General features: G+C 46.7%; 4 protein-coding genes and 1 long non-coding RNA gene across 12 annotated transcripts; 1 reads left to right on the top strand and 4 right to left on the bottom strand.

Moving 5' to 3' along the window:
* Window positions 1-4,693: 4,693 nt before the first annotated feature.
* Window positions 4,694-5,763, bottom strand: LOC127046908 (uncharacterized). The gene is made up of 2 exons (XR_007773251.1): window positions 5,010-5,763; window positions 4,694-4,926 (listed from the first exon to the last, which is right to left on the bottom strand). It is a non-coding gene; the product is annotated as an uncharacterized LOC127046908 (long non-coding RNA).
* Window positions 5,764-5,877: 114 nt separating this feature from the next.
* CISD2 (CDGSH iron sulfur domain 2) lies at window positions 5,878-28,424 on the top strand. Its single transcript, XM_050944553.1, has 3 exons — window positions 5,878-6,066; window positions 25,261-25,475; window positions 28,005-28,424. Exons 1-3 carry the CDS (start codon window positions 5,964-5,966, stop codon window positions 28,092-28,094), a joined length of 408 nt encoding a protein of 135 aa, XP_050800510.1. The 5' UTR covers window positions 5,878-5,963; the 3' UTR covers window positions 28,095-28,424.
* Window positions 11,714-35,596, bottom strand: LOC127046887 (uncharacterized). The gene is made up of 2 exons (XM_050944518.1): window positions 34,103-35,596; window positions 11,714-11,815 (listed from the first exon to the last, which is right to left on the bottom strand). Exon 1 carries the CDS (start codon window positions 35,573-35,575, stop codon window positions 34,196-34,198), a length of 1,380 nt encoding a protein of 459 aa, XP_050800475.1. The 5' UTR covers window positions 35,576-35,596; the 3' UTR covers window positions 11,714-11,815; window positions 34,103-34,195.
* Window positions 35,597-40,505: 4,909 nt separating this feature from the next.
* SLC9B2 (solute carrier family 9 member B2) lies at window positions 40,506-68,342 on the bottom strand. The gene is made up of 12 exons (XM_050944515.1): window positions 68,129-68,342; window positions 64,548-64,650; window positions 63,735-63,915; window positions 60,863-61,033; window positions 56,993-57,135; window positions 55,532-55,659; window positions 54,641-54,816; window positions 52,010-52,116; window positions 50,580-50,729; window positions 49,387-49,495; window positions 48,514-48,650; window positions 40,506-45,657 (listed from the first exon to the last, which is right to left on the bottom strand). The coding sequence occupies exons 2-12, from the start codon at window positions 64,638-64,640 to the stop codon at window positions 45,418-45,420; spliced, it is 1,635 nt and encodes a 544-aa protein (XP_050800472.1). The 5' UTR covers window positions 64,641-64,650; window positions 68,129-68,342; the 3' UTR covers window positions 40,506-45,417.
* Window positions 68,343-74,094: 5,752 nt separating this feature from the next.
* On the bottom strand, window positions 74,095-110,276 carry BDH2 (3-hydroxybutyrate dehydrogenase 2). 8 transcript variants are annotated; one of them, XM_050944540.1, is made up of 11 exons: window positions 110,182-110,276; window positions 109,392-109,512; window positions 107,194-107,303; window positions 105,119-105,197; window positions 102,443-102,539; window positions 101,383-101,491; window positions 99,985-100,045; window positions 86,123-86,236; window positions 83,338-83,396; window positions 82,358-82,450; window positions 74,095-74,302 (listed from the first exon to the last, which is right to left on the bottom strand). In XM_050944540.1, the coding sequence occupies exons 3-11, from the start codon at window positions 107,263-107,265 to the stop codon at window positions 74,249-74,251; spliced, it is 738 nt and encodes a 245-aa protein (XP_050800497.1). In that variant the 5' UTR covers window positions 107,266-107,303; window positions 109,392-109,512; window positions 110,182-110,276; the 3' UTR covers window positions 74,095-74,248. The 8 variants fall into 8 exon arrangements, with proteins under 8 accessions (XP_050800497.1, XP_050800502.1, XP_050800503.1 ...); XM_050944545.1 differs by lacking the exon at window positions 110,182-110,276 and adding an exon at window positions 110,086-110,164 and having other exon boundaries at window positions 107,194-107,293; XM_050944546.1 differs by lacking the exon at window positions 110,182-110,276 and adding an exon at window positions 110,086-110,164 and having other exon boundaries at window positions 107,194-107,273.
* Between the last annotated feature and the right edge of the window lie 2,568 nt (window positions 110,277-112,844).

Raw genomic sequence — 112,844 nt, 5'->3', positions numbered from 1 at the left:
AAATGGCAAAATATTTGAAAAAAAATCTCCAAGGGCATGAAGGACAGCGGTTATAACAGGGACGCACAGCAGTGCTGTGTGAAGCCTACCAAAGAACCAGAGAGGCAAACGGCCACTCTGAGTCAGAGCCCCAAACATGCCGCTTCTATAATGAGCTGCATGCCATTCTAGGGGATGCCCCTACAACTACCCCAGCCCTGTGCTTCCCTCCTCCCCAACCCTTCCTGTGCTACCTTGGCAGTTATCCCATTTGTGTGATGAATTAATAAAGAATGCATACTTTTGAAACAACGACTTTATTGCCTCTGCAAGCGGAGATCAAAGAGAGGAAGGGAGGGCCGTTGGCTTACAGGAAAGTAGAATGAACCAAGGAGGTGGGTTTTCATCAATGAGAAACAAACAGAACTGTCACACCATAGCCTGGTCAGTCATGAAACTGATTTTCAAAGTTTCTCTGATGCACAGCCTGCCCTGCTGTGCTCTTCTAACTACCTTGGTGTCTGGCTGCACGTAATCAGCAGCCAGGCAATTTGCCTCAACCTCCCACCCCACCATAAACGTCTCCCTCTTACTCTCACAGATATTGTGGAGCACACAGCAAGCAGTAATAACGATGAGCATCTTGGTTTCACTGAGGTCTAACCAAGCAAGTGAGCTTTTAAACATCCAAAGGCACATTCTACCACCATTATGCACTTTCTCAGCCTATAGTTGAATTGCTCCTTACTACTGTCCAGGCTTCATGAACCATGGGAGCAAGGGGTAGGCTGGGGTAGATGCGACTGCACAGTGCTGCTGACTGGGACAGCAGCCTAAGGCAGAAGCCTCCACCTGGCATCATATTTCAGGCAGGACTGAATCTCCATTAGACAAAACTTAAAGAAGAGAATGACTTAGTAGTCATTCCCATTTTTGTCCAGGCGCCCCTGACTGACCTCACCGAGGCTGGCCAGGAGCACCCACATCTTCCCAGGCACCCCCGACCAACCTAACCGAGGTCGGCCAGGAGCACCCACGGGACGACGACAATGGCTAGCAATCCTATCATCTGCAGTCCGCAAGGCAAGGGGATGCTACTATGTAGCACTGCAGTACCGCGTCTGCCAACAGCACCCAGAAGACATATGGTGACAGTGAGCTGAGCGGGCTTCATGCTTGCCGTAGTATGGCATCTGCACAGGTAACCCAGGAAAAAAGGTGAGAAATGATTTTTTGCCATTGCTTTCATGGAGGGAGGAAGGCCTGACAACATGTACCCAGAACCACTCACGACAATGCTTTTGTGCTATCAAGAACTGGAGCTCAATCCAGAATTCCCATGGACAGCCAAGACTGCGGGAACTGTGGGATAGCTACCACAGTGTAATGCTCTGAAAGTCGATGCTAGCCTCGGTACTGTGGACGCACACTGCCAACTTAATGTGCTTAGTGGGGACACACACAATCAATTGTATCAATTCGACTTCTAAAAAAATCACTTCTATTAAATCTACCTAATTTTGTAGCGTAGACATACCCTTAGTGCACATGAGAATTAGTCCTTAAACTTGGATTGGTGAATGTCACTTTTTTTCTAGTTAGTTTCATTCTCTGATCCTCTTGCACTTAGAACACTGCTTTCAGTTTGTTTCCAATACTTCAGGAGAATATTTAAATTAAAAAATAAAAATGAAATAAATACTATCATGAAACATTCGTATTCATAACAGGTTTTATAAACCCTGATCCCCTGAGGTAGTACTCAAGTGCATTGCAAAATTGGCTCCTTGAGTGTTTTCTGGTCAAAGAATTTCAGGATTTTATTCTAATTCCATCTACACTGATTTTATTCCAATAGAAAGCCACTGACTTCAGTTGAGTTATTCCTGATTTAAGAACCAGGCCCAACATGTCCAAAGAGTTCCATAGAGTTTTCAGGCCAGATTATGCTCTCAGCTACACTATCATAAATCTGGAATAAATCCAATTATTTCAGTGGAGTTACTGAAGGTTTACATTAGTGCAACAGAAATCAGAATTTGACCTTGAATTTACACTTGTGTAAATCCAGAATAAACCCATTGAAGTGAAGGGGGTTATACAAATATAAAACCAATGAGCGATCAGAATCAGGCCCTTTGCCTTTATATCCACTGGTTCCAAATCAGCATTCATCAGCTTGGTATTTGATTCTGTTTTAATGAAGCATTAGTGATCTTTAGTATCTTGTTCTGCCATAATCTAGGTTTGTTGCAATTTGCTTTAGAGTGTGAGGACAATTTCATTGGTAGTTTATTCAAATACTTCTTACCAGGTGTCATGCATCCCACAGGCCAGGTGATCTCAAAAAGCCCCCAGGAGGATCCCTTTCAGGTCAATCCTCGAGTGTTGCACTCTTTCTCTGTGGTAAGCCCTGTGCCCTCACTGGCTCTGAGGACTGAACCTCAGAGCCTTCAGCACCCTTCCTTCACACCATGAGATCCCCTCAGCAAGTCCACCTGAATTGGACACATGGGGGAGAGTAACATACAAAGGAAGCAATGCACCCCAGTCTGGACTGACTCTCAGCCAGCATTGTAAAAACAGAAGGTTTTGTGGAACACAGCATAGAAAGCCCTTAGATTAGCATAGACAACAGGAAGCTACAGCAAAGTCCATACTGGGTCTGTCCAGAGCCCACAGCTCTCTCTCAGCCCATAGTCCAGAAGTGTCCCTGCATCCAGCAGGCCACACTATACAATCCCCCACCTGGCCCCTCCTCAGTCCGTTGTTCTTCCTGGGCAAACCTCTTGTCACCTGGCTATCCACATTAGTTCTTTGTTCTCCAGCTGGTCCGAACTGGCCGACTTCCTGAAGAGGCATTCCATAGTCATTAGTTGATATGTACCAAATATCCAGGCCTTTGTCTTTTGTGAGATCACAGATGAGTTACAAGGGGGTTAATCCCTTCTTCAGGGGCAGTGCTGTTAGACCCAGCACTGGGAGTGAAAGCCTGAATCAGGAATCTCTAGAGCACTATTATTAAACCAACGGCATAACATAAAATTACTTATCCTGATAGCACAATGCTACTGATCATACTTACCCAGCAATAACTTTGAACTGAGTTTAGGTGTGTTGTGGAGATCATATACTCAGGCTTCAACAGGGAAAGCTTGAGCTATTATTAGTCCCTGCCATTCAAATCACACGGCACTGCAGGAACTGGCATTCTCACCTTTGATGTCCCATATAATGTTACAATAATTGGCATTTTATTTCACAGGAAACTTTAAAATTAAACAATGGTACATATTATTGGTATGGTAGAGTAGTTACTAAGGCATTTTATAAACACAGCATCTATTTTCAAAACATAAGAGTTGCACTGTAATAATCCTGGACAACAGCCAGACTAAATAGTAATATCATCTTGCTCAGCTTTTTCAGACAGGAATTATTCCATTATATTCTAAAATAATGTAACAGTAACTTTATAATATGCTACTTAGAATATATCATTTATATTACAAATAATAATGTACAATAGTTGTTTGCTATATCCTCTTAGTTAAGGTGTTGAGTAAGGAATATTGGATATTTGCAATACACATTAATGAAAGTCACTGATACAAATCCAATGGGACTCATTTTTTCATTTTATAAAAATGTTAGATTCTTTCAGGTCATATCTTAAAAAATAGTTCTGAAGAACAATTTTTTGTTCTGTCATTGGAATGGACCAGTTTGTACTAAATGAACCAGGGGGGTTGTCTTTTATTTTTCACAAAATATCCTACGGAGGAACTTTCCTAAATGTCCCTGTGGAAACCATTATCTCCTATTTCAACCTGAACACTGTGCTATTCTAGAACACTGCATTACACTGTCAGTATTCTTTCACAAGGTAGATCTTCAACTGGTGTAATCAGCATAGTTCCAGGATCTATCCCACTTGTAGCCTTTTATTTTAATTTAAAGTAAATGTAATTATATTGTATTACAAAAACTGTGGGTTCAGCTCCGGCACCTAGTCTCAAGTTAGAACACATGAAGGCCAAGGAAAGTAACATATACAATCACAAGAACAAGGCCTAATATCTTTTATCAATGTTATTAAAGTTACCTGCAACATTATGAATATCACAGCATACACAATCCTAGCTATATCCATGCACAGACATCCTCACATCCTCCTAGATCGTATTAGGGTCTGATGGGTCTCTCATGGATTGATCATCAGTAGAGGGATGGTTAACGTTGGTGTTTTCCTGTAGGAAGCTCAAATTTTTCCCTTCTGGGCACCCTGTTTTCATATGATTCTGCACATGTACATGAAAATATCAACCCTCTTTTTCCTTATTGGTTTGGTTTCCCCCAGAAACTTGAGGTGCCCCATTTTCTATAGGTTGTGTATAGTTCATTTTAGTCTCATTCGCATGGACACACAACCTGTAGCCTGTGATTAAGGCACATGTTAGAAACAAATGTGCCTCTAAAGCATTTTTGTGATTTTAAATTAATCTTCCAACTAATTCTTCGGTCACTTACTTAAGTCAACATTTCTTATCTCTAAGGCCTAAAATAGTTAAACTAAAATTTTACAGGCCTCAGCCTATAAGTCATCCATTTCAGCCCTCCTTACTTAGATACCTAATTATTAGGGCTGCCGATTAATTACAGTTAACTCACGCGATTAACTAAAATAAATTAATTGCACTATTAAACAACAGAATACCAATTGAAATGTATTAAATATTTTCAATGTTCTTCTACATTTTAAAATATATTGATTTAAATTACACAGAATACAAAGTGTACAGTGCTCATATTATTTTTGCTTCCAAATATTTGCACGTAAAAATTATAAACAAAAGTGGTATTTTTCAATTCACCTCATACAAATACTGCAGTGCAATCTCTTTATCATGAAAGTGCAACTTCAAATGTAGTTTTTGTCTTACATAACTGTAATCAAAACAAAATGTAAAACTTTAGCACCTACAGGTTCACTGGTTCAGCGAATTGCAAAGCGAAACAAGTTAGTTTACCTGAGATAATGCTGCCCACTTAATTACAATATCACTTGAAAGTGAGAACAGGCAGTTGCATGGCACTATTATAAGTGGTGTTGCAAGATATTTATGTGCCAGATGCGCTACAGATTTGTATGCCTCTTTATGCTTCAGCCATCATTCCAGAGGACATACTTCCATGCTCATGACACTTGTTAAAAAAATTATTAATTAAATTTGTGACTGAACTCCTTGGGGGAGTGCATGGCTACATTTGCATTCACCTGTCTTGTATTTTTACAAAATAATGTTATTACCTCGCCTTGCATTTTCTCTTTCTACTTTTGCCTCTTTTTGCATTTTAACCATACTAACGGAATCGGCTGCATTCACCTTCTAGACCTTGGCTTAAGTTTAACCCCCTGCAACATTCTGCACAATAGCGTCGATCCAATTCCGTGATCTGGGGAATTAGGACGGCATTTCTGCCCCCCTTGAACGCCTCCTGCCCCGTCACGCCGCGAAAGCCCTCAGTCCTCTGCGAGGCCTTCCCCGGCGAGGCGCCCGGAGCTCGCACTCCGCGAGCTCACACCCAGCCCCAGGTCGGACCGCAAACCGGCTGCAAACGCGTCCCGCGAGGCCCCGCTGTACGCAGGCGGGTAGCTCGCGAGCACAGCCTCGCTCGGGCACTTAACGCTCGGCGGGTCCCAGCCCACTACGTCACCGCAGAACCCTGCAGCTTGCGGGGCTCAGAGCCAAGTCCCAACGCCAACCCGAGCCCCCGCCACGCTGGAGCAAGATAAGCACGCGCAGCCCTGACCCTAAGGGCAGGCGCTTCACTTGCCCAGTGCGCACGCGCAATGGTCCCCGCCTTCCGCACATGCTCAGTAGCAGAAAGCCCCCTACTTGGAGGAAAGGCACCGTTGTGGTAGGATAAGGGAGCGGGCGGGCGGGGAGGCCGCCGAGTAGCGCCCCTCCCCCCACGTCGCCATGCCGCTGGAAAGCTTGGCTCGCATCATCAAAGTGCAGCTGCCTGCCTACCTCAAGCGCCTGCCCTTGCCCGAGAGCATCAGCGGCTTCATCAGGCTGACAGGTACCGCGGGCTGGGCCCCCTCTGCTCTCCCGCCAGGATCCAGCCTTGCCCTAGTCCCTCCCCTCCCCCTCACTTCTCGGCCTTCCACCCAGCCTATCCCCCCCACTTCCAGCGCCCCCATCCAATTCCTGTGCCCCATCTCTCAGCCTTCCCCAGCCCATTCCCCCCTCCACCTCCCCCACCTCATCCCCTCTCAGCGCCCCCATCCAATTCCTGTGCCCCCATCTCTCAGCCTTCCCCAGCCCATTCCCCCCTCCACCTCCCCCACCTCATCCCCTCTCAGCGCCCCCATCCAATTCCTGTGCCCCCATCTCTCAGCCTTCCCCAGCCCATTCCCCCCTCCACCTCCCCCACCTCATCCCCTCTCAGCGCCCCCATCCAATTCCTGTGCCCCCATCTCTCAGCCTTCCCCAGCCCATTCCCCCCTCCACCTCCCCCACCTCATCCCCTCTCAGCGCCCCCATCCAATTCCTGTGCCCCCATCTCTCAGCCTTCCCCAGCCCATTCCTCCCTCCACCTCCCCCACCTCATCCCCTCTCAGCGCCCCATCCAATTCCTGTGCCCCCATCTCTCAGCCTTCCCAGCCCATTCCCCCCTCCACCTCCCCCACCTCATCCCCTCTCAGCGCCCCATCCAATTCCTGTGCCCCCATCTCTCAGCCTTCCCCAGCCCATTCCCCCCTCCACCTCCCCCACCTCATCCCCTCTCAGCGCTCCATCCAATTCCTGTGCCCCCATCTCTCAGCCTTCCCCCAGCCCATTCCCCCCTCCACCTCCCCCACCTCTTCCCCTCCCAGCGCCCCCATCCAATTCCTGTGCCCCCATCTCTCAGCCTTCCCCAGCCCATTTCCCCCCTCCACCTCCCCCACCTCATTCCCTCTCAGCGCCCCCATCCAATTCCTGTGCCCCCATCTCTCAGCCTTCCCCAGCCCATTTCCCCCCTCCACCTCCCCCACCTCATCACCTCTCAGCGCCCCCATCCAATTCCTGTGCCCCCATCTCTCAGCCTTCCCCAGCCCATTTCCCCCCTCCACCTCCCCCACCTCATCACCTCTCAGCGCCCCCATCCAATTCCTGTGCCCCCATCTCTCAGCCTTCCCCAGCCCATTTCCCCCCTCCACCTCCCCCACCTCATCCCCTCTCAGCGCCCCATCCAATTCCTGTGCCCCCATCTCTCAGCCTTCCCCAGCCCATTTCCCTCCTCCACTTCCCCCACCTCATTCCCTCTCAGCGCCCCATCCAATTCCTGTGCCCCCATCTCTCAGCCTTCCCCAGCCCATTCCCCCCTCCACCTTCCCCACCTCTTCCCCTCCCAGCACCCCCATCCAATTCCTGTGCCCCCATCTCTCAGCCTTCCCCAGCCCATTCCTCCCCCACCACTTCGCCGGTGTCCCCCACCCCAACCCATTCACTTCCTCCCATCTCCCTGATTCTTCCCCCTTCCTATTGCTTCCTCCCCATCCCATTGCTTTCCCCTCCCACATCTCCCCTGCCTTTCCCCTAGAGCTCCCCTTTCTTGCCCCGATGGGTGTTGAGAATGAGGAAGTGAGGCAGCTAACATAACTGGCAAGAGAGTTGCTTACCTCAGTGCCCTCTCCTGCTGGTGGGTGAAAATTTGCCTCTGTGTGCCTTAGTTTCCCTTGACCTAAGGGGGTGACTGCACTTCCACCTTGTTTGCTTCACAGTGGCAGACAGAGAAGCAAGTCTGGCTAAAATAAAATAACTGCCAGCAGTAAAATATTTACTCTTGCAAAATATTACTTCCCCCAGATCTAGTGTGAGTTGTTTCTACAAGTCTTAAGAGTGACTCTGTTGACTGCCAGCCTAGTGCTGCAGCCTCTTCCCTGGATCATATTGTGTTCTTTCTGCCTGTAATATCACTAAGGCCAGTTAGCGTAATAACTTTGAAGTTTCAAGCTTCAGTCATGTGAGTTATTCTGAAAAAGGTAATCAAAAGGTTTTTTTAAGAGTGAGGTGGGGAGGGAAGCTGTTTACTCTAAACAAAATCCTTTCAGTTAATTGATTTGAAACTTAGAATAAAATTAATTATCACCTCTGGGAGGGGCCGGTGACAGGGGCAGCTCCAGGCATCAGCCCGCCAAGCGCGTGCCTGGGGCTGCAAGCCACGGGGGGGCGGGCTCTGCCGGTCGCTGTGAGGGCGGCGGGCAAGTTGCCTTCGGTAGCATGCCTGCAGAGGGTCCACTGGTCCCGCGGCTTCAGCGGACCTCCCGCAGGCTGCCGCCGAATCCGCAGGATCGGGGACCTCCCGCAGGCAAGCCGACGAAGGCAGCCTGCCTGCCATGCTTGGGGTGGCAAGATACCTAGAGCTGTCCCTGGCCAGTCACGTGACATTTCAGTCCCAAAGGTGAATGTTTCAGAAACTAATGAACATAAGTAGAAGAGGGGATTAGAATGGAAACTGCTTTGTCATTGCTATAGGAATTCAATAACAATTTCTTAGCTGAGAAATTCCAGAAGTCCTGTACATTCACTGGCTCTGGTACTTAACAATCAAGCATAGTGAAAGTATGGATGCAGATACAAAATGTAGTCAGAAATACATGGCTAGCATTTCAAATCTGGACACATGATTCATTTCTGCAGTATTTAATAGGCTAGTGTCCATTGTCACACTTAAATGTCTTTTCTCTAAGATGTAATGTATGCATCATGTTGATAGCACTAAATTGAGAAAAATAGCCAAGAATTCTGTGGGTGCAAGATTGAAGTATTTCAGTGTTATGGCACACAGCAAACTTAATGAAGAGCTTTTCAAGAGCATCCTCCTTGAAATAATATTCTCTTGGCTCATAGCCCCTTTACTTGGGCCTGGTCTATACTGGGAAGGGAGTGAGGGGAAATCGATCTAAGTTATGCAACTTCAGCTACGTCAATATTGTAGCTGAAGCCGACGTACTTAGATCTACTTACTGTGGTGTCTTCACTACGATGAGTCAACTGCTGCCGCTCCCCCATTGACTCTGCCTGCACCGCTTGCTGAGCTGGAGTACAGGAGTCGACAGGAGAGCGCTTGGGGATCAATTTACTGCGCCTCGTGTAGACGTGATAAATCACTCCCCGCTGGATCGATCGCTGCCCGCCGATCTGGCTGGTAGTGAAAACATACCCTTGGTTTCCTGACATACTTTTAAAGTCTTTGGCTCTGATCTGTGCTGTCAAATCCTTTTACCTTTGTAGAGTTACATTCAGGGCCGGTTCTAGGCACCAGCAAAAGGGCACGTGCTTGGGGCAGCACATTTGCAGGGGCGGTAGAGATCCAGCATGGGAACTGGGAACCAACAGGGGGCCCTGGGAGCTGTAGTTCCTTGGTTAGCTCCCTGCCGATAGAGCCAGCCCTGGAGAAGGGAAAGACCTACATTTCCCAGCATTTCCTTAACAGCTATCAACAGGAAAGGGAGGGGAGGGAGGTGGGTAGCTAAGACCTCATGCTGCAGCTTGCTGTGAATAGATGCTCACTGCTAGAACGGGGTGGCACTGTGAACGGGGGAACAAGTATGCCCAAGGAGTAGAAGGCTTTGGCCTAGATATCCCCTTCAGAAGACATCCCCAGACTGGATTAGGGATACTGGTGTGACCTCACCTTGCAGCCCCCAAAGAAAGAATTGGGTGGACTAAATGTACAGTGCTCCTCTCTATCTGAAGCCTAGCAAGGGAAGTACGTGGATCCCCCTAGAATTGAAAATGAAAAGTAAGGGAGGGGAGGCTCTACTAGAGGACCTGGGCAGCTTTAGATACAGTACCAGGCATGTAGGAGGATTTCCACTTCTGAGCCATGGAAGCAGAAATTGACTTTTCCTTTCCAGATTTAGCTAATATTCAGAAAGGGAATCTTGCACCTGCCTTTCAGATTTGAACACTCTCAAAATTCAGGAGTGCTCAAGCTCAATTTGGGCAGCTGTTACTTCATTTCTCCCAGATCAAATATACTGATCCACTGTAACTTGCTGTAGAAAAAGTAGGATAAAATTGAGCAAGAAATGCTCCCCAGTGGTTATTAGGACTGGAATTGCTATTTTCAATAGCCATTGCCTTTTTTTTTTAAAGTTCCCTTTTAAAAGGAAGACAGTGATATTGCATTGGCAAATTCCCCATAGAAACAAAGAGTGGAACAAAAGAATAATAAAGGCACCTCAACTTTTCCTCATTTATGTAGGACAGTCTTATAGTATGCATACAGATATCCTTCAACCACACAAGCTGAAAATTGTTCCACTTTACTGCAGTTCTGTAACAGTATGAGAACCAATCCTGTCTGTGTTCTGTGCACATCCAAAATTCCGTCTGAATGACCCGCTCTGGGACAGAGTTACCAGTGACTCAGGGCTGGGGCGGAAGGAGGGTGCAGTTGTGGGGGGAGAACCCAGGGCTGGAGCAGCAGGAGGGTACAGGTGTGGGGCAGCCAAAAATTTTTTTGCTTGGGGCAGCAAAAAACATAGAGCTGGCCCTGGTTACATTCACTTCAGTGGCGCTGCACATGGGCAAAAGGGTCTGCCCACGGAGATCAAATGGCAAGAACCTTAAGTTATTCAAACAGCAGCTGTAATGTGGGCAAGTTGAATAATAAGTTTTGAAGTACTAAATTTATACAGCAATGCACTCTACTACATTGCTTTATGGAATCATTTAATGATAGGACATGTTTGCTTGCTTCTTCCAAAAGGTCGCTCAACAAGAATACAGCCAAATCAAGGGTCATATGGTGCCAGAACTGCACTTGAACTGAGTAATCGGCAGGAATTTTCACTTAATTTTTAGCAGATGCTGCTCTTTGACTATAGCTCTTTTAAAAAGACACCTTCAAAGTGTTTCCCTAACTCTTGAAAAAATAACCCTTGAAGTGTGAAACAGACATCTGGTTACTTCTTGAAATATTTCTTCTTTTGTTGAATTTTTCCCCCTGAAGGGCTGCAGTTGGAGACTAAGGACTTGTCTGCGCTAGGAAGTTGTACCACTTTACAGTCCAACAGCAAACCAGAACAGTTAAACTCTACAATCCAGGAAACTGTATGTTCTGGACTGTGCCTGCTCTAACCATTGTGGCAGCTGTAATTCAATAAGTTACTGATTAAGAACTAAAAGATTACAGTATACTAATACAACCATATTTTGTAAAAGGAAGATTAAACATACAAGCATTTTCTAGGACATTTGCTACTCTTTGTATTGTATTACAGTCCCTGTTTGTTGTTCTCCTGTCCCTAACCTGCCTACTTTTCTGTCTGTCCTTAGGTTGTGAGCACTTAGGAGAAGGGTTTGTCCCATCTTGAATGTCTGGGAAGCAGCTAACACTGGTAGCTAGTAGGCACTAGTGATTAGTTGTTAGCATTGTAGGTACTATAATAATCAAATCATCACAACATATATATAATTGTTGTAGGTGTGCTTACCATTTTACAAAACAGTTGTAGACAAGATCAGTGCCTTGAATATTACACAGTGTAACAAAGTATTCACACAGTAAAAGACGGTTACTCACCTTTGTAACTGTTGTTCTTCGAGATGTATTGCTCATATCCATTCCAATTAGGTGTGCGCGCGCCGTGTGCACGTTCGTCGGAGACTTTTTACCCTAGCAGCACTCGGTAGGCCAGCAGGTCGCCACCTGGAGTGGCGCCGGTATGGCGCCTGATATATACCCCTGCTGGCCCGCCCGCTCCTCAGTTCCTTCTTGCCGGCTACTCCAACAGTGGGGAAGGAGGGCGGGTGTGGAATGGATATGAGCAACACATCTCTAAGAACAACAGTTACAAAGGTGAGTAACCGTCTTTTCTTCTTTGAGTGCTTGCTCATATCCATTCCAATTAGGTGATTCCCAAGTCTTACCTAGGCGGTGGGGTCGGAGCGAGACGTTGCGGACTGTAAAACCGCTGCGCCGAAAGCGTCATCGTCTCTAGCCTGCTGGACCAGTGCATAGTGTGATGCAAAGGTGTGTACAGAAGACCAGGTGGCCACGCGGCAGATTTCCTGTATGGGGACATGGGCCAAAAACACGGCAGATGAAGCTTGAGCCCTGGTAGAATGGGCGGTAAGAGGCCCCGCAGGAACGTGGGCCAAGTCGTAACATGTCTGGATGCAGGACGTCACCCAGGATGCGATACGCTGGGAGGAAATTGCCATGCCCCTCATGCGCTCCGCCACTGCCACAAACAATTGCGGTGAACGGCGGAAGGGTTTGGTCCTCTCAATGTAGAAAGCGAGAGCCCTTCGGACATCTAAGGAATGGAGCTCTTGCTCTTGTCGGGATGAATGCGGCTTTGGGTAAAAGACTGGCAGGAAGACGTCCTGGTTAACATGAAAGGCGGAGACGACCTTAGGGAGGAACGCCAGGTGCGGTCGCAGCCGTACCTTGTCCTTATGGAATACAGTATATGGAGGGTCCACGGTCAGAGCCCAAAGCTCCGAGACTCGTCTAGCCAAAGTGATAGCGACTAGGAAGGCCACTTTCCAGGACAGGTACAGCAGCGAGCATGTGGCTAAAGGTTCGAAGGGGGGCGCCATGAGCCTGGTCAAGACAAGGTTCAGGTCCCAAGTAGGGGTAGGCCGTTTGACGTGAGGATACAGTCGCTCCAAGCCCTTGAGGAATCTTGACACCATGGGGTGGGAAAAAACGGACTTGCCAGTCTCGCCTGGATGGAAGGTGGATATAGCTGCGAGGTGAACATGTAGAGAGGAGATCGCCAATCCCTGCTGCTTGAGAGACCACACGTAGTCCAGGATAGTGGGGACTAGTACGGAGTGTGGGGCGTGGCCGTGCTGGTTGCACCAGCAGCAGAAGCGCTTCCATTTCGCGAGGTAGGTTGAACCCGTGGAAGGCTTCCTGCTGCTCAGCAACACTTGTTGTACTGCTGCAGAACAGCGCAACTCGGGCTGGCTTAACCAGCCAGGAGCCATGCAGTCAGATGGAGGGACTGTAGATCCGGATGGCGCATCCTGCCGAAATCCTGTGTGATCAGATCTGGCCAAGGAGGTAGGGTAATTGGGTCCGCCAGGGACAGATCGAGCAGCATGGTGTACCAGGGCTGCCGCGGCCAAGCCGGAGCGATCAGGATGAGGTGGGCTCTATCTCGCCGGACCTTGATCAGGACTCGGTGGACGAGAGGGAAGGGTGGAAAAGCATAACAAAGACGTCCCTTCCACGGAATGAGGAACGCATCCGACAGGGAGCCCGGGGAGCGACCCTGTAAGGAGCAGAACACCTGGCATTTCCTGTTCGATCTGGAGGCGAACAGGTCTATTCGGGGAAACCCCCACCTCCGGAAAACCGAATAAAGGACGTCTGGATGGATGGACCATTCGTGAGATAGAAAGGACCTGCTCAGGTGATCTGCGAGGGTGTTCCGCACTCCTGGGAGAAAGGAGGCCACTAGGTGAATAGAGTGGGCTATACAAAAGTCCCACAGGTGTATTGCTTCCTGACACAGCGGGGAGGACCTGTTTGTTGATGTAATACATGGCCGTTGTGTTGTCCATGAACACCGCAACACAACGGCCGTGTAAATGGCGTTGAAACGTCTGGCATGCCAGTCGGACTGCCCGCAGCTCGCGCACATTGATGTGGAGAGTCAGCTCTCTTGTCGACCAGAGACCCTGTGTGCGCAGGGTCCCCAGGTGTGCACCCCAGCCTAGCGATGACGCGTCCGTTGTCAAGGACACTGAGGGCTGGGGGGCGTGAAACGGTAGGCCTGCACACACTTGGGAGGACGTCGTCCACCAGCTGAGGGAGCCTATAATGGTCGGTGGAATCTATATGATTGTGTCTATGGCGTCCCTGCCTGGTCGATAGACCGACGCGAGCCAGGTCTGCAGCGGGCGCATGCGGAGTCTTGCATGCTTCGTGACGAAGGTGCATGCGGCCATGTGCCCCAGGAGAGCGAGGCAAGCTCAAGCAGATGTGGTCGGAAAGGCTTGTAGACCTTTGACCAGGGAAACTATGGCTTGGAACTGGTGCAGGGGAAGACTGGCTGTCGCAAGGTTGGAGTCCAGCAATGCCCCGATTTAACTCTATCCTCTGCGTAGGCACCAGAGTGGACTTGTCTGGGTTGATGGTCAAGCCTAGGCTCGTAAACAGCTCCCTGATGATGGCGACGTGGCCGACCACCTGCGCCTCCGAAGTGCCTCGGATAAGCCAGTCGTCGAGGTAAGGGAAGACGTGGATACGACGACGGCGCAGGGAAGCAGCGACAACCGCCATACATTTGGTGAATACCCGAGGGGCCGAGGAGAGACCAAAGGGGAGGACAGTGAATTGGTAGTGATCCTGATTTACCACAAAGCGTAGATACCGCCTGTGCGGAGGAAAAATCGCAATGTGGAAGTATGCGTCCTTCATGTCGAGAGCAGCGTACCAATCTCCGAGATCCAGGGAAGGAATGATGGTTCCTAAGGATACCATGTGGAACTTGAACTTTTTGATGAATTTGTTCAGTCCTCGCAGGTCCAGGATGGGCCGAAGGCCCCCTTTTGACTTGGGGATTAAGAAATACCGGGAATAAAACCCCTTGCCCCTTAACTCCTTCGGCACCTCCTCTATAGCTCCGATGAGCAGGAGCTTGCAAACCTCCTGGAGGATAAGTTGCTCGTGAGAGGGGTCCCTGAAGAGGGACGAGGAGGGAGGATGGGAGAGGGGTGGAGAAATAAACTGAAGACGGTATCCAAACTCCACCGTGCGCAGGACCCAACGATCCGAGGTCAGTTGGGACCACGCCGGCAGGAAGGGGCGGAGGCGGTTGAAAAAATGAAGAGGATCCAGGGAAGGGATTAGTAAGCTGCTCTTGGGCGCACCCTCAAAAGTTTGCCTTGGGTCCCTGCGGTGGTTTGTCGGACCCAGAATTGTTACCCCTTTGAGGACCCGACTGTCGTCTGCGGTTCGGCCTGCCTCGCCTCCGGGTAAAGTCCTGTCTGGGGCGAGGCGGGGGGTAAGGATGCTGAGGGTGTGGGTGGAATGGTCTTCTCTGAGTCTGGGGTGTGTGCATTCCCAGCGAACGCATGATAACCCGGTTATCCTTCAGGCTCTGTAGCCTGGGATCTGTTTTCTCTGAGAAAAGACCCTGCCCGTCGAATGGCAGGTCTTGGATCGTGTACTGCAACTCCGGCGGTAGTCCAGAAGCCTGCAGCCACGATATCTGACGCATGGCTACACCCGACGCCAGCGTTCTCGCTGCCGAATCGGCGGCATCTAAGGACGCTTGCAGTGTGGTCCTGGCAACCCTCTTCCCCTCTTCCAGGAGAGCTGAAAATTCCTGGCATGAGTCCTGGGGAATTAGCTCTGTAAACTTGCCGACAGCCTCCCAGGTGTTGTGGCTGTATCAGCTCAGGAGGGCCTGCTGGTTTGCCACACAGAGCTGAAGGCCTCCCGCAGAGTAAATCTTGCGGCCCAGCAAGTCCATGCGCCTGGCTTCTCTGGACTTTGGCGCAGGAGCTTGCTGGCCGTGGCGCTCCCGCTTGTTGACTGATTGTATCACCAACGAGCAGGGGGCGGGGTGTACGTAGAGGTACTCATACCTCTTGGATGGCACCATATATTTTCTTTCCACTCCGCGGGCTGTGGGTGGAATGGAGGCCGGAGACTGCCATATGGTGTCCGCCTTCGCCTGGATGGATTTGATGAAGGGGAGGGCCACCCTGGTCGGTGTTTCTGCGGAGAGTATGCTGACCACCGGGTCCTCCACTTCAGGGACTTCCTCTACAGGAAGGTTTATATTTTGGGCAACGCGCTGCAGAAGGTCCTGATGTGCGCGGAGATCAATCGGCGGGGGCCCTGATGAAGATGTGCCCGCTACCGCCTCATCTGGGGACGAGGAAGTAGATAACTCAGGGAGGAGTGGTTCCTGTACGGAAGCCTCGTCCTGAGGGACCTCCGTCTCTGGGGCATCCTGCTGTGCTAGGGGATGCGCAGGGTCTTCTTCCATACCCGAAGGGGAAGGTCGGCTGACTGTGGCCTCTGGTGCACGGTGCTCCGAGTGGCTGGAGCGTGCTGGGCCCAATGGTTCGCCCTGGGCTTGGTGGTATGCCCAGGGTGTCCAAAAGGACCATTGCGGTGGTCCATGGTCCGAGTGGGCCTGCACATCAGACCCCCGTAGGAGGCGCTGTCCACATGTGAAGAGGCGGATGAGTGATGTGAAGGCCACGGAGGAGCTGTCAATGACTGTGCCAGGCCCCTGCGCATACAGATTTTGTCTCTGCGCGGTGCCGGCAAGCGGTACCGGGAGTCATGGCGGTACCTCGATCGGGACCGGGACCTGCTACCAGCTCGGTGCCGGGAGGTCGACCGGTGCCATGTGCTGCCGTGCCGGGAACGGCTTTGGTAGGAACGGTGGTGCCACGATCTGGACCGGTGCCGGGAGTAGTACGACGGCGACTGGGATCTTGATCAGTGCCGCGAGTACGACCGGTGCCGCGGGGAGCGGCCCCGGGACTGCGAGCGGCGTCTGGATCTTGATCGGCGCCACTGAGAGTAGTCCCTCGATCTGGATCGGGACCGATGCTCGGTAGCGCCTGGCGAACGTGGGCGCACCATGGTGGGCTTGCCCATCGACTGGATAACCCGCACCGGCGGTGCCGGGGGTTGGGGCGGCTCGGGCTCTGTCAGGGCGATGAGGTCGCGTGCCACGGAGAAGGTCTCCTGCGTGGAAGGCGCGACGAGCTCAACCGCAGGTCGTGCTGGGGAGCTAAGAGGCACCGGACTCAACGGCTCCTGCGAAGCTGGAGTCGACGGTGCGACGACGCTCGGTGCCGCGGCGGATGACGTTGCCGGGCGGTCCGATTTGGAAGCGCGCTCCGACTGCGGTGCAGTTGTAGGTGCCGCAGGAGTCCTGTGCTTCTTGCTCCTCGGGGAGAGGGAGCGGTGCCGGCTGGGGTGCCAGGCCGGTGCTGGGCGGGAAAGCGAAGCCTTTGTCAGTGCCGGGCGGTCCAGAGCGGAGGAGACGCTTGGTCCCGGTGCCGAAGATGGGGGGGTCAGTGCTGCCTCCATCAAGAGCTGCTTTAAGCGACTGTCCCGCTCTTTCTTTGTCCGGGGCTTAAACGCCTTGCAGATCCGGCACTTGTCCGCAAGGTGGGACTCGCCTAGGCACCTCAGACAGGAGTAGTGCGGATCTCCTGTGGGCATCGGCCGACGACAGGCCACACAAGGCTTGAAGCCCGGTGAACCGGGCATGGGCCCCGGTACCGTGGGGAGGAAAAAAGGGGCGAACCCCCGATCCTCTCTAACTGTCTACAGAACTACAATTTACTAAATTTAACACTAACTATAACGACGATGAAAGAACTATATACACGATACTACACAAGAGTGAAACGCAAGGGAGGTGGAGAACGGCTAGCCATGCTCCACAGTTCCAACGACCGACACGGGCGGTAAGAAGGAACTGAGGAGCGGGCAGGCCAGCAGGGGTATATATCAGGCGCCATACCGGCGCCACTCCAGCGGGCGACCTGCTGGCCCACCGAGTGCTGCTAAGGTAAAAAGTCTCCGACGAACGTGCATGCGGCGTGCGCACACCTAATTGGAATGGATATGAGCAAGCACTCAAAGAACAGCTCAAATTCAAGACAAGGAAGGAGATATTATAGAACATATCAATTGAATTATGGTCAATGAAAGATGCCTAGAAGTGTAGAGTAAATTTGTTATTACTAATATTTACTACTATAAATTAAAAAGAATGAATGTTCTTTGGCAGCCTCAAATGAAAATTTACAAACTTTGATCTAGTTTGTTTCCTGGCTGTGAAAGAAGGGAAGTAATTTAAAAATATTATTTGTACTGAGTGATCATCTATTTGGCCATCAATCAAGGATCAGGGTCCTGTGCTAGGCACCATACTCACTAAGCACACATTTGTTTGAGTGTTGATCTTATAGTCTCAAGCCTGACCCCAGGATCAGGGTGGGCACTAAAATAATATTTGGCTATCAGAACTTTTCCTCTTTTGCATCCCTAAGTTTAATTAGGAAAAACTGTCCCTGAGTAAAAGCTCTTACCTTATCAATCACTGAGAAATGAGGGGGAAACACAGGGTGGAGAGCAGCATCCTACATATAGCTTTGTATTTTAGGCTGATAAAAATCCTGGGCCCCCTGTAGCTAGAAACTGAACCATTTTTTGAGATCTGATGTCAGTTATAGCCTCTCTCTGACGGCTTGTGTTGACAGGAAAAACTATACTCAATACAATATGCAGAACCACCATTCACCGAAAGTAGAAGCATTGAGGGTTAGCAGGGAGGAAGGGACCAATGTTTGGCATTGGGTTTCAGACACTATCTTCTAGTGTTGTCACACCCTTAATGTTCAGAAGTCTCTACATGGCTGCCTCTTCCCCCTCACTCCTGTGTGTTCACAACAGTCATGCTGAAATGTACAGTACTGTCTCATGATGATCATGCTTTTTATGCCGGCAGTATAAACATATACAGACAACCTTCATCTGTATATCAAAATGACATGTTCATGAGTGAGGTAAGATAAGCGTCAAATTCCCTGTAGGAATTACATGCTGATTATACATTAATTTTTCAGTGGAGGGCCACAGGCACAATTTTTGTGGGCTTTCCATCTAACCTCTGTGCTAAGGGGGCTGTTGGTAACCTAAGCAGCATCCCATACAGGCAGAGGCCACTCTTATGAAGCCTCTCTTAGGCTACATCTTCACTACCCGCCATATCGGTGGGTAGCAATCGATTGCTTGGGGATCGATATATCGCGTCTCATCTAGATGCGATATATCAATACCCGAACGCAATATATCAATCCCCGAATGCACTTATATCGATTCCGGAACTCCACCAACCCGGAGTTGCAGAGTCGACATGGGGAGCTGCGGACATCGATCCGGCGCCGTGAGGACGGTGAGTAATTCGATCTTAGATACTTCGACTTCAGTTACGTTATTCACATAGCTGAAGTTGCGTATCTGAGAGAGATTTTCCCCCGTAGTGTAGACCAGCCCTTACAAATGTTTGAGCCACCTCTGTTCAGAATATATGCTCCTGTAGTTGCTGTGAAAGAGTGTGTGGGGTGAAGGAGAGGGGATAGAGAAGGCAGGGGCACATTGAGAAGTAGCCTCCACAGGCCACTTGAGTGAATCTCTGACCGTGACATCTTATATATAGTGTGACAAGCTGCCTGTGTATCTAATAGAGGATTTGGGGTTTCTTAATTTATTATTTAAACTGATCCAACACTGACAGGACTATCTGTTCTTCCTGCCCCACCTAACTTGCTGAGTTATCTAGTGGGAATCTGAAATTAGAGGTTTCAGAGTAGCAGCCATGTTAGTCTGTATCTGCAAAAAGAACAGGAGTAGTTGTGGCACCTTAAAGACTAACAAATTTATTTCAGCATAAGCTTTCGTGTAGCCCACGAAAGCTTATGCTGAAATAAATTTGTTAGTCTCTAAGGTGCCACAAGTACTCCTGTTCTTTTTGAAATTAGAAGGTTTTTTGTGTTTAGAGTGCGTGGAAATGAGAACTCATTGACTGAATCTGTAAAAACAGGAAGCAGTACAGTCATCTGTTAGGAAAAGCCCCCTGCTAGTTAACTTTGAGGAGAATGTAATTCAGGAAGTAACTTCTGAATTTGCATAAAGCCTGGAGTCACTGAAAATCCTAATGCAATAGCACGTTGCATGCTGAATGGTGGATAGTTCATACACATTTAGTGTTTTAACTTACTGATGAGCTGCTCTGTAGCCAGTTGGAATAGAAAGTGGTGTAATAAATTACAGTAGTAAGTGAGCACCTACTAGTGCATACATAATTTAGTTTTTGAAACTGATATTAGAAAGTAATTAAAAAATGCAACAAAGCTACCTCTACTGCTCAGTTTTTCTATGAACACCAGTTTTTGTATTAAAGAACCACTTTGGCTGAAACACATTCCTTCCACCTGATTTTTTTTTTTTCTTTTCCAAATGAGAGAGAGAGGACAGAATATCCGCTGCAGGAAGCTGCAATGTACGCTGTGGCCATTCACTTTAGTTAGGTTGTCACTGTCAGGGTTCCCTTTCTGTTCACATCTAATAAAGGTCTTTTTACTGTTAGGAAACTTAAAGTAGTATGAAGAAGAAAAAAAAAAAAAGAGTGGACATCTACTTCCCAGAAACTGGTAAGAAGAAAAATAGGGAGAGAGGCAACACCCTGGTAAGAGGCCTATGACACCAGCTTCTTCGGCAAGAGTTGTTCCTGTCAAGTGTTACTCCTAGACACTCTCCAGGGACTCCACTTTTTGGATTGGTCTTTAGCTAGCAGAAGTATAAGTCAGAAGACTGTAGAGGGAGAAGGAAAGTCTGGTTTCTTCTTCCTTCCCTTCTCTTGCGTTCATTGGAGGGACAAAGATTTGTCTTTATTACTCTACCCCTTTCCCATCCTCTATTTTTGGGTGCCCTCAGAAATAGTTCCAGTGATTGGCTCTGATGCTCAGCATTCCCAAGCAATAGCACTGTGAAATTGGCTTGATTCTTATGTTTGTGGTGTTCACAGAAGTCTGAATAGCATCAGTGAACAGAATCTTGTTAATTTTGCTGGCTCTGCTTCAGAAAGCTAGTTGTAGCAACAGAGGCAGGGGAGCTGTTTGTAGGCTCAGAAAGACAGTATTGCATGAGCTCAAATTTGAAATGTCAATTTTTCAAGCCATATTAAAGGGTATCCTTGTGAAAGTTCTGTGGCAATATTTTGTATCGAGTCAATTTTGTTTTGATTCTCTGGAAAGCCTCCAGGTTCCATATAAATATACTGCAGAAGTCATTGGCTAGTGAAGCTAAAAACCCTGTGTGTTTTGCTACCACAGTACAAATAATAAATAACAGCTTCCTATTCTGGTTGTTACTTGTCTTTCTCTGTGTTTCCTCTCTGTGTGTTTGTACCCAAGTGGGCTGAGACTTTGTTCCTCAGTCATGCCTACCAGATCGGCTAAATGTTCTGTCTTTGAGCTTGGCTTGAGGCTCTCCATGCTATGTTAAGATGCCAGTCACTACTCAAAAATCTTTTTAATGCCATTTGATTCTAATGGTATTTTTGTGAGGCCCTTCTTCTCCCTGTGTGTCTAGTCTTATCAAGTGTGCTACATGTTTTGTAAGTACCCTACTTTGGTCTGTAGTGCTCCCAAGTGTGCATCTTATCTGTCTTGGAGCTGTGAGTAGATCTTACAGATTTGAGGAGGCCAGGAAACTCAACTTCTCTGCTAGTAGGTCTACTGAATGTGATTGGAAAGATTCTTTCAGGGGAGAGAATCTTTTCTTAAGTTAATTGCATTCAGGGGTGGCTTCAGGCACCAGCGCTCCAAGCGTGTGCCTGGGGCGGCAAGCCACAGGGGGCGCTCTTCCAGTCGCCGCTAGGGCGGCAGGCAGGGTGCCTTCGGTGGCTTGCCTGCGGAGGGTCCGCTGGTCCCGCGGCTTCAGTGGACCTCCCGCAGGTCTCAAGAACTTACTTAGGAAGTAAGTGATCCTGTGGTCTGCTTTTGCAGATAGGCGTGCCTGCGGGAGGTCTACTGAAGCTGCAGGACCAGCGGACCCTCCGTGCTTGGGGCGGCAAAATGTCTAGATCTGCCCCGGATTGCATTCTCACTAAATGTACCTTTTACAAGTTAAAAAATGTATTAAAATCCTTTTAAGTAGTGGTTTGGTTTCCAAATCTTCATGTGCTGGAACAAAAGCTTTCCAAACAGCATTTTGTCATATGCGTAACACCTGCTGTGTCAGCACACAACATGGTTAAGGCATAATTCCTATTTGCAAAAGCAGACCACAGGATCACTTACTTCCTAAGTAAGTTCTTGAGACTTTATTTTCAGGATGCATTGTTTCTGCTATTAGCGATTGAAAGGATAGGTGAGGTTATGCAAGATTATCCTGGAACAGTGGTTGAGTCCACAAGGTACCACTGTTTACTTTAATCAGGTACACTTGAGAGGTTTGCTTCTCCAGCTAGGTCATTGATTCTTGCCATACATACTCTGAGCCCAGTCCTTTGAGGTTCTGGGCACCCAACTCCCACTGGGTCAGTCAGAATTGGAAGCTCAACACCTTGCAGGATTAGACCTTCAGATGCAATTCAGCTCTGGAAAAGCTGACCGGAAAGAGACTTCTCTACTGAAATATTAATGTAGGTTTGGATTTTAAGCAAAAATTCACTCAGTTCTTCTGCTGATTTCCCTGGCAGAATGAGGGTACTCAAGACTTCACACAGCTGTCACTGATGCTAATAACAAGAACAGACAAGCTATCAGCAACTGGTGTCTAGCACATATAATACTCTATACAACATTTACAGATATTATGTGAATACGCCAGAATTTAGTACTGCGGAGAACTCAAAAGTTTTTTTTTTTGTGGGGGACAATGGGAAAAGTCAGAGATAATAGAAACTTCTATATAGTATTGCAGGGGCTGATGTTAGCAAATTCTGTGAGAAAGCAAACTAACAGTGACTCTTGCAGTTGGAGTTGCAGAAAGACTGTGCTTCCAGTCAAAATTCTATACTAAAGTTGGGTACTTCTCCCTTTGGCAGTTTATAGTGCCTCTTTCACACAAGCCATGATGCTTTAAATGCGCATTGTCGTTCTTCCAAGTAATATACGTTAAGGAGGGCTTTTACTTCAAAGGCTAAGGAATGAATAAAGAGTGAATAAATGTCACCATGCAGCATGTTCATTATGTTACATACTTTCCTAAACAGAGCTCATTTCAAAAGGAGGCATGGCATTCTGAGTTATGGAAGTATGTGTGTTCTTTTCTTTTAATAATCTGTTTACCACAAATGCAACCCTGTTGTACAGAATAAAAAAAACCTACTGCATCTTTTGGGTTACTTGAAGCTTTTAGGACAAAACATACTTCTCATCTTCGGTTTGCTATATTACATTTCCCTTCTTTTAATCTTGAAACACAAACTGTAGAACTCATGTAGCTATGTTTTGGCCCTAAGCCCATTTAAAGAGGAACTTGGTTTGAATGCAAACAGCAAGATAATTGGGTACTGTGTCTTCTTTTACAAGGAGCTTATTTAATAGTTTGGGCTGCCTGACCACCTATTCAAAAATTCTTTTATTTTAAAATAATATTTTAAGTGTACTTCCCTCTTTGAGGATTAAAGTATAAATCCAAATAACAACCAAGAATTAATATTTTGCTTCCACATAGCTCATTTCATCAGAGTCTGAGGGGCAGCACCTTAGCAGGTTCTCTTGAAGTCAATAGAGCAATGACAATTCACACTACTAGAGGCTCTGCTCCCATATATGTCTTGTAAAGGTTAATATATACCCCCATTTTACTGGTATTTGTGGATGCTTTAGAATGGGGCAAGAGGGTAAGTGGATCTTGAGAGCATGCTCAGCACAAATAGAATATTAAGAGAAATCAGGAGGAAACTTAAAACAAGTTCTTCAGTGTATGCTCAAGTGGCAATTTTCTGTGGCTTATATATGTTTACTTGGCCAAATTTCAGATGGGTTTTCATGGAGATAGCAAAAGCGACCTGTCTGGTTTCCAAGAGCCACGTCTGCCAAATGGTAATATCCTGCTCCAAAGTCCTGAGGCACTAGAGCTCTTAAAACAAAAAAATGAACATTGGCAAAATGACTCTTTTTTCCACTAACTTGCTTCTTAGAAATGGTTGTACCATTTCCACTGATTTTTTTTCTTTTTCTTTTAAGATTTCAACCTGAAGATGACACCAGCCATGGAAAAACTTCAGACCCAATGGTTAAAATTTGCTGAAGTTATAAGTAATTGAAAACACAGGGCGACAGGAAATCTTAGGCAACCTTAACCTATACATGTATATGCATGTAGAAGAAGTTTAAGCCTGATGCAGTGTAGAAGAGGAATCAATGGAGAGATCCAAAATAGGATTCACACTCAAAGGGCTTGGATACACTGGAGAGTTGCAGTGCTGGTGGTGGGTTTACAGCGCTGCAACTTAGTAACTGTTCATACCTGCAAGGCACATCCAGCGCTGCAACTCCCTGGCTGCAGCGCTGGCTGTACACCTGGTCTGCTTGGGGTGTAACGATTGCAGCGCTGGTGATGCAGCGCTGCTCATCAAGTGTGGCCTCCAAAAGCGCTGTTATTGGCCTCTAGGGTATTAGGAGGTATCCCAGAATTCCTGTCCACAACAAACCGGAAGAATGGCTGAACTCTGAGCTCCCCGGAGCTACTTATCTAAAAAAACTAACACAGCTGCTCTTTGCTCCAGTGAGCAAGTGGAGGCAGGGGAATTGCTTTGGAATGTTCACAGCTGTTTGCTTGAGGAGAGAGGGGAGTCCGTGTTGAGCAGCTGCTTATGTGGTCTGAAGGCTATTTAGGAGTGCATCATTTGCATTTAGTGAATAAGAGGGGTGAGGGAAGGGGTCAAAACTTTTTAAATGATTGAAGGTAGGTGCTGTGTGTCTTCCAGTCCTTAGAACTTGCAAGGCAGGGAGCTGAGAACAGTGTCAGCTCCAAAAATCCACTCTCTCTGTCTCCCCCACGCTCCCTGTCACACTCCACCCCACCCCCATTTTGAAAAGCACGTTGCAGCCACTTGAACGCTGGGATAGCTGCCCACAATGCACCACTCCCAACAGTGCTGCAAATGTTGCAAATGTGGCCACACTGCAGCGCTGGTAGCTGTCATTGTGGCCACACTGCAGCGCTTTCCCTACACAGCTGTACGAAGACAGCTGTAACTCCCAGTGCTGTACAGCTGTAAGTGTAGCCATACCCAAAGAAGGACCCTTAAGAATGCTCACAGATTAGCCTCTGGCCATTTTCTAACAAACAACACATACTGTTAACAGTTCCTCTTATATTTGTTAGAAGATGATCCAAAGCTAATTTGAGTGAGCAGGTAAAGCATTAGGGAGCCTTCGTTCAGTGTGAATCATGGTTTGGATCTCTCCACTGATTCCCCTTCCTCTACTGCATCAATCTTAAACTATGAGTGAGAACCGGGCCCCATTGAGATAAATGGGAGTTTTGCTCTGGACTTCTTTGGAGCCAGGATTTTACCCTTTGTCTCCTATGTGTTCCTCCTCTATTTTCCAGTCTCTCTTCACTAGTCCATTCCACTGGTTAGCCTCGATGCCCTACTCATTCTAAATCAAACAGGAAGAGCTGCTTCTGTGCCATTTGAGTGTAACTGATGCTGAAATCAGCTCACAACCCTAGTGCTCTATATAAGTCTAGTGTGTTTTTTAGTTTCAGAATGGCTGCGGTTATTGCCATTCCTGGGTGTCCTGGCACTACTTGGATACCTGGCTCTTCGTCCATTCCTCCCCAAGAAGAAACAGCAGAAGGATAGCTTGATTAACCTCAAGATCCAGAAGGAAAATCCCAAAGTAGTAAATGAAATAAACATTGAAGATCTGTGCCTCACTAAAGCAGCTTACTGCAGGTGTTGGCGTTCTAAGACGGTAAGGTGCTTTATAGCAATGCCATAGGGCTATGGAGTTAACTTTTTATTATTATCAGTTCTGCTTTCTGTAAATTGGAGCACATTACTCTCACCCTGAGACTGGACAGGTTCATGGGTTCTCTAAGAGTTGTGCAGTTCTTTTTCTCCACTCTAAACCTATGCAGGAGAGCTTAGAAACCTACAAGCCACATGCTGGTCTGTACTGTGCACAGTCCTGGACCTATGAAACTTTCCCAAAGAAATGTTTTGTTAAAACAGATCCTTTTATACAAAACATTTAGATGAAACAGCATTTTCTAATGGGAGGCAGGGGGAAAGGTTTAATCAAAACTTGACCAGCTCTGGAATGAACCTTAAAGTACATTGGGTGCCTCTGGATTTAGCTGCCCCTCCATTGGGCTGTTTTGTCAGTGAAAAAGTTTTTTTTTAAATACACTTTGTAGCTTGGAGCAGGTGTTCTTAATGCTTTATGCTTCTTTATGGAGTTTAATTCCTCATCATCAGCAGTCTTCTGACTGACCAGTGCCATATAGGGAAGACAGGGATTGCTAGGATGTTGGAAAAGAACAATAGCAGGAAACCTTTACAAATATTTTTTTTTTAAGTGCTTTTAAATGCCACCCTGATGCAACATGCTATCTTTGGCTCATTTAAATGGGTACATATACAGTAACTCCTCATTTAACGTCCCACTTAATGTTGTTTGTGTTACCTCCCTTCTCGGTTAGGGAACATGCTCGTTTAAAGTGCAATGCTCCCTTATAATGTTGTTTGGCTGCCTACTTGTAAGATTCTGTGGAAAAGCAGTGATTTTACAAGGGAGCATTGCACAAGTGCCACTTCTCCCCCTCCCAGTGCTTCCCCACCGCCAAACAGCTTAGGACTTTCTGGGAGGGTGGGGGAGGAGCAGGGAAGTGCTGCATCTCCCCTTCTCCCCCTCCCTCCCAGAAAATCCTAAGCGCTGCTAAACAGCTATTTGGTGGTGCTTAGGACTTGGGGGGGTGGGAGGGGAGAGGGATGTGGCATGCCCCGGAGAGGAGGTGGAGTGGAGCAGGGACAGGAAGAGGCAAGCCTGGAGCATTCCCAGCAAACTCAGAGCCTGTTCTCTGGGGAAGCTGCTGCTGCTGCTGCTGCTGCTGCAAAGGTGTTTCCTAGCGTCCGTGCGTGCAGTGGGCTGTGCCTGTGTGGGGTAAGCCAGGGGCACTTACCAACCACAGTACAGTATACTACCTTTTGTCTGTCCCCCCAAAATTTCCTTGGAACCTAACCCCCCACATTTACATTAAATCTTATGGGACATTTGGATTAGTTTAACATTGTTTCACTTAAAGTTGCATTTTTCAGGAACATAACTACAATGTTAACTGAGGAGTTACTGTACTTCTGTGCAGAAAAAAGGTATCTAGTCTAAAGCTGCCCAGACTTTAATACTGAGAACTACTTTAACTGGCTGGAAGTGAAAGGACTTTTCACTTATCTGTTAAATATACAACACAGTCATAATCTTGTATCCCTATCTCCTCTGAGAAATTAAGATTAATTGCTACTTATTTGTCAGAATCAAATCTGTAGGTGGGTCACATTGTCCCTTATCCTTTAGCTTCATGGAAGGAGTGGCAGCAGCTCTCATTTAGGGGATGATGTGTTGCATTTGGTTCTTAAGCAATGGTTCCCAAACTTTAACAACTTGTAAACCCCTTTCACTAAAATGTCAAGTCTCGCATCCCTCCTTCTAAAAATGATTTTCTCCTTTGCCTGAGTATAATTTATAAAAGCAGTGATCTTGGAAATAAGTGTTTTTGACATTACACACTATTAATGTATCTATCATTACAGTATTTTTATTACATTATGAAAACAGCAACACTCTTCAAGATCTCACTTTCGTAGCTTGTATCACTTTGAATAAGCCTGTTATAAGACAAGGCTCCTATGTTTCACCAAGGAGTACTGGATGTGAAACAGCATGAAGATATTTAAGAAGCCAACTCAGAGTTCCTCCTACACAAGCATTCAAGTCTTGAGCAGTCCAGGCAAACACACGTTACAACAAAGCTTACATTTGTTCATAATTTTTAAAACAATACTAGCTTCCTATTTAATTTTAAAAACAGCAAAAAATATTCACTTCCCTTTCCATTTCTTATAAGGAGTCTTGAAATGTCCTCAGTGTGATAGATATGATTGCTTTGATCTGCTTAGCTCTTGGAAGTCCAGGGACTCCAGGCTGCTGCCTGGAGTGCCTAGGGACAGCTCTGTCCTCCTTTAGGGAATTTTTTCACCAAGAACCCCCTGTAACATTTCACGAACCCCAGTTTGGGAACCAATGTTCTTAAGTTATACTTCGAGCATTTCTGACCTATGGGCTTTTTTGTTGTTGTTTTGAGTTGGTGGAGTCTTGATCTCATTCCAACAATATGGATTATCCTCTACACAAATGATCACCACTTGTTTTAGTTGCTTGCAGAATTCTTACTAACCACAAAAGCTGTACAGTAAATACACTAATCATTCTTGTCTTTTCCAGTTCCCTGTCTGTGATGGCTCTCACAACAAACACAATGAATTGACAGGCGATAATGTGGGTCCACTAATACTCAAGAAGAAAGAAGTATAGAGAATCTCTAATCCATTAAATCACGACTGATGTGAAGTCATGTACACACTTGTAATTGCAGGACACAATGTTTTATGTACGTTGTGGAATTTTTAGTCTAATGGTTGCTGTAGATTTCCTTTTGGTTTAACCTATAGTTACAGGCAAGTGCTTAAACCTAGGTCTGATTTGATACTTTGTATGTTCTGAAGAATCATGTCTTGTGTAAAACTGTAAAGTAAACGTCTTTGTAAATAGGCCTTTTTATCTGAACACAATGATCACTCCCAATCTTACAATTAAATCTTTTCAGTATGAACGTGATGTAATAAACACACGACTCATAAAGGGCCAGATGTGTATCTTTCCATTGCTTTTATTTTAGTCTGAGATGCTTTTAAGGAAGAATGAAGACTGCTTTTCAGAGGGGGAAAAAACATCCTGTTTTTGTCCTACTTAGTGGGTCAGATCTTCAGCTGGTATAACACATTTCCATAGACTTCAGTTGAGCTATTTTAGTTTACACCAGCTGAGGATTTGGCCTAATGTGTGTAATTGACTAACTCTTCTTATACCATACCAATCTTTCCACCCTGACCTACTGCACAAAATACATTGTAAGATGTAGCCATGTCAGAGGAACAAAAAATTGTTCCAAAGAGTATAGAAAAAGAAAACTAATAACCAACATTATAGAAACAAAGGTTGTCTGTATTCTGATGGCTGGAGGGAGTGCAGATGCCCACATCAGTTAGTTTGTGCAGTAATCCTAGATTGTCTTCAGATTAAGTCACAGCTGAGGTTAGGTTAGCCAGCAATACTTACAATACACCTTTATTTCAGGACTCCAAACTTAGACTTCAGCAGTTGTGAAGCATGGACAGGAGTTTGCCCCTTCCAGATAGTTCTTACACTCATGATGCACATTTATGCAATATGAAAGTCTCAGCTCCAGGGACAGAGCAGGATCTACTGTTTAAATCACAGAACTGGATTAAAGGTGTGATCTTTATTCCTGTCTTTACTACTCCATCACCCAGGATAAATCATAACCTCCCTGTGCAACAGTTTCATCCATCAGTCTTCAATAAATAATTCTTACCTAGCTCACAATGCTTATCAAAAGCTTTGATCCTTCAGTGAAATGCACTACAGGTCAGTTGTTCAAAGCCTAAAGAAAAACTTAACAGATGACAGTGCCACAATCTGCATTCTATAGAGTTAGACATTAAGGCTGCCTTCATGCTAGTGATTTTTTTTCATCATTGACACCAATTTACCTGAACCAGTGCTAGTAAACTTGGAAGCCCAAGTGCAGGCAGCCTGCTGACTGCTCAGCCTCATGTCAGAGAAATACTGCATTCAGATAGCAGCTTCTCTAATGGTGGGGAGAAATTTTCCAGTGTTTCTAATATAAACTTAAGCCCTGTCTATAGCAGGTGTTGCATTTCTAGAGTTAGTGTGAGGTGTTAAAAGGGCCTGGCTGTAGTAGAACATATGGCATTTTATAGGACAGTGTTTATAAAATGTTGGGACGCTATGGTGTTAACATACTTGGTCTACCAAACCATATAATGGAACTGGAGTACAGACCCACTGTAAGGTTTTAATACTGTTCTGTAACATAGTTTGGGGCATTAACTCAGGCCAAGGCTTTATAAAGCCGTGCACAAGCAACCAGGGAGCTTGTGAACAGGGGCTGCTAACAGGGAGTTTTGCAAGGGAGTGTGGGAAGGGGGAGGGGGGGTCTCTTGTTGGTCCTACCTGTTCCCCTGTAGTCCCCTTAAAACCTATAATCCAAACCATATTCCAAAACCCCTTTCTTCAAACCATGCTTTAATTAACTAGGAGACAATGCAGGCAGAAGCCCAGCAGCAGAGTGGGGGCTATCCAGTTTATTGCGCTGAGTGTAGCATGTATGATTACCTGCCCTGTGGGCAGGTGGCGTATGTGTGCAGTCAGTGCAAGGAGCTCCTGGCCCTCAGAGACCAGGTACGGACTTTGGAGGCCAGGGTGGCGGAAGTGGAGGAGCTAAGGAAGGCAGAGAGGTATGTTGATGAGGCTTTCTGGGACACTGTAGAATTGTCCCACCTCCGCTCAGACAGCCTCTGCACTGTTGAGGAGGAAGAAAGGCCCAGGGAAGCAGAGCAGTCAATGGGAGCAGAGGGAAACCTTCCCATAGTTGGGACCCTCCTTCCAGATGGTGCTGGGGTTGCCTCTCGAACTGAGGTTACCTCTCTGGGGGAGGGAACTCCAGTTGCCAGGAAAGGGCAGGTATTAGTAATGGGAGATTCGATCATTAGAAATGTAGATAGTTGGGTTTGTGATGACCAGGAGAACCGTATGGCGACATGCCTGCCTGGTGCGAAGGTTGCGGATCTCTCAAGGCATCTAGACAGACTTATGTGTAGTGCTGGGGAGGAGCTGGTGGTCGTGGTACATGTAGATACCAATGACATAGGGAAGGGTAGGAGAGATGTCCTGGAAGCCAAATTTAGGCTGCTAGGGAAGAGACTGAAATCCAGGACCTCTATGGTGGCATTCTCAGAAATGCTCCCAGTTCCATGCGCAGGGCCAGGTAGGCAGGCAGAGCTTCAGAGTCTCCATGCGTGGATGAGACGATGGTGTAGAGAGGAGGGGTTTACGTTCATTAGGAACTGGGGAAACTTTTGGTATGGGGGGAGCCTATACAGGAGAGATGGGCTCCACCAAAACCAAAGTGGAACCAGACTGCTGGCATGAAACATTAAAAAAGGTAGAGCAGATTTTAAACTAGGAGATGGGGGAAAGCTGACTGCTGAAGAGGAGCATGTGGATCGGACACAGACTTCTCTTAGGGGAGAGTCTGATGATAGGGAATCTCCAGGTTATGGTCAGGAACAGAGGACGGAAGAGAATAATGTAAGGGCCGGATCAGATGATAAACAGTCACAAAGAATCTGGCACATCAGAAAAGGGCAGACAAATAAACAGGGACAAGTTTTTAAAGTGCTTGTACACAAATGCTAGAAGTCTAAATAATAAAATGGGTGAACTAGAATGCCTTGTGATAAAGGAGGATATTGATATAATAGGCATCACAGAAACCTGGTGGACTGAGAGCGAGCAATCAATGGGACACAATCATTCCGGGGTACAAAATATATCGGAAGGACAGAACAGGTTGTGCAGGGGGAGGAGTGGCACTATATGTGAAAGAAAATGTAGATTCAAATGAAGTAAAAATCTTAAGCGAATCCACATATTCCATGGAATGTCTATGGATAGAAATTTCATGCTCTAATAAAAATATAACATTAGGGATCTATTATCGACCACCTGACCAGGACAGTAATAGTGATGATGAAATGCTAAGGGAAATTAGAGAGACTATCAAAATTAAAAACCCAATAATGGTGGGGGATTTCAATTATCCCCATATTGACTGGGAGCATTCCACTTCAGGACGAAATGCAGAGTTAAAATTTCTCAATACTTTAAATGACTGCTTCTTGGAGCAGCTGGTACGGGAACCCACAAGGGGAGAGGCAATTCTAGATTTAATCCTGAGTGGAGTGCAGGAGCTGGTCCAAGAGGTAACTATAGCAGGACCACTTGGAAATAGTGACCATAATGCAATAGCATTCAACATCCCCGTGGGAGGAAGAACACCTGAACAGCCCAACACTGTGGCATTTAATTTCAAAAGAGGGAACTATACAAAAATGAGGGGGTCAGTTAAACAAAAGTTAAAAGGTACAGTGACTAAAGTGAAATCCCTGCAAGTTGCATGGGCCCTTTTTAAAGGCACCATAATACAGGCCCAACTTCAATGTATACCCCAAATTAAGAAACACAGTAAAAGAACTAAAAAAGAGCCACCGTGGCTTAACAACCATGTCAAAGAAGCAGTGAGAGATAAAAAGACTTCCTTTAAAAAGTGGAAGTCAAATCCTAGTGAGACAAATAAAAAGGCGCACAAACACTGCCAGCTTAAGTGCAAGAGTGTAATAAGAAAAGCCAAAGAGGAGTTTGAAGAATGGCAAGCTAAAAACTCCAAAGGAAAAAACAAAATGTTTTTTAAGTACATCAGAAGCAGGAAGCCTGCTAAACAACCAGTAGGGCCCCTTGACGATCGAGATACAAAAGGAGCGCTTAAAGACGATAAAGTCATTGCGGAGAAATTAAATGGATTCTTTGCTTCAGTCTTCATGGCTGAGGATGTTAGATTCCCAAACCTGAGCCTGCTTTTGTAGGTGACAAATCTGAGGAACTGTCACAGATTGAAGTATCACTAGAGGAGATTTTGGAATTAATTGATAAACTCAACATTAACAAGTCACCGGGACCCGATGGCATTCACCCAAGAGTTCTCGAAGAACTCAAATGTGAAGTTGCGGAACTATTAACTAAGGTTTGTAACCTGTCCTTTAAATCCGCTTCAGTACCCAATGACTGGAAGTTAGCTAATGTAATGCCAATATTTAAAAAGGGCTCTAGAGGTGATCTCAGCAATTACAGACCGGTAAGTCTAACGTCAGTAGCGGGAAAATTAGTCGAAACAATAGTTAAGAATAAAATTGTCAGACATATAGAAAAACAAACTGTTGAGCAACAGTCAACATGGTTTCTGTAAAGGGAAATCGTGTCTTACTAATCTATTAGAGTTCTTTGTAGGGGTCCACATGTTTGTTGACAAGGGGGATCCAGTGGACATAGCGTACTTAGGTTTCCAGAAAGCCTTTGACAAGGTCCCTCACCAAAGGCTCTTATGTAAATTAAGCTGTCATGGGAAAAAAGGGAAGGTCCTTTCATGGATTGAGAATTGGTTAAAAGAAGGAACAAAGGGTAGGAATTAATGGTAAATTCTCAGAATGGAGAGGGGTAACTAGTGGTGTTCCCCAAGGGTCAGTCCTAGGACCAATCCTATTCAATTTATTCATAAATGATCTGGAGAAAGGGGTAAACCGTGAGGTGGCAAAGTTTGCAGATGATACTAAACTACTCAAGATTGTTAAGACTAAAGCAGATTGTGAAGAACTTCAAGAAGATCTCACAAAACTAAGTGATTGGGCAACAAAATGGCAAATTAAATTTAATGTGGATAAATGTAAAGTAATGCACATTGGAAAAAATAACCCCAACTATACGTACAATATGATGGGGGCTAATTTAGCTACAACAAGTCAGGAAAAAGATCTTGGCGTCATCATGGATAGTTCTCTGAAGATGTCCATGCAGTGCGCAGAGGCGGTCAAAAAAGCAAACAGGATGTTAGGAATCATTAAAAAGGGGATAGAGAATAAGACTGAGAATATATTATTGCCCTTATATAAATCCATGCCCTTGAATCTTGAATACTGTGTACAGATGTGGTCTCCTCACCTCAAAAAAGATATTCTAGCACTAGAAAAGGTTCAGAAAAGGGCAACAAAAATGATTAGGGGTTTGGAGAGGGTCCCATATGAGGAAAGATTAAAGAGGCTAGGTCTCTTCATCTTGGAAAAGAGGAGACTAAGGGGGGATATGATAGAGGTATATAAAATCATGAGTGATGTGGAGAAAGAGGATAAGGAAAAGTTATTTACTTATTCCCATAATACAAGAACTAGGGGTCACCAAATGAAATTAATAGGTAGCAGGTTTAAAACAAATAAAAGGAAGTTCTTCTTCACACAGCGCACAGTCAACTTGTGGAACTCCTTACCTGAGGAGGTTGTGAAGGCTGGGACTATAACAATGTTTAAAAGGGAACTGGATAAATTCATGGTGGCTAAATCCATAAAAGATGGTTACTCACCTTTGTAACTGTTGTTCTTCGAGATGTGTTGCTCATATCCATTCCAGTAGGTGTGTGCGCGCCGCGTGCACGTTCGTCGGAGATTTTTACCCTAGCAACACTCAGAGGGCCGGCAGGCGCCCCCTGGAGTGGTGCCGCTATAGTGCTCGATATATACCCCTGCCGGCCCATCCGCTCCTCAGTTCCTTCTTGCTGGCTACTCCGACAGTGGGGAAGGAGGGCGGGTGTGGAATGGATATGAGCAACACACCTCGAAGAACAACAGTTACAAAGGTGAGTAACCGTCTTTTCTTCTTCAAGTGCTTGCTCATATCCATTCCAGTAGGTGATTCCCAAGCCTTACCTAGGTGGTGGAGTTGGAGCGAGATGTTGCGGAATGTAAAACCGCTGAGCTGAAGGCGGCATCGTCTCTAGACTGTTGGACCAATGCATAGTGCGATGCAAAGGTGTGGACGGAAGACCAGGTGGCTCCGCGGCAGATTTCCTGTATGGGAACATGGGCCAAAAACGCGGCAGATGAGGCTTGAGCCTGAGTAGAATGGGCAGAAAGATGGCCAGTCGGAACATGAGCCAAGTCGTACCACGTCCGAATACAGGATGTCACCCAAGAAGGAATCCGCTGAGAAGAGATTGCCATGCCCTTCATGCGTTCTGCCACGGCTACAAATAGCTGAGGTGAATGTCGGAAGGGTTTGGTCCTCTTGATGTAAAACGCGAGAGCCCTGCGGACATCTAAAGTATGCAGCTGCTGTTCCCGTCGCAATGAGTGCGGTTTTGGAAAAAAGACTGGCAGGAAGATGTCCTGATTGACGTGAAAGGAGGAGACGACCTTAGGGAGGAACGCCGGGTGTGGTCGCAGCTGTACCTTGTCCTTATGGAACACCGTATACGGAGGATCCACAGTCAAAGCTCGAAGTTCCAAGACTTGTCTCGCCGAGGTGACAGCAACTAGGAATGCTGTCTTCCAGGACAGGTACAGCAGCGAGCATGCGGCTAAAGGCTCAAAGGGGGGCCCCATGAGCCTGGTCAAGACTAGGTTCAGGTCCCAGGTAGGGGCTGGTTGTCTGACCTGGGGATAGAGTCGCTCCAAGCCCTTAAGGAATCTGGAAACTATAGGATGGGAGAAGACGGAACTGCCAGCCTCCCCAGGATGGAAGGTGGAAATAGCTGCAAGGTGCACTCTTAGTGAAGAGATCGCTAAACCTTGCTCTTTGAGAGACCATAAATAGTCCAAGATGATGGGGACTGATACAGACTGCGGAACAAGGTCCTGCTGAGCGCACCAGTGACAGAAGCGCTTCCATTTTGCAAGGTATGTTGATCGTGTGGAGGGCTTTCTGCTTCCCAGCAGCACTTGTTGCACTGCGGCGGAACAACGCAGCTCTGATTGGCTTAACCAGCCAGCAGCCATGCAGTCAGATGAAGGGACTGCAGGTCTGGGTGGTGTAGCCTGCCGAAGCCCTGCGTGATCAGGTCCGGGCAGAGAGGCAGGGGAATCGGGTCTGACAGAGACAGGTCGAGCAGCATGGTGTACCAATGCTGCGTCGGCCAAGCCGGAGAAATCAGGATAAGGCGGGCTTTGTCCCTGCGCATCTTGAGCAGAACTTGGTGGACGAGAGGAAACGGTGGGAAGGCATAACAGAAGTGGCCTGTCCATGGAAGGAGGAACGCGTCCGACAGGGAGCCCGGGGAGCGACCTTGCAGGGAGCAGAACACCTGGCATTTCCTGTTCTCCCTGGAGGCAAAGAGGCCTATTTGGGGAAAGCCCCACCTCCGGAAGATTGAATGGAGAACGTCCAGACGGACCAACCACTCGTGCGTCAGGAAGGACCTGCTCAGATGATCTGCAAGTGTGTTCCGGACTCATGGGAGGAAGGAGGCCACAAGGTCTATGGAGTGGGCTATGCAGAAGTCCCACAGCTGGATCGCTTCCTGACACAAGGGGGAAGACCGCATCCCTCCCTGTTTGTTTATATAATACATGGCCGTTGTGTTGTCCATGAAGACCGCAACACAACGGCCCTGTACATGGTGCTGAAACGCTTGGCACGCCAGCCGGACCGCTCTCGGCTCCCGGACGTTGATGTGAAGTGTCAACTCCCGGGATGACCAAAGGCCTTGGGTGTGCAGGCTCCCCAGGTGAGCGCCCCAGCCCAGGGAGGACGCGTTCGTTGTTAGGGACATGGAGGCTGGGGAGGATGGAACGGTTGTCCTGCACACACCCGGGAGGACGTTCGCCACCAGTCGAGGGAGCCGAGAACACTCAGCGGAATTGTCAGAATGAGGTCTATGGCGTCTCTGCGCAGCCGACAGACGGAGGCGAGCCAGATTTGGAGAGGACGCATTCGCAGTCTGCCGTGCTTTGTGACGAATGTGCATGCAGCCATGTGACCGAGGAGACCAAGGCAAGTGTGGGCAGAGGTTGTTGGAAAACGCTGAAGACTTTGGACAAGTGAGACTATGGCCTGAAACCGATGTAGGGGTAAACTGGCCGTTGCAAGGGTGGAGTCCAGCGTTGCCCCGATAAACTCTATCCTCTGCGTAGGCACCAGAGTGGACTTGTCTAAGTTGATGATCAGGCCTAGACGCAGAAAGAGGTCCTTGATAATGGCCACATGGCTGATGACTTGTGCCTCAGAGACCCCTCGGATAAGCCAGTCGTCAAGGTAGGGGAAGACGTGTATCCGACGACGGCGTACAGAAGCAGCGAAAACCGCCATACACTTCGTAAAGACGCGAGGGGCCGAGGAGAGGCCAAAGGGGAGGACAGTAAACTGGTAGTGTTGATGATTTACCACAAAGCGCAGATACCTCCTGTGAGGGGGATAAATTGCTATGTGGAAATATGCATCCTGCATATTGAGAGCGGCTTACCAATCTCCGGGATCCAGGGAAGGAATAATGGTTCCCAGGGATACCATGCGGAACTTGAACTTTTTGATGAATTTGTTCAGTCCTCGCAGGTCTAGGATAGGCCAGAGGCCCCCTTTCGCCTTGGGAATGAGGAAATAACGGGAATAAAAACCCTTGCCCCTTTACTCCGCCGGAACCTCCTCTATAGCTCTGATTGAGAGGAGCTTGTGGACCTCCTGGATGAGGAGTTGCTCGTGAGAGGGGTCCCTGAAGAGGGACAAGGAGGGGGGGTGGAAGGGAGGGGGTGAAACAAACTGAAGACGGTATCCAAACTCCACCGTGCGTAGGACCCAATGATCTGACGTGAACTGGGACCACGCCAGAAGGAACGGGGAAAGGCGGTTGTAGAATTGAAAGGGATCTGGGGAGGCAATTGGTACACTGCTCCCGGGCGAACCCTCAAAAGTTTGGTTTAGGTCCCGGCGTTGGTTTGGTGGGACCTGAATTGTTGCCCCCTTGTGGTCCAGACTGACGTCTGCAATTAGTGCGACCTCGTCTTCTGGCAAAGTCTTGCCGTGGCCGAGGCAGGGGGTAAGGGCGCTGTGGTTGGGAGCGGAAGGACCACCTTTGAGTCTGGAGAGTATGCATTCCCAGCGAATGCATAATCACTCTATTGTCCTTGAGGATCTGCAGTCTAGGGTCCGTCTTTTGTGAAAACGGCCCCTGACCATCAAAAGGCAAGTCTTGCACTGTATGTTGCTGTTCAGATGGCAGGCCGGACACTTGCAACCATGATATATGGTCCATTGGACTCCCGTCTGCGCGGTACCGGCGAACGGTACCGGGAGTCGTAGCGGTGCCGGGAGCGGGACCTGCGACCAGTGCGGTGCCGGGAGGTTGACCGGTGCCTCGCATCACCGTGCTGAGATCGGCTGCGAGAGGTATGGCGGTGCCAGGATCTGGACCGGTGCTGAGAGTACCGTGATGGAGACTGGGATCTCGAGCGGTGCCACGAGTACGACCGGTACCAGGATGGAGAGCGGTACCGGGACTGCGAGCGGTGCTGAGAGCGAGAGTGATGGTGGGACCGAGAGCGTTCGCGGGACCTGGATCAGGACCGGCGGCGTTGCGCGGTGTCTGGCGACAATGGCCTCATCATGGCGGGCTTTCCCAGAGACTGAACAACCCTCACCGGCAGTGCCGGGGGTTGGGGCAGCTTGGGCTCCGTCAGAGCAATTAGCTCCCGAGCCGTGGTGAAAGTCTCCGGTGTCGAAGGCATGACGAGCTCGACCACAGCGTGCGCTGGGGAGCTGGTAGGCACCGGACTCGACGGTTCCTGACAGACTGGAATCAACGATGCTGAAGCAAGCGGTGCCACAGCAGTTGACGGTGCCGGGCGGTCTGCTTTAGATGTACGCTCCGACTGCGGTGTAGGTACAGGTGCCGTAGGAGACTTGTGCCTCTTGCTCCTTGGGGAGAGGGATCGGCGTCTGCTGGAGGGTTGAGCCAGTGAAGGCTGGTGCCGAGGAGTCTTCCCTGGAATCGTGCGTTCCGGTGCAGCGGAAGCACTCGTCCCCGGTGCCAGAGTCGGTGCCGAGGATGGAGGAGTTAGAGCTGCCTCCATCAAGAGTTGCTTGAAGCGAATGTCCCACTCTTTCTTCGTTCGGGGCTTGAACGCCTTGCAGATTCGGCACTTGTCCGCAAGGTGGGACTCTCTCAGGCACTTTAAATAGGAGTTGTGCGGATCTCCTGTGGGCATCAGCCGATGACAGCCTGTGCAAGGTTTGAAGCCTGGTGAACCGGGCATGGGCCCTGGTACCGGGGGAGGAGAAGGGGCTAGCCTCCAACCCTGTAACTATTTACACAACTACTATAAAACTACTAATACTACAAAAGTTAACTAGAACTAAGGAGAAACTAACTATGTACACCGTAACTATATAAACGAGCGAAGAGCTAGGGAGATGGAGATCAGCTAAGCCGCGCTCCACTGTTCCAACGACCGACACGGGCGGTAAGAAGGAACTGAGGAGCGGATGGGCCGGCAGGGGTATATATCGAGCCCCATAGCAGCGCCACTCCAGGGGGCGCCTGCCGGCCCTCCGAGTGTTGCTAGGGTAAAAATCTCCGACGAACGTGCATGCGGCGTGCGCACACCTACTGGAATGGATATGAGCAAGCACTCGAAGAAGAAATGGCTATTAGCCAGGAAGGGTAAAGAATGGTGTCCCTAGCCTCTGTTCATCAGAGGATGGAGATGGATGGCAGGAGAGAGATCACTTGATCATTGCCTGTTAGCTTCACTCCCTCTGGGGCCCCTGGCATTGGCCACTGTTGGTAGACAGACACTGGGCTAGATGGACCTTTGGTCTGACCCGGTACGGCCATTCTTATGTTCTTATGTTTGTCCTGATAAAGGCAAGGCCAAATTGTGTCAGAGTACTGTGGAGTTAGAACATGGTGATATTTCTAGTGTAGAGGAACCTTAAGATCACTATGTGTATTGCCTGTCTACTTTAGTTAAAAGAATTACTAATGAATCAAAAGTGGAGAATTAATATATAAAAGTAATAAAATAATGTGAACTAAAATCTTTAAATCAAGATTGTGCTTGAACTAGACTATAGCTTTTAGAGAGACATCTAAGTTATTGGGCTTGATGGAAGAATTACTGGGTGAAATTCATGGCTTGTGTTGTTTAAATGGTGTTTTCCACTCTTAAAATCCACAAGCTATTAAAAGAGGCTGGTTAAATTATACAAGTCCATTTGCACTTCCAGCTTTTATCTAGTAACTCAAAACTTTTGCATTCAAGGAATTTGATTTACTCATTTGTGAGAAGTACACCGTATGCATCAATCCACTCTTTGTAATGAAGATTAAGGTAGAGTACAAGAAGCACAAAGCTAGTTATTTGCCAAAAATCTGTTGGGTTTTCCCTCAAAAGGCTCACCTGAAGGAGAACAGCAGTAGCAAACAACTTGTATTTAATGCAATTGTACATTAAAATAACTTAAATACATGACAAAATACTTTTGCCTCTTGGCTGTGAGTTGAGGTTGCTGAAGTATCTTTAATATCTAAATCAGTTAGAAGTCTGGCCCCTGAACATGTATGGACTTTTTTCTTGATTTTTTTTTCTTTTTAAAAACAAAGCAAGGCAGAAGTATTTGACAAGCCCCTTCTTTGCTCCTTCCAATAGCACAAAGCTTTATTCTGAATATTGCACCTGGACCACATGCAATCCTGGTTCAAATCCCTTTGAAATCAATGGGAAGGCTTCAGTGGATTTTGAATCAAGCTTGTTAAAGAAGAGACCTTCAAATCAAAAGTATACATGTATTCCTGAACTTGCGAACATGTCATTTTGGTTCTGCAAATGTACAGCCAGTTAAAATGCTGTTTCTGGGCAGATGGGGGTTGGAGGAAAAATCCTCTTGACCCTTTGACAAACAGTTTCCATCCCCAAGCATGAGACTGGGATGCTCTTATTTTAGCATGAGTAACTACAAGCATTACGAATTACACTTCTTTAAGTCTAGCATGCACAAGGGAACTGATCTTGGACCCCTGAAGTCAATGGGAGCAGGATGAGGATCAAAGATAATAGATCAAATCTGACACCTTACTGCAAAGATAAGAAAAGCCACCTTTCCAATTTCCTACTAGAATATTAGGTGGTTAGCTCTGTCCATTATTACAGTTGTCATATTTGAACATTGTTTGTGTTCTCTTCTACTGAACTTAGATGACTTAAAACAGACTAAACAAAACAAATAATCCTCATAGTAAAATTAAAATTGGTTATCACTAGCAAAATGCTTTTAATTCTAAACCTTAATGTAGTGGCATAGTCCATGATATCTTTAAAAAAAAACAAAATACAAAGGTTATAAAAATGACTTGTGCTTTGGTAAAAATATTAAACTTTTATAAAGTTTTTAATAAGTTATATGCTTCATAATCTTAAATCAGTCACCACCAAAAGCTATCAGTCCAACAGACAAAAAAAGACAAGTAATTCCCTATATTGATATCACTGCCACAATTACAGAGCTTTGTAAATGCCAGCAGTTCACATAGCTGACTGCTGTTTTCCTGTATTCTGTCCTAATGTAGCCCTGAACACATATCAATCCACTGCAGAATATCAAGAGCACACCACACTATCAAAATCAGGTTTGGGCGTTTTCTTATTTGGCTTCTATAATATCACCTACATACGTTGCTTTTACACCTTCATATAGTAAGTTTGCATCATAAAACTCCATTGAATTTTGTTTTAATTGCGGGGAACACAAGATGGCATCGTATGCCATAAAAGGCTTTATTGACCTAAGTTTGCCTGCATTATCAGTGGCAGAGCAATGAGTGAGTTATGCAAATAACCCCAGCATTGTCAATAAAACCTTGATACCACATCACAGCATTATGTACTCTGTAAATGTGACATACTATAACTATTGTAGAAATATTGAAAGGATTTTTAAAACTATTATTGGGATTATTTAATTAATCCCTTTGTTGGTAAAACCTAGTTTTAGGCCTGTGCTTGAGATCAATTTTATTCAGAAAAGCACTTAAGCACATAATTTTAGTATGTGCTTAAGTGCTTTGCTGAATGGAGGCATTAGTTGCCATGAGTCCAGCTATACAGGACTCAGAGGAAAAGTGCAGGCTTAGAACATGAGCCTATGTTCCACCTTTTATCTCCTTTCATTTCACTTGACACTACTCCTGGGGGATGCCACAAGAAGGCAGAGACATGTCCCTCAACAACTCACCATGACTGACTTTGTGACATGGTTTTGCAGCAGCTGTTTATACACTCATGTCCACTTCTGCCAGCCCAATGCCAATCTCAGATGACTAGCAGCATATCAGGGCCAACAGCTATGTCCTTGCAGAGTGGCAGCAACTCTGAGATAGTCAGGCATGCTGACCGAAGCCCTAACAAACATCTACCTGTTTTCAGCCACAGATGCTGATCCTGGACTAGGCTTAATGGGCTGCTGACTGGAATGGCCAAGGGGCTGACATAGTTCAGAAATTTGGCTTAGCTCACTCTTCACAGGGTGAGTGCGGGGCAGCAGTGCAGATGATCAGACACATGGTAAGGGAGTGCACAATCAGAAGACTGGAAAGTGGACTGACTACAACACCTTGTTGCCCTCAATGATGCAGCAGTTAGATGGCTAAACAATCTAGATTGTGACACGTCCTAAAGAAGAGGAAAAGTTAAATTATAATTCCTACATTTAACAACTGTCTAAAGAAATATCCTAAATAGCCTTTCGCCATATTTAAAAAAAAAATCATGACTTTGAGTTCCAATATCTGAAATCTTACTAGGGATAGAAACAAAAGTTATATCCCCTTTGGAAAGCAGGGAATCTCTCCTCCCCCCCACCCCGGCCAACATTTTAAACTCTACTTTTGCAAAGTCATTAGATATTTTTATATCTGTCACTGGTCCAGGATTTAATACAGCTATCATGGGTCAGTTTAGTTTAGAAAAAAAATCAATTTTTTTTCTTTGAGGAGGAGGAAGGAAAGGAAGGAAGAGGAAACATTTAGCTGGCAGTTTATTTTTATTTTATTTTTTAAAAATAGACAATATTGGGGCTGAATGTAGCTGCTCAGGTATTCAGAAGGTTGGAAGTGGGTCCCTCTAGAGACTGATAAATTAAGAAAGTACAGTGAGGTATGTCAAAGGTGCAGGAGATAAATGCAATTTATCAGATGGCTCTGCAGTTTATTACATAGACATCTCCACATAGGTGATGTGTGCATATTAGAAACTTCATTAGTGATTCCATAGTTGCATTAAGATTTGCACTTAAAGCTAAAGGACTATTTCTTAATTTAATTAACGCTCCAAATTTGGCACAGTAACCATTGTTCTGAGTAAGAACAATTCTATTTCCTACATATCTTTTAAAATGATATATTAAGTTGATTTTTCTCTCTCTACTTCCATATAAGACATACATCCCTAACTCTGAGCACAGACATGAACTACTGGAAAAACCACCACATTTCCTCATTTCATCGCTAAATAATACATCTACAAACAACTTCCAAATGTAATAAACAATTATTAAAACTACTGCTATTTAAAAAACAGTCCAGTCCCTCCAGTAACAAACACAAACGGAGACATCAGCTACAAATCCACAGCATACCCATCTACTAAAAAGCACAGCACCAATTCATCATTCCAAATAGTTAGAAAACATCAATTTCTAATCATTTCAAATGTGGTCAGAGTTAAAGGTCACACATTTTGTGCAGAAGAGAAGACGAAATTGTTACGAGATAATATGGAGAAGGTGAATTGAGACTGTAGACTACATTGTTTAAATGAAAACTTCACAACATTTTCTGCCTTTTTTATGGTTGCATATATGAGCACTCTATCAATCTTAACAGGATTTTACTGAAGTTTTTTTGTTATGTTTGTATGTATGTATGTATGATACACACACATGCCTGTACACACACAATGCCATTTCAGAATTGCACAATATCTTTTTTTTTTAAAGAAAATATTTGTTTTCCTTTTTAAACTTAGTGTTAACAATGTAAGTGCTGGACATAAAATTGATTAACTCCCTACCAATATTAAGAGGAGCCCAAAGTCTCTGGGTACATCAAGCGTATGCAGTACTATAAAACCAATTCAGCATTGTTAGTAAAAGCAGGCAGCTGAACACCAGTATGGAGTTCAAATGCAGTGCTCCCTCCTCAATCAAAAAATAATATAGGATGCTCTCTTCCTGAAAGATGTTTTTAACGACTCCACACCTCTGACTGGAGAAGGGGAGCAGCTCCCTAGAGAGATAGCTTGTCTGCCACTCCAAGGTTCTGCTGGAAAAGGGGCACTGAGAACAGATCATCAGGTGCTTTTTCACTGCAGCAGGCAATACCACATACCTGACTGAGGGCTTAAGGCTGGTGGCTGGTCCAATGGAAGGAGCAGATTTTGACCTTGATTAGAAAGGACTGGTTGTTGGAGGCTTGCTTCCAACTTGAGAGGTGGGGAGGGAAGATACAATTTGTAACAGGTTATTTTGGAAATCAGATCTGAATTAGGTTGTACTGAATATGTGGGAAAGACGGATGCAACAGTAAGAGACTAGTGTTTGTATTCAGAAAAAAACCCCAAGTCTGAGCCTTTTGCTCCCCCTGGTCAGATATTTCTGAAGGAGAATCAGTTAAGATGTACATTTCCAGGTATTACTGCACTTCCAAGCCATATGGAACCTACCTTTCTAGAAAGATCCGTATCACTCCATGCTAACTAACCTTGATAAGTACATACCTCACTTGTAAAAACTGTGTGGGAGGGAGAGAAGCATTCAAATATTCCTTTCTTCTCCTTTATCCTCAGGTGTGCAGGCCATCCACCAGTTTCCACCATTCATTTTGGTCTTGTGCTGGTCTGTTCAGGCTTCCGAGTGCCACGCTGATGGATCTCACTCCTCTCTCTATTGTTCCATGTAATGTTTCTCCAGGTCACTCTCTTTCTTTCCATGGTAATTGCCATGGCAGTCATGGCAAGCCCAAAACCTTCCAGCCCAGGGTGCTGGCCAGGAGGAGCCAAGCCCTGCATGTGCCAAAGCCCTGCACAGAACTGGCACAGAGAAGCCTCTCCACCTCTCAGCTAAGCTCTGGAGTGGTGTGGGGGAAGCAATTTCCAGCCTGTTCACATCCCAGCCCTGCAGGCTTCACAGCACACACACACCCCCACCCCAGGCAGGGGCTTAGCACCCTCTTCAACCCCCATCCTCCACCTGGGTCCTGAGCCTAGGGAGTGTGGGGCTGCTCCATCCCCTAGGCACCCTCCCCTGCTGAGCCACCTCTCAGGCCAGGTTCGCTGAAGTGTCCCATGAGTGAGTTGTGTGTGTGCAGGAGGGAGCAGAAAATGAAACATCCCTAGTCGTAGCCATCCCAACTGTAAACAACCCCTCCAGTCAACCCCCCAGCCATTCCCCCTACCAGCCCCAAACAGCCTTCCAGCAAGCAACTCCCACAAGCAATACCCCAATCACCAGTGCACACACTCACCACCCAAACCCTCCTGTAGTTTCTTGCTATGACTGAATCACACAATCCTCTGCAACTACAAAGGACTGCAAGAGACTTGAGAGGATCACAGCATGAAAACACAGGTTTTGGTGTCCCAGATGGGACAAGGTTGAGAATCACCATCTTAGGTGCAGGATTGTTCCTTACACTGTCCACCAGCTGTCAGATGCATGTTCCTGTTTAACTTTAAGTGGCTCCAAGGATGGGGGTCTTACCTCCTATTCCCCAATCTCTAATCTCAACATGAGAAAGTTATTCCTGATGTTCACTTGAAATTTTCTTCTGTTCAAATTTCATCTCATTTCTTCCAGTTATACACCCCGAACACTTCTTCTTCCATGGTGTTTACACCTACGCTCATCAACTAACCATAGACCATTATCCTATCCCATCAGTCATCATCTAGGCAGCCTACATATTGTACATTTATTTCTTTTCATCTTTCCTCATAAGGCTCTATCAACAGTTAAAAATATTTTGCAAAACATGGGGGCTGCTGTTTTAGGATCGGTAATTGATTGTTACCTATTTCAGTTTCCTTCCGAACAATACAGACATTGTGTTTACTAAGTAACTAGTAGCAGCAGCTGTGAGACCAATATACTATCCACTATTTCTTTCCTATGCGGGCCCAGGGATCTCTGCTTCTCCTCCTCCTCCAACACCTTCCTCCTCTTCACCACTGCTTATCTGAGCCTTCTGCAGAAGTCTGGGCCCTGCCAGGCCTATAACCAGCGCTCCAATTGGAGCTGTGATCAGGATTGCCAAGAATGCCACTGTCAGAACATCCATTCCATACTTTTCCAGCTGTTCATCCTGCTGCCCTCTGGCTGTATCTAAGGCAAGGGAACCTATCGCCGCCTACAGAGAAAGAAAAACGTTGTTAAAGAAAACAGTGAAACGGAACAACCATTTGCATTTAACGATGTAAATGAAGTGTCTAATCCTACACTTGGAGTGATGTGTGGGTGCATGTGCGTACGTCCATTCCATTGTTAGCCTGCATACATTCTCATGGCCAGGGGATGTCTGCTTCTTACCTAAGATGCCTGTCATCTATTTACATTTCTAACACTCCCAACACCATAAGATTTAAGAACCATATACAAGGTTAAGGGTTACGTCATATTTGTCTAAGAATGACCTTCATTCTTTGTTCCACTTTAAGCTGCCTTTTCAAGTGGGTTTGCCCTTGGTGATAGTCTTCCATGAGAAACATTGGTGGGCTGCCATGTTCCTCCATTATGAGGGAAGGCCTAATTAAGCCTACATTTTCAAAAATGACTTGTAACTTTTGGGTGCTACCATTTTTGATGCCAAGTTCAATCCTTTTAAGGGGCCTGATTTGTACTTTAACTTGGGCACCCAAAATCACTAGTAATTTTTTAGATTTTCGGCCATGAATCTTGGAATAGGCCTTAAAAGGTACAAAACTCAGGTTTGTCTCATCTCCGGGGATTGCAGTTCCCAGAGGCCAGGGCCTTCCAAGGAGACAGCTTTGCTCTCAGCCCCTGGAAGCTTCACCTGGAGACTGTCAGCCATGGCATCTCCTGAGGATCACAGCTGTCCACTTCAATGGTGGATTGTCACAGACTAGGTTTTAAACAGGTGCAGCCCGTATGCAAAGCACCTAAAAAACACTTTAGCCCCAACTAATTAACCACATTATGCAAGACAGGCCTAATAGACTTGAACTGAAATTGAGGCTCCTGATATTTTTTTGGTCCAAACTGGTATTTGACACACATGATTATTAAACTTATATGCTTTTCAGCCTAGGGTCACTGATGTAAAACAGTTTGTTTTACCATCCACAGTAGGCTTTGTAGATGGTCAGACTTTCCTCATGACAACCAAACCTCTCTGGGAGGGGATGGAGGGAGAGGTGCATTCCCTTGTTTGATAGTTTGCTTCCTGGTTGCCTAGAAAGCTGCAGAGAAGTCCAAGTTCAGGGCCAGAAGCATATTTAGCCTAGCTTTTCGTCTGCTCAAATACTGTCACTATGTACTTTCACTTTTAAAGGACAGATGAAGGAAAGCAAGGGTTGGAAAAGCAGCACTCAGAGTAGGGTGACCAGATGAGAGGGAGAAAATATCGGGACACATGGGGGTGGGTCCGCCGGTGGAGCAAAAAAAAGAAAAGCTGAGTGCTGCTGGTGGAGCAGTGAGGCAAAAAAAAAAAAAGAAAAAAAAAGGCGAATGGTGCTGGTGGAATGAAATATCGGGACAAATTGCGTCCCGACCAAAGATCAGTCGGAATGCGGGACAAACACCTAAATATCGGGACCGTCCCGTCTGGTCACCCTAACGCAGAGGAATCTAGTCCTGACTGCTGAGGTACCATATGTCTCTGTTCAACTAGGAAACCAGCTATAGGGTGGCAGAACGAAAGACACAGAAAATGCCTAGAGGATGAAGGAGACAGAAAGGTTCCAAACAACCTATGGAACAACCATTTACCTTACTTTGCCATCTCTCGCCACCTCCTAGATTGTCAGAGGGGACCTCTAGTCGCTGTAATCGTTTCTTTTTTTAAATGTCCACCTATCTAGTCTGCCAATATCTTTTTTTTTTTTTTTTTTTTTTTTGCTCTTCTGTTTATTCATTTCTGCTTGCAAAGGACCAGCAGTGGTCACACAAGTGTCAAATATCAAGTTAAAATAACCCCTCTGCTCCTACATGAGATTCCCCAATGGATAATAGGGCTGCTCATGCATTTTACAAAAACATACAGCAGTGACCAAAAGTCCATGCACTTGAACTTTCAAGCAGCAAAAAGCCCTTGCTGTTATGTCTAAACTGTGAAATGTACTTTTATTTAATGTGTTATACTTATATAGGTGTCTGCTGTGGAGGATCACATAAGCACTTTCCAAACACAAAATGCAAATAATAAATAACCTCCTATTTAGCTACTCCTTTGATAGGCCTGAAAGCACTTAATGAGGATAGCCTCCGACTGAACTTGATCTTGCAGAACATCACAAGATGCAAGACTTCAGCAGGACCTGAGGACCCTCAATTGATTTCAATGGGAGTTATGGCATCTTGCAGGAAATATTTATCCTTCTTAGGTTTTGCCCACTATCCGTGTGATGCAGATAAGTATTTTACAGATGGGGAAAGTGAGGCCCAGAGAGGCTTACTGATTTGCCCAAGGTCACAGAGTAAGACCGTGGCAAAGTTTGACTGCCAGTAGTCCCCAGTTCTAACCACTTGCTCATGCTGCCTCTCCGAAATGAAGCTGAAGAACACAAGTGGAATTTCTGAGCCAAATAGTGTCCTCTGTCCTATTGACAAGAAAGCGGTGTTCTGTCTCTGACAGTATGTCGAGAGACTGAAACCTCTGTTGCCAGCCTGGGAAGGAAGGCACAAGCAGAGTTCTAACTTAGATTCCCTACAGGACACCAGAGAGGAAACTTAAGCTATGCCTACACTGCCCTGGAGCTTGGACCACAGGGGTGTGAACAGCAGCATGCACCCAAGAGTTGTGCTGCAACTCCCCTGCCCATTTCAACATGGAAATCCAGAATTCATTATTTCAAAGTCCCACACAGATCAGTTAATGGTCCTAACCCTTCTCTCACTTATACCTGGATAAATCATTAATAATTCTACTGAGGTCAGTACATTCAGACTGGTATAAAATTGGTATGAGAGGAGAATCAGCAACGGTGTCTTCTATGGTCCTGTCATTCCCTCTCTTGCCATACTGTACCTGGACAGTGGCTTTGGGGATCCATGCCAATGAGACAAATATTTTCTCCTTGAAGTTAAAGCCAGCAAAAGACACCATCAGGAATGTGGCAATGATTCGTACTATTAAGGCAATACCCAGTGTGGCAACACAAAGCCCTAGAGAAGACAGAAAAACAACTTCTTGAAACGGCAGGCATATCTGAGGAAAGCGAAATTTAAAATTGCCGATTAACAACATTTTTGTGTCAATTTTTTTTAGAATTAGAAAAGCAAGGTACAGACTACTGGAAATAACCCAATACCATGTGTTTGGAGGTATTTTATAATGCTAGTTTAGTGAACCAGTAATAATGTGGTATCTTGAGATGTGGAGGATATACTTCAGACAACAAGGACCAATGCAGTAGATAACGCAAGACATTATCTTGATAGTGCCATTGTCACTTAAAACCACTTGCGATGCTACTGTGAATTTGTGCAAATGATGTTTTCAGCATACTGGCCTCAGTCTAGCACTCCTCACTCAGGCAAAACCCCTATGGAAGTCAAGTGTTTTGCTGGGATAAGGAGCTTCCGGTTACCCCATAATGTAGTACTTTGCTTAGAATTAACTCTGCAGTATTGATTGGAAAACTCAGACTTTATTCAGGACTTGAGGAGATGTTCAATTCCTATCTACAACCCACCACCGGCAAACCCTACCTGCTATATAGGTAAGATACTCACAAGAGCATTTGCTGCAGTATGTCTAGGGCAGGTAAAACAAAGGAAACAAACTTGTATAGCTATGCCATAACCTTTAGGCCAACAGTCACTACAGTGATTCTTTTGGCAGGATAGCTACCAAAAACTCTAGTCAAAACTACAGTATTCGTCTTCTAAGTAGTCTCACCGACAGTTTCAGGCCTGAGAGACAAAACGGATATTTCTGCTCCAATTAAACCAAAGAGAAAGGGTTGAAAGATGTCCCATGCGACTGCAACAATTTCTTCCACAGCCACCTGTAAGGAAAGGGGTGCAATCTGTCAAGTTACAAAAATTGGACCTTGTGGCCTCAACATTTGATTTCATCGCAAAATAAAAGGAGACTGACAGAGATTGTTCTGTGTCCATTTCTGTCTGCATTATAGTGCAAAATTCATATTTTAAAAAAGATAAAAAAAAGTGATGCAATGGGGTTGCCCATTATGATTTTAAGGCAAAATTATTTTGGTGAAGCAATATTGCACTATGCCTGTACAAGTCATAATTCATAGCAATTACCTTCCTTTTACTAAACAGAGGGAGTGAAAGTGTGTTTGTACTGCTCAGCCCTATGCCATGTGCTTTCTTACACAAAGAAGGATTTTGAAGCTAAAAGAACAGGGAAAAGACTCTGTATTGGAAAGGAATTTGATGTTTCACTCACGACAGTACATATTGTACCATTAGCAGGATATTGTGCATCTGCAGGAAGAAATACCAAGTCCCCGTTTCCTAGTATGTTTACATTTCCAGAGACTTATTTCTTCAACACAGCCAGAGAAGATCTTGTGTCTCAGCGAGCTTTTCTCTGTGTATATATGTCTCGTATAACTGCATCTAAACTTACATGCACATATATACAATCACTTTCAACCTACATATCCCTGAGATGCTGAAGATAAAAACTGCCAGATGGGATCACTATTAAGGCAGATCAGTGTTTACACCTAATGTCTCTGGAATGCCTGAATGGACACACTGGCAGAGTTATAGTTGAAGGATTCTACAGGTGTTCTCCATTACTATCCCATGCATATTGACTAGTGGCAAAAGCAACTACATTTGTTAGGCATGAATCTGCAGAAACACTTTATTAACTAAAACTCTTTTTAAATGAACAAAATAAAGGGAAACACTAAGAAATAAATTCACCACACACTAATAAGTTGATTCTAGCTTCTCTCACATGAGGATGGGAATTGCCTTATTGCCTTTATAGCTTATACTTCTGCCCTTAAGAGATTCTGGTCAATACCCTCCAGACATCCAAGATCACAATCTGACCCTGTGTATTGAAAGTGACTTCAGCTGGCTATGAGGCATGGGTATCTAAACATTCACCTTTTCACTTGACCACCCCACGCCTGCAATGAAGGCCAAGACCAGTGTGCAGAGTCCTCCTGATCCTGGGAAACCAAAGTACAGGCTGCCAAAAACAGCAAACATGGACAGGCCCAACACAAAGTATGCTCTCTTCCATACAAGAGATGCCTAGAACCAGGGAAAGGAATAAACAAAAGTACATTTTTATTTTAAAAAAATTGGAAAAAAAGCTTACTTAGATTCATTAAAACATCAATAAGAAACTACACCAAGATGGAGGAACCAGAGCTTCCAGGAATGACGTCAGCAATGAGGACGTTTTGTTTGTTTATTTTCTTTTTTACTTCTATTCCTATGGAACTTTAATTTCAGATGTTCAATATTTCCTTTGTTCTATCCATCAGAAATCATTTTGTGTGCAAAGGGCTTTTGTACCATAGGAATTCTAAAGATGAAGTTCTACACAAACAATCTTACTTAATGGCAACCATTAAGTTAGGACCATTTAATTATCTGGTTGTTTCTGTAATGTGTTCTTCATGTTGATAATCAAGAGACAAAGGATGAAATCCTGGCCCTAGTCGAGTCATTGAGCATTTTGCCATTGACTTCAATGGGGCAAGGATATTACCCAATATCTTTTGGGATATTTTATAATCTCATATTCCTCTAATCCAGGTCGAGCATCCACCAAAATGCCACCGATGACACCACTTGCTGTCGACAAGCGACGTCATCCAGATGCTCGACCACCGCCTCGGTCCTTCGTCTGGCACCTGCCAGATGAAAAGGTTGGAAACCACTGCTCTAGTCCAAAGGCATTATGAAAACTGTAAACAAATTTCTGTCCACTTAATCTTAGAGCCAGCTACAGAGGCCTTATGTGATTTAAGATAACGTAATCTTAATTTTTATTGAAGGCAACAAATACAGAATACTCTTGACGTTAAAATATTATTAAGAGCATAACAAACCAGTTAAACCCATGAAACTCAGCACTATCATTGTCACTTTTCTCTTAGTTCAGCAGGCAACTCACATAAAAAGGAATGTTCTCATGCACATATGGGAAGCCCATCAATCTAATTGATGTTCACATTATTGGCTGAAATTGGGGCCAGATTCTGTTCCCGCTGAGCATGAAAACTCCCAGTGACTTCAGAGGGAGTAGGATTGGGGGCTAAGGGTCTAAACTCCCAGCACATTGGAGAATTATGAAATCGCACATCTTTACCATAACAGCAAACGAGTAATCCATTTTAACAAATAATAAAACTTCACAGGATTCACAATCGTTAGTGCTAGACACATACTGTTCTCTATAAAGTCATATCCACACCCATTCTGAGTTAGGAAATGGATTGTTTAGTTCTCCTGCTAACTATCTGTATTCTTAGCAAGATACCTTCGGTGGTATATTTTCAGAAAAGTTCTTGGGCTTTTTTTACCTGATCATTACTTGGAAAATATTGAATAAAAACTCCTAGAAGCCCACCAGCTACTATGCCAACTGCAACCTCCAGGACCCCTCGGAGGATATTGTAAAGTGTGGAACCTGTTTGTGAACAGTAAGAGAAAAGGGCTTAGACATAAGTATTAACACACAACCCCTCCTATATCACCCACTAGTCACCATCCCTTCTGCAAGAAAAAATACAGAAAGACACAACCCAAAAGTTGGACAAGAAATAAGGGGATTAGTGTAGCCCCCAGATTCATGATAATGTAGTTTTATACTACATGGTGAGAGCTTCTGCTCTTCTGCATGAGGCAAGGAAAGGAACAAGAATTCAAGGGCCCAGCTGCTATGCATGGGGATGAAAGTATGCTGAACCACATGCTCTCTTGGCAAGATTGCAGATATTCATCTGCATAAAGTATGATTGAGACTTCAGTCTCTTCTGTGGGGGTAGTTCAACCTGAAGGAAGGGGCAGAGCTGAGGAGCAGGAGATGTACATGGGAGGCCTCTCTCAGGCCCGCAGGTGGAAATCAGTGTGGAAATTAACAGTGCTCGCGACAGCATTGATTTTCCCTTCTGCTTTCTAAGAAAGAGATTAATGTGCAGTCTGAATGGACAGAATCATTGGCAGCATGGCTTCTGAGTGAGCGGTGCTGTCAGGGGAAGGCACAGAGGAGGAGCAGCACTGACATGCAAAGTCCTCACAATCTGACATGATGTCCCCATAAATCCTTGGATACTGTATTATTTCTATGTGACATATTCCGCCTCCTATGTGTGGCTGCAAACCCTTCCCCATGATGGGATGGTATCTGGAGCTCTGAGTTCATACTAGGAAGATTTAGAGACTTCTTCACCTTGTGGGGGTTTTTTAGGCGGGGAAGAATTTCGCTTACACGGTATGGGAGTCACATGCACGTCCTAAGAAAGTTTAGTTACCTTGTGAAATACAAAATTACTAAAATATTTAATTTGCAAACACTTTCACCAGATCAGCCATTTGTTGATCTTTAGCTACAAATATTGATGATACAGTATTTCTTTTTAGGCCATGTCTACACTATAAAATTAAGTCAACTTAACTTATGTCAGCATATAGCTGCCACAGTAATTACATCACGTGTGCGCTTCTACACTTTGCTCCTTCTGTCGGTGGTGCACGCCCTCACCAGGAGTGCCTGTATCAATTGTACTTTCAGTTGCATTGTGAGATGGTTCCTGAAAGCCAGTAAGTTGACCTAAGTAATACAGTGTCTACACGGCCACTATATTGACCTATCTACCTCAACTCTATGCCACTCATGAAGGTGGAGTTACTAAGTTGGCGTCTGTGACACTTACATCAGCGGGAGCACAATCTAAGTGTAAGCACTTCCATAGTTAGGTGGATGTAAGCTACTTACATCGACATAACTCTGTAGTATAGACCAGATCTCAATGTTGGCCTACATTTTCCCTCCACTGCTATCCCTCCTCACATGAACAAGTCACTATTCTTGTTGCCACTTCAACAGGCTGCCACTTACAGATGCATTCAAAAATTAGTTCAGCATACAAAGCACCTACATTGGATTAATCAGAAGCACTTAGTGCTAACTTAACTCTGCGCCCACTGAAGTGAGAGTTTGACCACTGACTTCGATTGGAGCAGAATTAGGCTAATGCTGGGTGCTTGGAAAATCCCACCTCTAATTCATAGCCCTAAAACATGACTTCAAGTTTGTGCTCTAACTTTGCCTTATTTTCTAGTGAATATAAACCTTAAGAGTCAACCTGGTTTATGATAGTGGCCTGGTTAACAGGATTTCTCATGGGATGAGCAACAGGGAGCGAGGGAAATGTACACAATCCTTATAGGGATGAAATGGCCATACAGGCGATCCTTACCCTATCATCAACATTCAGTAGCTGCTAATGATGGCAGGTAGTAGAAAATTTAACATAGTGTGCAGCATATAAGTGACAGAATTCTCAGTGACAGCAATAAGAGCTATCCATTTCCAACACACCACTCAGAAACTCTTCCCTTGAGACAGTCAGAGAGAGGCTTTTCAGGGCACAAAGTTTGCAATATCATCTGGGAAGTTTTCTATTGTTTTAATCAACTGAGACATTTCCCCACTAATATTTGTTTTAGTGAAAATCAGTTATTTGATTTTTTTAAAAAACACAGATTTGACTTTTTTCGTAAATATCAATTTGTTTAATATCCGGGAAGAAGACAATGATCCACCCAGATAACTCTCTAACTTTACATGGGCAGCAAGAGTGAGGGAAAATGTCATACCTACTTGTTCAGAATAATAAATAAATAAAAATTATGGAGACAGAGTCTTAATAACTTCCTGAAGGTCACATAGTGAGTCAGTGGAGGAGCTTGGAACAGAACTCAGGTCTCCCAGGTCCTAGAACATACTAATATGCTTTACTGCATATCTGATTAGCATTAGCCACTTGCTCTGCACATGAGTAATTTCACACATAATTATTATCTGAGTCTCCAATATATAAACCAAGCCCCCATAGATTTACCACTAATTGACCACAACAGACTACAGGTTCCTTATCATATTTTCGGATTTTCCCTAGATGTTGCCATTTGTGGATTAGGTAGTGTACCTGAAGAGAAGGCCATGCCCAAGCATGTGTTGAAGCCGGTGATGGCCAGAATGTCATCAATGCTGCCAGCAGCCATTAGCAAGGTCGGGACACCCTTTTCAACACCATACCCGCCTGCTTGCAAGATCAGCATAGAGGGAACCACAACGGCAGGAGAGACAGCACCTAGAACAAAACTAAACACACAGAATTTCATTCTTCCCTTCTTAAAATAAAATATTCAACTGGAAAATCCACCATGGCCCTTTTAACTACACATCTGTGTAAACCTACAGCCCACTTTTGTCACGTGCCCAGATGGTTGACATTAAAATAAGGGGCTTGATGGAACAAGATGAATATACTCCCCGTCCCCCCCAAAGAGTAGAGGAAGTATCAGATTCTATCTTTTGATTTTAATGGAATGGCTACACGATAGGTGGCTCTTTAAGGGAAACGCTGAACTCCAGTATTTCCACATCCTAACAGGACACCTGCAACAACATTCCTTTCTGCTCCTAAAAGCCCTTTGCATTTCAGACAAAGCCCCCAGGATTCAATCACCCCATTGTTCTTTTGTTTATGCTAACTCTTCACTCTCAAGGACCCACATCACAACCAGCATGCCTGCCAGTCTTGTGCAGTGAGGCTAGATTCCCTTCCTTGCCTATGAACATCTCCCCCTCAAACCAGCCACAGGGCATGGCCTAGCTTTCATGGCATTTCACCACTGCCAGACACACAGGCAACTAGTACTGAACCATGTCTTCTGCCTGGCAGTGCACAAATGAGGCACTGGGCTAGCTGTGGCATTCTTTAGTTCAAGGGAAGATCCCTAGCAGGGAGATAGGCAGCACTAAATAGAATTAAGCCATTTTGAATTTTTACAGAGGAGAAAACAGAGTCAATTACCCTAATATAAATCCCCATTCCCATGGCAAATGCATCAGAAAGTGGGCAAGAATAGCAGCTGCGCATGTCTCAGTGAGGCAGGGCCCAAAAGAAAGCCTTAAACAGACAGCCTTTAACTTCTTCAGAGCCTGCAATAGAAACATATTTACACGTTAACAACATAACCCTCCAATTTCATAAAGAGAAACGCAGCTAAAGATCTGCTCTGGTTTATTACTGACGTCCCAGTGACATGGCATCATGCAGTACAGTCTACTGTAAAAACTAGGACTTAGTGCATTTAGTGGGTTGAGCCCATCTTTGATCTAGTCCTAGTCCGGTTTCCTTTGGTCTGAAAATGACCACATCACAAAGGGAAAAGAACTCAAATACTGAACTTGACTGCCCAACTGTGTGTAATGATGTGCCCGAACAATGTTTAAAAACCCTCTTGAATGTCTTGGTAAAGAATAAGATGCTACATTGGAAAACAGACATTTTAGAGAGTAATAATAGAAATGTTGCAACCTGAGATTTTCTGGGACTTACTATAAGTGAGTATCTTCAAGAAAAATCTCATGTCATGTCATGATGGACACTTCCTATCCAGCCTTTACCTTGACTAGGAAAAGTATCTGAGTTTAGGTAGGCTTAGCTAACATGTGCTAGTTACGCCTGACATACCCTCTACTTCCATTCAAGTGTAGGAACAGGGCAACATCTTATAGCTTGATTTTAGCTGGTCAAGTTGTAAACTAGGCAGGAGCCACCCTTCTTTTCCCCCCTCTTTTATTAGCATTGGAGATATCAAGTTTCGTAGTGGCTGGGGAAGAGATCATAGAAATATCATGGGAGCTTTTATTTATCAGGACTGATGTCAGCTGTCTTCTCACCTAGGGCAGTTGGACTCTTGTCTACATTAATATCCTCACATAAAACAATAAAAAATATTACTTGTAGGGTTTCCTTTCACCAGAGTGTCTTATCATAAAGGAGATTCTCTTCTCTTCAGTGTCCTGGATCCCTGCATTGCATTGTTTATTTTACCTTTTTCTCCCTTTGAATGATCTCTTAGCAGTACAATAGACTTTATAGGAAAACTTACTAAACAAATCAAGCAATTTACACAACTTGGCAAATCAAGATAAAGTGCATTTAACTGAGATGTCCAGCTCACAAAACAGAAATAACTTTATTTATTTAGTGGACAAAAAAAAAAAAATCACAAAATGGAATGGTCACCAATCCTATGTATCCAGCTGATAGTATTTAGATATTCTTAACCTTCGCTAATATAAGATCAATATTTGATGGTATTTTAAACAACTTCCAATAGAAACAAGGCTATAAAATGCAAAAACTTATGAGATTTAATAATTCGATATAGTATTGATTTCAAGCAAACAGCTGATCAAATATTTTGATACTGTTAGTGGCTTGTTTGTTTGTATGTTTTTACACCAGAAACATTAGATACTGTACCTTTGGATCAAGGCCAAGCCCAGCTCGGACCAAGATAACGGAAAGGGCAATATTTCTCAGCGCTGCAGACCAGTTTGGATTTATCTGGACTATGTCACTGATGAATGGGGTATTTCGGATGAGAAAACCTGCAAGCAACATCCCTAAAAAGAAAGCAAGCAAGTATTCTTGACTGAGTTGTTGTTATTGTATTTCAGTAGCGTCTAGAGTGAGATCAGAATCTTTTGTGGAAAACTTCAGTGAGAAAATTAGGATCTGCTATGCTGGGACAGGAACTCTTAAGAGTTAGTGATGTACTTGACAGATGTTACTCTATAACCTGAGAGATTAAAATTGAAAAATCAGAGGACAGAAAGCAAAGAAGAAACTGAGTAGGAGAGTAAGAGGCAAAGGTTATTGGAAATGATGTGGTTTAACCGACCCATTCCAAACAGGTGGTGGATATAGTGCTATTGATGAAATGTTGGCTGATAAGTCCTACATTAAATGTAAATTTGTCATCGACAGTAAACTGAGTGAAATTTTAGTCAGCACATAAATTTAAGAAGTTCTGTCTGAGGTGGTCATAGCTATGTAATTTGATGGCTCTTGCAAAAATGTTTTTTCTCTAATTTTTCTACTTTCCAAGGGAATCAGCAGATCCACTGATTAGCAGTAAGCCTCATCTAGGCCTTTTTTACATTACTGTTATTACCTGCATTACTGTAGTGCCTCGAAGCCGCAACCAACAATGAGCCCCAGTGTACCAGGTGCTGTACAAACATATAGGCCCTATTTTCACTAAAGATTTTTGTTGTGCTGTAATTCATTTGATTGTTAAGTAACTCAATTTGGTCAACATCACTAAAAATGAAAATGTAGACACTCCACAACCAGCTGGTCATGGTCCATTCCACAGGGCAGCCCAGGATTAGAAGCCACATCTCCTGATTCTCAGTCCAGTGCCCTATCCAGTGGATCATACTGTCGCCCTGTCAGTACGAGTTTTATAACCGTACCTTATGTCCTGCAATCATGTGCTGAGAAATAGGATTAATAAAAGCAAAGAGATCTAAAGTCATGCAGAAGATGAAATTAAGAAATGAGATACACAAAACAATCAATCAGATGGTCAGCAGGAAGAAACCAATGAGGCCTGATTTAAAACCCTGTTTTTCTTAAACAAGCAAACCCACTGAGTACACATGGTACTGGTGACAGACATCAGAATTAAGACCTGCCATCCAAGTGTAGCCCATTCTAGACCACACAGCCTACCATGAACGCAGGCAGCTTTATGTCTTTTAAATGAGGCATTTTTTTTTTAAACAGACGAAAGGAAGCTTCTGCTGCTCATTGGGGGTGGTTTAATTATGTTGATGAGAGAGCTCTCTCCCCTTGGCATAGAGCGGCTACACAAGAGATCTTAGTGTTGCAGATGCATCAAAACCTCCCCCCACTTCACCTCTCCAATGTTCTTGTAACGTCTCTAGTGGAGGCATAGCCTTTGACAAGTACTCAACAGCCAGCAGCTTCCATTGTTCTCAACCTAAATGGGAGGTGAGCTCATCTGAAAATCTGGCCCATTATTTATCCATGTGCCTAAAGGGAAGTGATTGGGTGTCGATTGAGATCCTTTGAAAATCTCACCTAAAATATATAATATGTGCAAAAATTAAATCACATATTTTTAAAATTCTTATTAATGCAACATTCACATAGGAGGAACTTCAGTTGTTTGCTCCCATCTTCTGTTTGAGCCGCAAGGAAAATTCCACCTTTTGCAAATGCTTGTTTTGCAGTCTCCAGTTAGATGGTTTTGCTACAAGAAGTGCTTTGTGAAAAAGGTATTTTTAAACACAGGCCTCATATGCCCTATCTTAGGGCCTGAGCCTGCAAACCTTTAATTTTGTTGCAGAGTTAAATATTTATCTTATGAAATATAAATCCATAATAAGATTTTTTTTTTTGTCAATTCTGTGCTCATGTTGCTCACAGACTGCCCGCTGTGTGCTGACAGGCCTTGGCTATGGCTTTTATTTGACCTGGAACACAGTCTACCTGATAGTTACTATTTGTTCTTCTTCCCACGCCCTCTAGGAGAAACAAAGGCAGCATCATGTGCTTCACTGTGACAATTACAGGAGTCTATGGGTTGGAACACTGACTACAGTTTCTCTGTTTCTTTCGCCATGTTAGGGTCATAGGACCTGCATAACTATGGGGTTCATAGCCCCTTCTTAAGACTATCTCTGTTGCTATACTCCCCTTTAATCTATGCGGGGCTGGCATAAAGACTCTCTTCACACCACAGAGAGGCTCTGCAATATGCCCCCATGTAGGTGATCTGCTGGCAATTGCACCACCCAGCCTCACTGTAAGAGTTAAGTAGTAGGAAGCATCTGCACTGGACTGAATTCCTTCTAAAAGGGATACATCAAAGGCAAGGATGTCCATGATTAAATATAGGTCCTTGTATTTTTATTACGATTTTTCATGTGAAAACAAAGAACATTTAATATTCCCTTCTCCCTCCTTGATTCCTAGATTTTTTTCAGATTTTCCTCAAATACCAAGAACCTTAGGCATGAAGATTGTCAAAAGTATCTCATCAGGCATGTGCTACCCTGCTAATGCTTCTGTTCTTCAGCATTACCTACCTGACAAGTACTTTTGTGCCCAAGTCATAACTTTTGAGCAAAGGAGTAGTTTACAAAAAGTAAGAAGAATCGATATGGTCAGAAACAGTAGCTCAAACTTGCTTTAAAAATAAAAAGGTTTTGACTTTGCAAGTTCACTGTCTAAAGGCTGCTATACCTAAGGCTATGTGCTGCTTCATACAGCATTGCACTTCAGTAATCCATGTGCAAATTCCAAATCATGGTCAGATCCAATGGGTTTACTTATTATTTTCATAATCTCAGTGGACCAGATTCTGACCAGCTTCTTCATGGTGCTCTGCAAGCACTCCCATTTTCTTCACGTAAGGATCGCAAGAGAGCTGATCAGAAAAACATGGACGGCACCATTTTCCAGTGGAAAATGCAGTTCTATCAAAACTGAAACACTTCATGAAATTGTGTTGATTTCACCGACATTTAGAAGGAAAAAAAAAAAATTCAGACAAAACATCCCATTTCACAACATCTCATTTTTACATTTGGAATGAAATATTTCATTTTTTTGTTTTGAAACCACATTTTGTTTTGAAGTTTTTATTATTCTGTATTACATAAAGGATTTTTTTTTGGAATTTTGAAATGTTTGGGTTTCATTATAATTCGAAACTAAGACACATTTTGAAATCCTTTGTGACAAGGGATTGTTGAGTCATAGGTGGGAAAATCTGAGTCCAGGTCAGCAACCATGGTGACAAGCTTGAGTGAAGACAGACAAAGGGGGAAGAAACAGACTGCTTGGGGGAAGGTGGGAGACAGAGATTCTTAAAATGCTAGAAACTTCCTTTTGAGATACACACGAGACAGCTCAAGAGTAACACTCCTTGCATTATGAATTCATTATTATGCTGTAATCAGGTGGCCTGGGGTGTGGATCTCACTTACAGTGTCAGAAATCCTACATTCAAATTCCAGGGTAGCCACAGTGGCAGGAATTAACGTTATAAAAGGGATATTAAACCTTGTGCATTATAGGGCTTAAAGCCAATCTTTATTTGCGATCAAGATGAGACCTGTGTGTGGGCAGACTACCCCACACTTTCCAGTTGTGGGGTTCTTGCATCTTCCTCTGAAGTATTTGGTATTAGCTACTGTCAGAAGCAGGACACTGGAGTAAATGAACATTGGGTCTGATCCTGTATTTCAATTCCTATGTTCCTAAGCAAAACTATGCAAGAATAAAAAGAGAATGAATATATCACACAATACTTACCGAGGAGAGGAGGTAAAGGAGGCAGTGTTGGTATTCTAATGAGCCCAAAAATTTTACCTCCAATGACAGCAAAAAAAAAGAGAAACAGAATTCCAAATATGTTCCCACCCGGAAGACACTCACTGCCTGTGATGGACCAGACCACAGCCCAGACAAGTATTACTGTTGCAACTAGAAGAAGACAGGAAAAATATATTTAATCATCTCTAAGAAATGGCTTAGTTCACTTCAGATTTACATTTGTAAATGATTTTTTGGGGAGGAAAAGTATTATCTGCTTAATTTTAGAAATAAAACATTTACTTTTAATGTCAGTTTAGTTACAACGATCTTTGATGTTCTTTGAGCTGGAGCTCTGATTCTGTTGATGCTAAAATATGACAGTAAGTCACAATAGTGTATGCACTGTACTTAGGCCCTTGGTTTTCAGTTTTTATTTTATTATTTTTTCCTGGGACTTTATCAGTGTTTATTACCACACCAACAAAAAACAGGTGAAAATCAGTGCAAAAATTATTAATAATTTTTCTGGGTAAATACTGAAGTTTGTTTTGGTGGGTGGAAAGACAGGGGAAAAAAGTATTCAGGAGATTAATGCTTTGAATTCCGTCCATCACTGTGGTTTGCTGAAGAACTAAAACAGAACTCAAAACACGTCACCTCTGAGTTTAAAAAAAAACAATATACATCTCTACCTCGATATAACGCTGTCCTCGGGAGCCAAAAAATCTTACCGCGTTATAGGTGAAACCACATTATATAGAACTTGCTTTGATCCACCGGAGTGTGCAGCCTCGCCCCCTGGAGTACTGATTTACAGCGTTATATTGGGTTGTGTTATATTGAGGTAGAGGTGTATCTCTAATCCCCAAATAAAACTTTTCATTTGAATAAACAGTTTACTGTTGTAGCCTTAGACCTATTAGCCTATAGATATTTACATTTAATAATTGAGACACTCCATTTGCAGCACATACTTCATCCTTTTCTTTTTGTTTTTTTTAAAACTTTCGAATACTTCCTTGTGTTCTGAAACATATCCTGATACAGATTTTTCATCTTCTTCCCATTTTAGTATGTCAAATCTTTAGATTGTGATCTGCTAGGCTGACCAGTTAGCAAGTGTGAAAAATCGGGACAGGGAGATGGCGGGGGAGAGGGAGAATAGGAGCCTATATAAGAAAAAGCCCCAATATTGGGACTGTCCCTATAAAATCGGGGCATCTGGTCACCCTGTGATCTGCTAACAGCTTGAAATGTGTACGTAGTGGGCATGAGATTCAACAGTAAGTTCAGATGTGCACGCACTGAGGAGACTGCATGCATTCCAGTTTGTTTATGGTGTGTATCTTCTAGACTAATACATAACCTTACTTCAACAGGCAACTTTGTATACACACACAGACTAATTTATTATCATAATACATATACCTCATGCAGTGCATTGTATTTTCTAATAAAATAAGTTATTTTATATATATTTGAATGATACAAAAGTAGGGTAAAAACTGGAAACAACTGAATAATACTTTTTGTAAAACTTGGGAATTTTTTGGTAAAAATCAGTTTAAACTGAAAACGAAGGGGCTTAACTGTACTGCAAGGTGCTGAGTGAGCAAATGTCCCCAGTAGAGCGAAGCACTTAAGCATGTGCTTAAATGTAAGCAGGTGAGTAATCCTATTAACACACATCTTGGCTGTATTGTGAAGTCTTCAGCTGTTTGAGGAATGCACCAGTAATCTACTGCACACTCTGGCCTGGCTTATTGCTGTTAGTTTTCAAAGTTTCATTTTGAAAAAAATAAAAGAAAATTGCAGCTGGGTAGATTTATACACTGTATTCTTCCACTATGAAAACAATCCCTAGCAAAGGGGCATGCACAGCGGGTCTCCGCACAACCTAGTGCAGAGCAGAGAGTTTCCCCTGATACATGCAGGGAAAATGCAGATATTTCATAACCTGAAGGTATCTTGTTCTTCCAGGCTCGCAGCTATGGTCCTGCAATCAGCCAAGGAGAGCAAGCAGGGATGGACACAAATAGAAGACGGAAGATTAAAAAAAACCCAGAATGATCCATCCTTGCCCTCTTGCACCATCTCCCCATATGCATAGAAGGGAGTTACTGCATTTTAGAGTTGGAGTTTTTTCTTCTTGTGACAAGGCCTAGGCAGCCAGGAGAGGGAGGCAGCGGGGTAAGAAATGTACTAGCCTGTGAATCCAGATGGGCAGAGCATAGGATAGAAGGTTCTCACATCCATATGAGTGCCTTCACTTGGGAAGCTCTGCAATCCTTGGCCAGCCCAGAGTTTTTATCTTGGACTTCCATAACAGGCCAACCTTCCTACTTAATGGGTCAATCTGCTTTGGGGCCAGGCTCCAAAGCTTGCAAAATCTTAGGTATGTAGCGCTGGACTAAGACCTAAGTAACAGAAGAAGGTTCTTCTGCAGACCAGTGTATTCATGACCTAATTTCAACACAAGGCATTTTATTTTGCCAGAAAAGTAATGATTTATAATCTTCTTTACAGTTCATTTGTGGGTGAGAACATTCAAACAGGTGGAAGAGCTCACACTTCTGATCAAAACAATTTCTAATATGAAGATAAGCCAGCTGATGAGACAGAAGGAGCTGGAGATGGGGGTTGGAGTGGGGCAGAAAAGGCACTAAAAATGCAAGTCCTTGTTCTACATCAAAACTCCCCCATCAGTGCACCTAAAGATTTGCCTGGCAGATCAAAAGTAAGAGTCGCTTCATAGTTCTTTACTGTTTACAGAAAAGCTGTCAGCTATCACATCTAGAAAACGAAATGTTGGTGTGTATACTTGTACGTCAAAGAACTGAACATTTTGCATCGCCTGTCCCATACATACCATTTGTCACTGTTCGGGCAAGGAGGCCTTGAGGAGGACAAGCAAATATTTGCCTCAGTTTCCCTGGAGGCTTTGACTCTGTCAGTGGTTTCTGAAGTTGCCTTGCACAATTGTGCAACAGAGCAGTTTCTTCTGTTTGTGCATTTCCATCTGTACCTTTGCAGTCCAAGACAGTTACCTCCTGAGTTAAAAACAATAAGCTTTCTCTGAAGCAGCATTGTGTATATTTGCAATAAGCTACCTGAGAGCTATGTTTACCATAACACTGCTAACTGTAGGTCAGGGCTCCTTGATATATTTTTGCATAGTGTGGAGCCCAGTTTAAGAGAGATTTGCTTGTGGACCAGCTGCCTTGTCTTATTCACATAACATCTCTGTGCAACTACAGCAATTTACTACATGGAAAAATATCATTGGGATTGTATGTCATATTTTCAAGCTGTTTTTTAATACAATTTAGCAGCTGAAAACAAGTAAGAGACAGCAGCTGCTGCCCAGTGAACTGCCTGTGGTTCAGTTTGAGAATAACTGCAGTAATCTCAACTCCACCTGAAAAATTTTTGTGCGGGTGATGGGTCTTTGTAATATTTAAACTAATTCACCTGACACTTTAAACTGAAGTCAGGACCAATTTCAGGCAGCTAAACCCACAAAACAAACACTTTATAGAATATACAGTAAAATGTAAGAAAGGCCCAAATTGAGGGAGTACAACTAATTTCCTTCAATATTTTAATGAAGCTGGAGAAAGGAGAGCTGCCCGTGGTAACCCTGTACTAGGAGAGGCCTGAATACAGATATAAATGCAATTACCTGAGTTTTCTGATTCATGGGAATAGTGCCATTTCCCACCTCTATAGACAGCTCTGGATCTTCATTATCCTCCACAATATCTTCCTTCACCATGGTGACAAACCTACAATAAAAAAATAAACGAAGGTTTTGAAGAATAAGCAGAAGCAAATCAGACACGTATATTTGCCTGTTTTAAGACTTTTTTAAAGTCATATTTCTTTCTTTCCTCATACAAAAGAGAAAGCCTCATAGACACCAACTGTACATTACATATTAGAAAGTATGTAATGAAGCTTTTGTATGCATGCGCATCTAGTTTATATCTATTTCTTCTGTTAAAAAACCCTACGTTAGAAGAACATTGTTGAAGTTGCAAAATCAAGAACTCAGAAGTGGGAAAAGTCAGAACTATGTTTGTCTGTGCAACCTTAAATCATCCCCCTTGTGGTATGATTCCGATAAGTAATTTTTTCCCCCTCACAAGAGCAACAGGAGGAAGAGAATAAGATTTTCCTGTGTCCTATCTGGACTTCTAGTTCTGCGTGAATCATGAGCATATGATGCAGGAGGCTCAATGTGTCCTGCAAACATGTGCAGTGCAACTGGAGCTTTCAGAAAGTTAAAAAAATCAAGCAAACAATTTTTAATAATGCACAGATACAAATGGTGCTTTTCCATAGCCTAAAACTTGGCCAAATTTAGGTTGTGTTTCAAGGGGGTAGTGAAAGGAACTTCTGCCAACTGCTAAGTTCCTACCCCAAACCACGTCAGAGCTATTTAACAAAAATGTCCTTAAGAATGACAGAAACCCATTTGAATTAAGATCTCAAATATCTATTGATCTCTCTAGGTTTTTATATTGTCCTCATCAAATGTGGCATCTGAGCATCTTGGTATAGTAGTTACCTAATTACCAACAAACCAGCCTGCAGAATTCCTTAATTTTCGGCAGCACTCATTTTATTAAGCATGTGACCTCATGCACTTCTCGGAACAGCCACCAGTCAACAGGCTGGCACAGTTGGCTTTTGTGGCGGGTGGAACATTCCATTAGAATGTTCTCTCCTTCAAAACAAACAAGCAAAAGAGGACACTGACTCTGACAGGCGCAAAGAGAATTCTCCCAGTTCTTTCAACAAACGGACGGTTCACAATAATCTTCTCCGCTCTCTAAGTCTCTGCTGGTATCTTGATACCCTCCCACCCACTCCTTGGGTTGAGGCGGGGGAAGGTGTCTGCATCACTGATGGAATGCAGTGGATATCATCACCCCATTCCAACCATCAGTGTCCCACATCTCCTTACAGCCAGTCTGTCAGGGCTGCTCCTTAATCACTTGGGAAGAATTCCAGTTCAGCTAAGCAGCACATTCCCTCCCTTCTCAGAGGCTGAAGACACTTGCCTCTGGGGTCGTTTGATCCCTTGCAATCCCAGAGAAGGAGAAGACAAACTCAGGTCAGCATAAATGTGTGCTGGTTTGCACTGTGTTTTAGGGTAAAGGTGGGAGCGTGATGGAGCATGACTCTTCCATTGCACCCCATGTGAAGCCCAAGTCCTGCCAGAGGACCTTTTCCAATGAAGTGGGAGACCTATCACGGAGCTCTGATCCCCTCTTTTACACTCCACTTCCTGGTGAGGTTCTGTGGGCTGAAGTCTCTTTCTACTTAGCCCTTAAACACGGATGTACTAATTAAAAGCCCAATCCTGATCCCATTGAAGTTAGTGAGAGATATGTCAGGACATTCACTGGAAGCAAAATCAGGCTCTAATGCACATTTACCCTATTTTCAGTTATCTAAACCAATGGGCATTCCACCCACATCTGAAGATAAGGTTTGAATCAAACTGTTTGCTAACATTGCTCTCCAGCCCACTGAAACTGTACACACTCTCTGTTAATGGCCACTTTTTGTGCACTTCAGCCCTTTGGGCGTGAATGGCAGCTTCCGGAAATCTATCAAATCATTTTGGTTGAACTTCTGTCTTAGTAGAAGTGCCACCCAACTCAAAACTTTGGCTGGGTTGGAATGCAGACCTTTGAGCCAAGAATTGGCCTTCCTCATGCTACAATTCTATACATGAGTTTGTAACTTCCAGAATTATTCATCAAATCTCATTTATAATGCTGACAAACCTGGGAAGACTGACTTGGTGAACAAAGACAGATTGTTCCATTGCTTTATTAGAAAACTGGGTGTTTTTGTTGAACTAGTCAAATAGGAAACTTACTTTAAAGGCAGCAAAGATATATTTGAAAATATATGCAGTTTTTATATGTCTTAAAATAAAAACATTTTTGCTGCACCTCTGTTTTCTGCTTTTTCCATATTAACCCCATCAAGAAATCTTTTTTTTAGTTTAGGAAGCCAGCTTCCTCCAGCATCAACATTTGTGCCACTTTCTTTGGTCTCTGTTTGTAGAGCTGAGTTGTTGTGGACTCTGCATAATTGATGGTTCTGTTTTTATTCTTAAGATATATCGGGTGAAATATTAGCCCCACTGAAGTCAATGACAAAACTTCCATTGATTTAAATAGTGCTAGGATTTAATCCACTATCTTTAAAGTTAAATTACATACTATTAAGTAATAGCATTTTTGGAAATAGGTAAACTTTACTAATTTCTCCCCTCTCCTCCTCTTTGATAATTTGCACCATCTTTCTTCAGTGATGGAATTGACTAACATTGCGGTTTTCCCCAAAGGGTGCTTAAAGGCTCTGAATTCAAAGAGAAAAGACAACATTGGTACTATGATTAAGGCTTCAACCCAGCAAGGTGGGTTGTATGCATGGGCTCCTGACTCCACGGCAACCCTGTGCACTTTGCAGGAGCAGGACTTAAGTTACTATTGGACAACAGGTAGGTGCCCTAACTAACATTAACAGATGACCCCAGGTCAGTTTCCAACAGACAGGAGTCCATCTGACAAGGACTCTGTTACAACATGCCATGCCGACAGTGGTCTCCGGGCAGAAGCCAAGGATTGATGGGACAGGGAGATTGAATTATTACTTAGAAGTGATCCCTCCAAAGTGGAACTGAGGCACAATGGATAGAAGTCCTCAGGCTCCCTGGCTTTCAATCCAGTAACATTAAGCCATTCCCTAGTATGGAGGCACAATTTCAAAACCAAACTAGGCTTCTTCAATTCAGCCCCAGGCAAGCTGAATGAACGAGCCATTGTCAGAAATCACCGAAGCAGGACCCATGCACACACTGTGTCCTGAATCTTTGACAGTAACACCCTTCTGAGCCAGTCCCCCTCTGGAATATACATTTCCCCTGGTGAGAATCGTACAATCCCAGCATTTCACTCGGGAAGGGGGAAGAGATGGAGGGATGGTTGCCGCAGGCAGCCGGGGCGTGTTTTCCCAGCTCCGCTGCCCTGGTGACTGCCCACCTCCCTCCCCTGGCCGCTGTCAACACAGGAAAGGACCAGACAAGTAACAGCCATGAACCTGCCTCGTTTAGTACCAGAATAAAATCCCAACCAGCCCCGGAGAAGGCAGCCGGGCAAAGCACCATCCCAGCAGCCCTGCACGTGGGTTGACCCGGGTACCCTCCGTTCATCCGCAGAGCACCCAGCTGCAAACACCTACCTGGGCCCCGCAGCAGGTCCTGCCGCGCCGCGCACCGATCCCGGGGCAGCCCACGCGAGCGGAACTGGCTGCGCAGCGAGGGGCCGGGCGCACGATGCTCCCCACCGGCCGCGGATCCGCCTCCTCCTATCAGCTGCGGAGGACCAGCCAGCAGGACACGTGGGGGTGGAGAGGGAGAGGGAGACCCAGAGCTGCAGCCTTCGGTGCCTGGAGCCCCCTCCCGCTGCAGAGAGGCAGCACTGGTCGGATAACGGGCCCTGCCCAGCCGCGCCCGGAAGAGGAGGAGACAAGGCAGCAGAAGGGTGAGGGTGGATGACAGCTGCTAGGCGGGTCAGGTTTGCTGAAGCAGCAGAGCCGTCCTTCCCCGCTACATCCTACCGGGACAAGCAGCTGGAGGGGAGGCTGGGTTTTCTCTCACCCAGGAAACCAGTGCAGCAGGTTTTCCCGCCCTGTGTCTGCTGGAATGGGAGTCAGGTCTCTGGGAGGGGATGCACGGGAAATGCACATTAACCCACATGCTTACAGTACAGCATTTTTGGGGGTGGTGTGCTAAGTCCAAAGAAAGGGAGGAAGCAAGGGGGAGAAGCGATGGAGTGTCTGTGTCACAGGGTATGTCTACACTACGGGATTATTCCAATTTTACATAAACCGGTTTTATAAAACAGATTGTATAAAGTTGAGTGCATGCGGCCACACTAAGCACATTAATTCGGCGGTGTGCGTCCATGGTCCGAGGCTCGAGTCAATTTCCGGACCGTTGCACTGTGGGTAGTTATTCCGTAGCTATTCCATAGTTCCCGCAGTCTCCCCTGCCCCTTAGAATTCTGTGTTGAGAGCCTAGTGGCTGATGGGGCAAAAATCATTGTCGCGGGTGGTTCTGGGTAAATGTCGTCAGTCATTCCTTCCTCCGGGAAAGCAACTGCAGACAATCATTTCGTGCCCTTTTTCCCTGGATTGCCCTGGCAGACGCCATAGCACAGCAACCATGGAGCCCATTCATTTTTTTTTTTTTTTTTACAGTCACCGTATGTGTACTGGATGCTACGGACAGAGATGATACTCCAGCGCTACACCGCAGCATTCATTTGCTTTTGCATGATAGCAGAGACGGTTACCAGTCATTCTGTACCATCTACTGCCAGTGTAATTTGGTAACGAGATGACGGTTATCGGTCCTTCTGTGCTGTCTGCTGCTATCATGGGTGCCCCTGGCTGAGATCACCCAGGGGCACAAAAGCAAAACTGGGAATGACTCCCTGAGTCAATCCTTCCTTTATGGTTTCTAAAAATAGAGTCAGTCCTGCCTAGAAAATGGGGCAAGTGTACTAGAGAAGCAGTGTATCAGAGAGCACAGCTGCTCCGTGTCAGATCCCGCAGAAATGATGAGCTACATGCCATTCATGGGGGGGGTGCCCCTGCAACAACCGCACCCGTTGCTTCCCTCCTCCCCCAACGCTCCTGGGCTACCATGGCAGTGTCCCCCCCATTCGTGTCATGAAGTTATAAAGAATGCAGGAATAAGAAACAGTGACTTGTTAGTGAGATAAAATGAGGGGGAGGCAGCCTCCCGGTCCTATGACAGTCCAGGCAGGACATTAAGCGGTGCGGGGGAGAGAAGCCCAGCATGCCGCTGCTATGAGAGTCCAGGCAGGACAGAATCTTTTCTTTACACAGGAAAGGGAGGGGGCTGATGGAGCTCAGCCCCCAGTGGCTATGATGAAGATGGTTACCAGCCGTTCTGTACCATCTACTGGGAATGACCGGGAATCATTCCTATTTTCACCCAGGCGCCCCCGGCCAGCCTCACCTGAAGCCAGCCAGGAGCACTCACGGGTTGATAAGAAGGACGGTTACCAGTCCTACTGCACCGTCTGCCACCAGGGAGGGGAGAGAAGCGGATACTGCTCTTCACTGCTACAGCATCGCATCTACCAGCAGCATTCAGTAGACATAGGGTGACAATGAAAGAAGTCAAGAAATGATTTCTTTCCCTTTTCTTTCACTTGGGGGTGGGGGAGTAAATTGACAAGCTATTCCCTGAACCACACCGGACAATGTGTTTGAACCTACAGGCACTGGGAGCTCAGCCAAGAATGCAAATACTTTTCGGAGACTGCTGGAGACTGTGGGATAGCTGGAGTCCTCAGTACCCCCTCCCTCCCTCCATGAGCGTCTGTTTGAGTCTCTGGCTTCCCGTTACGCTTGTCACGCAGCACTGTGTAGCCTGGAGATTTTTTTTTCCCCAAACGCTTTGGCATTTCGTCTTCTGTAACGGAGCTTTGATAGAACAGATTTGTTTCCCCATACAGCGATCAGATTCAGTATCTCCCGTACGGTCCATGCTGGAGCTCTTTTTGGATTTGGGACTGCATTGCCACCCATGCTAATCAGAGCTCCACGCTAGGCAAACAGGAAATGAAAATCAACATTTCGTGGGGCTTTTCCTGTTTACCTGGCCACTGCATCCGAGTTGAGATTGCTGTCCAGAGTGGTCACAGTGGTGCACTGTAGGATACTGCCCGGAGGCCAATACCGTCAATTTGCGGCCCCACTAACCCTAATCCGATATGGTAATACTGATTTTAGCACTACTCCTCTCATCGGCAAGGAGTACAGAAACCGATTTAAAGAGCCCTTTATATCGATATAAAGGGCCACGTAGTGTGGACGGGTACAGCGTTAAATCGGTTTAATGCTGCTAAAATCGGTTTAAACGCGTAGTATAGACCAAGCCACAGTGTGAATGCATGAGAATGAAATAACTGCACTTTTGTTGTGCTTCCCAGCAAAGGATCTCAAAACACTTTACAAAGACTGGCTAACAGAACCTCACATCCCCTCTAGGTGCTATACAGATGAAAGAATGAGACAAGAGTTCTGTGACTTTCTCAAAATCGCACAGCAAATTAGGTGTCAAATAGCTGGGAATCTCAGAGCTAGATTTTAAAAAGAAAATAGGTTATCACAGTGCTGGTTAGTCATCCTCATGGAAAAATTAAGGCAGGTCACACATTTTCTGTCACCATTGATGTTTGCTTAAACAAAGTTTTCCATGGAAAGCGTCTGTTTAACATAGAACATTTCGACTCGTCAATTTGGGGTCCAAACTTCTTGGTTTTCTTTTTTGATGGAAAATCAAAATTTTCCCCGGGGGGGGGGAATTTCTGCATAGCTCCATAAAAATACAAACATAGCTCAGGTTTAAGTGGTGAATTTTGTAACAGGAGTGCTCTCACGTAAGCCTCTTAGAAAACTCCAGATTTCATAATACATTATGTGAATAAGTAAATGAATAACTTATCTGTAAAAGATACTTCTAGCAAAGGCAAGGGACTGGGACTATCTGGATACCATTCCAAGCTGTGCTACCAGGTTCTCATGTGACCACTCTCTCTACCTCAGTTCATCATTGGTCAAATGGGGATAATACTACTTCTCTACCTCACAGGAGTGCTGCCAGGATAAATTCATTAACATGCAGCTGGTTTCAGCTACTACAAACACCAGGTGGCCTAAGGACATTGACTGATAACTAGAAGAGTTCAATAACCTCTGGGATTTATCAACAGAAAAAAAACTAAGACCAAACTTAAATGTTTTATTTTCAGAAAGGGCAATATGAGCTTCCACACTGCTGAGCTAAAACAGGAAGTTCTCTCCTCTTCTCACACAATATGCCATGACAGCTATCGAAGCACAAGGACTTTGGCCTTGATGATAAATTCATAAAAAGGTGGAAACACTATTTTGCCATGATGAATTTGCAACATTTGGGTTCAGATCAGTGAAGTCTAACCCAGCCACTTTGGTCTAGGTTGTTTTTTTGCCTCAATTTTACCCCCTTAAGAGGTCCCTTTAATTGGAGATGGGAGGGAAATCTGTCAAAACTCCATGTCATCTGTACCCTATATACAGTACACACAAGCCAGTGGGGTTGTTTTGTGTCAAATATTTCAAATAGCTTCTGTGCAGAAGATCAACCATGATTATAGAAAGTACAAACCTCCTTTCTCCCTTGCCCCCCCGACTAAGCATTACCTATTTTCCCAACTAGGTCAAAGATCAAATAGTACATTACTGCAGTACTTCCCTTTGGCAACCATTCCTACCTTAATGTAGGTATGACTCCCTGTGTAGAAGTCCCTTCCCACCAAATTCCCAGTCAAAATACTAAGTTTTTTGAGACAGTCGTCTTTACACACTGCCAGCCGGCAGTACACAGGGGAACTATCCGAGTCTTAATGACTTTGAAGAATCTAACCTTAAAATTTAAGAAAAAACATCAAGTGAATTTAGTGCTTATAAAAGATGCCACTTCAACATCCTGAATTTCTCTGACTTTAATTGGACCTGCACATTGCTCGGCACCTTTCAAAAAATCACGTCTCTTATTTTGGTGCATGAGCAAAGATTCAAAGGAGATTTAGGCAATCACCACATACACATACCCACAACTTCCCATACCTTCGCCCCCGACAGATGTGTCTCTATGCATGACCATGCTTTCTGGAGATGACTGTTCAAAAATTTGCAGCAGCAATTTTTCTTTAATAGTTATAGAGCAATTATTTCTTAGGCAGCCACATTTATAGGCATTGATTGACGTTCTTAGCTGTAGTGTAATAATGTCATAACATGGTAGATTTTTTTTTTACTTCGATTGTAAGTGCTTTGGGGCAGAGAGTATCTTTTTGTTCTGTGTCTGTACAGCACCTAGCACAGTGGGTAGAACTAGTGCTCTCCCTATGCAAATCATAATAAATAACTCAGTTACAATGGAATGAGTGTCGTTTCTGCAGTGTGACTGAACTGGCTGTTTTTAGTCGTATTTTACCATGCATTCCACTGGCCTTTTATAACCAAGGAAATTTCATGCCAGTAGGTTCAAGCACTAAACCTAACTTGGCGTAACTCATCCGTTCTTTACCCTTGACAATATCTCCATGATCGGTGACAGAATCAGTTACTCCAACCTTTAGTCCTTGTACAACTCACTCAGTGTGGTCACTAAATTGTACAAGCAAATTTACCGCACTGAGTGTTTTGTTGTTTTTCTTTCTAAATATATTAACACAAAGCTCTGCCATTGCATAGTAATATGGCTGTTTGGTTGAGGAACGGCAGGGATCAGGTACAGGGAAGGTACAGAATGCCCTACCATGCGTAGTAATACGGCCAAGCCCGTTCTGCTAACATCAACTCACTTGGGTTCCAGGAACTGTACACATTTGATCTAATTAGTGGAGAAAATGTTTTACTGATGGCAAAATCATATCATGAGTCTGTATACTAACATAGTATGGGACCCTTGTCTTTTAACAGTGCTTAAGGTTCATTCCCATAATTTCCACTACATATAAAGTTTGTCCCACGGCCTTTTAGGTATTTGAAATACATTTAAACTTTTCCTCTCTAATGTCTCAGGAACTATGAGCTGCTTTCTAGCAGCTCTACAGCATGTTATTAATGATGGTGAACAGGAAAAGGAAATAGATTTAAATCTTCAGAAAATGAGAGGTGAGTTATAGCATTTGATTTGCAAGAATTAATATGCCATTGCAAGAAATAAGAGCTCACAAGTCCCAGAAACACTTTGGTCAGCATTTCATGTAGTTCAGCCTTTTAGGTCTGTACAATCCAAGTGACTGCTTTGGACTGCTGTTGCACAGTTCAGGTCCAGTTCAGCAGGCCCTAATGCAGCCTTTTTCCGTTTCCTACATTGCCCAAGACTACTAGGAAATCCAAACAAGAATGTTTAACTTCCAAATGAGACAGATGCCAAGAGCAATATATATATATATAATGTTGCTGGCGCACCTTAAATGTCCAATTTCTGTTCTTCATGTAGCTGAGCTTCCACAAACAACAAAGCTGAATGACGTGTGCTTTATTGCAAGCAACACTACTGTGTAAAGTATGCAACAGAAAATCAGACACAGTAATTTTAGAAAAAGAGGTATTGCATGTCTGTGCAAATACACTGACTTTTATTTGAAGGTCAATCATTTTAGTCATTAAAATGGTGCAAACTATATTAGTAGAGACATGTGATAATCTCTTCATTATTTGCCTTTCATACTATGAATTTCCATTGAAAACTTCAGCTGAAAGTTTCGTAAGTCACAAGCTCCAGCCTCCATCAATGATAAGCTCATTGCCAGTCATGTAGGCAGACTGAAATCATAAGAGGAAGAGTAAATATCATTTATTACTAATAAACAGAGGAAAAGGCTAACAATTATTGAAGTTAGTTAATTTAACAAAAACATTTCCTCCATCTCCACAAATACAACAGTGGCTCTGAAAATTTCAAAGGATTAAGCACCTTAAAAACTAAAACCTTTTAGCTACCACACTGGGCGGTTGCAAAGTGACAAATCATTATCACATGGCTTTAGGACTTCTGACTCTTACAGATGGTAGGCACAAATGTGTCATGGAGGGACCAAATGAATGCTCAGAAGGTGGAGTTATGACATTTGGCCTGCAGCCATATCACTTGGCACTGAGAAAAAGACGGTTACTCACCTTTGTAACTGTTGTTCTTCGAGATGTGTTGCTCATATCCATTCCAGTTAGGTGTGCGTGCCGCATGCATGTTCATCGGAAGATTTTTACCCTAGCAACACTCGGTGGGCCAGCAGGGCGCCCCCTGGAGTGGCACCGCTATGGTGCCGCATATATATACCCCTGCTGACCCATCCGCCCCTCACCGTTCCTTCTTGCCAGCTACTCCGACAGTGGGGAAGGAGGGCGGGTTTGGAATGGATATGAGCAACACATCTCGAAGAACAACAGTTACAAAGGTGAGTAACCATCTTTTCTTCTCTGAGTGCTTGCTCATATCCATTCCAGTTAGGTGATTCCTAAGCCTTACCTAGGCGGTGGAGTCGGAGTGAGACGTTGCGGAATGTAAGACCGCGGAGCCAAAGGCGACATCGTCTCTGGACTGCTGGACCAATGCGTAGTGTGATGCAAAGACGCACAACATATTTCCTGGATGGGAACATGGGCCAGGAAAGCGGCAGATGAGGCTTGAGCCCGAGTAGAATGGGCAGTGAGATGGCCAGTTGGAATGTGAGCCAAGTCATAGCATGTCCGGATACAGGATGTCACCCAAGATGAAATCTGTTGGGAAGAGACTAGCATGCCCTTCATGCGCTCTGCGACAGCTACAAAGAGCTGAGGCGAACGTCGAAAGGGTTTGGTCCTATCGATATAAAAGGCGAGAGCCCTCCGGACATCCAAAGTATGCAGCTGTTGTTCCCGGTGCGATGAGTGCGGCTTCGGGAAAAAGACTGGTAGAAAGATGTCTTGATTAACGTGGAAGGCAGAGACCACCTTAGGGAGGAATGCCGGGTGTGGTTGCAGTTGTACCTTGTCCTTGTGGAATACCATATACGGGGGATCTGCAGTCAAAGCTCGAAGTTCCGAGACATGTCTAGCCGAGGTGATGGCGACTAGGAAGGCTGTCTTCCAGGAAAGGTACAGCAGCGAGCATGTGGCTAAAGGCTCAAAGGGGGAACCCATAAGCCTAGCTAACACTAGGTTTAGATCCCAGGTAGGGGTTGGGCGCTTGACCTGCAGGTACAGCCGCTCCAAGCCCTTGAGGATTCTGGAAACCACGGGATGAGAGAAGATAGAACTGCCAGTTTCCCCAGGGTGGAAGACAGAAATAGCTGCAAGATGCACCCTTAGAGAAGAGATCGCTAGTCCCTGCTCCTTGAGGGACCATAAATAGTCAAAGATAAGGGGGACCGATACACCTTCGGGGATAAAGTTACACTGAGCGCACCAGTGGGAGAAGCGCTTGCACTTGGCGAGATATGTCGTCCGTGTGGAAGGCTTTCTGCTTCCCAGCAGTATCTGTTGTACTGAGGCGGAACAACGCAACTCAGATTGGCTCAACCAGACAGCAGCCATGCTGTCAGAAGAGACTGCAGGTCCGGGTGGTGAAGCCTGCCGAAGTCCTGCATTATGAGGTCCGGACATAGCGGCAGGGGGATCGGTTCTGCCATAGAGAGGTCAAGCAATCGGGTGTACCATTGCTGTCTCGGCTGTGCTGGAGCGATGAGGAGTAGTTGGGCTCTGCCCCTGCGGAGCTTGAGTAGGACTCTGTGGACAAGAGAAAAGGGTGGGAAGGCATAAAATAGGTGCCCCTTCCACGGGATTAGGAATGCGTCTGAGAGGGAGCCCGGGTAGCGGTCTTGCAGGGAGCAGAACACCTGGCATCTCCTGTTCTCTCGGGAGGCATAGAGGTCTACGTGGGGAAACCCCCATTTCCGGAAGACAGAATGGAGAATGTCCGGATGGATGGACCACTCGTGAGACAGGAAGGATCTGCTCAGTTGATCTGCCAGAGTTTTCCGGACTCCTGGGAGAAAGGACGCTACCAAGTCTATTGAATGGGTTATGCAAAAGTCCCATAGTTGTATCGCCTCTTAACAAAGGGGGGAGGATCGTGTCCCTCCCTGCTTGTTTATGTAATACATGGCCGTTGTGTTGTCTGTGAACACTGCAACACAACGACCCTGTAGATAGTGCTGGAACGCTTGGCACGCCAGTCGGACTGCTCTCAGTTCTCGGACATTTATGTGCAACGCCAACTCCCGAGACAACCAAAGGCCTTGAGTGCAAAGGTGCCCTAGGTGAGCACCCCAGCCAGAGATGACGCGTCCGTTGTTAGGGACGCGGAGGGCTGTGGTGGATGGAACGGCAGACCTGCACACACCAGGGATGGCGTCAACCACCAGTCGAGGGAGCTGAGGATGCTCGGTGGAATTGTGATTACAATATCCATGTCGTCTCTGCCTGGACAGTAGGCTGATGCGTGCCACGTCTGAAGGGGGTGCATGCGCAGTCGGGCGTGCTTTGTCACGAATGTGCATGCAGCCATGTGACCGAGGAGGCCAAGGCAAGTGCAAGCTGAGGTCATCGGGAAGCTTTGAAGTTTTTGTATAAGTGAGACTATTGCCTGAAAATGAGGTAGAGGTGAACTGGCCGTTGCAAGATTGACGTCCAGAGTGGCCCCGATGAACTCTATCCTTTGCGTCAGCACTAGGGTAGATTTTTCCAAATTGATTATCAGGCCTAGATGCGTGAATAGGTCTTGATGATGCTCACATGATTGGTGACCTGTGCCTCGGAGGTCCCTCGAATAAGCCAGTCGTCGAGGTATGGGAAGACATATATTCGACGACGACGGAGGGAGGCGGCGACTACCGCCATACACTTCGTGAATACTCAAGGGGCTGTGGAGAGGCCAAAGGGAAGGACCGTAAACTGATAGTGGTGATGGTTCACCACAAAGCGTAGATACCGTCTGTGCGGAGGATAAATTGCAATGTGGAAATACGCGTCCTTCATATCGAGAGCGGCATACCAATCTCCGGGATCCAGGGAAGGGATGATGGTCCCCAGGGATATCATGCGGAACTTGAACTTTTTCATGAACTTGTTCAGTCGCAGGTCTAGGATAGGCCGGAGGCCCCCTTCCGCCTTGGGGATTAGGAAATATCGTGAATAAAAACCCTTGCCCCTTAATTCCTTCGGTACCTCCTCTATAGCCCCCATTGCAAGGAGTCTCCGAACCTCTTGCAGGAGGAGTTGCTCGTGAGTGGCGTCCCTGAAGAGGGACGAGGAGGGGGGTTGAGAGGGAGGGGGTGAAGTAAACTGAAGATGGTATCCAAACTCCACCATGCGTAGGACCCAAAGATCTGAGGTTAATTGGGACCACACAGGGAGGAACGAGAAAAGGCGGTTGTAAAACTGAAAAGGATCCTGGGAGACAATTGGTACACTGCTCTCGGGTGCACCCTCAAAAGTTTGATTTGGGTCCCGCTGTTGGCTTAGTGGGACCGGAACTGTTACCCCCTTGAGGTCCAGACTGACATCTGCGGTTGGTACAACCTCGCCTTCTGGTAAAGTCTTGCCTTGGTCTAGGCAGGGGGTAAGGGCGCTGATGTTGGGAGTGGAAGGATCTTCTTTGAGTCTGAGGCATATGCATTCCGAGCGAACGCATGATTACGCGATTGTCTTTCAGACTCTGTAGCCTAGGGTCTGTCTTCTGTGAGAATAGGCCCTGGCCATCAAATGGTAAGTCTTGCATAGTGTGCTGAAGTTCAGGTGGCAGGCCTGATACCTGAAGCCATGATATACGTCGCATGGCGATTCCAGAGGCGACCATTCTAGCTGCTGAATCCGCAGCGTCCAGTGAGGCCTGTAGAGAGATCCACGCTACTTTCTTTCCTTTCTCCAGTAGTGCTGTAAATTCCTGGCAGGAGTCTTGCGGGACCAGCTCTGTAAACTTTCCTACCGCCTCCCAGGTGTTGTAATTGTATCTACTCAGCAGGGCTTCTTGGTTTGCCACCCTGAGCTGGAGGCCTCCCGCGGAATAGATTTTCCATCCCAACAAGTCCATACGCCGAGCGTCCCTTGATTTAGGTGCAGGGGCTTGTTGGCTGTGGCGCTCCCGCTCATTGACGGACTGTACAACCAATGAATAGGGAGGGGGGTGCACATATAGGTACTCATACCCTTTGGAGGGCACCATGTACTTCCGTTCGACCCCTCTGCTGTGGGCAGGATGGATGCCGGGGATTGCCAGATGGTGTCTGCCCTGGCCTGGATCGAACGAATGAACAGCAGGGCCACTCTGGTTGGTGCCTCCGCCGACAATATACTTATCACCGGGTCCTGGAACCTCCTCTACTGGCAAGTTGATATTCTGGGCGACACGCCGCAGGAGGTCCTGGTGTGACCTGAGGTCAATTGGAGGCAGGCCTGACGATGATGTCTCCGCTACCGCTTCATCCGGAGAGGAGGAGGATGAAAGCCCCAGGAGGAGTGGATCCTGTACCGACTCCTGATCCTGAGGGACATCCGGAGCCAGCAGATCATGGGGGTCCGGTGCGGGGGCAGCCGCTTCCTCCGTACCAGCAGGGGGAGGTCGGCTGACAGTGGCCTCTGGCACGTGGTGTTCTGACAGACCGGAGCGTGATGGCACAGCAGGTTCACCTTGGGCTTGGTGATGAGCCCAAGGTGTCCAAAAGGACCACTGATGAGGTCCCTGGTCCGGGCCGTGGGTTCCTTGGGCGAACCTGCTGTGAGTGTCTGAATCCCCATAGGAAGCACTGTCCGCATGGGATGATACGGATGGGTGCTGAAAAGGCCACAGAGGAGCTGAGACCATGTGGGGAGGGTCTCTGCGACTAGTCGAACTGTTTCCAAGCAGTACCGGAGAACGGTACCGGGAGTCATACCGGTACCGAGAGTGAGACTGGGACCTGCTACCGGTGTGGTGCTGGGAGATTGACCAGTGCCTTGAATCCCTGTGCCGGGATCGGGTGCGAGATGTGCAATGCCGCGAGTGGTGCCGGGACCTGGATCGGTGCCGAGAGTATTGGTTCAGCGATCGGGATCTCGAACGGTGCCGCGAGTATGACCGGTACCGGGACTGCGAGCGGTGTCGGGACTGGGATCGATGACGGGACCGAGAGTGTCTGTGGGACCCGGATAGTGACCAGCGACATATGGCGGTGCCGGGCGAGGATGGTCTCAGCAGGGCGGGCTTGCCTAATGATTGGACAACCCACACCGGCCGTGTCGGGGGTTGAGGCAGCTCAGTCTCTGTCAAGGCAATCAACTCCCTTGCCATAGAGAATATCTCCGGCGTGGAGGGCACGATAAGCTCAACCACGGCCTGTGCCAGGGAGCTGGTAGGCACCGGACTCGATGGCTCTTGCAAGACCGGAATCAACGGCGCAGAAGACGTCGGTGCTGCAGCAGTTGACGGTGCCGGGCGGTCTGAATTAGTTAGGTGCTCTGACTGCGGTGTAGGCACAGGAGCCGCAGGAGTCTTATGTTTCTTGATCCTTGGGGAGAGAGAGCAGTGCCGGGCAGGATCCTGGACCGGTGATGGCTGGTGTCGAGGAGCCTTCACGGTGCCCATGCGCTCCGGTGCGGAGGAGGCACTTGTCCCCGGTGCAGCAGTCGTTGCCGAAGATGGAGGAGTTAGAGCTGCCTCCATCAGGAGCTGCTTGAGACGAATGTCCTGCTCCTTTTTCATTCGGGGCTTGAAAGCCTTGCAGATGCGGCACTTGTCTGCAAGGTGGGATTCGCCCAAGCACTTGAGAAAGGCGTCGTGAGGGTCTCCTGTGGGCATCGGCCTATGACAGGCTGAGCACGGTTTGAAGCCTGGTGAACCGGGCATGGGCCCCAGTACCGAGTGAGGGGAGGGGGCTAATCCCTGATCCCTCTTAACTATATACAATAACTACTACAAAGAACTAATAAAACTAACTAGAACTATAGAATATTGAACCATATACAGAATAACAATTAGAACGAGCGTATAGCTAGGGAGGTGGAGATCAGCTAAGCCGCGCTCCACTGTTCCAGCGACCGACACGGGCAATAAGAAGGAACTGAGGGGCGGATGGGTCGGCAGGGGTATATATCCGGCACCATAGCGGTGCCACTCCAGGGGGCGCCCTGCTGGCCCACTAAGTGTTGCTAGGGTAAAAATCTTCCGACGAACGTGCACACGGCATGCACACACTTAACTGGAATGGATATGAGCAAGCACTCGAAGAAGAATCATTAATTCTTAAAGCTAAGCAGGGTCTGACCTGGTTAGTAAGTTAGAGGAGCAATCTACAAGAAAAACCCAGATGGTGGAGGAAGTGGTGTTGTTGATTGAGTAGGGGGTGCTCTTTCCTCTGGATCAATATCAAACCATATTGAGTTCAGATCTAATACTGAAGTCCTGACCACATATGGGCAAAGATCCAATTAATAAGCAGCTCCACCAATAATATCAGACTGATAGGATTAGTCTCTGTGTGGCCAAGATGAACTTTGAGAACGTGACAATTGATGTAAATATTGGGACCCAAACACTTTTCTCAAGCGATTCTGCGGGGCTCAAAAAGATTGTCCTGACTACTGGGCAATTTCTATGGCATCTAGTCCTATTACGTGTGCTGTTAAACTAGTGTTGGTGCTATTTGTGGCCAGGTTTGGGTCCCCTATGTGCCCTTACTACATCCTCTGGATTTAGCCTCTCTAGACGGGGAGGGTGTGTAGTTCAGATACTTGTAGCAGAATAATATGTTCCTGCATCTTCATTTTACATCATCACTTGAGGGTGACTGATTGGTCTGAGGATGATGATGTCTCCAAAGTTATAATTATTATTTATCCTTCCCTGAGAGATCTTACTGTCTCACCCAAACATTTTGTTTTCATACTGTATTCAGGTTACAGATCCACTGACCCTACTGTACTGAAGGTGGTGTCACTTGTGGTGGAAGCAAAGCAACTTTGTGGGGGGCAATGGAAAAGGACTCCATACCACTCAGCCCCCTACAGAACTGTGCCATGCACAGCCAGTTTGTTCAGAATGCATGCAATGTCCAGAATATGGTCCTCAGTAGATAATGACTTAACCTTCACTTTCACTGCCCAGAAGTAGTTCACTGTTTGTATCTTGGGCTAGACTCAAAGTATGTCAGTCTTCTATTACTGCTGTAATCTGTCTCCAAGATTGTGTAAGCGTCTCATAGACTCATAGACTCTAGGACTGGAAGGGACCTCGAGAAGTCATCGAGTCCAGTCCCCTGCCCTCATGGCAGGACCAAATACTGTCTAGACCATCCCTAATAGACATTTATCTAACCTACTCTTAAATATCTCCAGAGATGGAGATTCCACAACTTCCCTAGGCAATCTATTCCAGTGTTTAACTACCCTGACAGTTAGGAACTTTTTCCTAATGTCCAACCTAAATCTCCCTTGCTGCAGTTTAAGCCCATTGCTTCTTGTTCTATCATTGGAGGCTAAGGTGAACAAGTTTTCTCCCTCCTCCTGATGACACCCTTTTAGATACCTGAAAACTGCTATCATGTCCCCTCTCAGTCTTCTCTTTTCCAAACTAAACAAACCCAATTCCTTCAGCCTTCCTTCATAGGTCATGTTCTCAAGACCTTTAATCATTCTTGTTGCTCTTCTCTGGACCCTCTCCAATTTCTCCACATCTTTCTTGAAATGTGGTGCCCAGAACTGGACACAATACTCCAGTTGAGGCCTAACCAGCGCAGAGTAAAGCGGAAGAATGACTTCTCGTGTCTTGTTTACAACACACCTGCAAAATAGCTTCCCTCTACTGAGAAGTGACAAGATGGGGTGGGATTCTGTGGTTCACAACACATTTTGTTGTACAGTACTTACTTCATCAGAGGCCAGATACACAAAGAGGTGGGCCACTTCTTCAGCAGTAGCCATTCTACCAGTCTTCTGTCTAGCCAGAAAGTCTTTCAGGGCCTAGAAAAAACAGAACATTCCATGTATCACCGCTATACACTGAAATATGTAGCCATGATGACTTTGTGCTACATTAAAAAGCTATGTGGTCAGATGGCCACAAGCTCATAACATGATTACTGTGCGGATCGTACATATGATGCCCAAAGAAAATACTGGGTGGGTGACTTAGGGTACATCTTCACAGGGATAAAAAATTGTGGATAGTCTGGGTCAGCTGACAGAGGTTCACAGGAATTGGGCTCCCGGGCTGAAAAACTGCTGTGCAGACTTTTGGGCTTGGGCTAGAGCCTCAGCTCTAGGACAATGAGAGCCCATTGTCTGACCTGGGGCAGCCATGGCCATGCTGTGTGTCTTTTATCCCTATGCAGGTAATACCATTAGTGGTCTAAGCTTCAGAGTTGCAAAACACCTCAGTACCCTGGAGCTAGCGGTTTAAATTCCAGTAAGGTCGACTCAGTCATTTCTCCTTTTGCAGCAGACAGAATTCTGTGCAGAGGTCTTGCAGATGAGAACCTAAGAACTCAGCTGAGTGTTTGCCAAATTTTTCCTCTCCTTCACTGTTGTGTAGTTTACAGCACATCAGTTTGTTGCTGCCATATGTCCAAGAAGTGGCTCTATTGTATTGGTGCTGTAGACATAGTATGTGATTGTAAAATATTTGGGAAGGTCGCAGGATGAAATGCACTGTGGTTTTCTTTAGCATAGTGTCATGGAAGGACCTGCTGATGCCACTCTGGGCACCAGGTGACCAAGCAGGCAAAGCACAATCACTGCTGTTGCTAGTCTTGAATACTGAGATTTAGGCAGAAATGCTGTTCAGTTTTACCCAAATTCTTTAACATAATTTATATTTGTGCATGCACACAGCTAAGTAGCCTGCTTACCTGTTCTGGGTTGGGCCTGGCTTGGATCCTCTCATGTAGAGATGGAGTGTCAACAGTTCCTACGCAAATGTTCAAAATTTAAAACAAATACTCCACCGCACTGAACGTGAGCAGTCATGACAAAGGACTTCATCACCATTAATCCCATTATTTACACACTACCATGGCTGTAGAGGACTTCATAATAAGATTGGGATAAAGTTTTCAAAAGGGTCTAAAAGATTTAGGACTCTAAATCCCACTGACTTTCAATGAAAAACAGACTCTTAAGTGGCTGAGAGTCATTTCTGAAAATGGAACTTAGTAGCCTAAGTCATAGAAGTGCTTTTGAAAAAATGTTACCCACAACTAACAAAAAAAAATGAGCAACATCCCTTCCCCAGTGTTTACAGCCTATGCCTATGAATGCAAATAGCAAAAATGTTAAAACTGCCTCACTATTCTGGATAGTGACAAAGAGAATCTTTATACTGATAGTAATCTACGCAAGAGGACACTAGATGATTTATTATCATATAGTATTTTTATGGCAGCTCACTTCCTTACGCAATTTTACTGTCCTGATCATCACCAGGGATAGGTGATGCAGCTTTGTTTGATGCCACTGAATGTTCACAAATGAGAATACAAATCAATAGTTCAAAAATAGATTGTGGCATTCTCTTGGCTTAGAGAGATACTATAGTCGTACAACATGGACTTCTAGCTACCTATCCCAGGGTATCCTCCTATTCCATTGCAGTGACTAGGACCCTATGTGGAGAAAGATCAGCACAAGAGATGGGGTTTCATTTGAACTCAGAGGTTACCACTAGCTTGAGATCAGCTTTTAATTGCAAAGAGTTTCAGAAATGGTCCTTGGTTTGTGTTGTATTTTATTTCTCCCCAGTGTTGTGAGAGGGGAGGAATGGAATTAAGTGGGAAATCAGTGCTGTGATGAAATAGCCAGGCAATACTTGAGAAATATCTGGGAACAGCTTCAACCTTTATATTCTAGGCCTATTAAGGATCTTCTACAGCAGCAGGACTAGCTTTCTCCCTTGGCATTAGTAAATAAATTAGTTTTTACTTGGCTGCTCATGTAACACCAACAGACCTCACTCGGTGGTGGGCGCGATCTAACCTAGGGCCTTTGGAACTTAGTGCATGAGCCTCTACTGCATGGGCTAAAAACCAGCTGGCTATTAGGTATAGCTGTAGAGCAGACTCATTTTATATCTCTCTCTAAGTGGTCTCAGTTTCACTAGATGGGACAGAACACCACACCCAGGAGGTGTGTGGGTTACACTCACATTTACATAATTCAGGTGTTCTTTGATGTGAGTTTGTTGCTCAGCTTTAATAGGCGTCCCACACATGCATAGAGAGGAAAGCATTCCACAAAATTAATAGTGCTTGATTTGGCCAATTAAAAATTATTTTAAGGGGGCAGCAGTCCTCTAAGATTGCCTCTATCCTCCTTTCTGTTGCTGCTCTTTCCCAAAGTACCGCTCCCCTCCCATTATACGGACCTATTCCCTGTGTCAAGGAGGAAGGATGAAGCACCTTCTTGAATCTGTGTTGGTTTCTTCAGTTGGCTATAGATGCACTTCAGACCAATATAAGGTGCTCCTTCCATACCATGAACTGAACATGCTGCCTGTCCCGGGCTCCTAGGCTCTAGTATGTGGTTTATCTGTTTGTTAATTATTAAAAGGTGATGCTGGTGGGATGTGAAGAACCATGCACAATTCATGGCGTGCCAAGAGGTGTGCAGGTTTTCTGATTTCTCACCCAGAGTTTCACCCCAAGTCCTATATGAACAAACCCCCAAAGCTCAACAGGAAGCTCAGATGAAACCGCGAAGTTTATGCCTGTTTTCAAGTTGCAAAGACATTGAGCTTTGCATGGCTGCAGCAGAAACCCCAAACTGGCCTAAAGTCACTCAGAACAGTACCAGTGTTTTACATACGGTTTGTGAACCTTCGGGGGATGGACTTACACAGGCCCTGAGCACCTACAACTCCAAGTGAAGTGAGAGGAAACAGCTGATGCTCATCACCTATGAAAATCAGGCCTTTTCCCCCAATTTCACCAGTTTGGGGTTTAATGAAACCCACTGCAAAACACTATTAAAATACACATTCACAGCACTAGTTTTGATGCTTAAAAATAAAAAGCAGGTTAGATTTGGTAGGTGTGCACGGACACGCCTATGGTATGTGTCCTTATGGTTGCCACTGCCATACTAACTTCCCTACACTCTCACCAGGCATGCCAGCCCACCTCTCTGGCTTTTACATCACCTAGATCTAGTCACATCCAGTTTTGTTGCACAATAGCAAGACATCAGGAATGAGGCAATTGTACTTTCAGCATTCCTAATCAGCAACTGAAAGCACCATTTCCCCCTTCATCCCCCAATCTACTTCTCCAAGTTGCAACTTTCATGTCCAGATAACTACTGGTATAATACACCTTCAAGATACTCTGGGCATATGTAGGTGTCCTTTTGTAGGCCACAGAGATTGGAATGCTATAAAAATAGCGATTCTTAATTTTACATTTCAGGAAATGCCAGAAGAAAGTCTTAAATGTGGTTTCTCCCTTGACTGCTGATGCCTTCAGCGGCTGTTTGCAGGTGGTTGGGCTGTTTTTAAGTTTCATTTTCTATCAACAACCTCAAACTAAATCTGGAGCATTAAGTAGGCCAGGTGGCGTGTAGCTTTGAGCTAATGCTAAAGACAAATCTGTGTTTTTTCAGTGTCAGCTCCAAGTTTACAAAATGCTGCAAGGGCTTACTTACCCGGACATATGCAGTTGCATCTGATGCCTTGTCCAATGAAATCAGCAGCTATGGACTTGGTTAGACCAATAATTGCTGCCTTTGAAGTACTATAGACACATCGATTTACAACTCCTGAAAGAAGAGGTTAGTGTTCGGGTAACATGAAGATCAAAACACATGGTCACATTCCCATATGAATCTGCTTTTGGGCTCTAGAACTTTCAGGATGACATCTTCTTGAGCAGAGGATGAATGACAAGCTGGCTAGAGCGCTGATTGCTAGACAAAGGAATCTGCATGTGTAGAGTGCCGTTCAAGAACCAGGATACAGCAGTGTACTGACCAATAGCACAGAATGAAAATATCTGAGGAAGTGGCCTAGGAAGTTTATTTTTAAAAATTGCATAAAGATTTATAAAGGAAAGGGAACGATCTGCCCCTCACACACACAGCTCTTGTTGGGTAACCCTTATGCAGTTGGTACGAAGGAAGCGGTAAAAACCAAGAAAAATGATATATGTGGCATGGTACCACTACATGAGGCAAAAGATGGTTACTCACCTTTGTAACTGTTGTTCTTCGAGATGTGTTGCTCATATCCATTCCAATTAGGTGTGTGCGCGCCGCGTGCATGTTCGTCGGAGACTTTTTACCCTAGCAATACTCGGTGGGCCAGCAGGTCGCCCCCTGGAGTGGCGCCGGTATGGCGCCTGATATATACCCCTGCTGGCCCGCCCGCTCCTCAGTTCCTTCTTGCCGGCAGTGGGGAAGGAGGGCGGGTGTGGAATGGATATGAACAACACATCTCGAAGAACAACAGTTACAAAGGTGAGTAACCGTCTTTTCTTCTTCGAGTGCTTGCTCATATCCATTCCAATTAGGTGATTCCCAAGCCTTACCTAGGCGATGAGGTCGGAGTGAGACGTTGCGGACTGTAAAACCACTGCGCCAAAAGCGGCATCGTCTCTAGCTTGCTTTACCAGCGCATAGTGTGATGCGAAGGTGTGCACAGAAGACCATGTGGCCGCACGGCAGATTTTATGTATGGGGACATGAGCCAAAAACGCGGCCGAGGAAGCCTGAGCCCTGGTAGAATGGGCGGTAAGGGGTCCCGTTGGCACACTGGCCAAGTCGTAACATGTCCTGATGCAGGACGTGACCCAGGATGCAATACACTGGGAGGAGACTGCCATGCCTCTCATGCGTTCCGCTACTGCCACAAACAATTGTGGTGAACGCTGGAAGGGTTTAGTTCTCTCAATGTAGAACGCGAGAGCCCTTCGGACATCCAAGGAGTGGAGCTGTTGCTCTCTTCGGGATGAATGCGGCTTTGGGTAAAAGACTGGCAGGAAGACGTCTTGGTTAATATGGAAGGCGGAGACGACCTTAGGGAGGAACGCCGGGTGCGGTCGCAGCTGTACCTTGTCCTTATGGAACACCGTATACGGAGGGTCCACGGTCAGAGCCCGAAGCTCCGAGACTCGCCGGGCCGACGTAATAGCAACTAGGAAGGCCACCTTCCAGGATAGGTACAGCAGCGAGCATGTGGCTAAGGATTCGAAGGGGGGGCGCCATGAGCCTGGTTAGAACCAGGTTCAGGTCCCAAGTAGGGGTAGGCCGTTTGACCTGAGGGTAGAGTCGCTCCAGGCCCTTAATAAATCTTGACACCACTGGGTGAGAAAATATGGACTTGCCAGTCTCGCCTGGATGGAAGGTGGATGTAGCCGCGAGGTGGACACGTAGAGAGGAGATCGCCAAGCCCTGCTGCTTGAGAGACCACACGTAGTCCAAGATGGTGGGGACTAGCACGGCGAGTGGGTCGTGGCCGTGCTGACTGCACCAGCAGCAGAAGCGTTTCCATTTCGCTAGGTAGGTTGAACGCGTGGAAGGCTTCCTGCTGCCCAACAACACTTGTTGTACTGCATCGGAACAGCGCAACTCGGACTGGCTTAACCAGGCAGGAGCCATGCAGACAGATGGAGGGACTGTAGGTCCGGATGGCGCATCTTGCCGAAGTCCTGCATGATCAGGTCCGGCCAAAGAGGTAGGGCAATCGGATTCGCCAGGGACAGATCGAGCAGCATGGTGTACCAAGGCTGCCGCGGTCACGCTGGAGCGATCAGGATGAGGCGGGCCTTGTCTCTCCGGACCTTGATCAGGACTCCATGAGAGGGAAGGGTGGAAAGGCGTAGCAAAGACAGCCCGTCCACGGTATGAGGAACGCGTCCGACAGGGAGCCCGGGGAGCGACCCTGCAGAGAGCAGAACACCTGGCATTTCCTGTTCGATCTGGAGGCGAACAGGTCTATCTGGGGAAACCCCCACCTCTGGAAAATGACATAGAGGACGTCCGGACGGATGGACCATTCGTGGGACAGAAAGGATCTGCTCAGGTGATCCGTAAGGGTGTTCCGCACTCCCAGGAGAAAGGAGGCCACTAGATGAATAGAGTGGGCTATGCAAAAGTCCCACAGACGTATTGCTTCCTGACACAGCGGGGAGGACCGGGTCCCACCCTGCTTGTTGATGTAATACATGGCCGTTGTGTTGTCCGTGAATACCGCAACACAATGACCGTGCAAATGGCGTTGGAATGTCTGGCATGCTAGGCGAATGGCCCGTAGCTCCCGCACATTGATGTGAAGAGTCAACTCTCTCTGTGACCACAGACCCTGTGTACGCAGGGTCCCCAGGTGCGCGCCCCGGCCCAGCGATGATGCGTCCGTTGTCAGGTACACTGAGGGCTGTGGGGCGTGAAACGGTAGGCCCACACACACTTGGGAGGGCGTTGTCCACCACCCTAGGGAGCCTAGAACATTTGGTGGAATCGTTACGATTGTGTATGGCATCCCTGCCTGGTTGATAGACCGACGCGAGCCAGGTCTGCAACGGGCGCATGTGGAGTCTTGCATGTCTGGTGACGAAGGTGCATGCGGCCATGTGCCCCAGGAGAGCGAGGCACGTTCGAGCAGACGTGGTCGGGAAGGCCCGCAAGCTTGTGACCATGGACACTATGGCTTGGAATCGGTGCCGGGGGAGGCTGGCCGTCGCGAGGTTGGAGTCCAGCACTGCCCCTATGAATTCTATGCTCCGCGTAGGCACCAGAGTGGACTTGTCTGGATTGATGGTCAGACCTAGGCTCACAAACAGCTCCGTGATGATGGTGATGTGCCCGGTCACCTGCGCTTCTGACGTGCCTCGAATGAGCCAGTCGTCGAGGTAAGGGAAGACATGGATACGACGACGTCGCAGGGCAGCAGCGACAACCGCCATACACTTGGTGAATACCCGGGGAGCCGAGGAGAGCCCAAAGGGGATGACCGTGAACTGGTAGTGGTCCTGATTCACCACAAAGCGGAGATACCGTCTGTGCGGGGGGAAGATCGCAATGTGGAAGTATGCATCCTTCATGTCGAGAGCGGCGTACCAATCTCCGGGATCCAGGGAAGGGATGATGGTTCCTAAGGTTACCATGCGGAAAAGACGGTTACTCACCTTTGTAACTGTTGTTCTTCGAGATGTGTTGCTCACATCCATTCCAGTTAGGTGTGCGCGCCGCGCGTGCACGTTCGTCGGAAACTTTTTACCCTAGCAACTCCAGTGGGCCGGCAGGTCGCCCCCTGGAGTGGCGCCGCCATGGCGCCCAATATATATCCCTGCCGGCCCACCCGCTCCTCGGTTCCTTCTTGCCGGCTACTCCGACAGTGGGGAAGGAGGGCGGGTGTGGAATGGATGTGAGCAACACATCTCGAAGAACAACAGTTACAAAGGTGAGTAACCGTCTTTTCTTCTTCGAGTGATTGCTCACATCCATTCCAGTTAGGTGAATCCCAAGCCATACCTAGGCGGTGGGGTCGGAGTGAGAAGTCGCGGCATGGAGCACTGCAGTTCCGAAGGCCGCATCCTCTCTTGACTGCTGGACCAGGGCGTAGTGGGAAGCAAAGGTGTGGACCGATGACCAGGTCGCTGCCCGACAGATTTCCTGGATGGGCACACGGGCGAGGAAAGCCAGCGACGACGCCTGCGCCCTGGTAGAATGCGCAGTCACACGGCCCGTAGGGACATGGGCCAAGTCATAGCAGGTCCTGATGCAGGACGTTACCCAAGAGGATAACCTCTGGGAGGAGATAGGAAGCCCTTTCATGCGGTCCGCTACTGCCACGAAAAGCTGGGGGGATTTGCGGAAGGGCTTGGTCCTCTCCACGTAGAACGCGAGAGCCCTACGGACATCAAGCGAGTGGAGCTGCTGCTCCCTGCCTGAGGAGTGAGGTTTCGGGAAAAAAACCGGGAGGAATATCTCTTGGTTGACGTGGAAGGCTGAGACCACCTTGGGGAGAAAAGCAGGGTGTGGTCTCAGCTGCACCTTGTCTTTGTGGAAGACCGTATATGGGGGGTCTACCACAAGAGCCTGGAGTTCCGACACCCTTCTAGCTGAGGTGATAGCTACTAGAAAGGCCGTCTTCCAAGAGAGGTAAAGCAGGGAGCAAGTAGCTAACGGCTCAAAGGGGGGCCCCATGAGCCGGGACAACACCAGGTTAAGATCCCAGGTTGGAGCAGGGGGACGGACGTTAGGGTATAAACGTTCCAGCCCCTTAAGGAATCTAGACACCGTCGGGTGAGAAAAAACAGAGTGACCATCCGCACCCGGGTGAAAGGTGGAGATAGCTGCCAGGTGGACTCGCAACGACGATATGGCCAGACCTTGCCCTTTGAGGGACCAAATGTAGTCTAAGATGTCGGCTACCGAAACTTCCAAAGGGCGGAGATTTCTCTCCACGCACCAACAGGAGAAGCGTTTCCATTTGGCCAAATATGTCGCTCTTGTGGACGGCTTCCTGCTGCCCAAGAGCACCTCCCTCACCGGCGTGGAACAGCGCAGCTCAGAGCCAGTCAGCCACGCAGGAGCCACGCCGCTAGGTGCAGCGACTGCAGGTCCGGGTGACAGAGGGTCCCGTGCTCCTGGGTAATCAGGTCCGGATGAAGCGGCAGGGGAACTGGGTCGGCTATGGTCAGGTCCAGCAGCATGGGGTACCAGTGCTGTCTGGGCCATGCCGGGGCTACCATGAACACGTGAGCCCTGTCCCTGCGCACCTTCAGAAGGACCCTGTGAACCAGAGGGAATGGGGGAAACGCATAGTACAGGTGGGTCGACCACTGGATGAGGAAGGCATCGCTATCGACCCGGGCTCCCTGCCCTGAAAGGAGCAGAACGCTTGGCACTTCCTGTTCCCCTTGGACGCGAAGAGGTCCACCCGGGGATAACCCCACCTCCGGAAGATGGAGAGGGCGACGTCTGGGCGAAGGGACCACTCGTGTGACAGGAAGGATCTGCTCAATCGATCCGCCAGCGTGTTCCGTACTCCGGGGAGGAAGGAAGCCGTGAGGTGAATGGAGTGGGCTACACAAAAGTCCCAGAGTCGTATCGCCTCGTGGCACAGGGAGGAGGATCTGGTGCCGCCCTGCTTGTTGATATAATACATGGTCGTCGTGTTGTCGGTGAACACCGCGACACAGCGACCCTGAAGCTGATGACAGAACGTTTGACAAGCAAGACGGACCGCTCTCAACTCCCGCATGTTGATGTGTAGCCCCACCTCCTCCTGGGACCACAGGCCCTGTGTCCTCAGGGTCCCTAGGTGGGCCCCCCAGCCGAGATCCGAGGCATCCGTTGTTAGGGACACCGAGGGCTGAGGTGGGTGGAAGGGGAGACCCGCACATAACACTGACTGGTCTAGCCACCAGCCGAGGGAATCTAATACCCTCTGGGGGATTGTGATTAACATATCTAGCGGCTGTCTTGTCGGCCTGTAATGACTGATGAGCCACAACTGGAGGGGCCTCATGCGGAACCGAGCGTAATCGGTCACAAAGGTACAAGCCGCCATGTGGCCTAACAGGGTTAGACGTGTCCGTACTGACGTTAAGGGGGCTGTCCGCAGCCGTTGCACGATCGCCGACAAGGCCTGGAACCGCTGCAATGGCAGCAAGGCCCTGCCCACAGTGGCGTCCAGGACGGCCCCGATGAATTCCACCCTTTGTGTGGGAATCAGGGTGGACTTGTCCGTGTTTACCAAGAGGCCCAGAGTGGCGAACATGTCGGTGATCACGCGGACATGGCTGCAGACTTGTTGTTCCGACGTGCCCGGAATCAACCAATCGTCCAGATACGGAAACACGTGGATACGACTGCGCCGAAGCTGCGCCACAACAACTGCCATGCATTTCGTAAACACCCTCGGGGCCGTGGACAGGCCAAATGGGAGGACTGCAAATTGATAATGAAGAGGCCCCACAAACGAAGCGAAGGAAACGTCTGTGACGTGGCCAGATGGCAATGTGAAAATACGCGTCCTGCATGTCGAGGGCGGCGTACCCAGTCTCCCGGATCCAGGGATGGGATAATGGTCCCCAGGGATACCATGCGGAACTTCAACTTCACCAGGTACTTGTTGAGCTCTCGCAGGTCGAGGATAGGCCTGAGGCCCCCCTTGGCCTTGGGGATCAGAAAGTAGCGGGAATAAAACCCCTTGCCTTTCTCGTTCTCCGGCACCGCCTCTATAGCTCCTTTGCCGAGGAGCGTCTGCACCTCCTGTCGAAGGAATTGCTCGTGAGAGGGGTCCCTGAAGAGGGACGAGGAAGGGGGGCGGGAAGGAGGAAATGAAACAAACTGCAGGCGGTATCCCGACTGCACTGTGCTTAAGACCCAGCGGTCTGATGTTATTAGGGACCACGCTGGGAGGAAAAACGAAAGGCGGTTGGAAAACGGGGGGGAAGGATCCATTGGGGAAACTGTTACTGCGCCCTCGGGCGCACCTTCAAAATGAAGGCTTAGGTCCAGGCGGGGCTTTAGAGGAGCCTTGGTTCTGCCCCCCTTGGTTCCCCGAGTGCCTGCGCCTTCCGTTCCTGCCGCGGCGCCTGTTAAGGTCCTGCCGCTGGCGGAACTGGGAATACGGCCTGCGCTGTTGTTGCTGCTGCGGCCGGAAGGGTCTGCGTTGCGTCACGGGTGTGTGCATCCCGAGTGACCGCATGATGACTCGGTTGTCTTTCAGACTCTTGAGTCTGGGGTCTGTCTTTTCCGAGAACAAGCCCTGGCCTTCGAAAGGAAGGTCCTGTATAGTGTGCTGGAGCTCCGGCGGAAGGCCAGAAACCTGCAGCCAGGAGATGCGACGCATTGTTACGCCCGACGCGAGGGTACGGGCAGCCGAGTCTGCAGCGTCCAAAGAGGCTTGCAAGGACGTGCGTGCGACCTTCTTGCCTTCCTCCAAGATGGCCGTAAACTCTTGGCGAGCATCTTGTGGCAGCAGCTCCTTGAATTTGTCTGCTGCCACCCAGGAGTTGAAGGCGTATCTGCTCAGCAGGGCTTGCTGGTTGGAGACCCTGAGCTGCAGCGCCCCAGCCGAGTACACCTTACAGCCGAGGAGGTCCATCCGCCTGGCCTCCCTGGATTTGGGGGCTGGAGCCTCCTGGCCGTGACGCTCCTTATCGTTCACTGATTGAACCACCAGGGAACACGGAGTCGGGTGTACATGGAGGTACTCGTAGCCCTTAGAAGGAGCCATGTACTTCCTCTCGACGCCCTTCGCAGTAGGAGGAGTGGAGGCCGGAGACTGCCAGATGGTGTTGGCGTTGGCCTGGATGGTTCGTACGAATGGTAGGGCGACTCTGGTGGGAGCGTCTGCCGAGAGGATGGTAACAATTGGATCCTCTATCTCCGAGACCTCCTCGGCTTGCAGACTCAGATTTTGGGCTACTCGCCTGAGGAGGTCTTGGTGCGCCCTGAGGTCCAGCGGGGGGGGGCTGTTGGAGGAGGTACCAGCCACCGCTTCATCCGGGGAGGAGGATGAGGAGACCCCCGGCAAGAGAGTGTCTAACGGCGGGTCTCCTTCGGCCCTCGCCTCTGCCTCAGGAGCCAAAGCGGAGTCTTGATGCTTGGACCCTTCCTCCCCATCCGGGGAGGGAGGGGGGCGAGACAACGAGGCTTCAGGTGCCCTGCGCTCCGCAGTCGCCGGCCTAGCAGGGAGCTGTTGGGGGCCCTGGGCCTGATGGTATGCCCAGGGTGTCCAGAATCCCCATTGATGCGGGCCTTGGTCCTGCTGTGGCGGATCGCTGAACAGCGCCGCCTGCCGGTCGGTGCCCAGCGCATACCCGCTGTCTGTTTGCGAAGATACGGACGGCTGCCTAGAGGGCCATGGCGGGGCGGACCCTGGATGGTAAGGGGTCTGCGCGGGCCGGCACGGACGATCTTCTCGGTGCCGGGGACCGGTGCCGGGAGTCAATATCGGTGCCGGGACCGGGACCGGGTTCTGTCACGGTGCCGGATCTGGACCGCCGGTACCGGGCGCCGCTTCGGTGCCGGGATCGGACCTGCCACCAGCTCGGTGCCGGGGAGGTCGACCGGGACCGGGACCTGCCACCAGCTCGGTGCCGGGGAGGTCGACCGGTGCGGCGAGTAAGGTCTGGATCGGCTCCTGGAATCGCGGTGCGGTATCGGCGGCTGGAGTCCAGACCGCGACTCGTCTGAATGTCGACCGGCGCCGCGAGTGCGACCGGTACCGCTGAGGGGAGCGGTGCGGGACTGTGAGCGGCGGCGGGATCTGGAGCGACCGTGACGTTCGGGACCTGGATCGAGAACGTGAGTCCCGAGACGGTGCCGACATCATAGGCTTGCCTCTGGACACGACCCGCACCGGAGGTACCGGGGGTGGCAGCTGAGTGGGCTCAGTCATGGCTATGAGGTCCCGTGCCGAGGCGAAGGTCTCCGGTGTGGATGGCACCACTATCTCAAACCCCAGATGTCATGGGGGAGCTTGGCGGCACCGGACTCGACGGACCCGCCGGGCCCGGAGTCGACGGTGCCGGCGGCGCCGCGGCCGATGTTGATGGCCGGGCGCTCCAGTCGGGTCTGCCTGGCCGGAGTAATAGACTTCGGACGGCCTAGGCTCTGTCCCCGGTGCCGGAGAAGGTCGGTGTCGGGGAGTCTTCTCGGTGCCGGTGCGATCCGGTGCCGGCGCCGAGATCACAGCCCTGCGAAGCCGCCGGGTCAAGTGCCGCCTCCATAAGGAGAGTCCGGAGCCTTTGATCCCTCTCCTTCTTTGTCCTTGGCTTAAAAGCCTTGCAGATGCGGGCACTTGTCGGATCTGTGCGATTCCCCCCAGGCACTTCAGGCACGCGTTGTGGGGATCGCTGGTAGGCATGGGCTTCTTGCAGGCCGCACACTGCTTGAAGCCCGGCGAACCAGGCATGAGCCTGGTGCCGGGTGCCGGGAAGGGCTAAGCCCCCGGCGAAGAACTATTTACAAACTACTTAACTTAACTACTACTATCTACACTTAACAATCTAATTAACAACTACAATAGTGCTAGAGATAAACGATAGATAACAAGGAGAGCTAGGGACGTGGAGGACAGCTATGCCGCGCTCCACAGTTCCAACGACCGACACGGCGGTAAGAAGGAACTGAGGAGCGGGTGGTCCGGCAGGGATATATATTGGGCGCCATGGCGGCGCCACTCCAGGGGGCGACCTGCCGGCCCACTGGAGTTGCTAGGGTAAAAAGTTTCTGACGAACGTGCACGCGCGGCGCGCACACCTAACTGGAATGGATGTGAGCAATCACTCGAAGAAGAACTTGAACTTTTTGATGAATTTGTTCAGGCCTCGCAGGTCCAGGATGGGTCGTAGGCCCCCTTTTGACTTGGGGATTAAGAAGTACCGGGAATAAAACCCCTTGCCCCTTAGCTCCCTTGGCACCTCCTCTATAGCCCCAATGGATAGGAGCTTGCGAACCTCCTGGACGATAAGTTGCTCGTGAGAAGGTTCCCTGAAGAGGGACGAGGAGGGAGGATGGGAAGGGGATGGAGAAAAAAACTGAAGATGGTAACCAAACTGCACCGTGCTCAGGACCCAACGATCCGAAGTCAGCTGGGACCATGACGGTAGGAAGTGGCGGAGGCGGTTGAAGAAATGAAGTGGATCCAGAGAGGGGATTGGTAAGCTGCTCTCGGGCGCACCTTCAAAAGTTCGCCTTGGGTCCCTGCGGTGGCTTTTTGGACCCGGAAGTGTTACCCCTTTGAGGACCTGACTGCCGTCTACGGTTTGACCGGCCTCGCCTCCGGTTGAAATCTTGTCTGGGGCGAGGCGGGGGGGTAAGTGCGCTAATGGTAGGGCGGAATGGCCTTCTCTGAGTCTGGGGCGTGTGCATTCCCAGTGAATGCATGATGACCTGGTTATCCTTCAGGCTCTGTAGCCTGGGGTCTGTCTTTTCAGAGAAGAGGCCCTGCCCGTCGAATGGCAGGTCCTGCATCGTGTATTGTAGCTCCGGCGGTAGTCTGGAAGACTGCAGCCACGATATACGGCGCATGGCTACGCCCGACGCCAGAGTCCTCGCTGCTGAATCTGCGGCATCTAAGGATGCCTGTAGCGATGTCCCTGGCGACCCTCCTGCCCTCTTCCAGGAGAGATGAAAATTCCTGGCGTGAGTCCTGGGGGAGCAGCTCTGTAAATTTGCCGACAGCCTCCCAGGGTGTTGTGGCTGTAACGGCTCAGGAGGGCCTGCTGGTTCGCCACACGGAGCTGAAGGCCTCCAGCAGAATAAATTTTACGGCCCAGCAAGTTCCATGCGCCTGGCTTCCCTGGATTTTGGTGCAGAAGCCTGTTGGCCGTGGCGTTCCCGCTCGTTGACTGATTGTACCACCAAGGAGCAGGGAGCGGGGTGTACGTAGAGGTACTCATACCCCTTGGATGGTACCATATACTTCCTTTCCACGCCGCGGGCAGTGGGTGGAATGGAGGCCGGAGACTGCCACCAGATGGTGTCCGCCTTCGCCTGGATGGACTTAATGAAGGGGAGGGCTACCCTGGTCGGTGCCTCCGCCGAGAGGATGCTTACTACTGGGTCCTCTACTTCCGGGACTTCCTCTACAGGAAGGTTTATGTTCTGGGCAACTCGCCTCAGCAGGTCCTGATGTGCCCGGAGATCAATCGGCAGGGCCCTGATGAAGATGTGCCCGCTACCGCCTCATCTGGGGACGAGGACGAAGACACCCCAGGGAGGAGTGGTTCTTGCACGGAAGCCTCGTCCAGAGGGACCTCCGTTTCCCGGGCATCCTGCTGCACCAGGGGATCCGTGGGGTCTTCCTCCATACCTGAGGGGGGGAGGGGGAGACTGACTGTGGCCTCTGGTGCACGACGCTCCAATGGGTTGGAGCGAGCTTGTCCCGAAGGTTCGCCCTGGGCTTGGTGGTATGCCCAGGGCATCCAAAAGGACCATTGAGGTGGACCCTGGTCCGTGCGGGCGTGAACATCCGAACCCCCGTAAGAGGCGCTGTCCATATGGGAAGAAGCGGACGAGTGCCTCGAAGGCCATGGAGGAGCCGTCAATGACTGTGGCAGGCCTCTGCGCATCCCGACGTCGCTGCGCGGTGCCGGTGAACGGTACCGGGAGTCATGGCGGTACCGCGATCTAGACCGGGACCTGCTACCAGCTCGGTGCTGGGAGGTCGACCGGTGCCGTCCACTGCCGTGCCGGGATCGGCTGCAGTAGGAACGTCGGTGCCGCGATCTAGAGCGGTGCCGAGAGTAGTACGACGGCAACTGGGATCTTGAACGGTGCCGCAATCTAGAGCGGTGCCATAGGTAGCGGTCCCGGGACTGCGAGCGGCGTCTAGATCTCGAGCGGCGATGCTGGGAGTGGTCCCTCGATTTGGAACGGGACCGATGCCCGGTAGTACCCGGCGAATGCGGCCGTACCATGGCGGGCTTGCCCATCGATTGGATAACCCGCACTGGCAGTGCCGGGGGTTGGGGCAGCTCGGGCTCTGTCAGTGCCATGAGGTCGAGTGCCGCTGAGAAGGTCTCCGGCGTGGAGGGTGCGACAAGCTCGACCCCTGTCCTCCCTGGGGAGCTGAAAGGCACCGGACTCAACGGTCTCTGAGGGGCCGGAGTTGATGGTGCGACGACGCTCAGTGCCGCGGCAGATGTTGGTGCTGGGCGGTCAGGTTTTGAGGCACGCTCTGACTGTGGTGCAGTTGCAGGCACCGCAGGAGCCCTGTGCTTTTTGCTCCTCGGGGAGAGGGAGCGGTGCCGGGCCGGTGCCGAACGGGAAGTTGAAGCCTTCGCCGGCACCGGGCGATCCGGAGCGGAGGTGACACTTGGTCCCGGTGCCGGAGTCGGTGCCGACGGTGGGGGAGTCAGCGCTGCCTCCATCAGGATCTGCTTCAGGCGACTGTCCCGCTCCTTCTTCGTTCATGGCTTGAACGCCTTGCAGATCCGACACTTGTCCACAAGGTGGGACTCGCCTAGGCACCTCAGGCAGGAGTCGTGTGGATCTCCTGTTGGCATCGGCAGATGACAGGCCGCACAAGGCTTAAAGCCGGGTGAACCGGGCATGGGCCCCGGCACCGCGGGGAGGAAAAAGGGGCGAACCCCCGATCCTCAGTATAACTATTTACAACTACACTTAATTAACTTTATAACTACAACTATTACTATAATAACTGAACTATATACACTAAACTGCAGAAGAGTGAAACGCTAGGGAGGTGGAGAACGGCTAGCCATGCTCCACAGTTCCAACGACCGACACGGGTGGTAAGAAGGAACTGAGGAGCGGGCGGGCCAGCAGGGGTATATATCAGGCGCCATACCGGCGCCACTCCAGGGGGCGACCTGCTGGCCCACCGAGTGTTGCTAGGGTAAAAAGTCTCCGACGAACGTGCACGCGGTGCGCACACACCTAATTGGAATGGATATGAGCAAGCACTTGAAGAAGAATAAATTGTATCAGTCAAGGTTGCTTGGGTAACCTTCATTCTCCCCAACCCCGATCTTGTGCCTATTCATTATTATATGATCTTTAATTACATGACGTGATACTGTTTTTTCCCCAGTATCCCTACCTCATTCATGGCACAGTAGATAGTGCTCACTGGGTGGGCAGCTAGTCACAATTTCTTTCATCATGATCATTCAAACCTGTGGCTCCATGCCTTATTTACTGCATGCCTTATTTACCATGCAAACCTGCCCTGAACGCAGAATTTTTAATTTACTCATTGGCTTTTCTATGGTGCTCTCATTGTAGCAACTTAGTTCTTTACAAAGATTAATCAATATTTCTTTGCACAAAACCCCAGTGAGGTGATATCATCATCTCCATTTTACATATGAGGAACTAAGGCACGGAGATTAAAGCCAAACTGTCCGAAGTGTCACTTAAATTTTGGGTGCCCATCGGAGATGCCTAGGGTCTGTTTTTTCAGAGTACTTGGCATTTTATAGCACATCCTATGTTCAGAGCATCGCTCCGCCTGAACTCGGTTGCAGTTGAGAGTCCTCAGCACTTCTGCAAATCAGGTGTCAAGTTGGGTACCCATAAAATGAGCAACCTACAGTGGCTACCTGTTGCCCAGCATCATATAGAAATTCTGTGGCAGAGACTGGGTAGAATCCAGTTCTCCAGGGTAGCACTCAGCTTCCTAAACCACAGAGGAATCCTTTTGTTTCCTGCAGTCCTCTCTCTCACTCCACCCTTCAACTTCTGCAACAAATGAGGCAGGGGCCGTACAGACAACAGCCTCCTTGGTGGCACGGCTCTGTTTCATCCCCAGAGCACTTTCCATCCTATTCACCGAATGAGGTGGGAGTCCTGTGAGAAAAACTGCATGTGATCATGTAATTAAAGAGTACATCATAATGCTTACGCACAAAGGGTCCAAAAGAAGGTTGCATTTGTATATTCAGTCCCATCCCTCCTATAACAGGCACTTTCAAATTTGGACTGATGAAATATTATTCTACAGGTTCAGAATGTCAACCTTGGACACGACCTAGGAATATTGCAAGCACGTATATGACAAAACAATCCTCTAGGAAGTCTATTACCTTTAATGCTGGATGCCACAGAAGACATGTTGATAATGTTTCCAGATTTCTTCGCAAGCATCTGCAAAAAAAACCCCACATCCACCATCAAGCTATTCAAACAAAAGCTATTCTGCCCTATGGGGACTTGTTCTGCCACCCTTCCTTACATTAAGTGGTATTTTATTCCACAAGTAATTTCTCAGATTTGCAGGCCAAAATACTACCCCAAAGGGCAGCATTCGGCTCCTGCTTCACAGCTTTGAATTAGTAACCCAGTCAGATCAGTCTTAAGTATGTTACATTTTGAGGTATCTCATTTTCATCAATAGTAATACCCACTTTTTACTATGTACTCGTGCAGAACATACTTATAAACAATGAATTAAACCTCAGACCCCTCCTTTGAGCTAGGTAGGTATTTTAGAGATGGAGAAACAAAGGATCAGTGACTGCAAAAGTCATATGCAAAATCTCTGCCAGAGCTAGAAGCAAAACCCACTTTCCCCGATTCACAATTAACACTTGCTGGAACCAAGGATTTGAGGAAAGCAGGGATTGGGATTGTATCATAACCACCGCAGGGTACATCCTGTTCACTTTGGTGACAGCCATCCCTGGGCTATTTTGGCCTTCCACTATGTTTCCTGTAAACACCCCAGCCTGTGGTCCATGAGTTTGGCCCAGAATGTGATGGTTATGTCACAAACAGGAAGTATCCTCAAGCTATGGTATAATCATACAGGTGAGTTGTCTATCTAATGGGATGAGTACTCCTCTATTGAAGTAGCGTGTTGTCGATGGTATTGAACAGCTCTGCAAGATAGCTTCCTGTTGTGGGTATGAGGGAGAAGTCACACAATTACATCTGACTGTTTACAAATATTTTTGTAGAGATGGTGTAGCCTTATTGTCTGGGTGCATGTTGCAGGGTATTGCTTTCCCACGCTCTCTGTTACTGCACTGCATTTAAAAATGATTCTAAATACAAATTGTATAGTGTGAAAAACATGAATTAACCGTCTCCATACACTAGTCTGAAAGGTTAGGCTCTAAACCGGGATTGAATTAAAGCAGTCCTCGGCACAATATGATATGAGGGCCCTCTGTGGCCACATCCCCACATTTTCACCCACCCACTGTCATGCTCTGATAGTGCCCAGGGCCGACGAGGGGTTGGGTGGGGTGGGGGGGAAGCCGGTACAAATTACTGGGGCCCAGCGGTCCAGAAGGGGGCTCGGGATCCAGCTTGATCGGCCCTGTTTAGCCAATCTGCCCTTATTGGGGGGCCCCCAAATTTTTTTTTTTTTTTTACTAGGGCCCAAACCCTCCCTCGGCAGCCCTGACAGTGTCTACGACTTACTCCTGCCCCTCTTGAAGCACAGCACAATGTCTTTTACATTGCAGAAAGAGCCTTACCTTTGGAAGGAACGTCTTGGTCATTAGATACATGCTGCGAACGTTGAGGTTCATTGTGAAGTCCCAGTCTGTCTCCTCACACTCCAGAATGGTTCCGTGATGGACAAAACTGGATTAAGTGCACAAAAAGCAATGGATACTTTCCTGTGCCTTTTCTGTATAATTTACATTTTTTCTCCTGCTGTGGAATAACTACCCCTCCAATCAAGCAAGGGTGGACAAGACTCTTCAGAGGTTATTATGCAACATTCAGCTTGCACACGTTTCCTGTAACTAGTATATGTAGTTCAAGACAGACACAATAAGCATATGTAACCCACACACCTTCTGGGTGTGGTGTTCTGTCCCATCTAGTGACACTGAGACCACTTAGAGAGAGATAAAATGGAGTCTGCTCTACAGCCTTAGCTAACAGCCCACTGGCTTTTAGCTCATATGGTAGAGGCTCATGCACCAAGTTCCAAAGGTCCCAGGTGTTTGATCCTGCCCACTGACAACTGGGGTCTGTTGGCGTTACACATAGATAAAGATTTGGTAATAGGCAGAACTAAATCATTAAAAAAGGGTGTCCCTGAAATAATCCATCAAAATTATTGGTCAAAAAGTGACATTTGAAAAATTTCAGTGACCGTTAGTACTATATAAAAATATTTTTATGTAGATTTATCTTTTCCAAGTTAAAAAACAATGTATGATGTGAACTCTCCAGTTCTGGAGAAGATAATGGCTTTATCACCAACATATCCAATGAGGTGATGATAAAGGGTGCCTGAAATAAAGCCCTGGAAGCTGAAGGCCTCTCTCTGCGGAACAGGAAGAACAGACAGCGTTACACTCTCCCGCCACTGGTCTGCCACAAGCGGTGAGAATGAGCCAATGAGTCTGTGGCTTGTCTACTTAGCTCACCCTCAAAGAGGCCAGTTGTGCTGGAGGATTTTGTTATGCAGACACCAGAAACACCTCTGTGAAAAGGAGAGGACACACACAAAATCAAACGAAATACCTTTGGGGAATAAACACTGGAAGGAGAAGGGAGTTAAAAATAATAGGCTCTAGTTACCCTGCAACGTTACAGAGGACATCAATCCTTTCAATCTCCTTGGCCAGATTTTCTATTTGTTCTCTGCTGGTGACATCCAGCAACCGTGTTTGAATGCCTATAAAAACAAAACGGTTTATTTTGCTTTGTTAAAATTAATAGCCTGATTTTCAGAGGTGCTGAGTGCCTGCAGTTCCCACCGATGTCAGTGGGAGTTCACAGGTGCTGAGCAGTTCTGAATATCAGACCATAACATGGGTACCCTTGGGTAATACGGCCTTTTACCCCCACCACCCAAAAGCCACACAGTTTTGTTAAATTGTCCCAATACTGAATTGCTATAATAATAAGGGCAGGGAGTGCTAGTCAAGAGGGGAGTTAGAAAAGACCACTGATGTTATTGTAAGAGAACAACAACCAGAGGAGCAGGTGAGCTGGTGTCTTCTGAAAAGTGGAGCTAATTCCAATACACTCCCATTTCACAGAAACTCAGCCCACCAAAACACTCATCACCGTGAATTACGATCCTTACACGACCACAACAAACTCACTGGCCAATTGCAGCCTCAGCTCAGGTCTCTGTTACCTAGTACTGTAATCATTATGGGTGTCGCATAGACTACAGATCATAACACATGCAATATTTTATTTGGAACCAAGAGGACTATGAGCCAGGCTTGTACAACTCATTAATGAAGAATAAGTGACTTGTGTAAGTCATTAGTCATCTTGTTACCCAGACGGGGTGAGTCATAACTATGCTAAATGGGACAGGGGGAAGTACATATGTTTGATTGTCAAAGCCTACAGGGCGTGCACATAGTGTGGGAATATTGGCTAGTTTTAAAATGTATGCAATGTGGTGTCGATGTCTTCGGAATTAACGATCAATATTTCTAAACAAAAAATGTTTATTTTGGAAACAAATATTAATCCACCTTCTGAGCTGTTTAAAGAGGTTACTTGGGGCCATTTCCTGTGTGATTTATATTTACCTCTCACGTGCACAGGCAAACACAGTTGATTCCAAAATGGAGATTGCTGTGACTCCCTTCTAAACACTCTACAGTAGAGCCAGCCCCACTATAACATTGTTACCTTAAGGTAGACAGCATAGAATGCCATCTGCTGGCAGAAATGCAAACAGCAAAAAAAAGTAACACCTTAAATTCACGGCTGATCTCTAGAAACGCATGCCACTTATTCCAGCACCCTTACGCAAACAATGCCCATTAAATCACCATGATTCATTTCCTGTGCACTGCTGAAAATACATTATTTTGTGGTTTTATCATCCACACCTATTTACACAGAGTTTAATAGCTACTGTGATGCTAGGCTGGTTGAGTGGAAAAATGCTGATGGAAAATAATAAATGATTCTCCACTGGAAAAACCTGCATGTCTTGAAGCCAAACTGACAAATTCATGTACATGTTCTAAAAACCTCTGGAAATTTCTCCAAGAAATACGTTAGCAAGAAAGCTAACTTCTCCCTGGCAGGCTGACCAACAGTGGAGTCTTCTCTTCCGTATTAAGTTGAAAATCCAACATATTCTAAATTACAGTCCTCAAAAGGAAGAGTTGGGATTTAACAAATCGTACATCTGATGTTCCTCTTCTCAAGACTTAGAGGGGTAGGGACTAAGCAGAACACTGATTCCACTTTCTAGTGCTCCTGCCAGCACAACTGGCCTGATGTTTCAGAAAGTAAATAACCCTAGTCAGTTTAAGAATTCATTAAATTCTTAGAGGATGAATTGGAAATTCCCTAGAATGCCACTAGTCACCCAGTGGCTGTTCGCAGTGAGTCTGGCTAAGAGATTGTTATTCGGCCTTCTCAGTGTCAGGAATGTATGTAAGGACCAGTGATCACTTTTATTCACTACGTTAATTTGGAAGTATTTTCATTCTGTTTCATTGCGTCTACAGGATAGATTTCCCCCATAGTTTTTATGTTAGACTTGAAAACAAACTTGTGTTACAATTTCCCTGCCTTGGGTCTAACTAAGGAACAATGATGTGAGTTTGTGCCCATGAGCAGTTGATACACACTAGTATAGTATCAACAGGGAGAGAACTTAGTCCTGAGAATTTATACAAACGTAATAGGGGGTGATTTAGTGACAGTGTAATTCACATTTAAAAGATACACCCGTTCACAATAGTGAACAACTACATTGCCATTCATGCCATTAGTTGGTCAAACTGAAATGCAGAGCACTAAATCTGATTCTTATGTAGCTAATGAAGTGAGTTCTATAGCTCAAATGATAGAATTTCATGATTTTAGCACTAATATTCCAAAGCACAAGTCCCACGACTGAAACAAGAGGTAGTTAGACTTGGCAGTCAGCCCAATGGCCAGGACAAGTCAGTGAAATGGATGCTATTGTGAGGAGTGGCAGCAGTTAACAGCTTCACTAGTGCCTCGTAAAATCAGATGGATGGGGTTACTCCATGTACCCAGCATATCCTTTTTGAAATTCGGAAGTTTCAGTGGAAAACTTGCACTCAAACACCAAGCCTCCACATTCTGCTACAGCAGAGAAAAAGACCAGATGCCAACACGAAGGAGTAACTGACATTATTACAGTTTCTACTGCCTTTAGAATTCTATTTTGTCCTGCGATGAAGTTTCTACAAACAGCTTACAAATACACAAGACTTGGACTTAAGTCTGTTGTAAAGCACTTACCTGAATACTCCTCCAGTTCTTGTAGCTTGGACTCACTGATGTCTGTAGCAATGACCTTTGCTCCCTCTTTTGCAAAAGCCTGAATAACACGAGCAAAAGGAACCATTAAAATTTAGATATTTTAGGGTTTACCAGTAATAAAGGCTGCCTTCTCTTTTCACTTCCATATTGGACTGAAAAAGGAACTGGCTGAAGGCAGCGAATCGCTTGCGTTTTTTTTTGTGCATAACAAAATTATCTGTATCTATACTTGGCTATATAACCAAACACCCTGGTTTCAGCTGAGTGTACACAGCAGAGAGGGGAACGAACTTACAATATTTATCCCCCAAACCAGGAATCTGTAATTAAAGCAGCAGGTCCTGTTACTTGACCCAGCTGAAGGAACAGATATACACAAACGTGTAGGGGCTGATCGTAAGCTGCTCAAAATCAATGCAGCACTAAAGACTTGAGTGGAGCTGGGCCAATTTGTAACAGCTGGGGATCTGGCCTCTAGTTTATAGAAAACGAGTGCTTTTGTATAGTGCTTCACATCCAAATCATTGATGAGTGCACTACTTAGAGAAACAACTTAGTAATGGTTCTATTCACTACATTCAACAGAATCAGGTAGCTATTCCCGAGAGATACCCCTTAATACAAGGGAACCCTCATAAGCACCTGTGTCCACTGAGAGAAAACTACCTGCTCTGCTCCTCAGAGTGAGTTGTTGACAAGTGACTGCTATACAACAGACTCATCTGCTGATCACAGAGCAAGAAGCTCTCGAGACATATTACTTCCAGTAAATGGCAGTAATGCTGTTTCTGAGAGTACCTATCTACAACTGTGGTGCATCTCTAGGTCAGGTACGCCACTTCCATCGGTAGCTTACTGCATATTTACAAAGCAAATTCATTAGGAAAAGGAATCTGTTTTGCAAATTAGCTATTCCCAGTGAAAGGGTGTTTTAAGGCAAGTGACAGGATTAGCAGTTCCCTGGCAAAGCCTGTGAAAATCCAAGTTTGTGACAACTAGGTATCTTTCATTGCATGTCTCATGCTAGCTTTGCTAGTCTCTCTCTATAATTCACCACAGGCAAAGCCATCTGTGGAGAGTAGACCTGGTCAAAAGTAGAGAAAAATAGCAGAAATTTCAGAAAAAAAACCTCCATAAATGTTTTTCGTTCTACTTTTCAGAATGGTTTGGACTTTTGGTTTTCTCAATTCTCTACTGGATTTTTATTAAATGGAAATTTTCAGGTTTTGGAAAAAATCTCAATGTGACCAAGTTGAGCAATCAAAAACTACCAATAGAGCAACAGACAAAATCTTTCCATTTAAAGTCTGCCAAACAAATTCAAAAGCGTTAGATGGTCTCGGAAAAAATAAATCTTTAAAAAATTCCAAGGCCAAACGTTAAGGAAAAGAAGGTCAGATAGAAGTTTTTGATCTTGCTCTTGTGAACAGCTTGGCATCTGCACATTCCCTTCAGCTCCCATAGATCAATTAATGAGGTTCAGAACCAACTGGGATTGAGTTACATGAATTAAAAAGGTACACAAGGGCCACCACATTCCACCTGGTTCTGTTGCCACAGGGATCCTTGAGACAATCTACTAATTGTCTGAGCTCCAATCTGATACAACAGGAAACCTTGGGACATCACCTTCCCAAAACAAAGCAGCTGAGATATTTGATGAAGATCACTGATGGCCCAGCCTCCTTCTGAAGAAGCAGCAGCTGCAGCTCTCTTCAAAGCAGGAAGCAACTCATGGCTAGATGCCAACACCAGTATGCCCAGCCAACCCAGCCCTGAATATCTTGGGGAAGGCTATTTATAGAGCAGCAGGGAATTTTGACAATGTGACTCTTGAATGAATTTTTCCAGAATGGAAGCAAGGCTCTCATGGTGTAGCAGTAACATTTTTTTCATGTGCTTTTCATGGAAAGGTTGAAGGACTTCGCTTTTGATTTAATTTCCAGTTTGATAATAAAAAGACAGTTCAGTACAGGTATCATTGGGCTAATCAAAATAGCAAAGCTAGCAAGGAATTAAGAGGAGGAAAAAAGAATGAAGCTTTCCAGACTTACTATAGCGGCTGCTCGTCCAATCCCTTGTGCGGCTGCAGACAGCAGTATTACCTTCCCATCAAGCCGACCCATGCTGCTCCCTGCAGGTATTTAAACACGTCTGGTGACATCTCTCAAAAGGAAAAGGAGTTAACACCAGCTCCATGGAATCAAAAACAGATGCATTCTATAACTGAACAGGTGACTCAGTGCATCTATCACTAGAGAGAACTGAAGAGTGCCCTGTTCTTCCCACAAGATAAGGAAAGTTTTTGGTATGCCCATTTCATACATTGGATTATAAAATGAGAACTTTTAACGCAAAAGCTTTAAAACAGGACTTGCCTGATTCCTGTAGGCAGATCGGAGTCTTCAGTGCCCTTTAGCAGAGTGTGACATCATCAGCAAAATTCCTGATGGGCTACCACACTCAGCAGTTGAACACTGTACAACAAATATTGGCATCATCACATTGGATGTGCAATCAGTCTGAGCTGTGGACTGTTTCTCAAGAGACCAAGGATCTGAGATCAGAGTTGAAAATTGAGGGAGAATTATCATGCCAGACCTACTGGTTATCTCAGCCATGGCTTTATTTTATATTTATTCCTTTCAATAAAGGGAAGCTACAATATGTCACTGACATTTTGTCATTAGTTAATAACATCAGCAGGACAAGTTCAGGGTGGGATTTTCAAAGATGGCCAAGAGATTTGGATGCCCCACGTCCATTAGAATTTAATAGGAATTAGGCATCCAAATCCCTTTGGCAGGTTTGAAAGTCTCAACCTTAAATAGATATGAATAATATACATAGTTTTGAGAAGCAAGATGAAGTGAGTCTGCATGCCTGGACTTCAGATTAATTTGATACTATCCTAAAATGCAGACTTTTCAGCACTGCTGTAGGAAGTTGTAGGATATTTTAATTGAAATAATTCTATCAGAAGTTAAAGTGAATTTTAATGCCTATTACAAGTAGTAAGTGCACTTATGACCAGCCAGTGTGGGTAGGTGTGTGCACGCAAGCTCTCCGATGTTTTGGGACTCTGCAGTTCTGAGAAGGCTTACCAGTTACCAGATATACCAAGTTGATGGCTTTCATAAATTCCAAGTTTCCAAGGCGAGAAGGGACCATTGTGATCATGTAGCCTGACCTCCTGCATAACACAGGCCACAGAACTTCTCCAGAATAATTCCTAGCTCATAGGCTGAGTGAACCAAGTCTGTCTACAGAGGTGAAAATGTGATAGCTTTTGAAAACCCCAACTGATCAATTTGAAAATTGCAGGGAATGTTCTAGGTATCCATGGGAAGCACACTACTAATTTTGGTGAGAATCCAAAAACGAGAAAAGCCTGATTTCCACTGATTTCACAGATAGCCCATTTGGTGCTGTAGGCAAAGCTCTCTGGTGCCCTCTGTCTATACAGATCACAGACAGCAGCTTCGTAGGCACTACAGAGCTGTACACCCAGCCATGCCCCTGGGCAGTGCTGGGGTCCTCAAAAGAGAAGTCCCAGGACTCATGGACGCTCTGGCCCTGCACAACACGAGGCAGGGGCAAAATCTCCTCTCATTTCAGTGTTGCCAGTTCAGTGATTTTGTCGCTCAGTCCAGCAACGTTTTAGGTCTGCTTGAGATTTTTCAAGTTTTGCCTCAACAAGTCGCTAAACTGTGACCTTTAATCAAATCTGGTGACGTTGCTACATCTAGCGACAAAATGGCTCAACTGGCAACACTGGACAGAAAATTGACCTGAGGTGGCAAAAGCTATGAGAGGGAGGGAAGGATGCCAAGGGGGACTGAGGGTGAGGCAAGGGAAGGGTGGAGGATATATTGCAGGTTAGCAGTAGGGGGCAGGGAAGGGGTATACAGTATTTGGGCAGAGAGCTGAGGGAGGGGCAGGAAAGGGGCGATACTGGAGTCTGGGGAATGAAGATATTGGGACTGAGGGCAGGGGGATACTGGTTGTCGGGGAGAATAAGTGGCTTTGTAATTGGTGGGGAGAGAGAGTGATCAGAGAGTCATGATCAGCCAGAAGAGCGGGAGCCTGGACAGTGGGCCTGTGTGCTCTGTGAGAGGAGACTGGAGGGTCCCTGCTCCCTTGCAAGGAGCGAAGTGGCTTGTGTGGGGGTAGCTCTGGGCTGCTCCCGACTACTGGCCCCAGAGAGATCGGCTGTGGGATGCTTCTCCAGGATGTACAATACAGCCCTTACCCTTCCCCAAATCTGGGCTTCCCGGTGCACATGCTGGTGTGAGGGGTCTGAGCAGATGGAGAGATGGTGGCTGAGCCAGGTCCAGACTTTGGAGGGTCCCCTTTGGCCCAGGCTCCCTGTTCTGGAAGGAGATGGTTGCTGGGTAACCAAGCTGCCATTACTCCTTCTGTATTGGGCCCAGAGGCAGAAGAGGCAGCATGAGCAGATGGTGCCTCTGCCACACAGTATGGACCATCATCTCTCCTTCACAGCAGGGAGCCGAGGTCCAGCCCTGGCTCTATGTTCCAGAAGGAGAGATGGTGGCTCAGGAATCGGAAGTATTGGAACACTGTCCCAGCACCTCCAAAAATGTACCAGAATGTCGGTCTAGAGTGTCCCAGAACGAGTCAAGCACCGCCTCTGGCTTCCTCCCACTCCGGCCAACCCCCATCTTACTTCCCAATTGCACTCAAAGTAAGTTGGAAATGCACAGAGCTCGGCCAACATGAGCAATGAAGCGTGCAGCCCCACCAATAATGTCGTAGCTTGGCAGACTATATGCTTATTAGGAACTACACTGATAGTATCCGGTAATTTTGCTTTTGATTTAGGCCAGATTTTACACCATGGCTCCAGCTATCAAGGCTTAATGCACTACGATACTGCCCATTTCCCACCACTAGAGAAACGAGAGCATGTAAGTATATAAACGTACAAATCAGTTTCTCAGCCTCCAGTCACAGCTGTCCTGCCTGTTATTCCAGGTGAAACTAACAGGATGAAACACACGGGGCTGAATAAAGCCACCCACCTGAGGATCTCCACAGCCAGCTTTCAGGGCTTACCGACCCTTGTACCGGAGAAAAGAACAGCGTTTCAGAGTGCATGCTGGGTGCTGTAGTTCTGCTGGTGAATTGCTGTTCAAGACACCACCGTTCCCTGTTGAAAAGTTGAGATGCTGCCATCTAGTGAGGCTTGGGATATAAAAACAGTTATTGTAGCTCAAGAGAAGAAGTGAAGATTGTCAGCTTTACCTGGCAATTACTCTAAACAAACAAAACAAAAACACACCAGCCAACCAAAAGCAAACAGTGAATGAGTATGCTTTTCCCCAGTATATCAGTCATCAGAATCCCAAAGAGAAAAGAATACACCACACATATTTAATAAAATGTTGCTGATAGAGCAACAGAACGAGATGCAGAGGATGCTGCATGGATTCCAGGAAAGGCAGCAAACAGAATGAGGAGCCTCGTTGGGATGGCAGGTGGCACAACAGCGCGTGTTTCAGGAGTTTGTCAAGGAACAGATCCAGGTACAGCAGCAGTTAATACAGAATGTGACAAGTCCTGCCTCGGGGAAAGAAGCTGGGGACAGGGATGCTGGGACTCTGTGGAATGTGCTCTAGGGATGATCCTGACATGTTTCTAATGACTTTAAAAAGAATTGCGACTGGTGCAGGCTGGCTTAAAGGATTATGGGCTTTAGGCTTAGCCCCTTATTTGGTGGCAGAAGCCCAAGCTGCTTATATGTCATTGAGCGAGAAGCAGGCCAAGAACTACAATGTGTTGCAGGCTGCCATATTGGACCATGAAGGCTTGGCAACTGAAAGATACCAGCAGAAATTTAGGACAGTCAGGGGGACTTATGGGGTAAGGCTGAGAGAGTTTGTGCAGAAGTGGAATGATTGCGCCAACTGATGAGAGAGAACAAAATGTGAAAGTGGTCCTGAAAGCTGTGATATTAGAGCAGTTTATGCAGTCTCCTGGATACCACTAAGGCCTGGGTGAGGAGACACCAACCAGAGAAAATGGAGGCAGTGATAAAACTGGCAGAGGGATATGGCTGGCTGGTCTGACAAGTAGGGGAAGAGGGAAAAAAGAGGAGATTCTCAAGCAGTAAGACCCATGAGCGTGAGGCGGAAGAGGAAGGCCACTTTGGCTGGCAGGGATACAACCTACTATCAGCATGGGGGAAAGGCCACAGTAAGCAGGGCTGCCTGTGTATGGAATGTGGACTGAGGGAATATTGTGGTTGGACTGGGGTGACGGGGAGCACGAAGGGAGAAAAACAATTCCTGGAAGGGTGAGCTGAAGACCAGAGGTAGGGGTTATTGATTCAGCAGCTAGGTTTTTTTTGGGTGGGGGAGGATGCTGAGCCTCTGGAGTTTGCAAAAAAAACATATCCCGTAGCAGTTTATGAGGGGTTCTCTCCTCCTTGGGAATCATGCTCCTGGTTGAGCCCTCAGATGAGCTAATGGAGTAACTGATAACAGTAGTAAGTTGCCATCCTCTACGTGGACCAGCCCTAGAGAGGATGAGACACTTTACCAGAGGATTTCACAGCCATTTATGGAAGCAGAGGAACTGCAAGACTCAAGCATGTGGGTTCCATTCCAGCCTCTGGAGGGGAGATTCTTTTGCCCCTGTCCTGGTCCCAGTCTCATTCTCCTCACTGAGCCAGTCCCAGTCTCCATTTTTCAGGCTTCTCATCCCAGTCCCAGTCTCCTTGCATTGTCTTCCCCCCTTCATCTCACTCTGTTGTTTCCAACCTTACTCCCCAGCTCCTTGTCCCTAGCGTCCTTGCCAGCAAATCCAAATCTCATCCCCCGTACTCCGACAGTATCCTTGCCCGACTATTCCCAGCTCCTCAGCCAAGCTCTTTCCTCCCTGCCCACTTAATTCCCTCAAGTCACTCCAAAACTCACATCCCTGCTAACTCCTGGATCTCTTTTGGGGTCCATGTCCAATTTCAGTGTGCCCCCCAGCCTAATTCGTGTCCCACTCTGCACATCCAATTCCAGTTCTCTTCCTCCTGAACTCTGGCTGGCCCCCTGATCCCTAGTCAACTTGCCCAGCCTGTCGCTGTCACCCATTGCCTATCTCAGTCTGTTCCTCTCCAGGCTCCTTGTCACACTCTACTCACCCTGCCCATGCAGATTCCACCCCTGCCCCCTCTGCATTCGATTCAGATGGCTTTCTCCTCCACGCTGCTTGAGCCGGAAGGTGGAGGAAGTACTGAAAGCAAAGGAGAGGCTCCCTGCTCAGTGCTGGACCCAGCATGGCCTGGAACTCCAAATGCAGGGGGAGTCCTGCTCATCCCCAGGCTACAACATACACAGTACATGAAATCTTTGGGAAAATTAAGTTGTGAAGCCCTAGCACGTCTCTACGGAACATGTGCAAACTGCAGTTTTTCAGACTCTTAACTTGGTCAAATTTGGGCAAATTTTCATATGGATGGCAAAAGGCACATCTCTGATACATAGATCACCCCTATCAAATTTCAACTCCTTGCTCCAAAGCATGGGGATGCTGGAGTTTCTCAAAATAAAAGGTTGCCTGTATTTTTTTAAATGGGCAAAAACATGGGTCAATGAGCTGCTTGACTGATGGGGGTCTGCCAATTACCTCTTCACCGTACAGCAAACCAAGGGCTACTGCCAGATCCCGCCGACAAACAAAGCATGAAAGA

Source organism: Gopherus flavomarginatus, chromosome 3, assembly GCF_025201925.1.
Source record: "Gopherus flavomarginatus isolate rGopFla2 chromosome 3, rGopFla2.mat.asm, whole genome shotgun sequence".
NCBI classification, from domain to species: Eukaryota; Metazoa; Chordata; order Testudines; family Testudinidae; genus Gopherus; species Gopherus flavomarginatus.
This window is presented reverse-complemented; position numbering and strand designations above follow the sequence as displayed.

Excerpts from the sequence above, each read along its gene's own strand:
- CISD2 (XM_050944553.1), top strand. The coding sequence starts at position 5,964 with ATGCCGCTGGAAAGCTTGGCTCGCATCATCAAAGTGCAGCTGCCTGCC. Across the intron at positions 6,067-25,260 it reads CGGCTTCATCAGGCTGACAG|TTTCAGAATGGCTGCGGTTA; the intron begins GTACCGCGGGCT and ends TGTGTTTTTTAG. Across the intron at positions 25,476-28,004 it reads GGTGTTGGCGTTCTAAGACG|TTCCCTGTCTGTGATGGCTC; the intron begins GTAAGGTGCTTT and ends TGTCTTTTCCAG.
- LOC127046887 (XM_050944518.1), bottom strand. The coding sequence starts at position 35,575 with ATGCCAGGTGTTCTGCTCCCTGCAAGGTCGCTCCCCGGGCTCCCTGTC.
- SLC9B2 (XM_050944515.1), bottom strand. The coding sequence starts at position 64,640 with ATGGTGAAGGAAGATATTGTGGAGGATAATGAAGATCCAGAGCTGTCT. Across the intron at positions 57,136-60,862 it reads TCCTTTACCTCCTCTCCTCG|GGATGTTGCTTGCAGGTTTT; the intron begins GTAAGTATTGTG and ends CTTTCTTTTTAG. Across the intron at positions 49,496-50,579 it reads TGGGGTGGTCAAGTGAAAAG|GTGGCTGTGGAAGAAATTGT; the intron begins GTGAATGTTTAG and ends CTTTCCTTACAG.
- BDH2 (XM_050944538.1), bottom strand. The coding sequence starts at position 110,257 with ATGCACTCTGAAACGCTGTTCTTTTCTCCGGTACAAGGGTCGGTAAGC. Across the intron at positions 86,237-99,984 it reads TGTGGCATCCAGCATTAAAG|GAGTTGTAAATCGATGTGTC; the intron begins GTAATAGACTTC and ends CTCTTCTTTCAG. Across the intron at positions 82,451-83,337 it reads CCAGGCCCAACCCAGAACAG|GCCCTGAAAGACTTTCTGGC; the intron begins GTAAGCAGGCTA and ends TGTTTTTTCTAG.